Here is a 122,969-nt window from a genome sequence, read left to right as displayed (position 1 = left end):
TGCGGGGCTCAAATCTGAAGCAGTGATTTTCACTGCGTGTGCGGTAAAAGAACTGCGTCTGGGATAACTTTCAACCCAGAACATATTCCCGGGAGAATAAAGCAACCCGTGCGTGGACGCGCACTGCGCAAGGCTTTACTGGTAGATTTTTTTTTTTCTGCAATAAAAGAGTAAATATATTGAGGAGTCCACGCACTCTTTAAATTATGAGATAACTGGTTTTAAATGTGTGCCTTTGGACACGTTCCGTACAGTTTAGGTTAGAGAAATCAGAGAAACTTAACGGGATGCATTCTCTTCAAACTCAGTGCAACTGGACATGAAAACGAACGCGCAGTAACATCTCCTGCAGAGCCCCGGTGCGCGTCAGGCCCCTTTACGCACCAGTGCATTAATGTCCAAATAATTCATACATCACGTCACAACAAATAGTGGCACAGCTCAGTCCCTTAATGGGATAAACTCTTTAAGAACATGACTCCAACATTAGATATTATAACACAGCCGAGGCTTTACATCCAAAGGGAGCTCCATCAGGAATCACGCATTATCATTGCGTCATAATGTCCCGCGTTTCAGCCAGAGGTCAGGGCTCACTCCTACGCGGGGTCACCCATCCAGAATCCACAGTTTTGACATTGTTAACTCCAACCAGCACCACCAACCAGATGCTTTTACTTTAAAGGACAAAGGGACATGAAGGCTTCTTGCACTTTCCTGTGTTTAAGAGTTGGATTAGATTTAATTTCAGACACCAAACTTCCTGAGTTGTTTTAAGGGCAACACACAAATAGCTGTATTCCTGTGATTAAGGGAGATTCTGCAATATTTTATTGTCGGTGTTGCTGATTAAAAACTGCCATACTATCACACATAAAACACTATTATATCCACGTTTATAGCGCAACAGTTCAGACAAAAACAGGCTTCTGAATTGTTTCAGGAAGTCAAATTATTGTGCGGTAACAAACCAACAGTTACAGTAATTACAGGAAGAGGGGCTGTTTTGGGGCAACTTCAGCTCTCAACACACTGCGAGTGTGGCACAGGTGTTCAAAAGTGAGGACAGGTATTCCAGCCTTTGGTGTGGCTTCAGTCTCATTAAACTTCACTCTGGCTGACCTCCAGTCTGGTTCAGTCCCTGCCAGGCTTGTGGCACTGCAACCAGGGCAGGTGAGACTGCCTGCCGTTGTACACACATCAAGTCTTTGCCAAAAAAAAAAGGCATGTGTGCTTGTCATGCTGCTACACAACCCAGACAAAGATATTCTGATGGATTTGCATATCACTGGATGTCTTATATTTCTGCTAAATGCCACAGAAGCCTTCACAATGTCTTCACTAGACAGTTTTCGGCTGCTGTCTATGCTGAGGTACGATTCAAACACAGAGCTGACAGCGGTTGTGGCGCCCCGGGGGACACTGGAGGCACTGTTTGGCCCCAGGTCAGAGTCTTGGCTTAGGTGTCAGAGTTCCGAGATGAAGCCTAGCGTACCACACAAACGCCTCAAAAACCACAGAGGCGGGAGGAGATGACGTGGAAAATTCCCCACTTCAGAAACAGAATAGGAGTTTAACAGGAATGATAATAAGAATAGTACAACAATAATAATGACATAAACATTAAAATATCCTTTGCAAATGAACTGAAGGACAACATGTGACGCTGAGTGAAATGAATAATCCAGAGATTGTGATGAATTATGCAGCCTGAAGACCAAGGTGTGCTGATGTGAGAGACGGGATGTGAACTTGAGTTTCTTCCACAGAGGAAATCAACCATCTATCAGCCCAACCTGGGGCAAACAGTATTTGCAAACATTACACTTCATTGTTTGATTTTGGCCTCCTCCAGTGCCGGATGGGTGGAGTTTTTGCAACTCTGTGCAATTCAAAAATCACAGCAGAGTTTAGAAAATGAATCAAAGCAGCGATTGTCAGTTTAGAATAGAAATCTTTTTTTTTTTATATTGTCCTGAAAAACTCAAACATCTTCAACCTATCTTAAAAAATAATTGCATTGCTTGGCTGAATCTGTTCAGCCGACAAGCAGCTTTAATGAAGATTCTGGAAACGTTTGTTTAAAAGCATCAAAAAGCACAAATGTAGGCTTTTCTGATTGGCCATCATGTATTCTCGTCGCCGTATCATGCTCTTTGTTTTGCATGCGAGGGTGACGCAGCAAATTAGAAGCCAATTTTACAAAACGATTCTGCAGGGATTGAGGGCATTACGCAATTCACATTAAGAAGCCTATTGCATGTGACGGCTAATCCGGCGTGAGTTGGGAAAACGGCCAGTGAGTCATCAGTTTTTGACTCCTTTTGTGTCACACCTCCATCCTTCAACCCCCCCAAACAGATCTCCCATTCCATTCATGTAACTTCCTATCAAGTCTGACACATCCACATCTGCTTAGTTACTCTTTCTTTTCCTGCTAAATCCACACCCATGGTTGATTTGTTGCTCTGCAGTCCCAATGAAGCAGAAGCGAGATGCAACTAGAAGTGTTTGAGTGGAGTTTTACCAGTTTAAGTCCCCCAATTACTGCTTTAAAGCCTCCTCCTGTCTGAATGTTTTGCAACATTGTTAGACGGATTAGAACTACAGAATGATCCCGCACAAACATATAAGTAGTTTTAGGCTTTCGTTGCTGTTTTCCTCCACTGCAAATAGAGTTTCCTTTTCTTCCAGGGCAACAGAAAACCAGCTATACCACAATTCATTGTGGTTTTTGTCTTGCAGGTGGGGTCTGCATTCAAGTGTTTATCCTGTCCTGACCTTTTGACAAGCGCTCCGTAGCACAGACAGGCTCTCCATCTAACCCCGTGAAGATGCGTACCCTTTTGTCAGCGTCATTAAGTTTGAATAATCTTTCTTTAAATGGTTCATCTAAGACACATGTAACAAACGGTTTTTGAAGACGCCAAGAGCCAAATCGCAGTCGAACAGATTCAGGTGCCCTGAGGCTACTCTGTCAAGTACAATGGAAATTTCACAATACAGTATCTGGAATCGCAGCCCTCAGCGTGCCCCGGAGTCTGTAAAGGCATTTTATTTGCACTCTCCAGCCGCTCCCAATACTTAAACATTAAACGCCAAGGCTAGACAGGCAAAACCACTTTGAACTGCAGTGCAGGGTGAACTCGGTGGGAGGGGAAGGAGGTGAGAGAGTGGTGAGAGGGGAGCTGGCTGTGGAGTGTGTGTGTGTGTGTGTGTGTGTGTGTGTGTGTGTGTGTGATACTCCACCAGGTGAGTCAGAGCTGGCTGCCATGCATTTCCATCACAGGGGATGGAGAGGGGATCAGTCTCATTGGTCGGTACATGTGTTGACTTTCAGACAGAACTGAATCCAAGAAGTTTTTTTTTTTTATTCAGTTCATTATTTTAAAACGGTTAACATTTTAAAGTGATGTTTAAGAGTCTAAGAGACAAACATGTAGATGTTACTACTGTAGAAGCGTCAGAACCGCTGTTATCTGTTTCCCTCACTTTTCAGCCTTGTGCAATGCTACGCTAATCAATTCCTGCTCCAGGTTCTTATTTAATGTAAGACTCATATCTGCGTTCTTATCTTTTGTGTGTATTTTTCCAAAATATTCAGCATTTTAATTAAAAAAAAAAGAAACCTCTGATATGAAGCGCTAATTTATTTTTATTTTTTTCCAAATCATGGAACTGTGAAGCTGTCAGTTTGGATGATTTATTTATTTTGACTTGGCTGATTTCAGTTTAATTTGTTCCACAACTGTTCTGTTTTTAAAGAATGCACACAAGTCAATTTGTCTCTTGTTTAAGCCTGATAATTTTTTTTCTCTCCAAGGGACGTTGAGTTTGAAAAAAACAGAAGCAACGGCTAAAAAAAAACCCAAACAAACCACACAGCAGAAGCAAAGATATCCTGATTTTTAGTCTTTAGCATGTATCACACTCCAGAAACATTGAGCAACTCTATGGTTTCTTTCATCAAAATGTCTTAATACTGCAGATTTGTAACACAGACTTTCTGTTGAAATCTGTAAAATTAAGGCTTATCAATAATAACCTTGACGACATCATTGGGTTTATTTTCTCACAAGCTTGAAAGCTGCCTTCAAGTTAACCTCATCAGCGCTGCACTAAACCCTTCTGCTAACATTATGAGTCGAATATGAGTTCAGACGCCTCTGTTACATTTTACACGTCTGTTTTTACGTTAAGTATAATTCACAAAAAACAGGTCAATCAACACGATTGGATTGCGGTAAAGAATTCCAATCGTAACATCGCCTGTAATAAAGTTGTGAAACAGTCTGCTGTTGACTGACGTACACGCCACCACTGACTGAGAATATCTGCAATGCAAATATACTTCTTAGTGATGAGCAATCTGCTTCAACATGATCTATTCTGCACTTGCTTTCATTAAACTAAGGACACAGATTCTATCTCTCTAATGAGCCTGAGTGCTTTGAGCGTCTGCCATTTCGCCCCAGGCCATGAAAATTGAGGATATAATTCCCTCCTGACTAAAGTTAGGTGTATGAACACAACAAACAGCAGAAATCCTTACCCACACCCCCTTTAGCATGCAACTAACCCTATCCAGCCCAACCACAGCAACCACTTGTGTGTCTGATAGTCAATAATGATATACTAACATGCTGCTCAGGCATTCCTCTCTTCAGTCAGCAACATCTCATCTGTCATCAAACTGATGCATAGTCATGTTTGTTAGGTTGGCATTGCGTGTTCATCATTTCTTCTTTGTGGATATCTCTGTCTCACTTAATGTCAGTCGCTCTTCTCTGGCGTTGACATTTTCACATTTATTTCACACCGATTTCTGAGGTATTTGTTGCCGATATCCCCAATTTAAGAGGAAGAGGCGCTACGTTTTGTCATAAATCAACGTTGATAGCGACCATTTGCACAGCAACTTAAATCCTTCTTACTCCAGGCGCTCGTTCAAACCTTACTAATCCAGGAAATTGCTGCCGCTAATCAAAGTTATTGCCTGGAAGGAACAAGGAAGCAGAACAAAAGTGACACTGCCTCATATCCGAGTATGAGTTGTGGTTTTGGATGGACACAGATCTTTGTCAGCTGGATATTTGATTGCCTTTCAAAATGAAAGTGGCAATTAATTTTGTGTCAAATCCTGTGGTCTGTGCAGTGATCCAGGCTATTGGTGGGTAGCGGAATAAACAGATATGGTAAACACAGTCATATAGAAAATGTCCCTCTGGCATGTGACGTATATGTCTTGATTTATTGAAATGTACTGATAAGTCACATCCAGACAATCAAATCAAATAGGTTACTGTAAATGCCTCTGGTTTGACTGATTGATATCAAACTTGGTTTGATCAAACTACTTCCCAGAGCTGGAACATCATTGACTTAAAGCCACCTAACAGTATGTTTCAGGTTTTTTCCTGATAGCGTTTTGTTTTGTTTTTTCTAATAAAGATTAAAAGTGTTTCATAACAGCGGCAGATAATTTATCCTTAGATGCCAACATCAAGGAACAATCTACTAGGGTCATGTGAGCTCACCTCTTTCTGAGTCATCACCAAGTTCTCAAATTATATCACCAAAGTCAATCTTTCTGGTTACATGTGGCTCCCTGTGGAGATACAAAACTCTTTATACATTTGTGGCCTGAGACATGCTTATTTTGTGTGTGTGTGTGTGTGTGTGTGCTTTTTTTAAAATGAATTGAGTGATAAAGGAAACCCATTTTTTTGCACTGCAACTCGCTGACGTGGAGGAATTGCAATATAAATAGATGATGCATTCTGTTTACAAAATATTATTATTTCTTACGTTTTCAGAGCTCTCAGTTCCACATCATGTAGCATATTGCCACAACATTCTAATTTTTTCGTGTGCTTTCCTTAAGATGCAGAATGAGCCAATGTTGATTGTGACAAGTGTTCAGGGTTCAGGATCTTCAGCCGAGCTCCCAGATAAAGCTCCCTCCATCTTATCTCAAATAGCTTTCTTCTCAATATTTATTATAGGCAAGGGTGAAAAGTGATGTATCTATTGAGCTTCAATCCCAAAAAAAAGTACACTCTTATCCTGTCAGCGCACTTAAAAATCAATTCATCTGATCAGAGGGTAACACATCGAAAGTGAATCCTTCAGCTGTACTAATTCACACAAGCAGCAAAATGTCAAAACATGTCAAAAATGTTCAAACTGACACACAGTCAGTTCCCTCCGATGGGGTAAGTTTGACTCACTGGATGTATGCGAGGAGGCATATGTGAGGGCACATGCATGTACGACGAGCAGCGAGGAGAACAGGAGTTAATGAGGCCAATGACTGACGGAGCAGTCTGCCTGTGTCAACACAGAATGGAAGGCAGTCTGGCTGGGAGCTAAGCGTCTGAGAGAGCCCAGGTGAAGAGAGAGAGGGAGGGAGAGAGAGGGAGAGTCAGGAGCCAGTGTTGATGGGAAATGTCAAACGCTGCTCCGGAGGACGAGTCTGATTAGCACCCATACTCCGCTGCACCTTGGTAATGACCCCTGCCACTCACGGTCCCCTCCTCTACTGACACCCTGGAAAACAAAATCCACCCCGGGACATCTTCTTTCAGTCCTTCACAGCTCTCCAAGAAACTTCAAATAAATCAAGATGGGACAGAATCCCTTTACGATGTCTTCTTTAAAAAAAAAAAAAGAAAGAAAAAAGAACAGCTGCCAAATATTAGCTGTAAAAATGTGAGATAGATAGATAGATAGATAGATAGATAGATAGATAGATAGATAGATAGATAGATAGATAGATAGATAGATAGATAGATAGATAGATAGATAGATAGATAGATAGATAGATAGATAGATAGATAGATAGATAGATATGCAGACATAACAAACTTGTGGCATCATTCCTGGGTGTGTGTGTGTGTGTTTACATAACACACACCTCTTACCACACAGCTTATAATTTGCACATTAAAGTGTACATCTGTTTATCTCTTTCCTTGGGTTGTGAAATATGACAATATGTTGTTATAGTAAATCTTCTGCGTTACAGTTTGTAAAAGCCCTGCAGGCAAATTGTGATTTGTGATATTGGGTTAAATAAATCTAACTGACTCGACTTGCCTTCTCTCATCTTCAGCCAGTGAGAGGATGTTGTGTCTTGTAGGCTGGTACAGAGTTGAGTAAGTTGGCTTGTAAAAAAAATAGATCATTTTCATATTTAACATTTCTTCAGACACAGACAATATAATTTGTCTGTGCCTTACAAAACAATTACGAATTGTGTTAAGGTGGAAAAAATCTGTTTAAGCCTCTCATTAAGGTTTGGTTCACGCACAAAAAGATTTTGTTGGACTTTGATGGGATTAAAATTAAGAATGTAATTAGACAAAGATTAGGGAACACATCATGCTTCAGGTCAAATTAGTGTTGCTGTTATGACATCTTATTATCACGCCTTTGCCTTACTCTATCACCATGATCATTTCACTTTTTTCAGGAATATGTCTCCTTACACAAAAGTGGATACAAGCATCATGTGGGGATACTGTTCACTAGGTCTTCATGTCAATCATTGATCCGTTCGACCTCCTTCCAACGTGGACTTTATCTCTGCAATATCATCTTACCCGACCTAACCTTGTCTCCTTTTATCCCCATCAACCTTATTTGCCCTGTTATAGTTCCTATGGTAGCTGGAGAGGTTTGTGACTGGAGTGAAAATATTTAATTTCTCCGTATGTTTTGTAGAATGTCTAAGAAATGTTTGGCTTGTGTTGGAACGGACTTTTTACTTCCCAAATTTCTGTATTTGTTTGTGTTTATGTATGTTGTGCAGTGAAGTCCATTCCTTCATCTATTCCACCTAGCTCTAAACAACCCTTCGTGCCTTGTAATATGGATTTGGTGAACACAGCGCCTTAGGACACTGAGCTAATCATCATTAGCTTCCATTTGGGGTTTTGTTACTGGTCACTGATAACAAAAAAAAAAAAAAATCTTTCACATTGCATCTTCCGAATTGGTTCATTGATTCCATCCACGGTCCTCTACTTGGAAAACAAAACTTAAGATTCAGAGCAGCAACCAAATAACAATCTAGAAAAAATTCCAAAGCTTTATGAAGGTCAAGAAATAATGAAGCAAACAGGGACACATCATCTGCATAGAGGCGAAACATAATTCTGTCAGTAGACTCTTTGACGTTTGGTTCACTGATAATATTTAGCTAATGTTTTTTCAACATTCTGCAGTAGTTGTTATTTATCTTTGCTTGTTTGGTCATACAATCACTCATGAGGCTTTCTATACTACTTTATGCTCTACTTGGGTTCAAACAGCCTTTCAAAAAGACGCATCTTCCCGATTGATCTGGGTTCAACTGTGCATAAATAGAACTAAATTATTTTTCAGCAATAAAAATGAGAAGATTGCTTTAGGTGGAACATATGAACACAAATGACTTCATGGAAATGTCAGAACAAGTCTTAACTATCTTATTTCTTTGTCTTATCAGAAAAGGTAAAACTATATTGTTTCTGCAGCAGAATTCCTAGATGTTGGATTATATTCTACATCAGACGGAGGGCCTATGAGGTGAAAGTACAATCAAAACTGCATCTGGCAGCCCTGGCTGTAAATGAACTCCATCTTACTTCCTGTCTAGAGGTGGGGAAACTCCTCATGCTTTATCTTTCCAGCCCCAGAGAACAACTGCCCTGTCAGGAACGGAGGGGAGGAGTTTTCTGGTTGAAAGTTTTTTCAACTGCAGGGTGGAGAGGTTTATAAAAGGCTTAGATCACAGGTGAGGGGATCACAGAGGAAACTGTGCAGGTGTTGGAGGAGTGAACTGAAGGCTGTTTTAGTACCGTCTACATAATATTATATCATACTTTATCTTTCAGCTTTGTGACAGCGTGTTCTATCTGCAGATCAAAAGCACAGGAAACTGACTTGATCAGAGTTGGGACAAGGGTTACATCTCGGAGTACATCAATCTCACAGAGCTTATCTCACGCAAGGCTCTTATTATTAAATAGTAGCTCAGATTGATTATTGTTTAGTGTTGTTCAAATTGATGTTTATGCTCATTCCAAGCACATAAGGCGTTTTTCCCACATTAGCTCTTCTTTTGTTTCTTCAATAACCTCTCTTCACACTATTTCTCATCAGAAAAATCCACATTATGGTCATTATAGGTTATATTTCTGTGCCTACATGGGTTAGTAGTTGTTTTTGACTCTTTCCAAGTGTTGTATGTGCTCAAAACCCTCTTTTGTTCCTTCTAATCTCACCAAACTATCAGAGGCCTGCTTCCACCGCAAGGTTTTTGGGAAGGTCGGGGCCGATGTGAGCCTTCGCCACATCCTCTGCTTGCGTAGCTCCCTGAAAACTGACAGGGCGGTGTGTAAAAACTCACCCACTCGTTACATTGTGGAGTAAGCTGCTGAAAAAAACTGGCGCTCAACGCTCAAAAATGTGTTGAATTTACTGCTCTGAATGCCTTTTCTTTAAATAGAGAAAGTCTCAGACACAAAGACACAGATAGAACGTTAACAGTCCAGACAGACACACGGTGGAAGTACGACCGGTAATTACCTTTAAATGTGAGAGCTCAATAATTAAAAGGCAACAATCCAATCAAAAGTTGAGAATAATTACAAGAACTGCATAAAAGGATGAATAAAGTGATTTTATATCCACTGATGACGCCCCTGTTAGTTTATCTGACAAGGCTGAGGCTGTGTGACGCATAGCAGGCAGATAACAGAAGCCATTCTCCACAAAGACTGATCTGAGGTGTCTTGAAGCTATTTGGCCTCATAACATCTGTGATGACCTGCTGGATGTTTGTGGCACTTTACGTCTTTGATGTGCAACAAGAAGTACCCGCAAATCAAAAGTAGATTTATTTTTAGTTGTAATGTTCTCTGTGCCTTAAAAATTGTCTTTAAAATCCACTGAATGTAAATCATTTTGTTCCTTTAGAGTGGTCATAGCAAATGGACGTATTTAATTCCATTTTATGTTTAATGAGAATAATATTTTTTTTTAAATTTAGACTAGGAAATCAACAGTAATATTTGTGTCTGAATGACTGAAAACTGAGAGTGAGGCTTTTAAGATAATAAAACAAATTGTCATAATAATTAAATTCAAAAATCGAGGAAACGTGTTGGATAAAAGATATAAGAATTTCACACTGCAGCTATCAATATAATCATAATGTGACGATCACTGCTGCTCTGATCCCTGAACTACACTAACAGCCTTGCTTTGCATTGAAAAGACATTCATGCACCAATATAAAAGAAGGGAGCGAATAAAGGCGGAGGTAATTGAGGTGGATCGATCTCTGGGAGAAGTTTGCATGAAATCATCTTCTGATAGTCCTGACATTATTGAAAAGGTGATTGTTAACAGCTCGCAGACAGACTCCAGGAGAGGTGACTGCATCGGCGCTTAGAGCACTTAAGGAGCTTTGAGTGCATCAAAGAAAGGAATAAGGGTGAAACAGGAGAAAGTGAACAACTTTAATGAGGGTATGATCAGTGTGCAGCCACTGCTCTTGTCATGTAGTGAGCAAGGAAGCTGGCAGGGCTAGAATAGGGACTTCTCCCCTGCTGCTTGCCATAATTTCCTCCCATCAGAGCAACTTACCTCACTTCAGCCTGCATATCAGCGCACCTGAAAGGAAATGGGGAAAAAAGACAGGACGATATGAATACATGAATTATATTCCTGGGTTTTTCTTGTGCAGAAATACCAAATAAAATCATGTCTAACTTACTTTAAACATTTGAAAGTCTTTTTTTTTTTTTCTTTCCCCACAGTTCATTCTTACTTCCTCAGAATGAAATCTTATTCTTCCTCATGAATGTAGAGGATCAGCCTCGTGAGAGAGGATCAACAGATGATTTGGGGGCCAATAGGGGGCACTGGGAGCCTAATCCACAAGTTTGGGAGCGAGCAGCAGCTCAAGTAACACACACATGCCTTCTTCTACTTCCCCACACACTCACGCTGAACCGGTGCACTTCATGACTCTTGTGTCATTTGCTGAGATTAATCTGGGGCAAGGCGGCCTTATGCAATCAATCTTCTATCATTTCCTAGATCGTCGACATGGCTGCCACTGTCTCAACCATCATCAATGAGTCAGCGATGTCTAATCAGGGCTTGATTGGCACCCTGGGTAAATCAATCAAGTGAGAAGTGTTATTTGAAGGGCTCAATCGGCTCCCTGTATGCATAAATAAAGCTGTTTTGCCTCTGTTAGGAATGGCGAGCTCTCAGTGCTGTTCATTTTTCACGCAGACAATGCAGTTTGAACATGTTCTAAAGAAAGTCTGCTTTTTTATCATATTGTATTTATCCTAATCAGAAACGTTTAAAAGCCTCCCCCACTAATTAAAACCTCTTAACAGCTCCTGATTGCATCTGTGGTGAATTAAGTGAATTATGATGAAGCACATTGTTGTCACTAGTTATATGGCGCAGAGAGACTGACCTGCTCTCCTTCTCTGACTCATGAGCTGTGGTTACCAATGGAAACAGTACAAGGCTAACATATCCCCTCACTCCTTTGTGTGATGTGTTGCAGTAAAAAAGAGAGATGAACAAAGGACTGTAGCGTTCTGTGTGTGTGAGAGACGGCGACAAAGCTCTGTAGAAATCCAACTTTCCCAACTAATGTACTTTGCGTGTCTGGCAGTGACAAAGATAAATTAACCAAAGAAAGAAAGGAGACGCTTCAACAGCAACCGACCCTCCAACACCAATTAGCAGATTGATTATGCGCCTGAGAGAAGCGGACGCTTGTCAATCAGCGCAACACAAGGGGAGCGACAGGAAGGAGCTGGTGTGGATGTACCTGGAATGTTAAAGGAACAAGAAGCTGCTCCAGGGATCTATACAGAGGCACTGATCCATAGACTGTGTAGCGCTCAACACTGACACACTGAACCAGCAAAAAGGTGCAAATACCACTATGCCACATGGAAGCCTGAATACCTTCACAGGCTGTAAAATCAAATACCTGTATAACCGGCGTCACACAGATCTGTTGTGATGGCTGGTCGTCCACTCTGCTTCCTGTGCCTTATGATCTATATGAGTAGATTAACCGCAAAAAGTTAGTGTGCAAAAGGAGCGTGCGCGTGCATGTATGCATGCATTGCGTGTATACGATATTTGTGCACTCACACACAGAAAAACACACAGGCTTTGCACATCCCCTTGTTATCCATCAACTCCCGAGAGGCTGGGCAGCGCTGTCCTCTGGATGGTGACAGTCCTGTTCGCCTTCATTTAGCAAGGACACACCAGCAAGGACAGAAAGTAAATAAACACCGGCCGCTAAATTTAGTGCTGCCTGAACCCAAACCCCAAAGAACAAGAGAGTTTTGCATTAACTTGGATGCAAGAAGACTGCAACTGCTGCTGCTGAAGGAGGTTCAAACCAGGTTATGTGCACGTTGTCAAGAGCAGAAATATTGAGATATACTCCAAAAAAAACTTCACATGTTAAAAAAAGCATACAGGCAAGTCAACAGTTAAAGTCCAGAGAGCTTGATCTTATTCAATAGGGCAGTTAAACTCAGAAGATAAGGGCACAATTAGATTTGGCTGAAGGAAAGACCATTAGGTCCTGATTCTCTGCCTCCCCCTCAGAATATATGGTCCACAGTCACTCTTAAAAGGATGAGATGATGACATCACCTCCATATTCAGAATACCTACTGCATGAAAGAATGAAAAAAAGGAGAGGAAACAGAAACCAATTTGTTAGATTAAACATTTCTCATGCAGCAGCATGATTTAGAAGGTCTGCTGACCGCAGTCGCACAAGGTTTTACCTCCCTTAAGACACAGCATTCTGTCAGTCTGGCCCAGCCAGAAATTCTAATTATAGGCTGCAGACGCAAGAAGGTCAAAAGCTTATTAAAAGTCAAGATTAAAATTCCCAATGCATATTATAAGGTACCTCCTCCCCTGACTGGCAATTATTTGCTAACTCATGCCAGTACAGTGAGCAATATTTCTTCGGAGGGACAAGTTATTTGTGCGGTGATTGTGTGTGTATGTGTGTGAAAGATGTGAGATCTGCACCGCAGTGGGCAATAGAATGGGAATATTGATGCAATCTTTACATTCTGAATAATGAAACTGAAAAAATATGTAACCTTGACTTTTGCAACTTCCGTTTAACAAATGTGAAATATCCAAAACCGTCAAAGTTTGAGCAAAAAATTTCCCACTTTCCCCAGAAGTGGGAAACTGCATTTGTGTCACTATTATTGGTTTAGTAATTATTCCATAAATATAATCCATATAATTTGATTTGTCTCTCGAGTTTCACAGTAATCTGACAAGTAGGTTATGTCTCAAAAATGATTAAGGCGTAAAAAAAAAAAAAAAAGGTTCTGACATTTCCCCTTTAGGCACAGCCGCTCCAAATTTTAAAGGGTCGTATCTCTTTTCAAGCTCACCCATACTGCCAAGTTTCATAAAAATACATCTATGAAATTTTTGTGTAATTTTTTTAACAGTCAAAAACCTTCTGAGAGAAATATGAACCGTAAAGATTTGCTGTGTGACAAAACAAGGTCGGCTACAGTGTTGAAGTCAAAGCAGTATAACCATAAAGATGTGGAAGCAAAACAAAATAAAAAAACTTTTTTGGCTTCTGTGATCATATTAGCAGAATTCGCAAAGTAATAAATGTGACGGCGGTCTGTTTTGTGTTCACGTGAAGTAGTTTCAGAAATCCTAGCAGGTTGTCTGAAAGTCTAGCCTTGGAGTAGCATGTTTTTGCAGCATGGAGGCAAGCTCACGGTGTCAAGAAGGGTCATCACAACAAACATCTTTTCTCCTTCTTTCTCAGAGAGACTGCTTTACTTGCCATCTTTAAAGAACGCCCCCAAAAGACGTGTGGACAGACGCTCCAGTGGACCAGCTAAGCTGTTGCTAGCAGACATGGTCTGTTATGAAGCGAGGCCATTTCAGTCAACAGGATCGATCTAACTTGGAAAAAAAAAAAAAAAAGTAGCACTCCCTCTTTTTTTTTCCATCTCTGAAAAGCTGACGTCCCCTCGCCTCTGCTCTGGTATAGATCCGAGCCCACCTCCCATTACAGAGTTATAGAGCCTGAATTGCATTGAAAAATTGATTACAAGGATAATAACGTGACTCCTGTTTAACTGACTCCCAACAAGTCGAAGAAATAAATATACACATATGCGTGCGCACTTTATGGTGTGTGGATAATGAAAGCTGCCAGGTGAAAAGCACTTTATGAAATGAATGGCTGAAACGCTGCAGACCATAGTTATTATCAGTCCAGGCTGGAGACTCCTGTGAAGACTAGGACGCATCTGAGCATAATCTCTAACTGGATTTAATTGCTAGGTGGAGAATGGGTGTGGGGAGGGGAATGAATGGGGGGGGGATTGCCATATTTATGAAAGTATACATGATACCTCTCTTCCATGCTCTCTCTTCACATGTGGTTTCCAATCTCAGGTCATCTTCCCTGCATCTGCTCCTCATGAAGGCAACTGCTAAGGAATAAAGTATTAATTATGGTTGTGTGGTTAAAATTGTCTAGGGGTGTCAGCTTGGCAACACAAGTTTTGCCCTTCATAATTCCTGTATGTTTGAGCTGGGATGCAGGACCGGGCATGTTTACAGTCAGCATTGATGCATTCAGGGTTCTGAAGAAAGAGCTTGAAGAAACCACACATCTGTATGCACGCATCCGACATAGGAAAAGTGACCTTCTCTGCAGAAGCTGTGTGGCATCTGCACGGTGATCAATTTCCTCCGCCAGACAAACATGTTGTTGCTGACCCTGCCTCCACCTCCACCTCCACCTCCACCCCCTTCCTCACTCTCTCTGATCTTCTGGATTGGGTTACTGGCACGGCACAACAGCCAGACTCTGTATTGGTCGTGTACTGTGGTTAAAGGGTCACCTGATATTGTGTGTTGTCCACATTGCATCTTTTATGGCAAGGTAAAAAAAACAACCCCAAAACAACCCCCCCCCCCAATAACCAGAAGTTTGTTTCGTTTCAATCGTGACCATTTTCAAGTCTTCTTTTTTGATTCAACTTTCCAGGTACAGCATGTCATCCGCAAAGTAAAACATACATTGGATCACCTTGTCTTTAGTTTTAATTTTAATGTCCTTTTGATGTGTTCCTCCATGGCAGAGAGGTAGCTTAATGCTTAGGTATCAGTAGGAATTACAGGAGGCCTCCTGCACACTGTCAGCCACACTTTCTTGTGGCTTACTAAGTAGAGCTGGCTGCTGCTGAAGATGAAGGGCCACTGTGAAGTTTTACATAGATGATCATGCCTGATTTTTTTTATGTTCTCTGCTCCAACCTTTGAACACAGGATGTGTTTCCAAGTTGAGTAATTAACTTGAGGTGCAGCAGTTTTCATCCACAGTCTGTCAAAAAGCTCCGACAGAGGCTTACCAAATAATGAAAATGAAAGATCGATACTTTCCAATATTACATTACTGATTGCATTAGTCTAAATGTGTGTGTGACTCAGTTGCAGTGATTACCTAAATTGTGTAATGAGGTCATCGAAACAAACTTAAATCCAGCCAAGTTCTTAAACCATTTTTTTTTTTTTTTTTTTGCTTGGCTCATAATTCAGTAATGTCTCCGTTGAACTCATTGCTCCGCCTTCGCCAAAGAGGAAAGTATATTAAGGTTTGTGCAGAAATAATAAATGACAAAGCACTTTTTCTCAACCGGGTTAAGTCTGAGTCTGAGACTCTGTCTCTGTGTGTGTGTGTGTGTGTGTGTGTGTGTGTGTGTGTGTGTGTGTGTGTGTGTGTGTGTGTCTAATATCTTGTCGTGTCATCGCACTAAAGTGGGTTTTGAGCAGTGTCTTGTGTAGAATCGAGATCTGCCATCAGTGGTTGAAGGAGTATTCAGGTCTTATGTATTAAAAAAAAAAACAGTCATACTTCAATGTAAGAATTCTTCATTACAAATCATACTTACTTCTTAAGTGCAGTATCACCAATGTGCACTTAAGACTTTTAAAAACACATTAACTTTTAATGGTCATCTGACATAGATAAGAACAAAACAACACCAAAAATGTAAGTGCCATACTTTTTTTGTGCAGTGTGCAAAAATGTGATGCATTTAATGCACAGGCCTGCGAGGGTGCCAGTGATCCCGGCTCCTGCAGCGGTGGCTGGTCAGAACCTGTTTTTGAGGTGCAGCAGGAGGATCCCTCCATCCTCATTCTGGGTCGTTACACATGGTCGCCCAGGACTTGGGCAGTCTGTCGTCGTTCTTCTGGTTAGATAACGATAGTGCGCACACACACCATTGTGGAATGGTGAGCATTTACTGCCCTGGTGAATTGTCTGGTGGGCTGCACCGCCTCCAGCATGCCAATGTCACGATCCCGGTCATGTTGCCCCAGCCATGGCATTCTTGTCTCACCAATCCTCCTGCCTTTTCTTTTTTTCTTTTTTTAACAGGGGTGGGTTAGTTTAACAAAGGAGTGGGAATAGTTGGATAAAAGCATTGTGGTCATTCCTCTGAAAATTATGTGTTCAGATTCAACTCCTCAGAAGAATCATTAAATCTGCCCTACATGTATGTATAACCAGCTTCAAGACAGAGAATGGATCTTCACTACTTTATGCATTCACCTCATATAGTCATGTAGACCCTTCAAAGATCAAAAGATAAATGCAAGGTGATTAGTTCCGTTGTACAGATATTAATTTGGTCTTTTGACATTTTAGCTTGTCATTCTTTTTTTCTAAAATGTTGAGTTTTACCTGATCCAGTGTCCAACAAAATTATAAATAAATAAGTAAAAGTAGTGCATACGTTTTTGCAAAATCATCATCTGAAACCATCAGACAAATTTTGTTATTGCAGCAGATTTATATCCATGTACTGCAGAAAAATATTTAATAATGCTTTTCCTGTCTTGATGCAATCGCTGTTCTGATTCCTGGTTCTTTTAGTCCACACATAAAAAGATGTTTGAGTCACTCCAGGGAAGAATTTTTAGTTACAGTTTTTGTTCATCGAGGGAATTTAAAAAAATCTGTAGGTTGAGTAAAACAACTCTTCCAAAGCAGTGGAAACATCCTTGCCTGAAGAATCTTCATATTCTTGTTTGATTAACAAACTGTAAAATTTTAGTTCATCAAGGAAATTTAAAAAAACAAAACATTAAATTTAAATTAAAAAAACAAACAAACAGAAAAATGCAGTCATATGGCTAAGAAACTACTCAACCAAATTTGCAAATGATGTAAAGATAGGTTTGGTTTTTTTTCTTCAAATGACATCATCATAAGAAAGTTAATCTCTTCCAATGTTTTCTTAACAGCCAAAAGTTTTTATTCTCATGAAGGATCGGCTATGCTTTTTAACTCTTGGCACTTTATCCAAGGTCAATATTTGAGGCTGTCAAAGTAGTGAAAATGTTTCTTCTTTCTGAAGCAAAGACTTTTTGTCTCCAACCTATAAAAATTACTCGATGATGCTGTAGTTGCTATTATCAGTTAACCTTTTGCTAATATGTTCATTAACAACATTTTGCAACTTGCCAACCTGATAATTTACGACTTTTCCTCATTATATTGATAAGAAATGCCCTTCGAGATCCTTCAGAATGTTTCTGCTGTTGCACATTAGTAGTGCACAGCCATAAATTATGGGACACAGGGTTGCTGTAAAATTTGCAGACTGGGAGACTGAACAGATTCTCTGTGTGCCTCTGCAGTTTTAGCTTCAGTGATGCCTCCAGCGTCAGTGCAGCATCTCTGCCTCGCTGGCAGCCAGAGGTATCGATGATGTAATGCTCATCCAGAGACAAATATAGATATATGATATTACATCATTGCTACTAAACCGGGGCGTGCATACACACACACACACACGCACACGCACACGCACACTCACACACACACACACACACACACACACACACACACACACACACACACACACACACACACACACACACACACACACACACACACACACACACACACACATGAATACTGTACATAACCGCGCACTCACCCACACACATATTTGGGATAATTAAGCTTTTGCTGCTCAGCCTCCATTGTTGACATTCAGCAGCCTTTCAGAACTTTTGAATGTGGTGCTAATTTGGCAACGATGGTGCCTTTTATCGTTTAGCAGATGCTTTTCAAACGTGCGATGCTGTGGGGGGAAAATGAGTATCTCAGGATGGTCTAGAGGAGTTTGGTAAGTTGGTGGATTTTGGGGGGAAATGAGGAAGCTTTCAATGTGTCTACACTTAGGGTGGGAATGACAAGACCAGGGTGCAGGAAGAAGCAATTATATCCCCCAAAGAGTTGTTTGACAGTTTTATAGTGCAACATCTATTTTCTCTATCCTGCATATCGACATCTGTCTGGGGAAAAGAGTGCCATTAGTTCCTCTAAAACACATCTCAATAATTAATGTTATGCTTTGGAAAATCACTGAATATGGTGGATAGAAATGTTGTAGTTTGGCCATTGTCTCCACAGTGGCCTGAAGAATGTATCAGCCTCTTCTTTCATAACACACGTCTGGTATCCAGTGTTCCTGATGTGTTTTCACATGTTTCTAATGAGGTGCTGACAAACATAAATGCCACTCGCCACATTTGTAAATCATTTTAAACGTCTGACTTTTTATAATTAAGTGTATAAAATGAGGCATTTTCAAAATCCTGTCAAACAAATGGCACAAGATCAATAACTGCAGGATTTCCAAAGGAACAGGTCGGAATTTAGAAGTATCTACAATAGCAGTCAGTGAGAAAATTAAAAAATAACCAATACGAGAACTGCAGAGGTATCTTTATTTGTGTCCTGTTGCGCAGTATTTTGTCTTTTATTTTACCGAGTCATGGTTTTCTTTTTTGCGCACCACATGTTTTCCCATCTTAATTTTCCTTCATTCTTATCTTTACTAGTCCACAGATTGAGATGGAAATGAAGCTTGTCAGGATGTCCATATGTACTTTACTTACACGAGTGATAAGGATGAATTTCCAGTTATTGGATCCAGGACAGCAAATATTTACTTCTCCTTGCTAATGAGCCTGCCAAAGTACAATTACGCTCCATAGCTTCCAAGAAATTGCTTCCAGCAATATATAGTGACTCATCGTCTGAGTATCGTAAAGCTTAAATGATGCTCCCGAGGAGATGGGATTGAAATCAATAGCAATTTTCTTACTTCATGTTTAAGAACAACAGCAATTACCTACATTTAAAGTATATCTGCATGATATTATTCTTTTTATGTGAAATTTCCTCCAAATATAATGAGTTTGTTTTTTAAACTCTGGTAGAATTAATGTTTTTCATTTACGTGATCAAATGACTTTGTTAAAATTAAAAATTCCAATTGCATAAATTGTTATATTAAAGGTAAATTTTTATCCCAAGTCTATTTAAATCTGTGAATTCATTTGAAAGCATTTTTACCTGTAGTGGTAAATAAACTTAGGACATCATCAGTCAGATCTGTGATTAAGCATGGAGCATTTCCTCGCATCGTTCTGTATCGCCTCAGGTTACACTCCCTGAGCCAAGTGGTGTTTTAAGTGTCCGCTGCAGTTAAAATACTTTCATCTCGTAAATCACAACATATTACTTGAAGTGTCTGCAGTGTAAGTTGAGTTGTTATTAATCAGAACATCAGGATCGATAAGACATCCCTGTGAGATGTCCAAACACCAGCTTCCGCACAGATGGCGAAGTGTTTTCCTCCAGGAATGCCTGATGTTCGGTGGATCATCTTACCTTCTGCGTGCTGCAGGTTTTTAATGTCCAAGAGAGCAAAGCAGCCCCTGAGCATCAATATATTCATCATCATCATCATCATCATCATCATCATCATCATCATCATCATCATCATAATCCTCATCAAGCTCCTGTGGTTTCAAGATGTGTTTCTTTCTTCTTCATCCAGACATACTATTGATCCACAGGCCTGAGAAGTTATAGTTTTCTTTCATCGTTTGACAGAACAGGATCTAAATATTATTTTCTGCTTTTAGGTCAGCTGTGTTAAACATGTGTTAAAGAGCTACTACACCCCTATGTACCTGCTCACTCTCTCAGGTCAGCTGATCAGCTGCTCCTGAATGTGCCCAAAACCAAATGGAAGCTCAGAGGGGACCGTGCCTTTGCTGTTGTGGTGCCTAAATTGTGGAATGATCTGCCTCAGCAGATCAGACAGGCCTCTTCTCTGTCTGTTTTTAAATCTCGTGTGAAAACCTACCTCTTCTCCTTGGCTTTTAACATCTAGATAGACACTGGATTTTATTTTATTTATCTTATTTTATCTTATTTTTATTGCTCTGATTTTACGGCTTTTGCTTTTATCCATATTTTATGTTTTTAATTAATTAATTTTACTTGCAATATTTGAGCCACTTTGTCTTTTATCTCTGATGTTTGTTCTTTTTATTTATTCGTCTGTACAGCACTTTGGTCGACTGCGGTTGTGGTAAAGTGCTCAACAAATAAAGATTGGATTGGATTGGATCTTGGAGATCGGGTGTGGAACACATTTAAATGTGGGCCTTGACAGAAAAAAACTTTGAGGCTCTACTGCTAAAGTAAGTCAGTGTTATAAAACACTGTCATTTAAAGATTTATTTTGAGTCAAATATGGAGAAAAAAGCTAAATATAAAATGTATTTGGCTTTTAATGGTTTTGTGTAAATTGAATAGTATAATTTCCAGATAAAGCAAATAAGGGGTTGAATAATTTGACATCTAACAGTCCAATTTTTTCATCCTACTTCAGTGCAAACATAACTTTCCATGAGATAATGAGACAACATTCATGTATTTTCATGATTAGGTAACTCCTATACAATAATTACAAATATATGACATGGATCTCTGAAAATGGGTAGTATTTACAGCTAAGACATTGCTTTGTTTAATATAACCAGATGAGGTTAGAGACATGCTCTGCTCACTGTGGACCAAGATATGAAAAGGATCAAGAGCAACTCCTGGTTCCATCTAATCAGCACTAACAACGCTGGACTCCTGATGATGCTCCAGCCAAACTCCTTTTCTGCACTGGCAGCAGTGTACTTCCTGCCAGCCCGGCCGTCGGCTGCTGCAGGATTTTGCGTCCAGCGCGTTTTTTTGTGTCTCTCAAGCTGCTATTGTCCTCCGAGTTCTCGTCAGTCCATTTAATCCAAAGGTCTGCCACTGATCGGATGTCTATCAAACCAAAAACTGGCAAATTCAAGACACTCTCCTAACCTGGCATCAGCGATTCATTATTGTGTTCCGAGATGCTTTAATCACACATCTCTCATATTTAGTAAAGTAGAAGCTAACTGCTGACTCACTGTGTGCAGGATCAAGCTGTGTGTAAAAACAGGAAGACATATGCAACAAAGTGGCCGCTATATATACGTTTAGACAGGAAGAAACTGTGTTATGACGCACCTAACACTTTACAACGGAAGGAATTTGACATTATCTGTGTTTTCATCTATGCTAAACATCCTTATATAGGCTCAAATGTACCGCGGCTTTGGTAGCCAGTGAGAGTGCTTGTTTCCTCTCACAATTACCTGTGAGTGTCATCACTATTTAGCTGAAAACCCTGTAATATTATTTCTTCTCACCATGAATTAAGGACTATGAAAATTACAGGCTGAAGGTCTGCCTCACACTTTTATGAACTTTAAGTGCTGATATTGATGGAAGGGTAATGGTAGACCTCGGTCCTGAGTGTAAATAGTATCTAAGGTGATTACTCTTCTATCATGTGGGGGAAAAGGTGGGGAAGCATTTAAAGCAAAAGATCAAATGTAAGATCCAAAACGGAGACTCATCCATGATGGGGGGAAAAAAATTGCCATGCAAGATATGATACAGACACAATCTAATATTACAATATAATACAAAATGTCAATCAAAAAAGATTGAATTGTATTTTTTTTACAACTTGATATTAATCTGACATTTATGTAATGTTACTAATTAGAATATTATTTTACTTCAGAATAACAACAACAACAACTTAAAAAGAAAAAAAAAACTCGTTCCAGAAATTGAATTGTTTTTTGCCCCAGAATTTCTTCTTGTTATGTTAGAGGTTTTGGAGACTAAGTCAGAGAGGCCAGACTGAGATGGTTTGGACATCTCAGCATCCTTCTACAAATATATTGGTAGAAGGATGCTGAGTTTTGAACTGCCAGGCAGGAGGCCTAGAGGAAGACCAAAGAGGAGGTTTATGGATGTAATGAGGGAGGACATGAAGGTACTTGGTGTGAGAGAAGAGGATGCAAAGGACAGGGTTAGATGGAGGAAATTGATTCGCTGTGGCGACCCCTGAAGGGAAAAGCCGAAAGGAAAAGAAGAAGAAGATGGAGTATTTATTTTATGAACTTAAATGATTAAAATAAATATTTTTAAAAAAAAGTCCTTTTTACTGATCAAATTTTGAGAACTGAAATAAAATATGATTCTCTCTATTCAGCCTCTTCAAACTCATCGGTCTCAGCAGACTCATCTGCCGCCACCACCACCAGTGTTTGAACTCCGTAATTATCTTGCTGCTTTTTGAGGCAGATGCCCTTCAGACAATGTCCCAGTAGAGTCTAAGCCTATCTGACAGACTAATTATCCCATCATCTGCTGCAATAAAGAATTATCTTTACATAACTCACTTGTCACACCTGTAATGATCCATGTTTTAGTGTAGCAGTGTTTATGCAGGTGAGGTGTTGTCAAAGACGACTATTGCCTGTCGTCTTCTATTCTGGTAGGTTTTTACTATCTTCGCTCTGTCTTAATGCTGAATGTTTTATTGTGTCAACGTAATGTGTAATAATAAGTATATTCATAAGGTTTGTGTCAATTATATTTGTTTACATGGAAGTCTTCAGAACCACAGATTATTAAGGATAGTTTGCAAAGGGGAAATGACAAGAAAAATTTTGGCATTTAAACTAAACCAGCATGCACAGAAAGAAAATGTACCCAAAGAGAATTGTTTTATTGCATACATAATGCAGTATATCCTTTGCAGGTAGGTGTATTTTAACAATCTTACACGGGACTGCGGATGAAAATATCAACTTTAATTAAATATTGAATTGTGATAACTGAGGGCACGTGTGGAATAGAAAATTTGGTCTGTATTTTGACTTTATTCAATATTTTTTATGCTTTTGGAACCTTCACATTAGAATTACTGCTGATTTAAGTGCACAGTAACGGCTTAAGCAAGGATATACAGCATATTTACACAAGACCGCAACAATCAACAACCTACAAGGTGTAGTTCGTAACCTGCTGAGTATCTGAATATGTGATCTACAGATCTTTCAGTGGTCTGCGGTCTGTTCAGCATCACTCCACAGCTGAGGACTCAGAACAGAACCCAATCTGAAAGTTGCTCTCCTTTGCTACATCAATCTCCCTGGCAGCTCCTCTGTTCACGGTTAAGCAGCTGTTAAATGATTTTGGTTAATTCATAACTGCCTCTTGCCACACAGAATTTTCTGAAGAAAAAAAAAAAGAAGCTTTGTTGACACCCATGTCGAAGGGTTAAGATTTTTGATTCTCATCAGCGAATCGTTACCCCACCCCCACCCCCCAACCCACCCCATCTCCCTCTTCCACCAACGTTTTGGCCTCCTCTTTCTGGGTAGCTGAACGTATAGCTGATATCTTTCAATCAAGAGCTCTCCTGTCCTTGCAATCACAGTGTCATTGTTCGTCTCATGTTGTGGAAAGCTCTTTTGACAGAGTGCTGTGATGAATCACCTGGCTCAGGCTTTTGGAAAAGAAGCCTTCAGATCCCATCGCCCTCTTTTTCATAGAGTTGGGGAAAAAAACAACATTCAATTCATTTCTCCTGCTCTTTCATGTCTCCTGCTGCTTTTTTCGTGTCGTACACACAATGTTTTAAAAGTCATTCACTGCAAACCCTCCTCTTTTCTTCTCGCTGGGCTTCGCAAAGCAAATATCTGGCGGGTTTAGTTCATAAAGGAAGCGCTTTTACTTGCTTAAGGTGCTGACGGCAAGGCACACTGTGTTATGTTGGAGGCTTAGAAAAACAAAACTTTGCAGGGTAAGTCTCAGCCGCCAAATTAAGTGGCAGAGACTTCTAATTCTTCCTCGTTCGACCTGTGGAAAAATGGATCCCCTTGCTCTTTTGTCCAGTAAGCTGCAGCAATGTAGAAAACTTGTGTTCTTTTTCGTGTTTCTCGTGAAATTCTGCTGCTTTTTCCGTCTTATATCAACTCCTAAAAGTGAAAAGAGGGACAAATATAAACTTGCAGCAGCAGCATGTGAGCACATGATCGGGTCTGGGGCGACCGTTTTTCAAAAGGCTGAACACATCATAGAGAAAACCGACTGTGGGCGAAGTGCAAATGACACTCCCTCAAACCAGGCAAAGAGAGTGATTTAGAGCACCTGTGATTTCATTACATGAGAGCACAATGCGCTTCCAGTGTCAATGATCACTCATTAGGCTGATTATAATAGCTGCTACACATGTACGGCTGTGTCAGTATTTAAATCATGTTAGCTGTGGCAGCTCTATTGGAGGGCCGGGATAAAGATGAGGAATTTCATGCATATCGGAAAAAAAAAAAGTCTATATCCCAAAGTATTGTACCTGCCAACTGTGCAGCGATCGGCTTCAGACGTAACAAGCTGCCTGAGTGATGGGATACAAACCGTTGGACTGGCCTCCAGAAGCTTTACCTTAACCAAACACTGCAAACTTCAGTGACACACAGTTGAAACTTAATCAGTTCTGATATATTTAGGCATCACGAAAATCCTGACCACACCAAACACTGAGGAGATCTGCCAAGCGCCTCAGGGCATTACTTTTTTTGCAGTACACAGCAATTAAGACACTTTTTTGAAGCGTTATACAATGCAGCAAAATTATAATGTGTGATTAATGTTGTTTGTAGAGAGGTTAGGTGCACCGCTTAATACTTTTACCTAGACAATACAAAACTGGATATTCGATAAATGACGGTTCCTGTCTGTTGAAAAGTTCGGAAGTTTTCTCAAGACCGCAATTAAAAACACAACATTCAAAAGTGTTTTCAAAGAGCCTCTTCCCATTTCCTGCATCTTGAAAAGTCCTCAATGCAGGGCATGTTCCGACTTTGCAACAAAAGGCGCTGTTATTTTGTCACGATTACTTTTCAGTTCTTTTACAGCAACATTGAATGAGACAATCTGTTCAATTTAGGCACGGAGGCTTCAGCAATGTGGAGTTCGTAGACCTGGACAAACCCTTTGCTGTCTGTAGTGGGAGGCCTGACACCTGGGCAAACACTGCAGCCCAATGATCTGTCATCAGCTATGGAAACCAGCACCAACCTGGTTGCTTTTGTCAGCGCACAAAAGAAAATGCCTCAAATTAATTTAGCACTTGGCATTCATCTTCTGTTGAGGCTTAAGACCTCATCTAAGCTTGCGAAACAGCAACAGGCTCATGGGGCTTCATGTAAGAATTTTGGCTCATAGGTGAAGTCAAACGCTGTTAAGACGTGACATGTTGACTCTTTAGTGAAGTATGTGTATCCTGTTAATTCAGACAGTTGGTAATACCAGGGATCTACGAAGCCCTCAGATGTACTTCTGTGTACCCTCCTCCTCTGATCTCTTTTACTCAGCCTTTCCTCCACTATTCCAGACCTCTTGAGGACATACAAGATAATTGTCCCGCAGCCTTCTCTCTCCTACAGACAACTTCAAACAAAGCATTGCCAATTCAAGATTATGTCAGGAATTGCAGTGATGACTTCTGAGGTCCTCGGTGATGATGTGTTGACTTTTGTGGCGCGTTGCTCAGACTTGAAACAAATATTCATTCCGTCTGGAATGGAAGTGATTAATATCGAACGATTTTTGGAGCAGCTCATAGGTTATGGTGGATTATTTTACTCTGGAGAATATATGAAGGGAATAAATATATTGTGAAAAATTGGCATTTTAATTTTAGATTTGTGATTAAAAGAGTGCATCTAATTTCCAAAACTAAGGTCCTGGGAGTTACAAAATGAAAACATTTTCACATTACACAATTGTCATGTAAAAAAAGAAGAGATGAGTGAATTTACTACAGTACTACCGCTTCTGAATGAACGAATCCAAACTGCTTGTTGCACGTCATCATTTGTGCAACAACAGAGGAATTCCTGTGACTCCTTTATAGATTTGATAAGATCTTCATTTTCAGCTGTTAAATAAACCCCTACAGTCACATAAAGCCATTTAGTGCACCTTACCCAGTGCACTGTCTTAGAGGGTGGTAAATTTTTGTCACGCAATATGTGTCATAAATATGTCCTAAAAAATGCAGGATCGGGTTGGAGCCCTAACCTGTTTTCCTTTGGGTTGTATCTGTCAGTTCATTGTTACAAGTGTGAACCAAGACTCTAAAAAAATTCTGTAGAATAGAAATTTCTGCAAGAGAACCAAACTATATGCATGAACACGCCCTCAGTGACAGAAATTACATACAGTGCATTTAACAGAATAAATATTTCATTGCTAAAAAAACAGTAGCAACATATATACGGTATATATAGAGGCGAGGCTGTCCTACAAAGGATGGAGAACAGACTTCTGTGTGTATTTTTAGTGTTTCCGAATATGATCATGTGAGAAAACAAGAAACCAATGTCTGTCTGTTGAACCCTGACTCCTAAAACAGACTCAGTTGTGTTTATATCTCTACAAATGCCTAATTAAATGCTTTTTTAGAGCAACACACCAGCTTAACTAGATTAAAATGTCTACTTAAGTGCATTTGCTGCCGTAAATTAGCCATGTTTTGGACATAGAATCATATTTATTTGGCAAAATATCACCCATAAGTATTTTTAGATGACATCATAAGACCAAAAACAAGCAAACAGGTAATGATAATCATTGAAGTGCAAGTGTGAAAGCTACATTTACCGCAATAATTTGATCTAATGAAAGCACTAGAGAAAAGCATTTATCATGGGAAAGACTCACTTCCTGCTTAAATAATTCCTATCTATAAAAAACACGGACAATATTGATTGACAGACATGCAGACTTCTTCAAATCTCATTCATCAATACCAAAACCATCACAGCTAAAAACCTCTGATACCAGAAGGCATAAGTGATACAAGTATTGAACTGCAGCCGTGACTACATACATTTATTGCAGGTATGAGTAACCTGAGCACCATTTCCATGGTAACGCCATGTGGCTGGGCTGCAATCAGCGCAGCAGCTACAGCCTGTCACACAAAGCCATTCAGACAGTCGAGAGACCTTGAGAGCAAGACGGAAGGAGAGCCAGCGTGACAGGGCCTTTTCTTCTGAGCGCTGCATTGTGAGGCACGCTGCTCAGACTTGATCACACACCAGAGGAACTCATCTTAAGCTCTTTAAACTAGCCAATAATCCACCAATATGTGCAATGTGACATGAATCTTTTGGCTGGAAAGGAGGGCATGCTACTGCATTGCATTCGGGTCAACTAATTCCTTGTCAGTATTATCCATCCCACATCCATATCATTACTGTCAACAATACTTGCTTTCAGATAAAGCACTTAAAAGGGAGTTAGTGAATCATCTGGATTTACTTGAATGGCAGGAGAATTTGGCAAACATGCAATTCCAGATATAAGTCAAAAGAAAAATTTCACCACGTTATATTTAATTTTGGTGTCTGTTGCATAATAATCTGCTGCAGAGTAAAAATATTGCATGTTAAGTCAGACATACCAACCAATCAGTCACCAGCGAGGAACCAGGGTGCTTTAATAGGATGTTTTTGAACCTGAATGCAACTTAACTCATTAAGTGGATTCTGATCTAGAGCAAAGTGAGAAAAAAAGTGCTGAATCTCATTAAAATACAGTATACAGTTCTAGCAGCCATTCATCCAAATATCATGATATAACTGTGTAACTTATATTATCTGCCAGTAAAAATTAATAGAGAAAAAAACAAATGTAAAATCACATCTGCAGAAAGAAAAATAAAATTGAAGTAGGTGAAAGACATGATGATATGTGCAAACAATCGTCACCTTTTTTAATTTATTTCATGTGCAAAACGCTTTGCTATGAAGCTAAAAACTCAGCCTCCAGTTTACAATCCTTCTCAGGTTTCCTTCCATGTATCCAGATGATGAACAATATACTTTAGTTGGCCCACCCGTCTCATGGCCAGCTTCCCTGCTAGTTTCTATTCAACGGCAGGTTAGCCACCAGGGCAGATTAAGCCCTCTCCCCTCCCCAATCATCCAGTAATACCAGCGGGCTGCATAAAGCCCATGTTGAGTTTTGCTGTTGAATGGTGGCTTATGGCAGCTAAAGACCTCTAGAGGGGGGAATCCTGAGGGGATTACTCTCACGTTCTCTATGAAGTGGGAAATCAAAACAGTCCTGAGCGTCTGGGGTTGATCTCACACATCCAACATTTCCCTAGACACACACACACACACACACACACATGACAGTCAGACAAACACACGCACATGTAAACTTTAGGCATACTGATCAGTCTCATCCTTCTTACCCATTGACACCCAGGGTTTTTTGATACCCAAGTATATCTAACAAGGGCCAACTCCACTCTGAGAGGATTAGTGTAAGTCGGACTGATAATGAAATCATGGGCTGAGTAGCTCTTGGCAGGATTTTATACAAAAGAGGCCTGAATTACTTTATCTTCTCTTTTTCAATTTCTTTAGTCTCAATGGTGAGAACATTAAGAACAGTATGAATTCTGCTGCGCATGCCACCCTGTGCCCTCCCCCCATCCCTCTGCGGCGGGGAACCTTAACATCTCCAACATCCATCAAGAACCCCGCCGCTCAGCGTGCTCTCATCAGCAGCGGAACACATCGTCGTGGCATTAATCTGTTGTAAGACCTGCATCCTCTTTCACCGCAAGAATTTCAACTGGGATTACACAGACGATCAGCGTTGCCTCGCATAAATAGATTTTTGCACAAGTACAAAAAGTAGGCTGTGCTACTGTGAATAGTTAGGTGTCATCATGGATTAATTAATGATCATGGAAACATAATAATCCAGTCTGCTTTTCCTTTCGTGTTCTTCAGTAGATTTATCCCAGAGTAGATTTCTGATCATATGTAGCAATTTATGAGGTCATAGATACAGTTTGGGATGAGGTGTACAAAAATTTGGTACAATAGTTGCTGGATTTTTGTCATTAAATGAAACCGTATCTGAATGATTGTTACAGCGTTTAAAGAAAATAAAACAAAAAACAAAAAAAGAAACTTATGTGGATTGACAGCACTTCTATTAATATCATATATAATTTATCCTGCCATGTATGGTATTGTATTGTATTGTAATCTTTTTTAGTGTGGAATTTGACTCATGCTATTGCCACTTTGATTATTGCATAACTAAACTACTTTACGATACATAAAAATCTCAGACTGAAGATGAAAACACTATAATTATATAGTGCAGAATATTTCCTTTTCCTTTAAAAGCCAGCGTGCACTCTGGTACAACAAGCAACACACCCACCTGTGCGCCGATCATGTGACACAACCCATAAATACTTTGTTATGAAAGGCCTGATAACGGTGGCAGTAGCGCTCCTATGAAAACACAGCTATACAAACCACAGGCTCGGGTTAGCATTTCAACCAACGCCGCGTTAAATATTAATCTCATATACTTTGAGAACTGCATTCCTGTGAGATCACAGCCGAGGCAACTCCTGGAATGCAAAGTCCTGAAAACTGCACTTCCTGGCTGCGAACAGAGGCATGCTGGGAGAACCTGGAGACACCTCTTACCCTCTGTCTTTCAACAGGTGGCTCTACCTTCCTGATCCCTAAATTACCGCTCTTTGGTGGGACCCTCCAAGGGCGTTGGGGTTGACAAATACGATTGTGGTTGCTGTATTCTCCCTCTGATTTAAGTCAACAAAAGCGGTATGACAGCTTGCACTGACGTTTGGACTTTGGCTTTTGAAGACCATTAAGTTCATGAGGTGAAGGTGTGACTGTATCCCGTACCCAAACAAATAACAGTCCAACCGATCACATGGTGCACGTCTTGAGCAAGCATGTGCAGGCAGATCTGTGGCAGTGCTTGTGAAATATCTTGATATAAGCCCCACTTGCCAGACCACATAATTAGCTTTTGACCTACATCTCTGCCCAGGATTTTCCATACGTGAGCTGCACTTCAGTTTTATTGGGATTGCGACTCGACGTTTCAAGGAAGTTTTGATACTTAAATCCGATTGACACACACATCATTGTCAAATGTCTTGCAGTGTTTGCCAAAGAATGTGACCTTCTTCTTCTTGTCACGTGTAAAAGCTGTTTATTGTTGTATTGCCTCAAAGTGAATTGAGCGTGACACGCAGTGATTGTAAATGCTAAAAGATAACTCTTAAAAACCCTCCTATGATAATGTGACGATGCTGAGGGAAATGGTTTTTATAGCGTTTTAACACCGGGAGAAATGACCGCGGACTTCATTTCGAACTCTCTACTGATGTTTACTTGGTAAACATTTGACCACTGAATCGCCTTTATCTCGAAATCTTGAGGAAAATCCCAGTTCCGTCTGTTTTAATAGAGTTGGAAACATTTGTGCTCATTTTTTGGACACTTCAATACACTCCTCTCTTCATTTTGGCAGATTTCAGTCCAATAGGTGTCAGATATTATGGCCTCTGACTTCAGCAGGAATGAAATATATTGTCATCAAATTAAAACTAATAATACTTTTTCTAAATAATAATGCAGAGGTAGCAATAATATAGAAATTTGGTGTGCCTGGTGACATGCAAACAGATTTCATGTGAAGAGTAACCACATTCAGAAATAGAAGCTTTATTTTTCTTCAGCAATCAAACTCAAAATGTTGAGTCTGTTTTTGAGTAGCATAAATCAACTGTCTATTTAATGGTCATTCAAGATGTTTAAGAAAAACAATTGTTGTTACAGGTTTATTCAATGCAAAACTATCCTGATTCCGTCACAGCAGGGTTTCCAGATGTGGCATCTTTTCATCTTGATTATTTGTCATCCTCTGTGTGGTTCCTGATCAATATTTATGAGCAACAGAAACAAAGACGACTTAGACGGCAGACGCCCTGCTGATACTAGCATTTATTATGGGCTCATCTCATCTCACTCTAAATGCAAAATGTGCGTGACACAAAACTAATCAATGAAAATATACGTAGTAGATTTAACTTTAAGAAGAGGGAGGGAAACCCAAGAAGTAGCTTGTAGGTAAAGAATGTGAAGAGTCTGTTGGTCAAACATAACTCCCTCAGAGCGATCATTGCACTGATTGGGTGACAAAGATGAAAAAGGCCTTTTCAATAACTCAGACTAATGTTGTGCCTTTGCTCAGACCAGCTGTTGCCCCGGGTGCGTGTGAAATGCTTGGCGTGGACAAAGTAAACCGCGGCCGGTGCCCATGCTCTATTGTCCTCAAAGCCTCCTAAAGAGGTCTCTTCACAGGTCCAGCAAACACACTCTCCAGACTCTTGGCATATCTCTGAAGATCCTCCTTTTGTGTTAGGAAACACATTACTCTCTCAAGGAGAGGAACAGGGGAAACAAGGCAGCACTAGTGAAAAGGCTTAAGTATCTCAACCCCCCACCCCCCACCCCAGACCACCTCTCCTCTATGCCAAATGATAATTGGGACTGAAACACTTTTTTTTGCTCCGAGCCTAATTCAGTGAGTAAATTGCAACATGGGAAAAACATGAATGGGGCCCAGGCTGTGTGGTGACTCAGCCACAGAGACGGTAAGAGTCGCTCTTTGTGGTCTTCTACAAAAGGGAAATGTTCTGTTAATCAGCATTGTTATATAAGTAAGTGTGTTTTCCTTCAAAACTATGTGATGGAACACTCCCTCTGAAGGGGGGCGGATGAAAAATTGTGATAGTGAAGGATGAGTATGAGCAAATATTAAACAAGCCGAACGTTGGGAAAGTAAACGAGGAGCTGTGGCATCTGTTCATTTCATCCCACTGTTTTTGTTTGAATACGAACAAACAGAAAGTTTGCGAGTACCAAGTGTCGTTGTATCGATCAGTCACTTCTCACAGCAATTTAATTCCTCGCAGCACAGAAAACAACCTGCAATGCTGACCTGACCTGCTTATGCCGATTTGTTTGCCTCTGCTTTGTATTTAAAAAAAAAAAATGCAAAGCAGATTAAAATTCAACGAGGAATGCAAGAAATGCCTCTCTGCAAGGATCAGCAACATTCTAAACTATGCTTCACTGACAAAGAGAGGGTCGACAAACTAATGGGTGGACATCAGAAAAGTTACAAAGCAGCCGCACCAGGGGGTCATATTGCGACGGAAACCTTGGATTCAAGCTTGACTTTAAACATAAGGATTTTCAAAGTGGTAGAAAATACTACTTATTTCTGGATCGTACAGACACAAGTAAAAAAAAACCCTGTAAAATATCATACCTATCTATTCACACCAATCACATTTGTATTTTTTGGTAGTTACCATTATTGCTATGTGGTGCAAATTCATTCCAGAGGCCTTTCCGTGTTTGCTTTGGTTCCTCGTTGCTCTGACTCACTCAGACTCTTACTCAGTAAAAGCAGTTATAGAAAATAGTTTAATTTATGTAGTACTTGTCCTAAAGTGCTGTTAGCATTCGGCATTCTGTTAGCTTGAAATTTCACGTCTTGTGTCTTGCTTTTGAGAACTAACTGCAGTTCGCTACCACTGCACCCACTGACAGTTTTTGTTGTTCTTGTTTCCCTTGCTCAAGACCTGTTATGCAAATTCAACATTAATATTATGGACCAGGATGGAATCAAATGCCTGTTGTGGATAATCATTAAAAAATGTTTATGGAATGTTTGTGTGTACGCACATAACGCCATATTGCCATATCAAGCACCCATCAGTCCCTATAAATCTGTGTAAATCTACCTGATGCACTTTCTCATCAACTGTTAAGTGAAAACCATCGCGTGTGCATAAGTTTGCTGCTATAAACTGAAGCCAGCAAATTATGAATGAATCTGCCTGCCTGCAGTCACTACTCACACCCTAAAACACTGGGTAGCTCCTACTTTTACCAGGAAACGGGATGAAAATAATGTACAGAAGTATAGCTCCAGGGAATTTGAAGTGATAATTTTCAAAATTGCTAGTCTCCTCTTTCTACTATCAGCGTACGAGTTCAAATCCCTCGCTCAGACAGACAACTCTCTCATTACCGCTCTCTCCATGCATGTGATGTGAGCGGGTAAACAGTAGCGGTGCTATTGCGAGCTTGGTGTACGTTAAAAAAGAAGCTGCCTCATGTAACATTACTAAATAGTTGGTGGTGCAAAGTCACATCGTTTGTTTGGTCAGGCTTTAGTGAGATAAGATGGGTTCAAAGCAGCAATTCAGTCAAACCATAATTCATATTTCCAGAGTCCAATCAAACCTGCAGGACTTCATGACGCATATTTTTATGTAATTAGCAGAACACAATGTTCTAGCTCCTGCATCAAAAGGATCCCGAGAACGTTCTCCACGTTCCCTGGTGTGTTCTGTATATTCACTACCAGCAATGGCTAACCAAAGGACATAAAGGATGATAATCTCCTTGGAATTCCACTGCATTTTCTTATAGAGAGGAGGGGAGTGATGGACAGTGGGGTTGAAAGGTCAACGGGACCAGTTTGCTGAGGCCCATCTGTCGGCTCCTGCTCTGTTTACGCACCATCTCAGGAGTGAAAGGCAAGCGTCTCAAGAGCTATCCTGTTCTCATAACACTGCCCAGCTTCATATTGGTGGAAAGGGGAACTCGTGCACCCAGCCACCAGCAGTGCACCTCCTGCTATTCACCGTCTCCTCGTCCGGCTAGACCTCCAGACAAAAAATAATAAGTGAGAAGACGTTCAGATATTCTGAGTTTTTTGGCTTTGATGCTGGAGATTTCATGACGGTTTTAGCAGATGAAGGCGAGAAATGCATAAAAGGCTATTTTGGGCCAATTCATGTCAATGTATGGGTATTTATAGACCACAGAGATATAAATAAAGATAAAACGACAAACAGAAAACGTTCAACTCAGATGTCAAGAGATAGCATGTAACCCTTTACAAACAGCTTGTACAACAATTATAAATATCATCATAGGACTGGGATTGACACTGCAAATTTGAAGTGTTCTGATGATCGATTTTTTGTGCATTAAATTAAAACTATGCTCTTATTCCAACGCAGACAGAAACATTCTCATTCCTTTAAAATGGCCCATTCAGACCTGGAGGCTTGCCGGCTCTGAAATACTCTAAGTAAACGCTTCATACCTGCCATTTTGGCTTGACAGCGACTCGTTTCATTCACAAAATCTATGATTATATGTTTTAATAACACTGCGCCACTGGATATGAGAACGGATCGCTGACTGAATATCAAATAGTGATACATACAAAATGAGACGGTTATCCCAGCCATTTGAAACTATGATACTGTATTTAGAGAGCATTTTGCCTTAACTTGTAAAAATTACAGCCCTGGCTATGTGTTTAAGAGGAGGTGACTGCAGTTGGAAGGCAATATATGAGCAGGCCGTGACCACATTAAACAACACTTTAATATTTGACTTCATAGGGTAAAGAACACCGGGGGCAACCACCAACAGCAAAAACAATAATTTCACACATCATTATAAATATTAGTTAAAATTCATATCTACGTTCCAGTGGGATTTTATTGTGTTTACATCATGTAATGAGAGGTTTGGATGAGGACCGAGAAAAACAAGAGGTTTTTTTTAAAATAAAGATGTTTTCATCTTTTATAGAAAGGATGCAGCCTAAGTTAATTTTACCAGGCAATTAGAAAAGTTTCCATGCTTTTATAACACACACACACACACAAACACACACACACACACACACACACACACACACACACACACACACACACACACACACACACACACACACACACACACACACACACACACACACACACACACACACACACACACACACACACACAATGTAGTGCATTGCTTTATTTTTTTAATTGGTTTACCATATGTAATCATTTAATAACTGGTGCAGACGTTGTAAACCTTGACATGAGCGCTGTGTTCCACCCCACAGTGTTCTGTTACCTGCTACACATCATATATGTTTGAGAACTAAGACAATTAAACCATACTGATCTCTTTTCATATTTTTGTAACATGATATTATTTTCCAACAAAGCAATATATGTGCTAATTCTGCTCATTTGTGATTACAAGACATGATTATTACTTATTGAAGATCCTGTAATGTTTAAATCTTGGAGGCATGTCTTCAAATGTATTTTATTTATCACCTAATGATAAAATGAGATTTAATTCAGCCATCGCGTGTTTATTGTTGAGAAGCTAAAACCACCCTGTGAGCACGTTCATTACATTAATCACAGGGGATGAGGCTGAACCTCAGTCAAACACTTCACTGGTTGTGAACCTAGTCAAAGGCCACAATGAGGCTAAATCCTAAGAGATAACTCCACTTTTGTGTTAGGGATGTGTTAAATGGGGAAATTCCTATTGTTGCCAGATGTACCAGCAGACTGACAGTCCTCCAGGCATTTACTGTGGAAGTCTTGCCTACGCTAGACACAGCCTGAGGAGCTCCGACGCAATACTCAAATCACAATTCCAACAACAAAAAAAAGCACATGGATGACAGGAGAAACAGAAATCATGCTGTCAACACATGATGTTCACATGTGAAAAATCTGCACCGTCGTGTCATCTTTCTGTATTTCTATGCAATTCACTGAGCAGCTAGTGGGAAATAATGATGTGACAAATAAGAACATCAAAGATCTTGAGACACATTGAGAATTGCTTTCTGCAACCAGACATGGACCTGCCTGGACAAGCCTGCAGGAACATTTAATAAATCTTACATTGAAGGAGGAAAACACTTAACAGGGTGATTAACTGCTGACAGCTTTATGACAAAATTACTATTGTTGCACTCAGAGCCCTCATCATTAGTTAAATCAATGATAAGGCATGATCATTTTTATTATACCGCACTCCTTGTGTCGCTGTTCACCCTTTTATTTGGTCCAAGTCTCTCAACAGCCCCTAGCATTACAACACAGGCTCCTCTAATAGCTATAGCATTTGGAGTCATGTGGCACAGAATAGCCTTTAGTAGATAGGCTACTTTATATAGTGAGAGAGAATTAAATTCATAAATCAATTCAGAACCCTAAAGGGGCTTAAAATGTGTCTTCTTCTCCTTTTGGCATTTCCCTTCAGGAGTCGCCACAGCGAATCAGTTGCATCCATCTAACCCTGTCTTCCTCATCCTCTTCTCTCACACCAACTACCTTCATGTCCTCCCTCATTACATCCATAAACCTCCTCTTTGGTCTTCCTCTAGGCCTCCTGCCTGGCAGTTCAAAACTCAGCATCCTTCTACCAATATATTCACTATCTCTCCTCTGGACATGTCCAAACCATCTCAGTCTGGCCTCTCTGACTTTATCTCCAAAACCTCTAACATGTGCTGTCCCTCTGATGTACTCATTCCTGATCCTATCCTTCCTGGTCACTCCCAAAGAGAACCTCAGCATCTTCATCTCTGCTACCTCCAGCTCTGTCTCCTGTCTTTTCCTCAGTGACACTGTCTCTAGACCAAACAACATCACTGGTCTCACCACAGTTTAGTACACCTTTCCTTTCATTTTAGCTGAAACTCTTCTATCACACATCACACCTGACACTTTCCTCCACCCGTTCCATCCTGCCTGGACACGCTTCTTCACCTCTTTTCCACACTCTCCATTGCTCCGGACTGTTGACCCTAAGTACTTAAAATCCTCCACCTTCTTGATGCATGCGTTTGTAATCAGTAGCTAGAGTGTGCGTTCTTAATTTCCCTTCGGGGATCAAACCAGTATATAAAAAAAAATAAAAAAAAAATCTCTTCTCCCTGTAACCTCACTCTTCCACTTGGGTCCTTCTCATTCACACACATGTACTCTGTCTTACTGTGGCCAACCTTCATTCCTCTCCTTTCCAGGACAAACCTCCACCCCTCTAGCTTCTCCACCTGTTCCCTGCTCTCACTACAGATCACGTGTTTGATTTGGCAAAAGTTTTACATCGGGTGCCCTTCATGACACAACCCTCTGTATTTATCTGGGCTTAGGACCGGCACAATAAGACATGTGCCCTCTTGTGGCTACATTATATAAATAAACTTCATTAACTCTAGAATTCTGCTTTATATTTATGGTACTGATGTAAGAGTTTGTGCTGTCTTGATATGACGTCTTGAACGTAATGACAGCACAGCCTCGTGGAAATTCCTTTTTAGGTTTCCTTCCACCGGGGGCTGAAACTTTAGCGGAGGTACCTGAAGCATGCCAACAGCTTCTGATGCAAACGAAGTGGAAAAACACCCCGAACAATACCAACTTGTCTGAGTGAAATGATTAGGCTAAATCACATTTGTTTGGCTAAAGCAGCTTAGTGCAAGAAGCATGCATCGCCAACATGGTAATAACAGTGACTGGTGAGGGGCTTAAGAAATACCAAAAGTCTGACAAAACAACAAACAGTTGGGTGGAATGGCCTCATTATTCTGTCTGTGCTCGGGTTCAGCACTGACCATCTCACGCATCAACCGACGATGCACACAGCATCAGTCCAGGTTCTAGTAGGGTGTCACTGCAGACTTTATACTTGGCAATAATAAATTTAAGAATATGACTTTATTTAGATATCCCCTTAAAACCATTTAAGATGACATTTCCCACCCATGTAATGAAACCAGAGGAGCCAGACGACCACTGAGAAAATCATTGAGGTAATTAGCACTCAGATTTTGGCTCCTTGATGTTTTACAGGAAATTCATCCCAAGGCTTCACGGCTACACTTCCAGTGCAGAATTTTTTTGGGGGGAGGGGGGGGGGGAAGAGATGTGACAATGCTGGATGCAACTTTGAATTTCACTCGACACATATCACTGTCGAGACATGGCAATTCAATATGCCCTTATGCCTGGGGTCAGCCCCTTCCTTCAGCAGCAGCCGCACAAGCTCCGACATTTAGTAACTTCATCTCGTCCACATCATCTTTCACAAAAGGTGTGTCTGTTTACAAAACCCCGGCAAACGCGACACTTACCACGTCGGCTGGTACAAAAGCCCCAGTCGAGTGATCTGGGCCTGGCAATGAAAGATGAAAGCTCAGACCGTGGCTGCCGCTCGGAAGCAAGTGTCTGGGTGATGCTCTCATCGACCATGCGGATGGATAGGTGGAGGAAGAAGAGCGCAACGATCGCCAACAGACGGGGATTAAGCCCTGGCCACAGTTGGGCATACCTGGTTTCTCTTTAATACACTTTGATATGTGTTTCTCCACCTGAGCGCAGTCTGCGAGCACGAGGGGCGATGAGCAAGGACTTGTCAGACACTTTATGGGATGCACCGTTTGTTTATTAATCACTAGGTTCTGTGATGTGTCTCTCATCACCCCAACAGGTATAATTAAGCTTTAAAGGGCACAGGAGGCTTGATGTGTCTGCAATTCATTTTGTTTTATCTCCTTGTTCCTTTTGAAGTCAGTGCTGCATGGGTAAGCTGTGAGTGTACACTGTGGAGTGTGTACATTTATATGTGTGTGTGTGTGTGTGTATGGTCAGAGAGCGCAGTCAAAGAATTAGTCTGTGGTTGCCATGTTGCAAGACCGTCGAAATGTCTGCTTGTTTGTCACGGCAGCTTGTTTAGCATGACAAGTCTTGTTTAGCCTCAGCCGATTCAGGCGTTTTTGAGGAGTGACAGTTCAAAGGTGTTCCTTCTCTGATGGCCAGGTATTGTGCTGCTTGTATGACATCTTGGGTTCCCAGCAAGCAGCTGCATCGGTGTGTTTTTCAGAAGGAGTATGTGCCAGATGTTTGGGGGGGGGTAAACACAAAGACGTCTCGCCGTGACTGACGCGGCTCTATTGACCCTATCAAAAGGTCAAGTGAATTGGAATATACATCAGAGAAATGTTTGAATTTCATGAGTTCTTCCCCACTTCATCTCTCCTAAAATTGATCTGTGGTGTCAAATGTGATATGTTGAGTGGGACTACATGTAGGAATGTAAACAGGACTAGCCTTGATCTTCCATTTCAGTTTCTCCTCCTGAGATCCTCACATTTACCTTTCAAGAAAGAAACCCAAGAGCTGCTTCAGATTCCAATCAAACCTTTCTTAGTAGTTATACTTCATAAATATTCAGTCGGGTAAGGTGACACTATTAAACCCTATTACCTATAGCTTCTTCTTGGTTCTGTTCCATGTGATTCCCAGTCAGGAGCAGGCGGAGGTGTGAAAAGAAGAGAAGCTCACCTGTTTACCTTGGCAGCAGAGACGGAGCAGGCGAACAGCCAGTAGCCTGTCACTGATCCTGCTTGATCCTGCCGTTGTGTCCCGTCACATATGAGTGAATCGATGCATGCAGAAATGTTACCCGGCGGCGTACTTAACATGACGAGCACGGGTCAGGGGAACGTTATCTGGATGGGTCTCGCCTGCAGGAGATTACATAAATTAAAGGTGGTATTTGTATGAACACACGCTCATCTGGAAAAACTGATTCAAGTCTGGAGGATCTAGGGTTGAACACTTAAACACATGTTAAAAATGCAGACTAACATAATATCTAGATAAATCACTTACATTTTGTTGTTCTTATGTAAATTTTATGTCATTCCTTCTTCTTAAACTATTTTTGTCTCATTTCTAACTTTTTTTCCTCTCCGCCTCCTTGGTTTTCTGGATTAACCTGAAGGCACCGTGGGAAATGCAGTGAAGTGGTGACATTCAAACATCAGCAGCTTCAAGCTTCCATGTTACAAATTCTTTATGTGTTTCACCTTCTCATTAACAGAAGTAATCATGAGAAAAATAGGGTTCCTATGAGATGAACATAGAGTTATTTGATCTCCTACATCAAATGGTACTGACATTTGAAAGTAAACATTCATTAGAATAGATTCAGTGAGGAAAATCATGGAAGCAGATCATCTGTAGCCGCACCTTTGGCACATCGAATAACGGGTTAAGAAGTGTTGCTACTTTACCTTTCATGACACAATAAAATTATATGGTGAATGACTTATGCTCAGAATTATGAAGCAACATGCGTCTTTATAGACAGTGAAGATTTGATGATTTTCTTAATGATTGATTTTGCTTTTGATGATCAGAGGAGTCTTTTAGAAGAGCAGACATTCTTCAACGTGGTGCTGAAAGTGAGACGTCATCCATGAGACGATGCCTTAGTTTGTTGTGATTACATGCTCAACACCCTGGACCCCTCCCAGAAGACACCTCTGTGGATTTATGGGATTTTAAAAAAAAATCTTTAATGACATAATGTAACATTAAGATAAATAATATTACACCTGTCTTTGTTGGAGGATTTATTATATATTTTTTCCTATCATTGTTTCATCGATTCAAAACAATGTAGTCATATCATTAATTGCGAATTGTGTGCTTAATTAACTAACTAATAAATCGAGAGAATATTTATCTAAATAAGCAGAAAAGGATAAATCTGTCTGTAGTCATTCTGTCAAAGACATTTTGTCAAAAGAATTTTGAAGTTTACTTTATCTCAAGACATATCAAAATTGCAATATAAAAGTGTACGTATGCTGGTTGTGAATCTATAAGTTGGACTGCCTGTATGTCAATTCTTACTTTTTAAAAAAAGCAATTTCCTATAGTAATCCATACTAACAAGTATGAATTATGGCTTATTAAAAGTGTTCCAATTTGGGAAAATAAATTAGGATTTTTCAGAATATTTAGTTATTTTTATTTATATTTGTGAGAATTCCTGAAGCAGTGACATTGAAAAAAACCCCCAATATTGAATAGTGTGTGTGTGTGTGTGTGTGTGTGTGTGTGTGTGTGTGTGTGTGTGTGTGTGTGTGTGTGTGTGTGTGTGTGTGTGTGTGTGTGTGTGTGTGCGTGCGTGCGTGCATGTGTGTGTGTCTGTGTGTGCGTTTGGTTACATTAAAGGGCTAAATAGGGTTCTTCCCCCCCACTTAACTATGTGCTACCTGTTGCAGTACATGTATGGTTGGAGGAGGAGACTGCGAGAACCTGTGCAGACACGGAAAGTCCCCAATTACGTGGTAATTCTAGAGAGTGGCTGTGATATTTATTCTTATTGCCCAAAGAACTTTGTATTTTTGAGACTCACCACAAGCATATTTCCCACCACACAGACAAACTCCAGACCCTTTGCTTTTGTTCAGTCAGATGAAATATCATGGTGCTGATTTCTGTTTGGAAGTTTGGAAGAACATGTCCAGTAGCCTGCCATATTATAAGGATTCTCACCCATTCCACACACTTCCTTTCCATATACTTCATTAATTTCAATACAATCAAAAAGTGTTTTCCTCGACCTGAAGGATCTACAATTGGATCACACAAATCCGATGTCATGTTTTCAGTCAAGCATTTATTATTTAGAAGAACTACTGCCGTACATTGAGCTTATAACACCTGTTAAAGGTCAAATGGTTGCACTCTGCACTCACTGCACTTAAAAGGTATGATTGGACTCGATTGGAAGTGCATTGTATGCAACCAGCATGGAGTCCAAATGTAAGGATGAAAGGGAAAGTGTAGAAGCTGCAATGCGTCTCAGGCGCAGCAGGGGTAGCTGGGTTTTCAGTGCTCATGCTTTCATAGGGCACAATTTATGACCATTAGGGTGGTCTATTTCCAGCTATAGTGATGGATTCTGCACAATTATTGTCCATTATGAAGAAAGATGGCTGCATCACCAGGCCTGAAGTTATTGGTCCGCTGCACTGATAAATTGAAATCATCACATCTTTTCATTTCAGCCAAATGTAGCCTAAAACTGAGTTCTGCTGTTCCACAATAAAGTAACTTATTCTTTCCAAACATTGTGCTGCCTGCCATCCCTTAATGTAATTCTCTCTCTCTCTCTCTCTCTCTCTCTCTCTCTCTCTCTCTCTCTCTCTCTCTCTCTCTCTCTCTCTCTCTCTCTCTCTCTCTCTCTCTCTCTCTCTCACTCTCTCTCTCTCTCTTTCTCTGATGAACACTGTATTTGTCTTATTTCAGGGGCTTTCAGGACTAATTGTTTTCAGAAAATTAGCGGTCAAAATATACAGCAAAACTTGTTGTGTGCAAGGTTTTTAAATGTGGTTAAACCAGTTAAATACTAAGTAATTGACCTTCACATAACAGGAACATAAGTTTGTCAATCTGTGTTTTTTATGTTGAATGAAGATAGGTGGAAAATAATTTGCTTGCCAATGACCAGAACTTCAACATTTGCATTCATCATGGAAAATAAGTGCAAATATTAGTGCAATTGCCACATTTTCAACCAAAATTTAGAACTAACATCAGCAGCTAGCTGAGTTATTGCTGTGAGACTCAAGGTTTAGCAACAGTCATCATTTCATTCAGAAGAAATGGTAGTCGCCAACTACAAATAAGTAGCCTTCATGTGTCTGTCTTTGTGTGAAGACAAGGAGGCATTATATACTTCACACAAAAATGTTAATTGAGAAAATATGAAAATATAATTTTATATTGCACTGTAGAAGCCCAAATAATGCTTTTCAAAAGATGCAGTGCAGGATACTCTGAGTGTGATTTGATCCATATGCTGTCTGCACATCATTGAAATTATCTAATAACAGCAGTCCTGAGTTATTCACCACAATATATCCAATAATGTCTCCTTCCTTCTGCTTTCAGTAGCTTTATCTTTGAATGGGAATTTGGAAACAGAAGGTATATTTCTGTTATTCCTGGTATAGCGCAGCAGTGGCTGACGTCTTGCCAGAGCGCAGGCTGGCAGTCAGCACAAACGGGATGTTATTGAGAGGGAGAGGTCCTAGCCAGCCTTGCACAGTGGGTCCTCAATGGACCTCTGAATGCCACCACAGCCCGTAGCAGACATTAATCAAAATGCCTGATCAATAACTTCTCAAGTGCTAATAAGCACTGGCACATTTCGTGATATGTGAGCCCCTTCATCATTTCAACTACCTGCAGATTTATTGGAAATCCATTGTTAGGTCCAAAGTATGAGGTAATGTAGCACTTAGTAAATGAGGTAAAACCAAAAGCCTGAGGTGATTTGTATTTCATTTACAAAGGACATGTCTAATCATTAGGAGCTCTATCTCTTTGAAATGCAACCCTATGGTTTTAATGATGCTTGTGTTCTTTTATGGCTTACTTACTCAGCAATGATGCAGGAGATAACAGCAAATAGTGAAGCCTGGCTGTCCTCCGCTCTTGACTGGTTCACTCCCAAATAGTCACATGGGGACTCCTATCCACCGCAGAGTGATTAAAGTCATGTTAGGGAAGCATTATGGGTCAAGTCATAAAATAATTTGATTTCCGTCGCCCTCCATTGTCTCCTATCAAAGTGATTGGTCTCCAGGTCATCTCACTGGCTGACATAATTGTTAATTAACCATTATGGCCTGCCCTCTCTCATCTATATCTCACAGCAATAACTTATTTGACAACAATGCAATATATCACAGTATACGATAAATGGACTCTGACCTGTTTTATGACCAAGAACCGACTCAATATCTTGATAGCACTGCATATTTACTTATGGATAGATGCTTTATTCATTCAAGTTTTGTGTCAGTTTTGTGTTACATGATATTTTATACAGGGGTCAAGACATTCGATCTCATTCCTATCTGTAGAACTGACCAATAATTTTCTGTTTTTTTTTCGAATTTGCAAAGCAGCTCCCCTCAGCCTTTTTTTAAAAAACATTCACTTAACTCATCAGCTCTTTGCATGTCAAAGTAAGTTTTCTTTTCAAAAATACCACAGATCATATAAAGAGGTCCAGAGGGAAGAAAGTTAAATAAAAAGCTTTTTAAAATGGTATTTATAAAGAAAAGGACAAACAATGTACTTGTTGAAAATGAAAGCACGTACTGAGGTCCATTCTGATGACAGTTGAGAATGCAGGCTTTATGGCGGACTTGAGCCCCATCTTTGCCGTATCTTTTAAGCGTGATTATTTACTTTAAAAAAACAAACCAAAGCCTCAAGTCCGCAAGGCTTTTGATTGAGCTCTGAGCTTGAATTCTTAACTAATAAATTGTTCCACGCTTTTGTCTGGGGCATTAACAGCAATGGTCTGCATTTTTCTTGCCCTAATCTCAAGAATGCAGCAGCCTCTTGAGAAGATCAGGGGTTTCCTCCTTTCCCATTGCCAGGTCTTCACTTTGTTTTCTTAGAGTACTCCCTGGATTGACAGGCCTTGCCGTTAGTCGTCTCTTCGGCCATCTGTTTTCACCGATTCTGACTGAACACATCAAAGTCAATCAAGTCTGCAAAGCATTTTAAGAGTTGCACGCCCCCGTGCCGTGTGTGACAAATAAAGAAAAGTTTTCATCAGGTGCACAAAAAAGAGGCGGTTTTGACTGGGCAATTGTGTGTATGGTTTTCGTGTGAGGGATGACCTGGGAGGGATCCCTTAGCTCACGGCACAGGTATGAGCAGCTTAGCTTTGTTCAGTGCCTGCTCTGACGACAGCTAGGTGAGTCAACCAGACACATAGACTAACCTCCTTTGGTCAGCTTCCAACTATTCACCGACAACACCCTGACAATACAATAATCATTAGTGAGATTGAGACACAACATGTAGTTCTCAAAGATCAAAAATACTGTCAATGGTGTTAAAAGGCAACAGACATAAAGAACTTTATTAACTGTAAAACTATCAACAGTGGTGGAAGAAATGTCCATTTGTTGTTGAAAAAAAGGCATAGAAAAGGTTTAGAATATGTTAAAGTGAACAATCCTGTGTTATATCTGCATAGAATGAGATTATTTTCAGCCAAATGTGTTTTGATTATTGGTATCAGTACATTAACATGTAAATTGGTATTTCAATAAATTCTAACATCTCTGGTTATTAAATGACAAGACACTAAATATGGATAAGTTAAAAGCTCAAAGTTTCTCTTTGAATTACAGTGGATTTGCAATATGTGTTTTACTGCAATTAAAGCATAAATAGATGACAATAGAAATGTAGGATCAATATGATGATAGGTGTAGAAGATGCCTATTGGGTGATTTATAAAACTTGTAACCTTTTTCCAATATAATTTGTTTCCATCTCATTGAAGTATACTGTATACAGTATATTTGATTTAAAAGCAAAGGCAAAATTGAAATGCTGTAATGTTATTGATTTTCCCATTTGTGAAAATTAACGACATGACATCATTTACAAAGTAAAAACAATTGTAATCTCTAAATATCCACTTGAGATGCTCAAAGTATCACAATCTCTTAAAATTTCGGGCCTGCAAAAGGACAGTGAACGCATCATACAATTGGAACAGTGAACCCAGGGGGTTTCAGCTGAGCCAATCGGAGGCAGCGAAAATGTTCCGGGTTGAGAAGGGGCGGTACCTGATCTGGTTACCTGGTAACCTCTCACTCGTTTGTGTTGATAGGATGTCAACGCGGAAGGTCTGTGTTTTAGCTGATGTTTATCCCACCCGTGTTGTTTTTTGATTTATGAAAATACATTTATTTGAAAGATATCAACAAGGATTTCCTTATATGTGTGTTTAGTCTTTAATTAGTTAGTTTCGTTTTCTTGTTATTGGCCTTGAAGTTAATCCCGTCTAATGTTTTTGCTGTTAGCTTTATTAAATAGCTAATTAGTTAGCGAACACCTGCGTAAAATGAGCTTCTTTATGGATCAGGCTTAAAACAACCCATGTATTTTATAATTTATGAGTAAAATAAAGTTACTTTTGCCATTTTTATGGAAGTGAAATATACAATATAACGTTCTGTTGCAGAGCTCTTTTTGTCACTTTTTAAAAAGTAATTTAACACGCTGCATTAGCGAATTATCTTTGGCAAAGATAGCATTTTCCTTTTAGCTATTCAGTGATTTATTCTGTATTTTGATATAATTTGATCTCATCAGTATGTCTCTGAATGCTTTTAGTCGTAATTATTGCTTATTCTGGTCAGAAATAACGCCAAGTCTAAATCTCCACTTTACCAAGGTTATAAAGTTTTTCAAAAGTATGCCTCATGCATCCCTTTATGAAAATGAAGTAATGAGCATCTATATAATATTTCACAGGATTTGGAATCTAAAGCTAACAGGAAGTTGGTGATCGACTCTGTTGCCTTTCAAGACCACATCACCCGCACACTGCTGCACCCAGATTTCTCCCTTTCTGACCCTTTGCTGACATGCAGAAGAAAACCACCTAGAAATGCACAAACAAGAAGACGAGTGAAAGATAATGGTCAACAGAGACAACATCAGCAAGAAGAGAGAGAACATGTGCTTGATTCTGCTCCACCTCCTTTGACATTAGGTAAAACATGCATTCAGGTAAAGACTTCCTAAGACCTATAAATAACCAGTATATTTCTTTTAGCTCAGAAACTGGGTTTGGTGGCCTCCCCTGCAGGAAGACTGACGGAGAATGAATGGACTCTGGTCAAAGCGAGATCCGTTCGGCAGGGGGACTCTGCTCTGCCCTGTGCGATATGCAGAGAGGAGTTTCTCCTTCAGCCTCAGGTATTCCCCCTCAGATATTCTGTGAGAGTGTTCTATCGTCCCTGTTTTACATGTTCCCAATGTCCTTAATGGAAACCTGTGTTTCTGTATGCACACATAGGGACACCCACCCACACAGATACACACACACATACACACACACACGCACACAAAGCCCCCATCTCCCCCTGCAGTTCCTGTATGTTCTAATCTGTGTGGACAACTGTACAAATTTACCCATACTGCCTTGGAACTCAACTGTGACGTGATGATGTAGCAATCAGTGTGTTACTGTGAGGGTCATTCAGTCTTTTACACCTTTCTGATCCCCTTTTAAGATGCCAATCTCCTCAAGAATGTGGGACTAGAATAGGCGGCCTCACAAAGAACAGTTGCCATAGATGCGCCTGTAAATATTAGTTTGACTCAGGGAAAAAAGTTAATTAGAGCCTGCTAACAAGGGAAAGTGACAAGAGGGAATCTTTTTTTGGGTTGGGTCGTTGATTTGGCATTCTCCTGTGAGCATCTGTGTGCTGTAGTCTGGTTTTTCATTCAAGCATTAATATGACAATTAAAGATGCTTAAAACAGCAGCAGTTTGCTTCTCAATCCAGCTCATATTTCTTTGATACCAACCATGAAATGAAACTATGTCTCTGCTTCATATTTCATATTTATCTCATTTCTCTTTCCATAAACTGTTGCTTGTAGCCTTGGAGTCCTTGAGAATTGTTTCTCTGTGATCTCACTGTCTATCAGGCTCCTGGATTTTGAACACTGCAGGGGTTCTTTCACTGTTAATGCAGGGTGTTGTTCCAGCCAAAAACAGTGGGATATCAGTATGTGTACCCCCTACCCTCTACTGATTGAGTAAACTGTTGTGTGTGCCCAGCCTCATAGCTGTGGCTGAATCCTTTCAGATGAGAACAGAGTCCTTATTCCAGGTAGAATCCTGGTCCCAGGTCAATACACACCTATTTAGTATGGCTTAAGGCTCACATAAACAAAGATTATAAAGAAACTCCCTGAGCAAACCTGAAAAGTAACTCGCATTCAGTAGCATTCTACGGAGACAAACCAGTAGTTGATCTAGTTGTAGTTGAACTTTAAAATTAGTTAATGTGCGCATTCTTGCTTTATTGCATGTCATTTAAATGTTTTGTCCGTGTATGCTAAGTAATTTATTTTGCTGTTCTCCTTTTAGGTGTTGCTGTCTTGTTCTCATGTTTTCCACAGAGTCTGTTTGCAGGCTTTCGAAAGGTTTTCGAGGAGGAAGTGCTGCCCGATGTGCAGGAAGGAGCAGTATGAGACACGGGTGATTCACGATGCAGCTCATCTCTTCAGACACAAGTGTGCCACCAGGTACATGCTCTAAGCTACAATTCCATAGAGTGAATCCATAAAATACACAGTATTTTAATCAATATACTACATAGTTATATTCCAATTCAGGTAATGTACAATTATAATTCATCATACTCTGATCCATCAAGTTACGGAGAACAGTTTTCATCATTTCAATTTTAAATACAGAGCAGCTTTGAAAGCATCCTTTCAGATGATTTGGTGACTGAGTTTGTCGTGTATTTTGTGCATCTGTATGCGTGTAGAATCCAGGCCTGCTGGAGAGGTTATGCGGTTCGAACGAGATACAGAAACTTGAGGAAAACCATCTGTCCGAAAGACAAAGTGCTCCGACGCAAATTCTTTGAAAGAAAGGTGAGTTTGAACTTCAGATATGCATTGATCACATTATTCTGAGGAATAATCTGCACTTAAAGTCATAAAGCCTGTGACAACTATCACATCTTGAGGGTTGAGACATAGGTTTCAAGGACTCGCTGACCCCAATGCTAATGTACACACACACACGCACACACACCTTCACCTGCTCTCACCCTCTCAAGCTCCTTTTATGCTTTGTCTCACGCTGTTTATCTTCTAATGTGGAGACGGTTTTGTGTTTTACTCAAACAGTCTGGCCTTTCAGACAAAAGCACGTCTCCTGTGCACGACGAGGTTGAGCATGCTTCTATGTGTTTCTGGCGTGTGTACCCCTGACTGCACTGTGTGAGAAAAGGGGGGAGAAAGGGAAGTCGGGCACACCAGGTTGTCTGGATACCTGACACAGGTAGACGTTTCCATTGTAAAGGTATAAATCATGCAACAACCGGTCTCGATGAAGGGATTATTTAAAGATGGCCTCAAGAGCAGCCTGTGTTTGGAGTTGTTGGAGTCTGAGGCTGTGTTGCCTTCATGGTGGCTCTGAGAAAAAGGGAACATTGCCACCTAGTGAACCTCCTCCAACTGAGGCCTTGGATGACCAAAGGGGAGACTGGTCAGCCAGTGTGGGCTGTCTAGCTGTGGGTTGTTCCTCAGAGTCCTTTGCCATACAAATTCATGCCGTGGCCACGCTTTAAAAAAGCTACAGCTCCAACTCAGTCATTTTATGTCTGATGTCTTACAGGCACTATTTATTTCTATGGGAGTGTTGTAATCAGGCAGAGTGCTGCTGCACTTCAAAGAGGCTGATTGAGCAAAAGTGACAAACACACAAGGGCCACACTTACAATGTGTTGCAAGGGTTGGGTGTCCTCCCCATCTGACTGTCAGTCTGTATCATCCTGCCTGTAAACTATGCCTTTAACATGCCACATAAACAAAGACCCAGCATTTACTGATCCAATTAACCGTGTTCTAACACATTAAGCTGTGTCCGGGTCCACACGCTGGAGATGCAGTCGTAGACCGTCAGCCACTTTACTTTCAAGTCGTGTGATTCAGTGGATGTGGGTGGTCATGAAATTGTCTCATATCTTTTGTCACACTGAGGATGATCTTCAAGAGCTTTGAGCTGCGCAGCACAGCGCTGACAGGTCTGATTGGCTTGATTTTCAAGGGGGAAGACTTATTTGCTTAGCTGACTGTAATGCAAACGGGCATGTTAGTGCTGGGCTGGAACCTGTGCGAGAAGGAGACACCTATTCTTTCAGTTCTTCTTGTGATAGCAAGAGGCAATAAAGCATCTTTGTACCACAAAGCCACAGGTGTTCCTTAGAGAAAAAAAAACAAAACTCTCACAAATCAGGTCAGTTTCATCATCTTATCAACTGATCCCGATCCCAGCTTTCAATTTTTACTTGCTTCTGAGATCCGACCTTGAGTCAACACATTAAGGGGGTAGGGGGGCACTACCGACACGTAGATGGACTGCCCTGAGATAAGGCCTTCGCACTCCACCTCCTGCACCCCCATCTGTGTCCTCTCCCATTCACATCTCCTGTGAAGCAAGGCAAAGTTCACCAGAGGCTGTTCTGTTTGCCTTGACTGTCGAAAAGTCAGCCAGGCTCATAAAACCCTCCATTCGGATGGCCAACAGTTGTTTAATTAGTGATAAAAGCCTAGCTGTAAAGCAATTCTGATGTCAGTGTGACAGGCTCAGGGATGGGGTTTGTATTTGTGTGTTTGTGTAGGTGAGTCAGGCAGAGAAAACATGTACATGTGTGCGAGCAGTTACTGAAGATAATTGGACTCTAGAACATGTTGTGGTAATTACATTCCTTTTCCCAGATGTAGGGCAGCAAATTTGTGTAAAGCTGCAGCCATTAGTTGATTAACAGAAGTTAATGCACAACTGTTTATTCACTTAAGGAATGATACAATCTCCTAGTTCATTCTTCTCAGTTGTGAGGATTGTGGTACTTTTCGTTGTCTAAAAATGGGAGAATCTTTGTAGTAAGACATTTTCAGAAACTAGACAGTTTATTTGTTGAGAAAAATCAACGGATAAATAATAGAGAACCTACAGTCTCATGGGATTCCATACACTAATGAAAAACCCCCAAATCTCAAATATCCCAAAAATCACATTGGTCCTTTTCTTGTTATTTGTCCAGACCTTTCACTCACATCTCAGGTTACTGCCATTGCTTGGTTGTCATGGAGACAGTAGGGTTGTATCACTTAATTGTGATGATGATGTTGGTGCTTATGTTACTTGCCGAACTGTGGATGAGTAAAATATGTAAAAATAGACCTGGCATTGATTGCCTGTATAAGTTTTGGACATAATATGCATATGCAGGCATTAAGTGTTGCCTAGCAACAGCTGCTGTAAATGGGATAAGAACAATGAGTTATGAGAGGAAGGATATTAGTAAATTTTACAATGGAAGACCAGACGCTTCACTGAATGAACATACTTAAATTTTAAATCTTGGCTTTGGTACCATCCCGTCTCTGAAATAAAACCAAAACCAACGGTCCTCAAAATGTCACAAGTATTGGATTTATTGTAGTTAATTCACTGAGTCAGCTTTTTAATTATAGTTTTGATTTATTTTACACTATTAATCTGACAGGTTAGTATCATTGCAGTATTAGTTTGAATGCCATCCGACATCTTAGAACCTTGGAATTGATCTATAAAAGTGCCAGACGTGAGTGTGTTTCTATGTTTTCCAACACTATATTCCTCTTTTTACTGGTTTCCATTAATTGTCCATGTTAGTGGGAGACATGACTGTATTGATCCGGCTGTTAAACAAGCCTGTCAGCATGCCTCAGCCGTTACAATACACAAGCACAATTAGGCTGCGCCGACAAACCGAGTCTATTGTGTATCTGAATGAAACATGCCTTCTTTGTGCCACTAAAAAAAATTTTTTTTTTCTAATTAGTTGCAGGAGTTGAATGACAGCTTTGTCCGATACTGTCACACTGACACGGAGGCTTTTCTGTGTGATATCAACCGCTCGCTGTCATCAAGCAGGAGAGTGTTCCAACAGCTGGAGGGAAAGTATATCTCTGCGCCTCAGGAGGAAGACTGGGACCGTATACAGAGCCAGGTCGGACACGAGATGCACCTCTGCTGAACCTAAACAAGACCCAAGAAAAAATGTTTCATCCTGGTGTGATTCCTCCCCTCCCTTGACGTGTTAATGCTTGCATGGGGACACCAGCATCACAGCTGCTACATATAAAACACAAGTCTCCTCAGACATAATCGTTCACTTTACCATGTCAATGGCTAATAATCCCAGAATGCACGGCAGGCTTTTTGTCACCTGGACTGCTGTGGCGGAATTGAAAAGACATTAAGAATTGCTGCTCCATAAGCCTCCATTGTTGGGCTTTTATTGCAACCAGAACTATAGAGGGGGTGGGGTGTGTGTAAAGATGTCGTTTTTTTGTTTTTTTCTTTATCTGGTGTGAAAAGGTTGAGCAAAAGGCAGGAGTGGCTCTGTCTTGACATGGAGAATCAAACAATAAATGTGCTTTCAACACATACACTGCACCTTTTACACAGGGTGGGAAAGTTTATAAAGCCCAGTGTAGCCTGTTATGTAAAATTCAGGAAGCTGCTTCTGGTTCGTCATTGGTAGAACATGCTTTATTTTTATCGTGTGTCTTAGCAGCAAGTTGCCAAGAGTCCTTATAAAGAAATAGCATTGAGTAGTCATTCATGTCTAGTCATCAGGTGATGCAGAAATACCTGACAACGGTTGCTGTTGTAACTTACATTGATTGTTTCCTCTTTTGAAAGGTTACCCAGAGAGATGTGAAGGACTGCCCCATCTGCCTGACCGCCTTGCGTAGCCCGGGCCTTCACACAGATGCAGGTTCACCAAACCGTCAACACCAGAGAAGGGTGGTGCTTCTGTCCTGCTCCCACCTGTTCCATCAGTTCTGCCTGGAGGCCTTTGAGGCCTTTGCTCCGGAGAGCAGACCTTCTTGTCCGCTGTGTAGGTCCGTCTACCACAAAAAACTCATCTAATAGTGCATATGATGTAGAAAGTCTTACTGAATGACCAAAATAAACATGTTGGGAAAGTGGGTTCTTCACTTTCTGGCTAAAAGTTAGATGTTTCTTTAATATGAAGGTATTACCTTCGATTAGCATAAGGAGGAACCATAGTTTGTCTCCAACCAAGTTCCAAGCGAAGCTCTTCTCCAATTCTGTTTCTACAGTCTTTATGATAAGCTAATGTGCTCATGACTAACTCCTTGTGACAGGTAAGAAACATTTTACCTTGAAAAAACATTCACAAAACGGTTTTGTAATTTTATTTGCAAACACAGAGACATCGAAAATAAAACGGAAATATAGCAAACTGAGATCGTAAAAAAATAAATTCACAAAACATGTAAAAAAATGACATGCAGAGACGAACTGACGAAGAAGCTACTTATCGATAGTACAGGCCAACTACTGTTGAAGCCCTCAGAGATGAGTCTAGAAGGCAACTAGAAACACTTATTTTAATAGAAAATGGCCCTTTGAGGTTTTACGTCAGAAGCTACTGTAAGCATCAGTGTGATGTATGAATGTGACACCTCCCTGTAACGCATCACAGAATTATGTGTTACCAGTCTGCTGCTACACAACTACTATGATGGACAAGAATCATCCTGATATATATTTTTCCCCCGCTTCAGTTTATATGCCAATAATGCATCAACCTCACTTTGGGTTATATTTGATAAGATGGCTTCATTTTGACATTTTTAAAAAAAAAATTAGTTCCCAATAGATTTTAATAAAATAAAGTGGCAGACAGCTTTGACCCGAACCATTCCCTATCCTTAAGAAGAAATTTCAAATGCATACCTAAGATAAAGTTTCCCGAGATACTTTTCTTTTTTCATTAAAACATCTAAAACACATTAAAACCAACATTATTCGATCAACCGACCACATTCTAGCAAGTGCTTACGTTTTATGGGTAATGAAGTGTGACAACATTCATAACGAACAAAATGTGTGTGTTACATCCAACTGGATTTAGACTAGTAACAGTGGAACTGTGATGAAACAATGCACATTTGCATACATGCGCATGTACATAAACGACACAGAACAATAAACAACCTCAACATCAAGACTGCGAGATGCTCGTCACATAAGGCATCTAAGGTGGTTCTGGAGACAAAGAACGTCACAGTTCCGATTATGCAGCAATAAAAGAACATGTCAATGGGGCCTGAGTCACCAAGTCTTTCTACTGCCTGCGGAGTTGCGCATTTTTCAATCGTGCATTCTGTGTGGAGATTGTTACAGGTTTGCATCGGTTTAATGTGTTCATAGAAAAACGTATGTACAACTAAGTACAGACTGCTAAGTGCTTCAGACCCTCGGTGGGCTCCACGGGCGCCCTGTATTTACACCCAAACTATGCAAAAGTATGAAACACATAATATGTACATGTAGATACAACATTTACAAATGAAAAATCTTTCTGTGCCCTGTGAATCTAAAGTAAAAACTTTTTAGGGAAGAGCAAAAAAAGGTATTGACATTTTTCTTAGTGTGCATAATAAAATTTTAGGAAACACATCATTTCATTGGCTCCAAGTGCATTAAAATTATTCTCACCGGAACCAAAGTGGATGCAACTCCCAAATTTGTAGAATAGCTCAAGTCTAATGTAGAGCACCTAAAAAAAAGTTTCCCTACTTCATACAAATTGACATCAATAAAGTTAAAGCGCACTTAAGTAAAGCCAAATAAAAAGATGAATGACAAAGATAAAATCTGAGACATATCAGTAATGATAGTACTCATGTATATAATGTGAATTATACTGGCTGTGACTGGGTGCTTTTCTTAATGCTTCACAGATTTTGTTACTTCCACACTTTGAATAAAAGAAAAAAAATGTCAGGTGACACCTTACACTCGTATCAATTCACACGCCGAGAGTCCAATGACTAAAGATCACACAACTTCACAGATATCAACGCTGCAGATGTACGGACATTAAAAACCAAAGAAACAAACTGGATTGCAAAGATAAACTGAGTTGAGAACAGATGAGGAGAAGCAAGGTGATGAGCTAGAACCTTCTGTTTTTATGTGTAGTGCAGTGGCAAAGAAGATAACGGCCTAGCAAAGGGGGGGGGGGGGGGTGTAAGGAAGATTCCCCCTGAAGAAAGACGTGGTTTAGTCACAGTCGCAGTTGAGGTCAACGGCAAGGTCACTGCAGTGATACCAGTCCATTTCGCTGCTGCGTCTCATCCCTGGCTCTGTCCCAGCTTCTATTCGAGACACAGAGGATGGAATGTCATGAAGCTAAATTGCTCTCAGCCTCCATTTGCAGCATCCATCAGACACTGCCCGGGTTTATTAAGTCCCATCCAATCCCTTTCACTTTTCAGCAGTCAGGCAGTACTGTCGAAATCTCCCTTTGGCTGTGCTAAGGTGTGTGTGTGTGTGTGTGTGTGTGTGTGTCTGCGTGTGTTGATCGATCGTCCCTTTCACAGAGTTTTCTGATGCCCGTTGGCCGAGAGCTTCCCAGATTCAGGGTCTGTGGGACTGTGTGACAGTTGCAATTTATCCAGACCTGGGCAAGGAGAGATAAGGAAGAGAAATCTCATTAAAAGCCTCAGACTTTCCCTTAGACAGAAGTATTGATGTGCTTTTTTCCCCTCAGTGCCTCTATCTGACATTTTCTAACCCTGTCCCAGCCTGTGTATCAAACATCTCGGGCATGACACCACAACCTTTAGAGACAGCACCCATCCTCCGTCACATGCCAGTAGCATAGCACATTACAGCTTAATGCAATTTCTTTTTATTGTCTGTAATGGCTATCTCAGAGTAATAAACGCTATCTACCTCTACCATCTACCTTAAAAAAACAAAAGATTTAGATTTACCCAAGGCCTTGAGAAGTTCTTCCCGAACCGCTGAGGTGAATTTCCTTATAAGACAGAGTGTTGTGACGACTGCAAATAGCAGGTTGTACGAAAGAACGATGTAAAAGTTTCCCAACCAATTAAATCTCCCGAAGTCCCCCAGGAGATCAAACCTCGTGATACCTGTGAGGGGCAGAGATCCAAGTCAATTAAGTGGGTTAGAAACACTCAGATAACAAAATGACTGTTTCAGTTTAGCATTCTGTCTGCAGTTAAAGCAGTTCCTCCTCCATGATCCAACTCTTTCACAAATAAAACCACAACTCTGAAAAAAGGGCTACCATGCAGAGAGGAGATTTTCAGTTGCATTGCAGGGAGACTCTTATTTTGTATTTTCATCAACTGGTTTCTTGAATATAGAAGATTTGGTGATTGAGAACACCAAAGGTTGCGTGCAGGTGGACTCTCCCAGAACAATGAGACAGAGGTACTGGAGGGTTCTCCTGCAGGGTTAGCTCCACACTGCTACACCATTTTCAAACCATCTGTCACAGATGAGCCCATGCTGCCTGGAACACCACCGACACCCTATTGTTTTCCTTCTTGTCCTTTTTGGCCTGCTAATCTGGGTGTGCCTGCACTAGAACCATGAGCCATGCCATCTATTCACACTATAATACTTAGAATTCATTGAAATGTCAAGGATCTAAAGTGAAAAAATGTATAAAATCCATCTGTATCTGCATTCTTTGATATGCTTTTTGCAGGAATGAGGAAATAAATATGAAACCTATGAATCACAGAAGTCATCGCATTGTAGAAATTATACTCGGATGTGGCAAAAGTCTAGATGTGGAGAAGCGCAGGTCCGTCTGCATTCTGCTTCTCCTGGAACATCTTCACAACCTCTATTGTCAATTAGATTGGGCGATCGATCCAGTGTCTAGAGAGACGTATTTACAGCCGCAGTAAGCAGTTTGCGAGCATCAAGAACCTTTAACAAAATTGCCAGTGAAGACACACAAGGAGAGAGAGAGAGAGAGATGATGGAGACTCCCGCTGATGCAGACTGCCACTGTGGTCTGGCTACATCCATTTCTATTGCCAAAGGTTTTGATCTTGGTTTGGTAATTTGAGAAAATCTAATTGGGGGTTAAAAAAAAAAAAGTCTGGCATTTGAAATGGCAGAGCTGGAGACATTAGAAGGCAAGCAGGTCGGGCATCCATAAACGGAGGTTAGAATCATCAGGATCGTACGTCATGATGAGATAATTTCCTGCATCTGAGCAACACTTAAAAGGTCCAATCCTCCCCTTTCCTATTTCATATCCTCTCTCTTTAGCTGCTAAATACTGCAGGGTGTTCATCAGCTGGTCCCCAATGGTGTCTGTCTGCAGATGACCTGAGACCGAGCCGGAAGAGTAGGCAGTGAGTTTGACATGACTGAAAACATTAATTTAAATCAAACCATTATGGTACCCAGAATGCCTTAACAAAGCATCTCTTAATATAAAAGCCTTAATACCAGTTTTTCCCATTACCCATACTGAACCTGGTGACAACTACAGAGTGTGATATTCCACACTAACAAGCTCTAAACACTATCAGAAAAACTTCAGGAAAGTGAACATTGACTTTTACCATTCAGATATACTGGTGGTGATACATTTAATCAGATTTGTGTGAACCTGTTTTGCGTGAGTTTGAATGTAACGGATGTTAATTTAAATGAAAAAGTTCCGCGTTGTAGATCTAAATCTCACATCATCGCACGCAACCGTCCACATCATTTCTCCTCAGTACACAAAGGTTAGGTTGGAACTATGAAATTAGCATAATCACATTCTCCTAGAGCAGGCAGGCAAACACACAAACACACCCTGTACTCACCCAGAGTTCTGGACATCACTGGGAGAGCTGAACTCAGGACCAGAATGGACACGCAGCAACCGATGATCTACAAATCAAAAATGATCCAGCATAATTAAACTTCCGTTTCAACATCTCTCCAGTATATAATAAAGTTTACTGTTGTACACAACTTTTGAGATGAGTGAAGAAACTGTGGCACCATCATTTTTAGCCATGACATCCCCTCGCACAATCACAAACCACTTGATGTCAAATTGGTTCCACATATTGTACAATTAGTACCTCTGAAGTTGCTCATTACCAGGTTCTCTCTGTTGTCCTTTCAAAACCTTTCACTGGAGCATCATGGCTAGTTAACAAGCTTCACCCCTCCCAAACTCATTACCAAGTGAATGAGCGCCACTATGGGCCGAACAGAGCACACATCCTCCCCCCTAAAAAAAAAGCCCACTCTCCCTCTGATGTACAAGAAAGGAGCTTTCACTTTGCCAGTGTTTGCGCAACCCACAAACAAATATTGGACAGATCAACTAAAGCCATTGAGGGGCCTGAGGAAAACATTAGCGAGCGGCAGGAGATCCGAGCACAGAGGATGGCAAGAAAGAGAGTGAGAAAAAAAGAGGAAATAGATGAAACACAGGGGGTCCCAAACTCATCAGCACCTTAGGAGCTATCTCAGAACCCTTACCCCCACTTCACCCTACACCCTGTCATTCAATCTCAACTTTACCGTTGTCATGGTTGTGTCATCCTTCCTGGGCGTGAGCGCCTGAAAGAGGCGTAGGCTATAGAAGCCAACAACAGAGGAAACCATCAAGTAGCTGTTTAATGAATGAATTAAGGGACAAAAAAACACTGGAGTCTAAGCAGATTCATTGAGTTGTCTTTTGAGGTATCCCAACTCTGCACCTTTTCGGATACGATTAAAAAAGGTGATGAAACAACACAACATGTCCCCCGGAAGGCGTCCGGTTAAATTACGTCCTGAGTAAACAAAGCTGGCTAGAAAATGTTGCTCTTGGCCATGAAGCATGCGGCCACAGACAAAAAAGAAAAAGGTTAAAAGATAAAGGGATGAGGGTGTCGGCACTAAAAGGATACAACATGAGAATGATCTCCAACGCTGCTAGAGCCACACCAAATTTAGAGAGGGATGTGTTCCCAATGCTTCGGTCCTGGAAGACAGAATGAAAACTGGGTTATTAAATGTCATCACACCCAAGTCCTACAGAAATTTATTTTTTTTTAAAATAGGGAAACGACAGCACTGAGGACAGTTGCACACACATGCAATTACGGAACTTCTGCAAAGTAAGTACGCAGTGCACAAAGAATTTCCCCACTTGAGACAGACAGAATCGAATTTGCTAAGTAATGAATGGAACAAGATGAAAGTGACTCTTTTCAAATCCTTGTCGATCAAGCGATATGTGAACAGGTGTTCAAACAAAACAAAACAAAAAAAAACCGCCACACCGCATATAGTATGAAAAGTATACAGACTAGAAGCATGCGGGAAAACATAAAAACAACAAAACAAATACTGCAGCAAACACACTAGGTATACCCCTCCCACCCCCCTTCAGCACATGAAACTCCCCCCAAGCTTTTTGAAATAGCTGCAGGGGGAAATAAATACACGTAATACACGTAAATACCTATCACGTACCAAGCATTTGTGTTGCTAAATTGTCTTGGCCCTATAGTTGATACAGCAAAGGATGAGTGGTATTAGAGGGGGGCATAGTTTCATATTTTATTTATGGAAAAGGTGAATGCAGATGACACTTTTAAATTCCTAAAATCATGAGTTTAGAATATTTATTTACTGCTCAGTTGTTCATAAACTACTGTAAAATCATATTAAGCTTTTCATAATTAATCACGAGCAGATGCAATGTGTATATTTAATGTATAGTCTGAGTTATAACTTTAATATCTATGTTATGCCTGTATTTCCTTACTTCCCTAACACTTTAATTTGTTCTTGATTTTAAAAAAAAAAAGAATGGCCGGAAAGGTTGTTTTCATGCCTTTTTATATGCAACTGTCATCTCTGGGAGCTCACTGCAGAGCCATGGCGGAGTGTTCCTTCTCTCTCACGTGGGGAGAGAGAAATTTTGTATTTGATGTCATTTATTAATAGTGGGAGGGGGGGGCATGCATTATGATGGTGTGTTTATGCATTTGAAATATGCATCTACGCATACGCTCAGGACAACTAGCGTTCACAGCGTGCCTCCTTTCAATCTCAATTCCTACAGCGGGAAAGGTGATGGAGTTTGTGTTAGAGGCGGGAGGGGGCAAGTTGTGGAGAGGGGGGGAGGGGGTGTCGGCCAGGGGACTGGTGGACGTGTCTGTGCTGCCTGCCGCTGCTCTTTCAGCAGACACACTGTGTTTGTTGCTTGTAAGATTAACACCTTGCATTGCTGGTGCACCGGTAAGGTCGTCAGCATTTTGCTGTGATTTGGCGCTCCGTATAAATAAAAGTGACGTGACAAGTACCAACTGACCTCAGGCAGGTTCTTTAAGTAATGATACAACACAACTGTCACAACTATTTCATTATTCACTCTTCCCCCAGCTGTCACATATACATTCACAGTAAATAGAATTATAGTGGTGCTATTAACTACAAGTACAGAAATCAGGAAGTGTTGCCAGATCATTGTGAATCACAGTACAGCATGTTTTAAGTCTCCAGACGGCTAAAGTATTTAATGCTACAGACAAACGCACAGAAAAAAGTAGAAATACCCAAAGACCTTTCAATCAGTGTTCACCTAAAGTGTTTAGAAAGCATTGAATTTAGTAGATAAATTAATGCTTCGGCGGTCTTTGAAATGCCAAATACCAAACGCACATAAAACTTTTTAAGATCATAGCTTAGGGTTGCACGTCAAAGAGGCTAAAGGTGCCAATATGAAAGTTTGTGTTTAGAGAAGGGCAACTACTGTGAGTTAAAAACTGCTGTCCAGTTGCAGCTAATTGTCCATTTTACAAAATACAGTGTCAAGTGTGGCCGCTACCAAAGAGGAGAGTCTGCAATAACAATTTTATTGGTCCCTGATAGTGTGTGTTAATCAAGCTGTAAAACATTGTGTCCTTTGACAGCGGCAGTTCCACTTCCAGTTCCCCTCCTCTTCCTCCTCCTCCTTGTTTCTATAGCATCTCCTCTCCATCTACCTGCTTGTCCTCTCTGCTCTTTTCGTCTCATCATCCCTCTCCACATCCATCCTTTCCTCTAGGCAATTGGAAAACTGCTCAGTATGCCGAGGCAGGATGCTCAGAAGGCAGAAAAGACAAACATTGACAGGGCACTTCCATTGTGTTCTCGCCCTGCAACAATTAGCAAATCGGGGCCTCATTTGACTTTCCCACAGTCTCTTTGCTCTGGCAGCACCTCCTCCAGACCTCAGTCACTATCTCCTCCTTTATATCACTTTCTCTCCTCTGTGGTTATCTCTTTCCAGACCACGTGCGGGTGACTGACGGAATTTTTGGGCCAGAGGGCTTTTGAGTGCTGGAGCGTAAAGTTAACGGGATGGATAGATGGAATATCATATCAGTATTGATTTTTTTGTAGTGCTATGAGATCAGAGGTGTGGCTTCCATCCAGTTTAAAAAACGCATAAACCATTTAGTAAGACCGTGCTGTCAGGGAGGACAGCTTCAAGCTGCATGACAAGTGTAATTTGGGGGATTTTCTGCGACGCGTCATTCCAAAGAAAACATTTCGGCTCAATAAAATAATTGGAGTGTCGAGGGCTGCTCTGTCAGTTGCCCGCGAGACACGAAATGAAACAAACACACACACACACACACACACACCTGTCACTGCAGATGAGATAAGGAGAGCTTAAAGCACGTTGCATGTTAGGCAGAGATGAGAATCTCTGAGAGCCTTCCACATTCTGTTACCCTGCCTCACACTAAGAGCCCTTTACCTGCCCCTGACTGCCTTTTTCAGTGAGGAAAAGCAGCTTATTCACACACTGTGAATTTGAGACACGTAGCGAGCTCATTGAATCTGCACACAACTGTGAAATGACTTTCAATGAGCTTCCAAAACAAAACCAGAGGCACAAGGTTGGGGTCTGATTAACATCTTGTCGGGCTTTTTCTTACAACATCTGAGCATATCCGGAATTTGATTTATGTCTCCACCAGGAACATGGCAGGTCTGATAGGCAGGCTCTTCCACAGTTTACTGGATGTGTGCTGGTATGTGAATGTGGGGGGAGCAGATGTGCTCCAGTTAGATGGTAGGCTTACTGTGGATCCCTTGGGCATGGCAGTCTCGTCAACCAGAAGGTAGAGGATATTCAGTGCCACGATAAGGACAGAGATTGTCTGCGGACAGAGAGGAGGTGAACAATTTGTTTTATAAGACACTGATTAAATTATTACAGTAGCCAGCAATATAATATTAATGAATTGTGGAGGCCTTGCTGATCTGAAAGTATGGTAATGCATAATAACCACCTTGTGACTGTAAACTGTTCCAACAATAAGCTTCTCAAAGCCTGAACAATGTGGAGGCTATTTGATGCACGTGTATGTTTCTCACATGGCCTTTCTTGCGTTATCCAATGATATCAGAGGGCATAAATAGTATTTCCAGACTATAATCTGTTGAAAATCACAGTTGCTGCATGTGGCTATTCAGCAATGTCTTAAACAGCTATTAAACAGAGGTAGTTTCCACACCCAAGGCTTGAGAAAGCGTTTGAGGATGGGGTTGGAGGTGCTGGGTGTTAGCAGCAATGGCCCCCAGCCAGGCTGTGCCATGAGTAAACAGTTTGGGTATAATGATAGGTCGGCCCTTGCACTCACCGTTCCCGCGAGCAGGATCAGCATCACTATGGGATACAACAAGTTCTTCTCCCAGCCTGATGCTTTCTTTCTCCTCTCTGTGAGGAAATGGGAGTGAAGACAAAATGTAAGACTCTGCCATATGTGGAATAAAATACATACAAGCAGCAATTTGACGCTCCAGATTTAGAGATTAACTAAAGCCCAGTACGACTAACCACTTTGTAAGACAAAGACAAATACTGAAACCTCAAAACTGGCTCATCACACACACACACACACACACACACACACACACACACACACACACACACACACACACACACACACACACACACACACACACACACACACACACACACACACACACACACACACACACACACACACACACACACCTTCAGAAAATGTTAATTTCATAACCTTAATAAAATCACACACTTTTTGTTAAATTAGTTCCACTCAATACTGCTTTAATTAGAGGAAATGTAGGAAATCCTGGAAAAAAAAATAATTCTTTAAATTATATTTTGGTCAGGACGTATGTTCGTGTTTGTGTTGTACACCTAATGTACAACTTTGTACCTTCCATCTTCCTCTGTTTTTTTTTACATCTCATCATCTCATCAGAGACGCTGCTGACAGCCTGAAGACCACATGACATTATGTTGTCTGTGATGGACATCCACTGCTCCGTTGTATATCCGCCTGCCCTCTACTCCTTGCCATATTGACTTTCTTTCTCATTTTCCAACCTTGTTAGTTCTCCTTATTCTCAAAGCACACCCACCCTGCATGCACAAGAAGTTTGCCAAATGCACTTTATATGCACCATCCTTCTAAATTAATGACATCACTAAAAGGCTTGCTACAATATAAAGTTTGCATCTTGTCCAATATCCTAAGTGCCTTTGTGCTCTCCGCCCCCCACCCTGCTCCCCAAAAGGCTCGGGCCTCATTTGTAATATCCTAAAATGGATGAGAAATTATCAAGAGGTTCTGGTCCAAGTCCAAATTAAGAAATTAAAGCAGACGTGGAGAAAGCGGCTGCCTGTCAGCAATATGTATAAAGCAAACATTTTGGCATATATTTCCATGACAATCCAAGGTCTTCAGACAAAATATATCAAGACTTATAGACATTACAAATACTTACCTAATTTATTCCTCTGATTTCTAATACTTTCCAGTTCTTTATTCAGCTGGTGAGTAAAGCTTCCTCGAGTATAAGCATATGGGGATGATCCTGTAGAAACAGAAACTTTTGCAATTAATCAAAATTATTATTGCATATCTAGGATTGTAGCTGGTGATTATTCTAATACTGTATATATGAATCTGCAGGTTCTTTGCCAACAAACATTTAAACATTAAGTCTATGAACTGTCAAAAAACTGCAAATCCCAAGTTCTGAGAGATTTGTTCTTCTTCAAAAGCAAAGTTCTTCAACATTAATGTAAAGCAGTAAAGTAGGAAACTGAGCCAGAGAATGTTCTAGCTTTGTTGCTTTCTTTGATTCTATAAAACAAGTCAATTCAACTCTATTGTAGTTTAAGTAATATGAACTTACGCATCACTTTGTTGGAATGTGATATTACACACAAAGAAACACACAGACACACACATATATACACATCATATCTGAGAATCCTTGACATTGTTTTTTTTTATTCCCGGTAAGACACAATTGCATTTTCAGATATTTATTACACAGCAAATGCATCAAATCAAAAAGAAAAACTGAGGACGAATTCCCAATTAGGGGACGTTAACTTCTCCCTGTACTTATTTTGCCTCAGCTCAGGGTATTTGACTTATTAAGAAATCCCATCAAAACAAGCAATCCTTCTCAGAATACAATAATGTGATCTCCAACAAGTAAAAACAATCTCTAGCGTTGGGAGCTGTCGAGCGCATGCCACAACTCGTCGAGCGAGCTGGAGAAGACAGAAAGGGATTCTCCGGGAAAACCGCAAGGCCGGTGCGTTTAAGACTAATTTATCTGTTTTAGTCTGTTTTCCTTCCAGCTTGTCGCAGTAGCATTGAGAGCCGTCAGAGCCAAAGTGAAAAAGTATCCATTTGCATCTGCCGGGGGTGACTGGCAGATCAAGACCAATTAGTTCAGTGTTACACTGTTACTAGCATGCAATAAAAATACCATCTTTCATCTTTGTTACAGGAGTGACAGACCAATCACTTTGATCAAATCTCCTTCTTCCCTCTGTTATTACGACACGCCCTGTCTGGAGGAGTTTAAGTAGGTAGAAGTGAGATAGACAGGCAGAGCAGGAGTTAGCAGTCTTGTCTGTGGCCTTGTGGGTACCTGTCCCGACATCTAAGCAGGGAAAGTTTGAACCCTTCAAGCAAACACGGTCACAACACAACAGGAAATGTCAGGAGCAGTTCAGCAGCTCTCAAACTGAAGAGTCACCCCTGAATTAATCTGCCATGAAATATGGCAGATCTATGCAAAGAGATAAAATTAGCCCTTGTCGGGAATTGCGATATCTACAATGATATCACTCCTAACCTAGTGGGCTTCTTATTTTTGTCTTTTTTTCACCTCATAGGTGATTTTCATGTCAATTTTTCCATTCAGGGCACCTGTGTCCTTGGACACACATTTTGTAGTTCTCCTTCTGCTGGCACCATCAACTAAAAGGCTGAGTTACAGCGAGGCAGAGATGCTGAGTGAGGATTCTGGCATCCAGTAAGGCCTGGAGTAATTCAAAGTATCCTCCCCAACCTTCACCACACTAGAAAAATTACGTCACCCACACATATGCTAAACATCACGCTGAGACAACAGAGGCACCGGCAAGGTCAGTGTGCCGCATAGCATCTGGACAGGGACTGTGCTGCTCTGCTAATAGCAGATCAGGGTCTTGAGAGGACAGTGTGGGGATGTGTGCATGTCATTGATGCCTATTCTGTAGTGTTACATTTCCACTGTGGTTATTTAATTGGGTGGAATAGTCAGGAATTGGGTTGTAGCCTCTGTATAAACCATACAGCCCCTGCAAAGAATTCCTAAAACATAAACATCGCTAGGTGTTTAGGTAGCTTGTTTTTGGAATATGTTAATTTGGTCATTTTTGCCTTAAAGTAACTATAAATCTCACCTGTACCATCTGAGCAGATTTAGTAAACATAAACCTAAATACAATAATAGAAGCATTCTTTAAATAATTGCAAAAATGTTTCCTCAGAATGTAAATTTTTGAGGCTTTTCACCCATGAAAGGGAAAACAGACATTTTCAGTCAGTCGGTTGAAGCTATAACCTCTTGATCTGCATGATTTAAGAAATCAACAACCGGGCAACTATGTTTAAAGGGAGGACAACAAAGAACCAGATGTGTAAATAAACACAAATGCATTTACTGCTGTGGCTCAACAGTCCACATCTACAAACACACAAACTGTTTAACAGGATAATCTGTTGGGAGAGCGGGATGCAGGGCAGACACAGGTGAAGCAAGAAGACAACATTGCTCGCCTCTGGAGTGTGTCCTGTGAACTGTTCCTGAACCGCCGTCTCCTCGGCGTTCTCAGCAGATCAAAGGATCAGGACTGAGTGCGAGCGTGGACTTTGAAAGTGTACATGTATCTACAGTATGTTGCACGAATACATTCACGTCAACATCTTCCTTTGTCTACAACTCCCTTCTTTTTAATAGGTAACAGTGGATTGCTTCTTGGCCTCTGTGCACATAGAGATGCTGTCCACTGTTTTTTTTTTCCTTTTGGCCTCAGAGACTTGTAAAGATCAAACACTGTTGAAGATGGGAAAGAACAGATTACAATTATTCAATCGGTTACTTCAAAGAAGGGCAGTGTGGAATGAGCCCTAAGGAACCATACGCATTGGTGGCAGTCTATGGAGGTGGCCAGCAAAGCATTTAAAAACATGTGCTATCAGGAAGTGATCTCCTTACCTCCCTGGTTTTTGAAAAGATGCACATCTTGGTCATTTTCTCACATCTGTATACTTGGTTGCTTGCTTGAGTTAATGTAAAAGTAGGTTTTGGAATTTGGCCCAAATGCTTCCTGTTTTTTGAAATCATATGTCATCAGACAAGGATTTTGAAAACAAAGACATCTGCGACATGAAAAGAGGAGGCTTCAAAAAAGCCCTGTCGGTATCCTGAAATTCTTTAAACTTTTGCTTTGTGCCAGCATCCAGAGATCCGTACGTACTTCCTGGTCTCTGAAGAGTTCCTTTAATGTCCAAAGGACGTAGCCAAAGGTTCTTGTAAAAGATTTAATTTCCATCTTATTACCCAGACTAGCATTCTGGGCCTGGCATTAAATGAGGCAATCATTTCGCTATTAGTGACAGTAGCGCTGAAGTGCCTTAAATGGATCCTTAAAAACTTCCTAAACATAAAATATGGTCCTTACCAGTGTTGCTGCGTTGCCCTTTAGCAGAAAGTTATGAGACTAAGACAGCAGTGGAGAAAGGCCGGTGTCAAGTGTGAGTGGATTTTTTTTTTTTTTTGCCTGTGTGTGTGTGTGTGTGTGTGTCCAGCTGAATTTTCAATGCTAATTGATTCCAGTGTAGCGCGCTCCATCACGCCCAATAGGGCCGTCAACCCCTCCCCTCCCCATAATATGCCAGCACGTCTCCCAAAGACATACCGTTTAATCTCCTCTGAAGAGCTTCCTCCTGCAAATGGATGCAGTAAATCTGCTCATCCAGGTCCTCCAGGATCTAAAGGAGAGGTAGCAGAGGAGGGAGAGATGAAATGGGTTATAATTAGGCCCAAAGTGGGACTGAAGAGATGGCAGATGGGAGGATGAGTTGGTGATGTATTTGTAGTCCTCTGTCATGAATGTAAATGGCTGACTGAGAAACATCTTATGGAGCAGAAGTGCAACGTGGCCTCAAGTCTGAGCCGAGGTGTTGGAGTTCAACTCTGAATCTCTTTTCAGACGAAAACCCGGTTTTAAATTCCCTCAGACCAAAGCATTTACAGAAAAAGTGAAATTCTAACACTTACTGTGGGTTTCACTAGCAACTGGCCCATGACAGTGAACATCCTGGACAGTCCAACAGGAGTGCACACTACATATATTACAGAAAATAAGAAGGAATAGTTTGATTGTTCAGGCAAATGAATTTGGCAATAGCAAAACAGTGGTATTTGTTTACTCACTGAGTAAAAGCAGTCCTCCCATCAGAGATATACATGAATAAAGGTAGGGCAGGTAAAATTCCCAAAGATCTACAGATTAAAAAACAAACAAACGTACCATGTCACGTTCAAATCAGAGTAAGGACAAAGTGCACCCCACCATAAGTAGCTGTGATTTATACATTACATAATTTATTATTCAAGATTTTGTTTTTTGTTTTTTTCTACTTTTAGAGAAAAACAACGTACCGTAGAGTGACTCCATACTGGCTGCGTCATTGTCAATAAGTGCAGACGCCACCCACACAATGCCCAGGATGAGCAAAGCCAGCAGGAACAGCATCACAAAGGTCTCTAGGATGCGCGCCCTTATGCCCTGAAAAAACAATGCACAAAAAAAGTAGAAATTAAAGCTCATCAACAACAGAAGGGTTTTATATCAAAATGCATCAAAGACACATTGATGGTCATTGCACTGAGGTGCATTGTGGCCTTTTACACACTACAGGTCAGAATTTTTTTTGCACACGTGCAGGACATATATCCCGCCAAAGAATCCTGTGAAAAAAACACTGATATCCAAAGATATTGCGCTCTATAAAGTGGGCCTAACAGGAGCTGGTGGTGGCAGGAGATGGGGGGCAGGGGTGCTGTAAGGAGCATGAGAGCTGGCTGGGTCAGCTACTGTCTGGGATCAAGAGCACACCTCCCATCTGGGAGCGATTAGAGCTCCCTTAGCACCACGGTCGTGTCCAGGGCCACGCAGACGAGAGGGTTTTGGGGTAATTTGGGTTTTCCGGGTCACAAACTGCTGAGTGGTTAATAAAGTCCCCTTCTACCTGTTCACACAGTTTACATTTCCCCCCTTACTGGAAAGCCGAGCCGTCTAGCACTGCAAGATAGATAGGCGTTCTCATACACATGTCAAGTAGGCTAACAGGCACAGGATAACAAGGGTTCCCTGCTTTTGGAGGGCTGCTTAAATTGGGTACATATGAGCAATTTGTTACCAGCTAACATAATGGCTGTGTGGTTGCTGTTCAGTATTTGCCAACAGGTACATGAAGGGGGTCTCTTTGAAAGTTGAAATCAAATCACTTTGTGGAATGGCATTGGTTAAAATAAGTTAAAATCAAATTTGTTTCATTAATTTCCCTACATCTTATCACCAAAGCCATTTGCCCTTCAGTGATCACCTTACAATTTGGATCACTTAGAAAAGAGGCCTTCCCCATCTTTCTTATCTATAACCACTTATGGGTCACAAACTTATTCATTTCCTGGGTAACGATTCAGGGATTTGGAACTTTCAGACATATTCACATCATTGTCAGTGATGAACCCTACTACATCCTTACGCAACTTCTTGCCTCTTTCAGTGGTAATCTGGAGAAGTCTCTATGAGAGAGAATTTTCCTGCACAACTAAGAGAGAAGTCACCAGGGTCTGGAGTGCCCCAATGTGGCCAAGCCGGACACTGCAGCCCTTCCACAGGTAACAGTGGAGGGCTTTTAATTGGGCCTTATAGCCTTTAGTCAGCACACAACAAATAAAAAAAATCATGGCAATATATTGTGAAAACAATTCTAACTGTAATTTGTCCACCGCAGTGGTGACATATCTCACAAACATATTCGATGTCCTCTCCTGAGCCGACAATAAAGTCACCTCTCAGTGCAGAATAACACTAAACATGCAGCCACAGATCCAGCATGGTCATTGCATTCTGCTGTCTGCCTCATGTGCTTCTGCACTCGCCCCCAGCTCACTAGATGGATGCTGCAATCAGACATCTCAACTGAGCAGTGGGGAAAGCAAGACTTGAAATTAAAAAAAAAAAAAAAGGAGAAGAAAGGAAGATATGGAGAGCCATGGAGAGAAATAAAGACAGACAGAGAACAACAGAGAGCGAGCGACTGATGGAAGAGAAGAGTCAACGTCTGAGCACATCTCATTTCCCAGAGGTAAGAGAGGTGAGAGAGGAATGCTTTCAGGGACTTGAGCCACGTCCCACACGCGCTCTCTTAAGGATGCGTCAGGACAGGCAGAAGCCGAAGGCGGAACGTGGGTCCACTCAAGCGCACCAGTCCACCTTAACAAGCTGCCAATGCCATGCTGAAGGTGTATTCCCTTTAGATAGGTCTCTCAATCATTTATAAGACTCAAATCATTACCCATTCAGATCATTTAGGGCAAAGGCAATGCTTGTCACCTCCCCTACTATCATCCCCGGTTCCTGCCTCTCTGGAAGAACAATTCACTGTGTCAGATGTGATTTGACGGCGCAGGAGAACGAGGTCACTGAACTGCGAGCCCAGAATGGTTGCAGCTATCCTTCCACAACTGTGACATCACATGCTGAATGTTATGTCTTATCCTTGAATATTCTTGCAAGGACAAATCAAAGTCCTTTATTCATTGAAGCAAGAGCACAAATGCATGCAAAAAAAAATCTCATCTATCAAAACAGTTCAAAGACAAACCTGGAGAGTGATGATGGAAGAAAAAAAAAAGAAACAGACCTCTGTCTTAACATTTAGAGCGCCAGCTGAAAGTTTCTATTCTTGCCATTCTAAATGTGTAACTACCTCTATATATAGCAGCTCTGAAATATTCAGCATCCCCTGATCCTCACACTGACATTGAGTGAGGGGCTGGTTAACTGCAGCTATGCTCGAACGAGACTGGAGAGACTTCCAAGAAATATATGTAGAATGAAAAGAGCAAAGTAATCACTTCACACGCAGTATCCCACAAATATGCACACATTCACATATGGACACAGAAATGCACACACACATTCACAGGCAAGTAAATCAACCTCTAAATCCGACTAATTGCACTAAGATGAAGAGGGGCTGGAGTCCTGTGCTGTAGACAAACTACAGTTCAACCTGTCATCATCTGTGATGCAGTGCTTCAGCAGATGGGTGCAGCAGAGAGTTCACCTGTGGAGGTTGGGTGACACTGCGTAATGGTGAAAAAGTGAGCGAGAGAGAGAGAGCAAGAGATGACACTTGGGAAGAAGCAGGGCAGCACTGAATGTTGGGGGGTGAGAGAAAAAGAAAGAAATCAGACAAAAGAGAGAGTGATAGGTGGTGCAGAAGCTTCCTAGTTGCCACCATCAATCCTTGGCAGGTCAGCGGGTGGAGGCAGAGATCATCCTGCAGACCATCCTTCTGCTCACTGTCAGGGGTGTGGAGAACAAGGGCCAAGAGTGTAGTACGTATGGGAGGGGGGCAGGGTCTCTTTACTAAAGACAAGCCAGATGCCCAGGGACCTTATTAGTGTATCCTTCAGCCAGTTGGCTACAGCGCAGTGACCGTGTCAAAGACAGAAAGCAGAGGAGAGGGACTCTCCCCTGTAAAGCTGCACAATCAACTTCTAAAGACTCGTAATGAGTCCTTAATAAAGCATCAATGACACGAGAGCACAGAAAACTGATCAGGATAACATCGTATCATTCAGACTGAGGAGGGATTTGGGGAAGTTGTCATGAAAGAGAAAACATGGTGGTCACTCAGTAGCTTGACTTTTTTTTAAAAAAAATTTTTAGATGGGAGATTAAATCTCCAGGTTCCCTTCTGCTCTGATAACTGACTCAACGGACAATTCAAAAGTATCGGAAAGAAAGAAGCTACTTCTGTACTGAGTTTACCATCAAGTAAAATTTTGGACCAAGTGCACTACCAAAATAAATCACTAACCTATTTAAGAATTCTATTTTCATGTTTGACTGATAATCTCGATTAAAAAACCAGGTGCACAATCTGTTTAAACTTCAGAACTTCTTATTTAATCCAGAAAAACTGAGTCATGAGAGGACAGAAAAATCCTGAGCAACTCACTTAGTTCCCTTTATAAATTCCCAGCTCAAACTAATATGTTGCCATGGTAACGGACATCGTAACAGGCAGCTTTAGGGAGACATTGTGACCTTAAAGGAAGGTTTGTAAACACCACTTTATATTCTCCGGCTGGCCCTGCCCGAAAGAAGGCCTGGGAAAAATGTCTGCATGTGCAGGAGATTTGAAATAAATATCCAGGCCCCCATTGTGGAACTTCAACAAAGAGGAGTATCTTAGTAACACCACGCGGGTTTGCTCGGCGAGACATTTTCTCTCCCCCACTTCCCCTCCTCTCCCTCCACAATAAACACACTTCTCATCATTGGCGGGTTAGGGCTTAGGATGAGATTGATGAGGAGTTTCTTTAACTACCAGATGAAACCTGCTGGCCCTTTGCTGGGTCACTCAGGGGGTCAGACTCGTTCCAACTCGTTTCAGGATCAAACACATTTCAATACTGTGGCTAAGACCAAAAGACTATTCAGGGCAATAGATAGCTTCAGAATTTATATAGTTTCTGGATGTGGAAACCTCTAAAACCACTACTTAAACTGACTACTTTTCATCACTTTAAATTGTTAGTCTGTGGCAGTGAATTGATATTTTTAACTAGAGATGATAAAATAATAAAATACTGTATAGGGTAAGAATAGAAAACACTAGAAATAGACCAAGTACTTTTTTTAAAAATCTTGATCAAATTGCTTTAGAGTAAATATAACTTCAAGATATCATACTTGTCACACGTTATTATTAAACCACCTAGATATAAATAGAAGTCTGAACAAAGGCTGGTGCTGATGTCTTCACAGTCTTTGTCAGAATGAGCTGATCTTCTCAAGAATGACAAGGATGGCTCTCATGTTTATCATGCCATCTACTGGTGGTGAGGGAACAATGGCAAATAGAAGATTTCAATCTTTCCCTGTATAAAAACCATCTCAATCAAAGCGCTTGATGCATAATAGTATTTTTTATGTAATTGCACAAATGCGCATACGCATAGATGATTGTTGAACATGATCAGAACCAAAACACTTTAGCTACACAACGCCCTGTAGCAGCTTAAGTGATGCAGCTCTTATGCAAAGATTTGAGACCACAGCAGTAAAGTGGGAGACATTTTACAGCAGCAAATAAAGTTGGATCATAACATCTGACATCAAGACCCTAAGTCACTCCGATTCATCCGCAATTTGGACAATTTGTTTAACAATTAATCACTCAGGTGACAGAACCTCTGAAGAGCTGAACAGTTAACATTGAAAAAAAAAAACATCCACATTTCCATCTTTATTCTGGTGGTGTCTTTTAGTACATCGTCAAAAGTAAACGCAGCCACATGAAGAGGCTGACTTAGAGTGTTAGTAGTGAAATTAATCATTCACTTCATTTCCGCAGTCAAAAGGACCTTGCAGTGCCATAACATTTGCTCAGGAGGTTAAAATGCCACATAAAATCTTATGACATTGCGGTCTAATGCCGTTGTAAGGGAACGGGATAATATCACATTATAAAAACTTAGATCTGTGTTTTACATTCCTCTTGCTGTCGGATGTATGACCGACTCTGCAGGCAGCTCAATTTTTTTTAAAGGTGAAACAGGACTATCACCTCCACCCCTTCCTTAGCCGACGCAGAAGTGCAGCTCAACACTGAACAGTGCTTCCTCTAAGCCGTTTATGGAAGATCAGTAGCAAGAAACAGTCTTGTTTGAAATGAAAAAGAACAAAAAGGAGGAACGTGAGAGAGGCCCTCATCCTGCTTCCTACACATCAGGATCTGCCTTCTTCCAAAGAAATCTAACCGAAACAAATTAGTGGCCTGAGGAAGAAAAGAACTCGCTATACACTACAGTACAGACTAATTTTTATGTGCTTTTGCCAAGAGGGACATAAACCAGAAAGGTTTCAAACTGTGACACAGGATAGAGGTGTATTAAAAGTAAATCTTTCCCCCTCCATTTTGCGAGGCTCTATTGTGCTGTCATGTTGCTGCGACTTTATGGACTTTTGGAACACGAGCTTCCAACCTCTTTTTTTTTTGAGGGGGGGGGGGTAATCAATTAAACGAGGAAGTTCGCTGAGCCTTACAACTCGATTATTAGCCTGTCCTTTTGAAGTTTTATTTTAGGGGGCTGGGGAGGGGGTGACAAGGAATCAGGCTTTAAATCAATGGGGCCGATGCAGCAGTGTTGAAGCGTTTGCAGCCTTTGGCCTTATTGGAAGGGTTTGTCAGGATGTGGCGCTGGGCGAAGTCCAGAATCAGTTCCATGGTTAATGAGCTTTCCGCAGTGGCAGTTACAGTCAGAAGTGCGAGTCAAGGAGAGGGCAAAGACTAGGCACCTGCTGATGCTGCTACTTTGGCTGTTAAGCGGAAACCCCATGGATGGATAGCAGCATTGGTAGATATGTCCCTAAAATTACATTATGATATTTTGGGATATGTCTGCAAATATATTATTGACAGCATGAAAACTAATCTCATACTGTGGTGTATTGATGTCAACACGTTAGAATATTTCCATTTTCATAATATAATTTTTTTCATACCTGTATCAATGGGAATAATGATGAGGATAATGATATCGCACACCACAGACAGACAATAAATACATGAAAACATCCACACAAAAGATGAAAAGTTTGACTTTCTTAATAAAAGTTTTACAGCTTCTTTAATTTCTTATCATTTACCTTATATATGATGAATAAATCATACAGATATCATTATCACAAAAACTGGATGAAAGCAAATTTTGTGAATTCTCAGGATTTCTAAAGTTTGCTGCAAACTCTGAAAGATCACAATGTTGTCAAACTCTGTTTTATACAGTATTTTTAATGGAACGGCAATCATCTTTATTGATACTAGTTGTTACCATTGTGTAGCACCTAAAAAATTTTTTTAATGGTGCACATAAATTATACCAAAAAAAAATATCAATTCACCTTTTTTGATCCTGCAAATCCTTCAGACTCCAGGAAGAAATAGGCAAATGGCATCAGGACAAAGAGACAAAGGTTGGAGAACAGTGACACAAGGTTCCACAAACCTGCAGAAACCAAACATATATTAATATATAAATATTAATAAGATTTGAATATTATTATGTAGCAGCGATAAGGTGGGGTCGCCAACACAGGGTTTGAGCTGAAGACTGAAGGCCCCTTTTTATCAAGTCCAACTCATGGACACTACTGCCCCCTGGTGGCTGTTATAGCGAAAGTAACTGAATGTACGTGGTGGATAACATGCAACTACAGTAAGTATGTGAAATTATCTGATATCTGATGAAATAGTGATGAAAAAAACCTTTTCAAATGATCTGGATTTAAACCACAGGAAAGAAGCAGTCTGAATTCATCTGCCAGCAGCTGCTACTGGCATTAAGTGTCAGCTTGTACTGAAGGCCACATTTCTGAGTATCACTTGTGGTTCACTATTTACATGTTTTCTCAGAAAAGCAATAGTGCTTGACAAATGCACCAATTTTGAGGTGTGACATCAGAAACCAAGGCAACTACAAATAGGACCAAACTGGAAAAACAGTAAACAGTACCAGGTTAGAAAATATAGACAAACAATGTTGTGTTGAATCAGGTATTAAACACAATGGGAGTCACACAATTGTTGTCAAACTGCATTAAAAAAAAGGGTTTGGGGCAGAATTAATATATGTATTATACATCCCATAAAATAACAGTCAGTTTCAAAGATTAGTCCCAAAAAAAATCAAACAGATGATTTTTGTTGTTTGTTTTTTTAGTTTTTAATAAATTATCTGTGTTAGTAACAGTGAATCAGAGAATTTTGGACATTAGATTCAGTTAAGCCATCTAATACAAATGAACCTCTGTCCCATAGTGAAGTAGTACACACTACATTTAAATAAACTTTTTTTTTTTAGAAGCAAATGATGCACAGTAATTATTTCATGATCAGAAGAGAGAGAAACAGTTAGTGAAGTTAAAGAAAGATGAAATGAGATCTACTGACCGTGAATGAGGGAGCCATTGAGCCACTGAATGTAATAGTTTTTGGGAAAGGAGAGCAGGATCTCATTACTAATGATTGAGAAAGGCAGTAGGAAGACGGCACCACCTGACACTGCCAGGGTGAAGGTGCACAAGTACAATCTGCAAATGAAATCAAACAAACACACATACACACACGAGTTAGGACTAATTAATACAAAAACCAAGACATGCAGAATTGCAAAATAACACATCTCTTTTTGAATCACATTATATAGTTATTTACTTAAGAACTGGAGGATTTGCTTTGGATTACAATATTATATTGATTATTAATCACTTAATTCACACTGTGACAAGAATTAATGAGGAAAAAGGAAGTACGAAATTAATATTTTTAGTTACAGAAATGACTGCTCAATCTAAACATTAAATCAATACTCTCCTCTTAAATTTAATCCAGTTCAAGTCCAAGACCAGAAGACATGGACTAATTATGTTTCTACAGACTGCAATTTGTACTGATGCAGAGGATGTGGGTTTCTAGATTGCACCCAGGGGGAAGTGACCATCTGCTCGGTGGTCCTCTGTAGGGCTGCACGGAATCCCCACCTCACCACATCCACAGAACTCATCAGCTGTAATGCTTTCATAATTTATGCTGGACCCTTAGGTGCCATTTCGCTTAGCTGGACCTAAACATGCAACAAGGATGTGGCAACAGTAGATACTCTCAAGTATGATGTGTCCTGTAATCCTAAAGGAGTGCTTGAGCTGATACAATCTGTGACACATTCAGTGTTAGAGCTTGTCAGTACATTAGTGTCAGGGTCGGGGGGGGGGTTTATCTGTCATTGGTTGTTAGTAATAAAGCTGCAAAACAAACAATTACGACACATTTAAATGCGTTATTTCCAGGATTAATACATTTATTACATTTCTCTGTCCAACCAACACGTGAAAGCTCAAAGATATTCACCTCACTATGACATAAATGACAGACAAGCAGAAAATCCTCTCAAATGAGATGCTGGAACAAGAAAATGTTGTCATTTGGGCTAGAAAACATGGCTTAAATGTGTAATTGATTTTTAAAAAAAGACAAGATTACTTATTTTTACTTCTTTTTTTTTTAATAAAGATACTTATTCAAAGAAAGAATAGAAATATGATCCCTTTGAAAGGTTTCTTCACTCAACAGTTCTTGACACATTTTTGAAAAAACAATTAACTAAAATCAGCTTTACTCACGATATTCTGTTGACAATGGCGTCTTCATCCTCATGGTCATCTATGAAGGAAACCAAATAACTTGGGTTATTTCGTTACTCATCCACATTTAAAGAATCACACAGTATATTTTATGTTCTACATTGTGAATGACTTGTATGACTGTGCAATTTCTGAACAAAAGCTAATAAACAAAGTTTACCAAAATGACCAAAAACAAATTGTCTTTAAATTGTAAGTGGAAATATTCAGCTAATTAACCACAATGTCTGAGGAAAGTGCATCCAAGATTTATCCTGCAAAACACTCCTAAATGGAGTCTACTTTTGGAGTGGTCTACTTTTAAACTGAGACGACTGAAGTCTTTGTGACCTGAGTTTCCTTTTTTTTTCCTGAGGAAATGGGATGTAGTTCATAATGTCTTCCCAGGCCTTTTGTCTCTGTGTACTCCTAGACTTTTGTCAGCCACTTCTGCATGTTGCAGTACAGATTTTAGAAAGAAACCAAACTTAACCAACATCTCACAGAAACTTTTTTAGTGTATGTCATTTAAAATTCCTTCAGCAGAACGAGATGCCATTAACCCGTCCTTGCTACTGCATTGTTCTAATATGACCAGCCCTGGAAACATTTTCAGGCGGATACTATTTACACTGAGCTGACTGTGGTAGATTACTTCACAGGCATGGGTGTGGTGAGTCAAGCATACACCTCTTAGTTGAAACTTCCTTTCAGATAAAGTACAAATGATGTACTCAGTCCATAAGCTAACCCAACAACCAGACAGACACGCTAACTTCTACAGTTTGAAAATTGTTCTTCCACGGACATATTTCTGCTGAAGTGTTACAGATGCTTTAAATCACATCACATGCTAACTTCTGTTCCTACTATGTGAGTTTGTGTTATTTACAGACTTACCACTTTTTCTCTTGTATCTGGTTATGATAAAATAGGAAACAATGTAGAGGACTGCAAACAGGAGGAAGCAAATCTGAAAAGACAACATAACAAACTGAAGCCAAGGATTTACAATGAATGTAGATGAATCACATGTTACAAAGCAAATATTGACATTTAAACAAAGCAGATTTCAGACTCAAGTTTTTCAGTCTCTGCTATTGTATGTTCAACACTACAAAGTAAGAGACTCTTAAGCTCTGGTACAATTTAAGATTCTAAAAAATATTCATTCTATAAAATGTAGTCAGATTAAGAGTAGAGTTGAGTCCATGATTAACAGTAAATGGAAATCCATGGATTTTGCTTTTAATTATAGTATTTAATCCATTTTTCATGACATTAAACCAGACTATAAAGTCATTTTTAAAAATTGTTTACTATTATTTCCTTAACTAAGAATTTTCTTTATTATAACCTAATTTATAAGTTTATGAGACACTCTGGTGTAAAACCAGATATCTAAATAAATTAAATTTGGTCAGAAAATAAATTACAGTATTTGGACATCAGAGTACAGTATCTGCAATTAGCAGAAAATGCTCATTGTGTTGTTTTGAACACATAATGTGTGTTTGTGTGTTTTTGGGTTTTTTGGTCAACACTCGAAAGATAAAAATTAAGTAATTAATCTAGTGTCATAGAGGAAGAAAATATTCATATATTAATATTTGTGAAGGTCGAAACAGTGAATATGGTTCCACGACTGTACAAAATGTTGCATAATCTGCAGCTGTAATTTCCCCATTAGATGCTGCCAAGGGAGCTATTAGTTTTCCCCAGGTCTTAAGAACAAAATACACGTAACAAGGATGTAATAAATACAAACCAAAAGAACATCCTAACTCCAGGTACTGAGTATATGCTTGATTTGTCTGATGCTCTCAGTGTCTAATCCAGAATGGGCAGGTTTCAGAATGCAGAGTACACCCTCACCTGCAAAACCACATTCTAACATGGATAAATACACTGCAATACTTGATCGCTTGTATTTGTACAGCCAAAAAATTCAAATCTTTGCTGTCCACAGTGCAACTATTTTCATCAAAATGTGTAGAATGAGTTAAAACAATATAATTCCTTCCTCTTTATTAGACAAATCATTCACTACCAATCAGTCTAGTTAAACCTTTATGGAACAGAGCCATTTGCTAATCGGTCCAGACATTGAATTAATACGTAAGCATGACTTCGCAACAAGCTGGATGGTCTCACAGAAGGATCACATTCCACATTCCCCCCTTCTACTGTGACAGTGACCGGGACATAATTAATATCAGAAGCTCCTTCTTCAGCATTATGCACCCTGTCAACATTGTGCAACTCATCATGGCCAACCTAAGATATGATATGACTCAGCTGGACACCAAGCCGATGGTGCACATGTCAGACAGACAACCTGACATGAAAAGAAATTCCAGACCATCACATTCAAGCTGGGGAACATGGTGTGATATTGCAGCTGTAGAAAAACAATTTTTCTTACCTCCTTATGAGAGATAGTTGATATATTCAGAAGGGACAGAACTGTGTCATTATAGAGGCTCAAACATGGCAAAAACAACTAAAAAATTTACAAATACACACTATCGGGTGCAATAAGCTGATAACCAGGCAGACTCTAAAATGCAGCACTTTCCAAACACAGATAACGACAACATACAATCAGACGAGACAACACCACTATCAAGAGCAGTTATTGCTTTGTTTTGTTAAAAAAATACAATAAACCTGTTAACTATCGAAGAACTGCAGATACTATCCAAGTCAATGTTCTCAAAAGTGTGAAGCGATATATGTGCATACATATATACATATATATATATACACACACACACACACACATTCATGTTTGTGTGTGTCTTTGTGCATATATGTACATATTTATTTATTTTTTATTTTGTTTTTTCCACAGAGTAAATAAGTTTTTATTGTTGGAATGCCAAGGGCAACACAAACCTAACAATGTTTTCCACAGTTTATCTCTGTGACAGCCTGATAATGATGTTACAGCCTTGCTTGAAGGTGGTTCAGGAAAATATGATTATTAAGTAAACCAAATGCAAGATAGTGACACATTAACATTAACATGTTAAACTGATTACTCATAGCAGAATGGCTCTCTAAGCATTCCTCGGTATTTTTTTTTAACATTCTTTGAGTTTCCCCGCATGTCGGGGTGATTCAGAGTATAATATTGGTCCAGTTATGTTTATCAAATATAAACCTTAGCTACAGAAAAGCATGTACCTAAAGTATAATAACTAGGGAACCAAAGTTCATATTTTTTTATTGGTTCACAAATTGCCGTGTGCCACAAGACAAATAAATGAATTCACCAGTAAGTCTATCTAAATCCTTATAATCTTTTGGTAGTGAACAAATTAGTAGGAGAAAACCATTGCTTCATAGACTGGCTGGGCTAGGAGCTCAGACATCCAGATGGAGCCCAGAGTAGAACATCATCAAGCTGGCTGAGGTGTTTTGACGATTGGTGTCTCCAGCCAGCAAGAGGCCCAGAACTCTCTGAACGACTGACACATCTGACCTGGCCAAGGAATGCCTTGAGGTCAAGGAGCGGGGGACGGGGACACTGCTTTGTCAGCTGTCATCACAACCCGACCACAGATAATTTGAAGAAAACGGATGGAACTATAAATATCATTTCATGCCTGTAGAAATCAATCCAGAAGCTGACTCACCAAAGACATCCAGGTTAAATGATACAGCGGAATCATAAAAAAGATTATGTGCAGAATGCTGGAATAAGATACTGAGAAGGATCAAATGTGAAAGCCAAAACTGAGATATTGAGCTTTCATGCTAGTGAGACACTTAGAAATTACAGTAGTCCAAACATATCTGTTACAAAGACCTGCATCAGACAAAAAGGTCCTTCTTAAACTTTCTCAATAGTCCTAAGCTGACATAAAAAATACTGTGGTTCACAATGTGGATCATTGCAAAGAAAATTCATGAGATATTTTACACACAGATATTATCTTGTAACTACAGTATGCACATAAAACTGGAAAACAATACAAAGAAAGAACATGTCAGAAAAATGTTCCCTTCCTAAGACATTTTAGTAAAATGCATAAACATTAAATACGCAAAAGTAGCTTATGAAATATTTAATAATTTAACAAAGTTTTGAGCTAGAGGAGATTTTCATGAGATAAACATCAAACTACCATCTTTCCTTGCACATATGTATCTACCTGGGCTGTATTTAATAAACAATACACTTTTACTTTTTTTAATAAAAGTGCATGGTAAATCAGGCATAAAAAGAGACGTCATCTCTCCAATTTATTCCTTCAACGATGTGTCAGTCTTCCCTAAAAGGGGAACACTGAATCGGTGAGACGATGACATTAATCCTCCCAAAGAACCGAAGCTATATTTAATATGACTTTACTCCAAATCAGCAGCAAATACAAAAGCCAAGGAAATACTGTTCGCTACAAAGATACATTTAATTCGCGTATCAGTTCCCTTTAAATTTCAAACAATATATGACTAGTCCCTGATGCGTAAATAAAATAATATTTTCGTTGCATCGTAAGATTTATTGTTTTATTACATTCTTCTGTCTTGAACTGTCAGATGAAGCTAGCGTTAGCTTCCATCAACGTCACTGTTCAACAGAGGACGTTGTTAGCCTGCTAGCCCTAACTAGCAGCTCCGTGGGTTACTTACAATGTACTCTCGAACTTGGCTGTGGAAATTCTGCTCTCTAATTGTAACATCGTCTTCTTCCATTCTTCACATTGCTGAAGCAAACAAGCTACAGACTCACTACATGTTAGCTCATAAAACTGGAAACAGTAGAAACAACTCCAGCGACTCCGCTTCTCTGCAAAAAAAAAGTGCTCGGTCTGGTTTCATAGACAGTTCACGTCAAGGGAAGCCCGCTTCGTGCTGAAAAAAAAGAAGTCCCAAAATAAAATACGTCATCACCATGCGTCAGTTGCTTTGACGCGACCCGGAAGAAAATGATCACGTGACTGTGTGCTATCAACAATGTTGCCCTGACGAAGACACGTGGGAATCTCTGGTAAGAATTTATGCATTAAGGCAAGTATTAGCTTGAAATCGTTTCATTGTTCGATAACATCAATTTATTAAACAATCTGCGTCTTGAAGCCGATTAAAGTTATCCAGATAACTTAATTTACTCGGTTTGATTTGTGAGATGAAGACCAAATTAAAACAGAACAGCAAGAGGAAGAAGGGAAATGCAGTGTTGCAAAAGTATATGGTGGCAATGGATGACTTTATTAAAAGCAAAAGTGGTACTGAGGAAGGGGAGAACGACCGTGGCATGACATTTATAAAAAAGAAAAGCAGGAAAGAACTACGCAAAGAAAAACGGAAAATGAAAAAAGCCAAAATGAAAAGTCATTATGAGGGAAAAAAGGCCCCCAGTTTACTTGTTGTTGGTGAGACCTTGGGAATACCGACTGATAAACTACACAAAAAGAAAATTGGCAATACAAAGAAAGAAGTGAAAAGTCCACATTCAAGTAAGTCCAGTAGTGATCATACAGAGAAATCAGACAGTTGCAAAACATCACCATCTTCCAAGAAACGAAAGAAAACAAATAAACTTCGAGAATCAAGAAAAATGGCACTTCTGGAGGCAAATGAAGAAGAGGATCGAGAAATTAAAAAGTTAGAGCGATGCTTGGGATTAAACAAAAGAAAAAACAAGAAGACTATCCCTCAGTCCTTTGTAGCTGATGGGCTTGATTATATCCTTGGAATGCTTGACTCTGGATCCACAGCTGCAGGGATGTATGATGATGATGATGACATGGACATGGTTAAAGAGAACTTTGAAAAGCTTGATGACAAAGACTCAGAACTGTCTGATGAGGATGAAAACCCCGGAGATGAGATGACTAGTGAAGTCAGTGATGAAGAAATCAGTTCATGTGATGATGACAGGGAGTTGGACGATGGTGATGATGATGACGGTGAGGATGATGATGCAATGGTTGATGATGACGAGGAAACGGAAGTAGCAAAAATGGTTAGCGATGCAGCTGACTCAGAAGATGGAAATGAAGAGGAAGCAGAGCAAGAAGCAGACACACCTGAAATATCTGCCTCAAAGATGGAGACAGTAAGTTCAAAAATACGATGGTTGAAGGTCTGTCATCTTGTGTAACAGATCTAATTGTAATCCTTCAACGTCTAGGTCAGCTCTGCAGCCTGTAAGTATGTACCACCTCAACTGCGAAATATTGGTGATGACAGACGTAAAGCAGAGCTTGTAAAGCTGAAGAGGAATGTGAAAGGCCTGATGAATAGGTAACCACCTGACTACAGATCAAATGTCTAATTTTTTAGAAAATAACGGGTTTGTTCAATTAATTCTGTTCATCAGCTCAAAGTTGATGTGTTGTTTTGGCTCGTACAAGCCTGTTGTGGCTGTGAGAAGCTCAAATGGATGTTGACATATAGATTGTAGAAATATAGGTTCATTTCCTCTTGAACTTGTTTTTTGTTCTTCATCAACTGCTATTTTTATAACATGTCAGAAATCAAGAAAAAATTAAGAGACTAACCCTTCAGATGATAATGCATTTATAGAGTATTTTTTAAAAATATTTTATTCTAAGTGATGACTGATTCACTTTCTTCTTCAGGCTGAGTGAAGCCAACATGGCATTCATCAGTGGTCAGCTGGAGGCGCTGTACATGAGCTCCAGTAGGAAAGACATGAACGACACGCTAACAGAGCTGCTCTTAGCAGCCTGCGTCACCCCAGCTCTGATGCCGGACAGACTCCTGATGGAACACATCCTGCTTGTCAGCGTCCTCCATCACACTGTGGGGTTAGAGGTAACAAGCTCTTTACTCCTGGATTCTAATCTTCTAAATGTGTAACCATGTAGATTCTTGATTGATTTTAAACAAATGGCTTCTTCTCTCTAGGGAGATTCTGGAGACTTTATTGTCTCATCCCCTGTTTACGGTGAAAAGTACTTGTTGTTTCCAAGTCTATGTATGAAAAATAGTACCCACCCATCAAAGACTTGACATCAGTGCTTCAGTCATTCATTTGTTTTCCCTTAAAGGAATTAGCTGCTTTAGGACAGCTCCACTGTAAGATAATTCTCTTTGAATGACCTGGAAAATGATATCTCACACCTCAGTTTCCTTTTTCATTGGTCAAGTAGGATTGTTATCTTCCAGTTAGGTTGACTCTATCTTAAAAATAACTTCATAAAGGATTATTTTTAAAATTGGCCTTTGTTAGTAGTTTGAGTTCTGCACAGTTATAGGGATGTCTGAGATTATTATTAAGTTTGTTCCTTTTTTAATAGTAAAATCTGCTAACATGAGATTCAACATGGGCTTTTGTCATTTTGGTACGGAGATTTTCAATGCAGCACATAAGCATTTTTTAATATTTTGGAATGTTCTAATGTATTTGAAGTATGTCAACCTGTTTTATTATTTATCATATGCCATATGTCACCTGTTTAGTGCAATGACAACATGAATCTCAAGCCTGGAATATTCCCTTTTGATTGATTCTCAGGTGGGAGCTAATTTTCTGGAGACAGTTGTGCGAAAGTTTCATGATGTGTACAAGAATCCAAGTGAAAGCAAAGAGTGTGACAACCTGGTGGCCATAATTGGTCACCTCTATAACTTCCATGTGGTGCATTCCCTTCTTATCTTTGACATCCTTAAACTACTGTTGGAAGGCTTCACAGAGAAGGATGTCGAACTTGTTTTGTTTGTGCTGAGAAATGTTGGCTTTGCTCTGAGAAAGGATGACCCTCTGGCTCTCAAGGACATCATCTCAGAAGGCCAGCACAAGGCCAACGACGTTGGGATGAAGTTTCACGATCAGACAAGGGTAAGGAAAACAGAATTACTCTTTTACGACACACATTGTTCACTTCATAAAATGTTGCGGCGCTGACTGCAGCATTCTGTAATGAAGTCTCAGTTATGTATCAACAAAAAAACCGCCATTTGTTCATGTTCACACATGTTCTCAGGTGCGTTTCATGCTGGAAACCATGCTGGCTCTGAAGAATAATGATATGAGGAAGATCCCAGGCTACGATCCAGAGCCTGTGGAGAGACTGAGGAAATTGCAGAAGACTCTGGTAGGTGTCGCAACATGTCTATATTTTCTAAGAACAGACTGATTCCTTTACTTCAATAACAATTATCAGTCTGTTCTTATAAGCTTTAATTTTGTTCAGAATCCCCACATCATTGATTGTAATTTTCTATTGTAGTGCCCACTTGCACTGCCAGGGGGCGCCATAGCATCAGTTTGACAGTCACTGCTGTGTTCAATGTGACTGTCCTAACAGTTGCTAATTTAATGGCCTTTACTGTATTTACAGCTGACATTTACTTCATAAGTTAGAATGTGTCTAATCCTGCTACACAGATCCATCGGAGTTCAGGAAACAGTGACGTGAAACTCCGGGTCTCTCTGGACAACCTGCTGGCAGCGGAGCAGGTGGGACGCTGGTGGATCGTCGGCTCCTCCTGGAGCGGAGCGCCGATGATCAGGGAGCAACAAGGGGGCCCGGCATCAGAACAGAGTGCTGCTGAAGAACAGGTACTGGAAGCAAAGGACACACCAGTGCATAATGATCTAAAGATAATGTCTAATGTTTTAATCATGTTGTGGTAAAGGCATGGACTGAACTAATGCTGTACCTTTTTATACATATTTTGTATTTTTTGTGGTTTCTTTGTGATTGTATATTGTAATTGTGATTGCATTGATTTAACCTTGCTTTGTCTTGTTTTTATTTACTATTGGAATAATTTGTTTTTATCTTATCATCCATCATCTGAATTGAATTTGTTTGTGCAGTATCAATAGGGTACCATACTTACTCTATTCTTTTTTATTTATACTTTTTAAAAAGTTTTTGCAGCATATACAAGTTTGGTTCATTTAAATTTTCTTAAAAAATAAAGTTTTTTTTTTCTAATCATTTTTTACTGATTTTATTTGTTTTCAGTTTCAGTTTAGTGCCAAAGTCTTGGAACTGGCCCGGAAGCAGAGGATGAACACCGAGGTCAGGAGGAACATCTTCTGTGTGATCATGACCAGCGAAGATTACATGGATGCTTTTGAGAAACTGCTCAGGTGTGTCATTGCTCCCCTCTGACAAGCATGTGTGTGTGTTAGCTGACCGTAGAGCCGTCGATCTTGTAAAGTCAATCTTTATTCATTTTGTGTAAAGGATGGGCCTGAAGGACAAGCAAGAGAGGGAGATAGTCCATGTTTTGATGGACTGCTGTCTGCAGGAGAAAACCTTCAATGCTTATTACGCCGTTCTGGGGGAGAAATTCTGCTCCCAAGATCGCCGCTTCAAGGTAAAACCTCGGTATTGTCTTGATGGCTGAGACACTAAATTATGACGAGTTTTGTATATACAGATAGCAATCTTTCTTCTATCTTAAGAGCAGTAAGAATGTAAAAAAAAATTTAATTAGTGCTGAATATCATGTAATTTAATAGTCAGTGTAACCCCGATGCTCGCGACAGTCACAGCTGTCCGATTACACGGAATCATAGTGATGGGAATTATGGCTCTTTTGAAAGCAGTTCAATCTTTTGGCTCAATTCCTCTCCGTGAGCCGTTTAAAAGATCGGCTCATCACTCTTTTTTTTTTTTTTTCGAGGGTTGCCACATTTACCTGCAAATCACTAGGATAATGAAAAGGCTGGATCCGATTCAAATGTTGACATTCCATCAATATTATTTACTTCTGCGTGTGTTGATTAGGACTAGAAATCAGAGCTGTTGTCAGTAATCTGCGTTGTGAATGTCAACACAAGCTGACGCCGCATTCCCTCTGATTTGTTTTTGAGTTCATTTTCCCGGAATGGAATTCATAAAACACAATAAACTTTTTATTGACGAAATAAAAAATTAAGTACAGTGCAATGATATGACACATTTCTTATTATGTTTAGGACCCCTTCATTTGTACCAGTGAGCAATCAAAAAAGATTAGGATCATTCACCAGTGCAACATCCTGAAAGGACCGTCGTAGCTAATTTACAGAATCTGTAACAAATAATATAATATCTAGATAAACATTGTAGCACTACTATAAAAGTATTATTTTAAAATAGTTTCTATTGTAGTTATGTGTGATTTTAAATTATTATTTCCTTGTTTAATTTAGTCAGAACATTTTTTTTAAATGCCCATCATTTTAATGATAACAAAGCACGAGAGCAAATTGGCTCCGGGGGTGAGTGTGACCACCCAGTCTCTTAAACTGTGTGTGACCTGGCCTGCAGTTCACCTCTGTAGTGCGGGAGCTTCTCACACCTCACACCTCTGAGATGATTTGACTCAAACTGTGACTGCAAACAATGGGGTTGAGACCACACTTCCTGTTTAGCTGTCATGTGGGCCACGGATCCATATCAGGAACTGATGAACCATTGTCCTCATCAAAGAGCCGAACCTGATCCGGCGCAAATGTTTGTTTCTCACACGTAAACTGGATCTGGATGAGAAGATTACCTGTGAGGAGAAGCTGATGTCTGTTATTTTAAAGTGTTCTGTTTTTTTGTTGTTTTGTTTTTAATAATCTGTTCAGTTAATAATCTTTCAGTTTGATGTCCCGTGTCCTCCAAGATGACTTTCCAGTTCAGCTTATGGGACAAGTTCAAGGAGCTGTCCAGCCTCCCCAGCAGCACCTTCAACAACCTGGTCCAGCTGGTTACCTGCTTCCTTCAGAGGAGGTGCCTCTCCCTCTCCATACTGAAAGTAAGTACTGTATTGTCTCATGTGTGTGGGCTGACGTTTTGTCACTGTTACATTTATTTCATGAAATCAGTATTCATTATGTGTTTTCCTGTGTAGGTAATAGAGTTTGGCGAACTGGATAAGCCCATGGTGCACTTCTTACGTCAGATACTGTCCAAACTCCTGAAAGAAACTGACCCAGAGGAGCTAGCTAGCATGTTTGGAAAGTGAGTTTTGTCCTGCGTGTGCTTTTTCATGTAAATTATTTGAAAATGAGACAAGAAGATAAAAACGTCATCACTGGTTCAAACATCCTTTTGTGACACGTCAGCTTCTGCTAGCTCTCACCGTGGAAACTCACCACTCTTTACATGTTTGTGCCTCGTGAACTTCTGAAATCAATGTCCGTCATTGTTTCCCATCTGCTAGGATTTCAGGAATCCCCAAGCTAGGAATGCTGCGGGAGGGCTTGAAGCTTTTCATCAGCCACTTCCTGCTGAAGAATGCCAAGACACAGTTACCAGCGGAGCAGGCAGCGCTGCTGTCGGAGCGCGCTCAGGTTGCCACCAAAGCCATGGAGGCCAAAGAGGCCAAGCTCAAACTGTAAAACACACAAACACACACCAGAAACCCAACAGACCAGCGGAAGATAACAAGCCTGTGGAGCAGAAGAAGACTTGATTACCTCAAAATCTACAGTTGATATTTAAATATTGCTATAAATGTAAATATTACCTTTCATATTTTTAAATGTGGAAGAGATTGAGTCCTTTAGAGACGCTCCAGTCTCATCACAATATTTTCATGCAGCACATTTGGTCTAGGTTTAATGTTCTATCATAAATAAGTGCAGAATGAGCAATGCCTCTGATATTTTGCATATGTCACTTCTCAAATCCATCGGCCGTGTTTGTGCATTTGTAAATCAAACAGCGATAAAGTATGCAGACGCTGGAGTGAACTGTGACAATGCAGTCATAAAAACACAAATAAAGCATGAATATTTTTACCTGAAGTTTTTACTGCTTCGTAGAGAAGAATGAATAATATTCTCCTGGGTTATTTTTCTACACCTCAACTTCTCAACTTTTTGTGTGTCTGTGTGTGTATGCGTGTGTGTGGAGGCAGCACACAGCTAGAGGTAACACTGTGGAGTTCAGCCACCTGGAACCATTCTTCTGGGCTTTACTGAGTCTATTTACACTCTTTCCCAAAATAAAGAGCATTATGATAAAAGTCTTTCTCCGAAACACAACTGATTAGTGAATATTAGTACGTTGTTCCCTTTCTGTTGATATTTCCACTCATGGGTATTCCATAAATGAGCAGTGAGAACAGAGAAGGGACAGTGGTATCGTTCATTCAGTGTTTACATGCACTGATGAAATGACCCCAGGGCCTCAAGTCTACCCTATTCTGTTTGCTTACTGACACCAGTATCTGCCCACATGGTTAGCATAGCAGAGTCATTCTGTGACATTTGATGCATGCTCTTATTAATTAGCTCCATTGGTGTGGCCCATCTCAATCTGAGACCAGAGTGTGGGTGGAGGTCAGGACCGGGCCAACAAGAAGGTCAACCAGAGGAAATTTGTCCACAGACCTTACTGTAACCTCTGTGAAAGGGTAGCGCAATTGCTTTGTTGTATGTGACATTTAGGAAGCCTGCTTTTAATAATAACACATCCCTCCTATTGATGTTACACTTCCAGCTCGGGGACTAGTGTCTTTATCAAGAAATGATGGAGACTACTGGGGAAAAAAACAGCAAATTTGTCAGGTAAAAGGTGGAGATAAGGGGATCAATAGGCTCACTGTGCATTCCAGACACTAGGCATTGTCTGCAGCTGTGAGCCGGAGGGTTTCCATCCCCTTTACCTGGTGTGCTCTGGTTTTGACCCTCGGCTGAACTTTGAATTTAGTCTGCTAAAGCTAAAGCAAACAACTGGAGATAACAGCAGATCCTTCTGTAATCCTGTCACATATGGCACAAAATCAGCCATCCTGTGCTATAGTGTAAGGCTAATTACAAGTCAATGTGGATATTTCTATAATGTAGCTGAAGGATATTGTAGAACCATGGTCAAATGATTGACTGTATATTATAAAGAACCCATCACAAATTAAAATACTAGCCTGAAATATCAACATTAATGCTCAAAAAGCATGGAAATCGATTTTAGTTTGTAGTTAATCCATTTATAATATTCTTATAACATGCAGAGACCATAACACGTTCAATAAGGATGATACCTCATTGTTTCTCATCTTTTTTTTTTACCCCCAAATCCTCAAGAAATGTTCTTTCAAAATAAGAGTTCAAAATTTATACTTAGGTAAAACGAAAGACAGGCTTAAAGTTTCAAGAAATCAGGTTTATTTTTAAATCAGGTTTTCTCTTTTAATAATAGCTGCTGCGTAATGAGTTGCCCGTCAGGCTAAATCAGCTTCAAATCATTTCAGCACTAAAAATAGTGCCTGAAGACCGAATTGTCGCTCAACGAGACGTTGAAAAGGGTTTATTAATGCCAACCCATTGCTACTGCGGTGTGAAATGTTTCCTCCGTCCGGCTGCCTACATGCTGTTTGCTCTCACTGCACGTTTGCACAGATCCGACAGCTCTATTAACAGTAATTCCCATGACCCGACCTGTCAAAGCAAGGAGAAAAACACCAGCCTCCGTCTGCATCCGAGCTGGAAAAAGACAAGCGAGTCGTAAATCAAGGTGCTGAAGATCTGCGCCAAAAGACCAAACTTTATATGTATAAAAAAAAACCCCATTTTATTTCACATCGTTTGGAACAGACGCTAAATAATAATTTAGCATGCACTGGTATTTTACCATTTTATAAATACAGTTTAGAAAAATAAACATAACATTTTTTTTCCAGCAACACCACAAAAATCAAAATTAAATGGGGAAGATGACAACAAACTATTTGAGCAGGAGGACGTTATTGAAAGATTACTGCTGACAAACTAGCCAGCTGGGAAACATTGCAAAGACCTGAGGCAGTTTACAGCGTTTGCATATAAAGCATGCAATAATATATCACAGTTCACCTGTAGACAATTGCGGAATGATGCCCCCACTTTAAGTGATATTATAAAACATGAATCTGTTTTGTTGCTTGCTTTTTGACAATTTATCATTGACCTATATTTTTACTTTCATGATAAAATAAATACTCATTAATTCCATGGATGTGATTTAGAGGTTTGATTACATGCAACTGCATTTTCATAACGGAAATCGACACAGTTTTTGTAAATTGAAATCGCCACCTTCGACCTCCTTCATCTTCAAGGCTGTGGACTTATGTCACTGGCGTGATTCCTCTCGTCGTCTGAAGAGCAGTCTGACGAGTTGTACAAGAAGTTATCGCCTTCGTCGTCATCACTGTCTCTAAAGTCTCTTATTCTGCCATTTTTGGAATCTGTTTTGCTGTTATAGTCCGACTGTTCGAGTCCGTCCGCTTTCTCCTGCCCGCCCTTGCCGCCTTTCTGCTTCTCAGCCTCCTGGGCGGCCTGCTCTTTGGCCTTCTTACTCCTCTTCCACTTCATGCGTCTGTTCTGAAACCAAATTTTGACCTGCAGAAAGAAAAACAAGTTATAGCAATTGATAAAGACGCATAAAGAGAGAAGCTACCTGTGCGTAATTACGCGTAAAGACTGAAACCCCTGCGTAACCACTCCGCCTCGCTTTGAGCTATTTTGTTGTAATTATTATACAGTGAAAACTCCTTTAAAATATTATAAAATTATTTCAGCTATAGTTCGTATCTTTTAAAAATTTTCAGTTGAGCGAAAATCAATAATGAATTAGATGACCTAAATTTCATTTACACGTGGAACTTGTTTTTCACAGCTTCTGGACAAGAGCTTATCCGAACCATTCAGGATGCAGTGGAATCAAAAGAGATGACATTTCATCAAAAAATTATTTTAAAATGAACATAAATCATCCACTGATAAAAGTTTTAAAAGCATATTTGAAGCTGATGACGTAATTTTCTTCATATTTACCTGAGTTTCTGTCAGCATGAGGGACGTTGCCACTTCAAATCGCTTCGGTCGTGACAGATATTTATTCAGTTTGAACTGATGCTCCAGCTCCAGCAGCTGCTGACTTGTGAATGCAGTTCTTGGTCTCCTGCACTTTCCAAGCAAGTTGGACTGCGCCTGAGCTGCAGGAATGGATAATCATAAATTCCACGCAACTTCAAAATGCAGACATTTACTTTTATCATAACTGAAGGGATTACATATCCTAAATCAGAATCGATATCCTGTCATATATGTACAGTAATATTGTAAATCTTTTATTAACTGTTGTCAAAATCGGCACAGAATTTTCAGTCATCTGTTGTTAGTGCATTAAAGCGTAGGTTTCTATATCTATATGCTCTCTGTTTAAGCAACAAGGTCGTCCCCATGAATATATCCATAGAGAAGCTATTTGCCCCTCCGTTTTGAACAAATCTGTTAAAACGAGAAGAAACAAGAAGGTAGTATCTGGTGAGCAAATAGCATGTCGACTGTGGGTTTCACACTCCTTTGCTACTTTCCTCACTGTCCATTATCTGTCCATTTTAGTTCCTCTAAAAAAATTAATTCACCCTCGTCATTCAGACAATCCTAACTGAGGGAAACCGATTTTATCTTTAACTAAACAAATTAGAATATTAAATGACCCGAATTTCTCGCACATGTGGCAACCTTTTGTTGAAGCACTACGTTAAACACTGAAAGGTATTTGCTGAATGATTTTTAGTCGCCAAATTACATTAGATTATGAGATCAACCTCTTTTATTAAAAAGCAAAATTTTCATATTCATTCGGATAAAAAATGCCGCACTCTGCAATTACATAATTTACTTACAGTTAAAGTCAGACATTTTGGGCAGCATCATCCCGGCTGTGGAGACTCGGAGCCAGTGGTCCAGCTGGAAGGTGCTGGCCGACAGCTTGATGGGATCACTGGTGTGATGGTGATGGGAGCCGTGTGGGTAGGAGTAGGAAAGGGCAGGGTGTTGGCCTGTGATGGCAGCTGCAGAGTAGGTGTACATGGGATGGCCGTAGATAGCTTGTGCGGGGATCCCTGCGGTACTCTGTGGATGTAATCCAACCATGCTGTGCGGACTGTTCAGGAAACCCGGTTTAGGAATCAACCCGCAGGTGGATATTCTCGGCGGAGACGGCGTCTCGGTGCGTAAAGACTCGGCTGTAGTGGTCAGCTCCTGGGTTGCAACACCTCCAGCCGATGGGATGGAGGAGGAGGACAGGGAAGTCACAAGCGCCAGCGGAGAAGTCTGCACCTTGGGGGTATCGACTGCTAAAAGCGCGTCAATGCGAAAATTTTTGGATTTCTCCATCGGGCCCCCGGCGCGCGTCCTTGTCGCCTCTGCTGCCGTAAACTTAGGAGAAGTCAGTGCCGTTTCCCCACCTCTCAAAAGTTATGATGTGGTCCGGAGTGTGAGAGAGGAGCTCCGTGTGGCACTTAATCCCTGTCAGATGGAGGCGATTGGTGCAGCCGTCCGGAGGGGGGCCGGCCCACGCGTCACAGACCCAACAACGCCTCTCTGCTCTAATCATTGATGTTGGCTGCGTTATTGCTTTCATAAAATATTACTAGTAGCCTCGAGAAAATGATGCAAAAAAAAGAAAGAAATAAAATTCCACTTTTTTGATCAATAATAACTAGAATGTGCGTTTACGGTTCATTTATATTGGGATATAGAACAAAATAAAAAAACTTCATGCACGGTGACTAAATGTGGACGTGATTCGTTTCTATGATTTTATAGTTTTATATAGTTTTAGAAATATGTGTTTTTCCCTGGTTTATAAATACACACACATATTTAGACACACACACACACACACATATATACACATATATATATGTGTGTGTGTGTGTGTGGGTGTGTGTGTGTGTATATATATATATATATATATATATATATATATATATATATATATATATATATATATATATATATATATATATATATATATATATATATATATATATATAATCTTATATATATATAGATTATAGATTGTTTGTGTATATTGTTTGTACAATACCAAGAGATAAAATAAAAAACAGTCGGTCTCCCTTACAAATTTTGAAGACATCTGTCTTTCATGCAGGAGGATTCATTCTGACGAACTGCGGAGGAGATGAAGGTATTATTGAGATTTTTGGCGCATGTTCACTAGAACGGGTGCAGTAATAAACATCACAATCTGTTTCATTAAGTCTCTTTTATTAAAAATTGATATGAAGTGTTATGAAAAGATGACATGGATCGATATAATTTTCCTGAACGATTCTTACTTTGTTAGAGGTTTTTTGCTTTATAGATAATCTGAGGTCAGAAAATAGTTTGGTCAGCCTGCAAGTGGGGAAAAATAAATTTTATAGTGAAATATAAAATATGATATTTCAGGCTAAATTACTGGAACTACCACTTCATCTTCCTGAATATTGGCCATGGTAAATAAAGATAAATATAACCCGCATAGGGAACATATCAGCGTGCCGATCACTCTATGAGGCCAACTGGGAAATTTAGGTAAAAGCGCTCCTTCTGTCGCTGTCCGAGCCTGAAGGTGACAGATTCTGACTGGCATCTTACGGAAGCATAGTAAAATTGATTAACCCTCACTTTTTGAAACATGATGTCTGCAAACTGATGTTAGTTTTCAGTCCATGAGTTAAATCACATCAGGGACGAATGAATGGATTGTCTAAAAACATATTCGCCCTTGCGATGTTGAAAATATGCTGATGTTGTTCTCATTAGATCCAAATTGTCTTTAGAAACACATAACTGGGTTATTTTTAGAACTAATGCACATCTGTCAAAATAAGTTAATTCAGGTGGCATCCATGCGCAACCCGCAGCAAAGAAAAAAGTTTTTTAAAAATGTGATTGAAAGCCAGAAAGTGTGACGAGGAGAGAGAGCTAATAGGAATCGTGGCTCTTGGTGACTTCAGTCTAATAAGCCACTTAAAGTTAATGGAAGAGGAGGTCAAAATGAGAATTATTGACACCCAGTTGCCCTTAACCTGTCTACCAATAAAGCTGATTAGTTTTTGTCAATTCATCAGCTAACCGCGCTCCTGGGACGTTTATTTGCTCGGGGGAAATCAACAAGTCACCGGGTAGTTCTCAAGTAAAGGATCGCCATTTAATTGTGGCCCTTGATGATCATGACCAATTACAGAATGATAACGGAGAGATTGATGTGTGTGCGATGTGGGCCTGCATGAAAGAGTGGTGGGAGACAGAGAGGCAATTCACTAACAAGCTTTTTCCCAACTTCATTTCGTGAGAAAATGATAAAATACTCCATCAATTAGACAAGGGTCTCCCAATTCTTGCATTTTGACAAATTGCCCTAAATGTTCATGAAAATAGATTTTTCTTTTCCATATATGTGTTCCTGATCATTTTGATGCGACCTTTATTCTGAATTATCATGATAAAATTTTAAAAAGCTATTGAAGACATTGAGGATGACATGAGACATTATATCTATATCTATATATCTATATACTGTGTGTGTGTGTATATATATATACACAGTGTATGTATATATATATATATATATATATATATATATATATATATATATATATATATATATATATATATATATATATATATATATATATATATATATGTATGTATACACTGTATATATGTGTGTGTGTGTGTGTGTTTGTGTGTGTGAATTATTATTTATTTTATTTTATTTTTTTCATTGCATTAAATAATCATTTTCACCTCTGGACATTTAGCTGAAAAGAATCTTCAGAACTGAAGTCAGGCTTTGCAGTCCTGTCACCAATTAATCGCTTTTTATCAGCCTTTTGTATGATTATTATAACAGCCGGTGTCTTGATCGCCACACAGCTGAGCTGCGCCTTGTCCCCGCACGGGTTTAATTTCATTAAGGGCCCCGCATGAATATTTCTATTAAAGCAGAGGTGAAATATGGAGCCATTTAGTATTGGCCTTCACCGATCACCCAGATTTATCGCTCCTTTTCATCACATCTAGAGGAGAGAAAATTAATAAGCCGCGTAGAATGGAACCGGACCCTAAAACCTGGTCTTTCCTGAAAGCTGTTAATTTGCTCTGTAATTACTTTCACAATTAACTAAAATACAAATCACAATGACAAATCGGGATAGTTTATATATTAATTACCTTTGGTAAATGTGTTCATTATGAAAAGGCAATTTGAAGGGACCTACACTGTCTCTTTTAATGCAATAAATACGTTCAGCTAAATTGGCACAAATGGCCTCTACCACGGAACCTCTGAAACAGCTTTTAGAAACATTCTTGGCCCATTTTTTATCACCACATCCAATGAACTGCAATTCTCTCTCGGTGTCATTATGATATAAACACAAGGAGCCATTTCTCTTTTTTAAAAAAAAGCATCTAAAACTCCTGTTGAAGTTCAATATTGCTAGTAATTTGTCTCAGACAGGATTGTGTATGACCCTTATCAGATTTTATCGATGGAACAATTTGCATTTGTCTCATATTCATGCTTTTAAAAGTATTTTTTCATTCATCCAACCAGTCAGCAGTTTGTTGACAAAGAGTGCTATATGCCCTTGTAATAATAATAATAATAATAATAATAATAATAATAATAATAATAATAATAATAATAATAATAATAATAATAATAATAATAATAATAATAATAATAATAATAATAATAAAACAATAACAACAACAATAATAATAATAGTATGTCTAGATATTGTTGTAAATGACAAAATTAAATACAAAGTGAATTGTATAATGGTTTTTCGGCTTTTTTCTTCCAATGAAAATAAGTAAAGGTTAATAAAAAAAACTTATATACAGAAAAAATAAGTAACTAAATGTACATGTATGACATAGGTGAGCCTATGTAAACACAAATTGCTCTTCCTTTATTGTTCTATAAGATCCAGTTTCACTCATTATTCAAGTCATTCGAGACATCTTTATGTGCACTTGTGCAATTCAATATAAAGGACCTCAAATGCTCTCAGTGCTGCAGTTACAGCAAATATATTTTCGCTTTACTTGTATGCAATGTTCAGGGGATTAAATTAATTAGGCTAATAATTTTCCATTTTTGTAGGCTTTAACTGGAAAGCATTTTAGTTTATATTTTGTATTTTGATGTTTTAATAGAATCAATCAATTTAACATGGCTTATAATGTCTAAATGTATGAGGGTTTGAAGAAAGATCAGATTTTATTTTAGAACAGTCACAGTGGATTCTGAAAAACAGTGAGTTTATGTAACTTAGTTGGCTTGAGAACCAGAGGGTGGCTCAAGAACCATTCAAGTCCAGCTTGGACGACTGTATGGAGAGTGGACTATAGTTCTCCTCCTGAACCTGCCGATGTGCCCTTGAGCAAGGTGCCAAACACCTAACTGCCCCCAGGGGGCCTTCACAAAGCTGGACAATGACCACTTAATTTCTCTCGACGTTTGATATTTACATGTCTATGTGTAAAAAAGAATTTTCTCTGAGGCTTTAATAAAGAGCCTTTGTCTCAGTTTTAGTTGATATTTGGTAAAGCCGAGTGTGTGTGACAGAAAATCAATGGAAGGAGGTGTCATTGCATCTAGTTATGTTTGAGGTGGACTCTTATTCATGCAAAGAATGAGCCGTATACATCATGCAGTTAAGAATAGTTCAAGAGACTTTCAAGTGTTCACGCATTAGGAATTTTCTATAAGTCAATATGACTGGTGCAGTGAAGGAACACAAACATATATGAACCACACAACGCTGATCAAATTAGCTATTTTGCCTCATGTGGGTTTAAACTTTAAGAAATTAAAATAATAATGACAAATAAATAGAAAAGAAAAACTACAACTCAAGATTGAACGATTAAATCTCCAAAATCAAACCTGTTGGAAGTAATTTGGCTTCAAATTTGTCCAGACATCTAAAGAATGACTGCATGTTAGGCATGTTGTAATTTTTCTGTAATTGGCCATGTTTTACAGCACCATTGCATCTTTTAGTGTCACGAACTAATGTTCTAAACTTTAAAGTTATTTTGGGTAAGCAGTGAAATAGAAATTTGAACATTAATAATTTCATATTAGAAGGTTTTTGAACATGTTTTGATGTTTATTTATGTATGCATGTACTGTATGTATGTATGTATGTATGTATGTATGTATGTATGTATGTATGTATGTATGTATGTATGTATGTATGTATGTATGTATGTATGTATGTATGTATGTATGTATGTATGTATGTATGTATGTATGTATGTATGTATGTATGTATGTATGAATGTATGTATGTATGTATGTATGTATGTGTAGCCACTTTTTCGCTCATGATCCAGATGTGTAATGAGGGTCATATGAGGCAAATTTTTGAAAGATGATTAGGTACTACCGTATTATGTATTTGTTGGAGCAAGACCACCTGTATTTACAAAATAAATCAGCAACAATCTACATGATTTTGTGAATAGTGAAAACTGAATATAATAATAATAACAAAGAGTGAACATGATCTTTCCTTGAATACATTTGGAACAAGTTTTGAGTAAATGCAAAAGGTACATAAATATTACACGTCACAGAACCTTTCCTGTGAGAGGCGGGTTTAATCGCGTAAACGTCATTGATGCAATTTCTGTCCAATCATTTCCCAGCTATCGCAGGAACCGGAAGCAGTACATCGGTTGTTCTCTGTCTTGTGTTGATTTCTAGAGAGAGACGAGAAAGAAGACTCTACGTTTGGATAAACCTATCTGCTTCCCAGACATATTGTGTCAGTTTTACCACTTATTTCAAAAGCCAAAGGTAACGTTATCCGATCCTAATCCTCCGACGAGTGTCTTGTAAAATGTGCAATGTCAAAAAGGACACACAGATGGAACGAACCCCCTCGTAAAGTCAGTCTGAATACTTAGCTGCCTGCTAGCTAGCTGCAGTGCTAACGTCAACAAAATCATGATACTCAAAAATTTAACAATTGCTACAGTGACATTTCATCAATAAATGCTTTGTGAGTTGGTGTCTTCGTTACTCTTTGGTTTTATGCAACGTCAACAGCATTGGGTGGCACCGACAGTTGCTGAGTCATTAGCTTTGAGGTTAGCTAAGACCGGCTAGCTAAGTAAATGTGACTAAATTGAATTAGTCAGCTTGATAACAAACTACAGTTAACCTGGGTGTTACAGTCGAAACTTAAGCCACATTTATTTTCGTGAATTGTACTGATCTGCAAATCACGAATAAGAACCAGATGAAGTTGCTTTCCTATTTAATCAACCAATTATCAATAAGAAAAGTTAAACAATTGGAATTCCAAGCCGAGGTTTTCGTTCTTTCGGTCTTTTGTGTATTTTGTCTGCCCTTGAGTCTCGTTGTTCTTTCACTTTCCATTTTCAGAAGTCACTGACAACGTCGGAACCAGTCAATGGGAAGGATCTAACAATGTTCAGCTTTGAGGGAGATTTCAAAACAAGACCCAGGGTATCACTTGGTGGAGCAAGTAAAAAGGTTAGTGTCTCCTGACTCTGGGATGAAATGAAGCAGGAAAAGAAGTAGTGTGATACGACTTTCTCTATAAAGTGTCAAAATTATCAGATATGTAGATGTAAGTTTTAAGTTATGTAAGGTGCCTTTTTTGGGACGGCAGTAGCTCAGTCCTCTAATTTTTGGACTGGGGACCAGAGGGTCGCCGGTTCAAGACCTATGTGGGCCAAACACATTTGGGGAGTAGACTTCCAGTGGGAGGTGCCAGTTCACTCCCTGGGCACTGCCGAGGTGTGCTTGAGCAAGGCACTGTCCCCTTACAAGTTGGTCATGATTCGACCCTGAGAGCTGTCCACTTCTCTATCTCCCAGTATCTGCATTCCTCCAGGTCCTGTGTGTGTGTGTGTACGGGCCTGTACTATATATATATATATATATATATATATATATATATATATATATATATATATATATATGGGCGTGCAAATATTTAGGGTGGAAAAAAGTAATTTTCTGGGGATTATTCAAGTATTTATTTATTATACGTACTTTCAGGAGGAGAAAGCATCGCTGCTTCACCGCACTCAAGAAGAAAGGAGAAAAAGAGAGGTAACTGGCTCAGTCTGTGTTATTATGGTGTTATGTGTTTTTCAATGTAGAAACAAATTGGATTGTTTTGTCACTAGCCATTGATGTTATTGTTTCATCACTTTTATGCTGTGTTCCTTTTTTATGAAGGATGAAAGAAAACGACTGAAAAATGCCATTATCATTCAGTCATACATACGTGGTTACCAGGATATGAAACGACAGGTGAGCATAGAGACACCCAACAACAGAACATTTAGGAGTTCATGTCTTGGCTTCAGAGTAAAGGTTTCAGATGTGTTTCAAAAATATCAGCTCCATCATCAACTTTTTGATCAAATAGTCTGTGCTATAATTTGTCATTGCAGATTTGGTTTCTTTTTGTTAAGTGCTGGATTACTTAAGTGGAACTTTTGGGTTATAGTGGGGATATGTGTTCTACTTAGTGCTATTCTAGTTTTAAGTATTGTAGTTTAACTATTATTTTTTTAAATTACAAAGCCTTATTATAACATATTTAATATATCCAAATATCACCACTGTAGTCTCTCCTAATGTCCCACCCACAGCCCTATAAGATGCATCACAAAAGTTTTGTGCTGACAGTAAACCCAGATTTGTACTTCCACCACTGAAAATCTTCCAAGTCACGGCCAAGTGGCTCATCGCACTTTGACATAAAAGAAAATATGTTTCTGTCTCAATTTTTTCACTGATAATCAGCATTCAGTAATTAATCCCTCACAACCTGACAGCAGCTTTAAAGCTGAAATCACACCACGACAGCTCTGCAATTAATTTAGTGGTTCACCTGGGTGCCGAACGATGGGTGGGTGAGCAAAAATCGGAAGTAGCCTGTAAACAATTTCATTTCGAATAAATCTGTTGGTGCAATTTGTGACCGTTGAATCTTTTCCCTAGTATGCAACTCAGAGGGCCAGTTTTGATGAGTGTGTCAGCCTGACAATGGCAGGAGGATCTCAGCATCTCTTGGACGGTCCAGGTCTCTGTCTTTTATCAAGACAGCTGATATTTTTCTACAGACAAAGTGTGGATGCACAGAGATTGGTGAGATTTTAACATGTCCGATAAACATCAGTTACAACTGCAGTGTTCTGATTGTATAGTCTTCATGTACATGTTACAAATTGTATCTGTTTGTTTTTTTTCCCAAAAGATTTGGTTGTGCCAGAACCTGGTGAAAACTAACAGTCAGTTTGTGAAGCTATTAGTGGGCCCACAGAGACAAACATGTATGTTTCAGATTAAGAGAATCTTGGGCTTCTGCTGCAGGTAAATGGGCATTTGATTCATATTTTTAAACAGTAGAAAGTTACTGTTGTAACCATCTGACCTGCCCCCTTTTTGTCTCCTCAGACTCCTACAAAACTGCGGGGATGACAATTTAAATGTGGCAGTTCCAATGCGGATGCTAGAAATCTTTTCCTCAGAGAAAACCTTTCTTTCCGTTATTCCAGATGCTAACTATGTAGCTTCATTACTCGAGCAGATTTTGCACTATATGGTACAGAAAGGTAAGTTCAAACTGATCTTATCCAAATATTTATTACAATACAGACACAAACAAACCTTTAAACCCCTTATCTAAAGTTAATGGCTGTATAAAGATGAATGTGTGTCAATATCAATTAGTCTGAAGTCTGTTTGACTACTTTTAACTGTACACGGGCAGTTCCTGCTATGACTGGCACCTGAGTATATACAGTGCTGAACACAGTTCAAGTACATCTCGTGGTGTTTACACTGTTCAAGAGTCATGACTCATTTGAACAACAGTACAATTTTTACACGTTAACACAAAGTATTTTGTTGAATTTTTGAAGCTGTGTGAAGTGCATCAGATCTTGTGATCCAAGTAATTTGACAATGGCGACTTTAGGAGCTGTGGATATTAATAAGAGTACTTTTCTTAGGTTAATATCACAGGCTATTCTTACTTCTTTTGAAATCGTCAGCATAAATCAAACTGAAGCTGATGCTGTTGTTAAGGACAGGTGTGTTTAACATTCCTCTTGAATTAAAATTTCACTCTTTATCTCCTTTTTAGGATATTACAAGTCGCTGTATATTCTTGTGAATCACAGGCTCCCGTCCAGTCTGGAGTACAGCGACGCTCCCTCTGTCCCTCTAGCAAGCACATTGTTGGAGCACATCCTCAAACCTCTGCACTTTACCTACTCCTCCTGCACAACAGGCGCAAGGTACAGCATGAGAGAGAAATGATTATGAGATCCGATCTGAATAGTGGCAGGAGCTTGTTGCTTCAGATTGTGCAAGTTTCTACTCCGAAGTTCACACACCCATTTTAAATGTACTAAATTAACTAAAAATAATGTTAGATATTTGAATAAATAATGATAATGTTTGATTATTTATTCTTTCAGTTTTGTAGACTCTGATTGTGTCAAAGTATACACAAACTTTGTCGCTGTTTGGCATTAAAAAATAAATCATTACAGAAGATGTAACAGTACCATGAAAAAAAACGTGGAGGCCTGTTGTCCCAGAACAAAAGACTTTTAGAATATGGCCAGAAAACACCTTTTGAATAAGGACAATATTAATTAGCTATTTTATTGTTTTATGGAGTAGCGTCTCAGAATAACTGGCAACCAAACAAAAAACTGAAGACAATTTTTTTACATAGACTACAAACTAGTATTTTCCAGTGGTGGTGATCTCATGGTAGAATTATAAACCTAAAGTTAGTCGTGTCCAAATTGCTTCTTTTTCAGTACAGACAGAAGATGACTGCATGATGGCACGAAAGGAAAGCCTTTGTCCTTAGTGGGTTTTTTTTTTTAAATCGGCCATTAAATTGATCAGTTAGTTTTTGTCCCCTCTAGTCAGTGTTGAAGCAGTAATTGCTTCAGGGACCAATTTACAACAAGCCATAAAAGGCCCCCAGACTTGCTCGCTTGCCAAAGTGCAGAATATCAGGCTGTTTGCCCTCAATTTCAGAGATTCTTAATAACAAACGACAGGACACTTCTTTTCTTCTTTGAAGAAAAGCAAGGCGGGAGTGTGAGAAACTTGTGTACACACAGACTCTTACAGCTAATTATCTGACTTGTCTCACCAGATGTGTGAGACTGGACCACACAAAGCAGCTCTGTTTAGAGACACAATATTGGAGCACTCCTGCAGCAGAAAGAATCTGGTTGTGTCACGGTGGAAACACATTGGTTACAGCCGCAGTGACATGTCCATTACAGATGAGCTTGTCTGTTATTATCTGCTAAAGCTACTGCACTGACCAGCAGAGTTGCTTGTATATTCACAGACATCACACTGCTCTTTTCTATTTATACGTCGTCGGCCCATTTTCTTTTTCTATTAATACCTTTGCAGTCCTCCAACAGTGAAACAGAGTTTAACTGTGTAACAAACATAACATGTTATACATGTTCTTGTGGGTATTTTTTTTTTCTACCTTGCATGTTAAAAAAGAAATGTCTGTGATCCTTTTGATAAGACCCAATTTATATCCTATGCTTCAAACATAACCAGTTGAAATAACATTAGACAAAACACAGTATGCACAGATCGAAGATGATCATGATAAAGATGGGCAATGTGTCCGTGTCTCCTGAAATTCTACCACCAGACAGAACCCACCCTCTTATATTGCTCCTGCATTAACGAATGTACAACATGTCCTTTTTGTGCAGTGTGTAAACTTTTCTTGCATCTGTTTTTATGTCTTCTTGCAGGCAGTTTGTATTTGCAGCCTTTACTAAGGAGTTTATCTCTGCACCGTTCACTGAGCAGATCTTTCACTTCTTTATCCCGGCACTGTCGGATGTGCGTTTCTCATTCCCATTCGAGGCCTTCCTGAGCTCCCTGCAGGGCACCATCGACTCCTCTTCGGCACCACAGACCCAGGCACCGTGGGTGTTTTACTTTGTCCTCTCTGCAGGAGAAAACAGCTTAGGTGGGTGATTTAGGGGTGTGCATACAAGTGTGCTGATCACTCTCCATACTTTACATACAGTATGATATATGATTTATAGAGATGAAGATATGATGATGTGTACAGTAATGGCAATGGGTCTTGGCAGGCTCACTATCAGAGGAGGGTCTACTGTTGTACCTTCGGGCTCTGCAGACGTTGCTGCCTTTGCTGCCAGTGTCTGAGAGCAGCAGCAGACCAGAAGTTAACAGCGACTCTGAGGACGACGATGATGCTGACATTCACCCGCCTCATATGCAAGTAAGTTACATGCAAACACACATACACAAATAGTATACTAAATATTTGACATAAGGGATGCGGCAATCCATATCAGAGCTTCTCATCAGAAGTCAGATTGGTTCATCCCTTTCTGACATGTCATAGTACTGCTGATGAGTTACCTCCTCCATCACAGCTGCATCAGGATTGACCTTCTAAGCTAATTCAACTAATGTAATTTAAATGTTTTAAAATATGTAACCTTATTTATGTTGCAGATGTAACTACAGTTGCCTAAATTTAAACTGCGATTTCTCCCTGCTCCCTCTTCGCCTGTAAAAAAAGAGGCTCTCTAAAAGTATTTATGAAAATAAATGTAATACAAAATAAATATATGAATTTTGCCACGACAATTTTGTTTTATTTTTCGTAAAAACAAAAGGTTGACAGACCCAAATCTAGACCAGTAGTTTTGGTTTTTCAAGTTCTAGTAATGGTAAAACAAAAGTTAACTAACTACATCATAATCTAAAGTGTTAGTTTTCTAAATGTCTTTAATCTTACAAATACTAAATCTGTTGGCTTAGCCTGGCAAATTCAACTGTATTTCGTGTCTTCCACCCTTTTTTTTCTCACTACCAGGATGACAGCAGAATCTCTGTCCAGCTGATCACAGACGAGTGTATCCATAAGCTGGACACCAAGCATCAGACAAACACCCTGTTGAACCTGGTTTGGAGGGATTCGGCCAGTGAGGAAGTTTTCACCATGATGGCATCCATCTGTCACACTCTGATGGTTCAGTTTCGCCTCATGGTGCCAAAAGTCAGGTACAGTGACAGGAACCTGATATGACTTCAGATTTTATCAATTAAAACATTCAAAGGCACGTTGATCAAGGATAAGAAACTGTGGCTCAATGTCATGAAAAGTGTTGCTTTGAAAATGTAAATTTTGCAAAAAAGGTGGCGTTTTTGAATCAAAACAACACAGAAGCAAACCTTTCATTTGTATCTGATACTTTAATATTTTAGATGTCTTTCCGAGATCAGCTCTACAGTCAGAGAGGCCGTTTGCTCACCAACCTGATGGAGAGGAAAACTGTGTCTTTATGTGTTTCCGCGCTGTAAGCAGTAATGTAAATAACGGAGAAGCGAGGCAGACAGTTATCTGTGGTCGGCACTCACTGGCATTTACAACCAGCAAAGGAAGCAGAGATGTCAGGGAAGCTGTCAGTTCTAGATGAGGGCAATTACCTATTCTCAGTTTGATTACATTAGGGCCAGGATGTCAAAAGTGACTTGGAGGGGGGGGTTGGCTTGTGCATTGACTGACACGAGATGATCCAGACTGAGCTTTGTGGATGGTAAACCTGCTCTAGTTAATTATTAGTAGAGTCACTTGGTGCCAGTTGATTTAAAAGAGTGGGAGGGGATGTTGGCTGTTTGAAGATTCACATCACATGTGTAACTGTATCTTACCCTGCTAAGTTATTAGCCACACATCACATCTTCAGGGGTTTAAAAAACAAAAAAAAAGTCTGAAGGCCAATTAGTAATTTTGCAGCGTGTGATTGGCCAAAATTTCCAAGACATTCTGTGTATATCCTCCATTCCCCTTAATTTTTTTTACGACGGCCTCCTTCTCATCGCTTTTATCATAAATCGTGCCTTTCGTCTTCCATCATTATTGGATATCTGTACAAAATAATTAGCTCACTGAGAAAGATTAATCACTGCAGGAGTGGACGGGATAGCTTTACAAGAGGCTAAGGGGAGCAAATTGCATCCCGCTCTTGATTTACAGCTCTTACAGAAAAAAAAAGAAAGAAAGAAAGAAAAACCACCAGCACAGCCGGCCAGGCACACTGCTTTTTTCATAAATACGTAAGTTGAGATGATTTTTTTTTTCATTCCATAATTTTAAAGCAGTACAAAGATTTTGCACCAATGTTGATTTTTGATTGTTTTTCTGATTGTTTTAAACTTAAGGTTTGTTCTAGTGGGTATGGTGTAATTTCACTTTAATGGTTTACTGTTGGATATTTGGTGTAATTTCACTCGGGTTGCTTGGTTTCGCCCGATGTAGCACTCTGCTGCTAACAGGGCTCGCTCTGATTAAAGTGAGCACAGATGAGCTTCGGTTGCTTCATTTGTTTTTGAATGGTTGCTGTGATTTTTGTGTTGTCGTGACGTAACGACCTTAATTGCGTTCACGCCGAAGTCTGCAAAACAAATTTATATGATGGTGTGAAATCACTTCATCTGACCTGCTATTTTTTTCTGCTGAACAGAGATTCTTTCATCACTGCAAAATGAAATGATCTGGGCCTTATGCATCAAGCTGCTTTATGTACACACATACACACGCACGCACGCGCGCGCACGCACACACACACACACACACACACACATACACACACACCAGCCCTCGTGGTTCTTTGACTTTCTTTATTAGCGGTTCATTCCATGATTGAAATGGGGTTTTGGGTTCTCTGAGGCCGTAAATCAGCATGTCATCTGGCATTTTAGTGCTTTGTTTCCCATTTCAATCAAACACTTGCATCACTTGTTGTGAGCACTCCCCCTTGCTTCTCTCCTGAGCCATGTACCGCTGACAGATGGCATGTGCTCAGCGTAAACCAGGTCGCATGACACCCTGCTCCTGATCCTCATTTCCATCTTGGGAGTTTTGGACGGGTTTCATAAGATTGAATGTTGGAATTTGAGCACTAACACTGAGATGAGAGAATTCTACTTCTTCTTTCTTTTCGCCTCTTGGATTTTTTTTTCTCCGCTGTCCTTTACTCCTCTCTACTAGGAATATATGATTCTGCCCTATTAAAGCAAGCCTCCTTATGGATGTCAGCACTGTCACTCTTAAACAAGGGCCTATTATATGCAGTGTCACTTTTATTTCACCTTTTAGCTCACTGAACACATTTTTGTCACCTGTAGTTACCCTCCTTGTGAAAAGCCTGGCAGTTTAGGAGCCATACACAAACACACGCAGACTCGAACAAAGAGCAGTTTCACACTTTGGTGCCACGGCCCATTGAATGCAGGGTGTCTGCATGGAGGTGTGTGGGGACCACACGGCGTTATCATGTAATTCTCCCTGAGTGTGGAAGCATGCTGGTGCAGTGGGGTCACTGCAAGGATCAGGTCTCCCCTCCTCCTTCATCCTCCATTGTCTTGCAACCCTGGCCATTAAGTTAAATGGGGCTCCAGCAGGAAGCCAGAGGGCTGTTTATGACCCAAGCTCGGTACCCTCGCCAGCAACTAGTTTACTAATGGAAGGTGCCTCGCCTAAATAAAGCTTAATGGCTCATTTAATCTCTTTTCAGCCCTCGTGGGGTATAAAAGGGGAGAGAAAGGGCAAGAAAATTCTCTGAGGGAAATGTTGGTTAACTGTTGTCATTTATTTTATTGTTTTTACTTGTGTCGCCATCTTAACAGGGCAGAGCTAACAATCGCAGCGCCACAGACAGATTGCCAAAAAGTGATTTTACTGATCCTGACACTGATTGTGTCGTCTCATTGGAATAGCTGTAACTCATGTCGCCTTGTGAGCGAGAGCCATATTTATCTGTCAAAATAAGTGTTTCATTCTTGTGTGTCTCTCCTTCTTTGCTCTCTGCAGACTTCTGTATAGTTTAGCTTTCAATGCACGTTTCCTGAGGCATCTCTGGTACCTGATTACTTCCATGAAAACGAAAATGATCACCGGGTGAGCTAATTCAAACATGATTATGTTGTCGTATCTACTTTTTTTTTGTGGACACAATCATGTACATGTAAATCTTTGGGTTTATCTCTGCTTGCTTATTCTCTGTTCGTCTGTATGCTCCCTCAGCTCCATGGTGCCGCTGCTACATCTGATCTCACGAGGGTCTCCCATGTCTTTTGAGGACTCCAACCGCATCATTCCCCTCTTTTACCTCTTCAGCTCTCTTTTCAGCCATTCCCTTATCTCGGTCCATGATAGCGAGTTTTTCGGTCATGAAATGGAAGGTACTAGATTTCTTTGCAATTTGGTTAATAAGAGGTTTAAAACATACATTTTTGGTGGTCTTAGCAAAACACATCCTTTTCTGTTTTCAACAGTCACACTGTCCTGTTTCCGTATAAATCCAAAAATCAATATCTGTTAAAGAAAGTGAATCCCTTCTGTCTGTCCAAAGGTCAATTGCAGTCGTCCATGATGCCCTTCACGCTGTCAGAGCTGGTGACTCTGTCTCGCTGTCTGAGGGACGCTTGCCTGGGAATCATCAAGCTGGCATACCCCGAAACCAAAACGGAGCACCGTGAGCAGTACATGGCTGCTTTCCGTAGCGTCGGCGTGAAGACCAACATCGAGGTCCAGCAGCGCATCCAGACTGAACAAAAACGCTGGGTGCAGCTCTTTAAGGTAAAAAAAAAAAGTCAGAAAAGGGAAATTTTGAATTCAAATTACCTGATGTCTGTTTGGGGAAGAGGAGTCACTGCTTAAAACGTGGCATGGGAAGTTCTGCCTTTTCAGAATGCCCCTCTCATATCCAGTCATGCGATCACCTTTTACCAAGTTTACCTGAAAAGTTCCAGACAATTTTTTTTGTTTTTGCTATCCTTGTCACGGTACCCATCTCAACTTAGCTAAAACATGTTTTTTCATATTAAATTCAGAACAAATGAAACCAAAAAATCAAATTAAAGTTGCATTTGACTTATCAGTTGTCAGTAGAGCATAAGTTCAAAGCAAATCAGAACATTAGTCCAAACTTTCTCTGAATCAGTTATAGATGATGCAGAACTAAGGCTGGAAGTTTGTGTAGTTAAATGACAGCAGAAAAACACAGAGTCATACACAAGTCATTCCAGTACATTAAGCACATTCTTGTTGCAGGCTGTAAGTTGTATGCGAGTGCAACACCTGTTGTACAGGCCATACTGGGTCCTTGAGCTTTTAACACTGTGTTTCACGTTCAAATGTTTTCTATCTAAGCACATTAAAACATTATTTAAGTATTTAAAACATGAATTTCTTTCATGATTCTTCTGTTGTCTCTGCATACGTCATTTTCATGCTTATCTGCATTGGTAGAAATCAAACAGGTATCTATCAACAGACAACACTCTTCTGGAGGTCATCCATTGGTTACACACCCAAAGGAAATGAGGCAGAAAATTGCATTCTCCGTAGCTCTTTTTCCTCCACATTACTTCCATTTTGCCTCTTCACTCGCCTGAGTTCTCTATCAACGACACGATAATTCAGCATCTCTTTCTCTTGGCTGTTAGTCTTTGACTAAAGAACCACCAGAGTTCTGTGAAAGGTGGTGAATACACGAAGAGCACATCAGGAATTTTCATAAAAGATCTGCTCAAAGGCTTCTTGTCAGCTAGAACGACCCATTAAAGAAGTGGGGAGCAGGGGAAATGCATTTTCCAAATTGAATGGTGGGATTTACAGTCGGTTTAACGCTGCTGACCCCTAACACGCTAATGTTTGGTTTGTGTCATCAGCCATCCCTCCCCATCTTTTTATCACCTCCATTGTCGAGCTATCTATTTAATTGAAAGAAGTTAATTGAATGAAAATGATCAACTAAGCTTGTATTAATATTGCTAATGGAACTTTCTTCTTGGCCATGTTTGGAGAGCGATGTCACGCTGGAGTTTGGGAAAGGCCCATTAAGGCTTGCACTTAACCCGATGGGCTAATTAAGGAATGCTTATTCATTCCCAGAGTCAGGGGGTAGGCCTGCTCCAAACCCATCGCCACGCGCCTTTTACAGCGTTTTGCACTTGCCATTATTGCGGACTCTGGTTGCCTAGCAGTGATCGGTCGAGATTGATTCTCACTCTATGAAAATGACGTGCTTTAGAAAAGAACAGTTCGATTGGAATAATCTAGCCTGAGTATTATATGAAAATGGACTGACTGTAACTGCTATTGGCAGACATAGTAGCTCCTTTAAGCAGTAACACCCATGAGGTTATAAAGTGCATGTCTGGTGGTGGTAGCATCTAGGACCTGAAACATCTTCCAGTAAATTGCATCAGTTTCAATTTTGGACCTGTGTACAAAATCCCTATTAGAAAAACTGAGATTCCTCTTAAATTATGCAGGAAGATATTTATTATCAGCACAAAATAACACATTTTGGTCCTTGTTTTTACTCAATTTTCTAACCCTTTGACCTTCATCAATTGGATAAACGAAGAAGGTGGTAGGAAACGTGGTAGAGAGCGATGGACAGAATCAAAATTGGAGGAAGTGGCCTCCACGCATGTGTATCTACCAGCTGCACCAATCAGCCTCCCGGGGTAGCTTTTAAAAGAAAAAAATGACCAGATTGACCCCTTCACAGAGCAGATTGTCCCTGATCCCTGTGTGGATGGTCGCATGTTCAGCTTGGTCTAAAAATCCCATTGAAGTGAAGCAGCTCTAACTGTGAAGCTTCTGCACGGCTGTGAACTGATGCTGCCGTGTCTTTCTTTTGCACTCTCCGCCCGATGGCTGATGTCAGCAGACCTTGCTGGTAATTAACAAGGCTGGACTTTGAGGGACAGCACAGGTCGTTTTTCTTTTATACTCCCCATAAATGCTTCGCTAATGGCTGAATTCTCAAATTGCTTTTTTTTCCCTCTAAGAGAAGGCACTTCATTCTTTTGAGCAGCGTGTGTGTCTGTGTGTGTGTGTGTGTGTGTGTGTGTGTGTGTGTGTGTGTGTGTGTATCTATATATTCATACATATAACTTCTTTTGCTGCCAGTGTTCTCTATGTACTTGAGATGTCATTTGTTTATCTAACAGTAAATCAGATTAGACATGCTAATGCCACCGTACTCCTGTCTGTGTTTGATCTACTACCCAGGTCATCACTAACTTGGTGAAGATGATTAAAGCTCGTGACATTAGACGACCCTTCTGTCCCGCAGGCCATTGGCTCTCCGACGAGGTCAACATCCGAGCAGATAAGGTTTGTATATATCGATTGTTAGATGTGATATTGTAAGATTTTAGCATTATTGGGAAATTAATTTATTGATAATCTGGAGCTGTATTCTCTAACACTCCTGCTACGTGAACCTAATTGTTTCGGTTGGGTGCAGTGATGGCGCATCACAAGCTTTCCATTTTTTTTTCTTTTAAGTTTTGATTAGCTTCTTGTTTATTTATATGTGGAAAAACTTTTTAAAAAGCACTCTCTCGCATCTTGAAGGAAGTAAAATGGTGACCCAGAATCCACACCTGTACTTGGATTGTCCTCAGAGTTTCATCATAATTTATTTTGATGCCTGTTGCTCTGATAATTTTGTTAACTTGTCGAAAAGAAATCTTAAGAGCAGAATGGAACGATCCAGATAATTTTATACAAAAACTAACAATGTCCATTAAGGAAAGAACTATACATTATACACATGTTCAGAGTAGACCAAATTCACTCATCTTAGCCTGCCCCTTCTCTCTGCAGGTCACCCAACTGTACGTCCCATCTGCGAGGAACGTGTGGCGGACACGACGGATGGGACACATAGGACCACTTCAGTCCACGCTGGATGGTATTATAACCCGCCCTTGTTTATTTTGCATCTGAAAGCTCGTTGAAAAGAAACATACCATGGACGTACCTTTAAAACATCCTATTTATAAGAAATATTAGTGGTCAGCTCCAACGGCTGGACTCTCAGTCTATCACACAGAACACCATACTGTTCCGAACAGCAGAGCTGTTCTCTTGGCAAAGAAGCACATTTTAGACTGGTAGACAGTAATGCATGTGTCAGGTTGATACATAGCCCAGGAAATCACCCTAATTGCTGCCCAAAGTCACCTTCTCTATGTTTGCTTTTAATATTCTTTGTAGGTGTCGTTGATATTTTTCCCATAAGGCAAGCCGGGGAGTCATCTTCCTAGTTTGCGTCTCTGGTAGATGGGAGAAGAAGTGAGGGTGTAAAGTGGACTGTCCTTCAATGTACAAGACATTGATTCCTCTGTTAGAACTGATTATTTTCTTTTGTTGCTGTGAAAAACACCTTTGCGATTTAAATATTTTTTGACAACACCTGGATGAGAAAAAAATTAGTTGAGAAAAGTCATTAAAATTCCCAAATATATTACCATGTTTTCTTCAGGTTGACCAAATTAGACCTTCATAGGAAAATACGCAGATGCAGGAAGGGCTTCATCTGGCTCTCTCTGAGCCATCCCAGCTTTCTCTGAAGCACGGTGTGAAAACAAGCTGATAACTATGTGTGTATGATCTACCTTATCCCACTCAGAGGCTGCATGGGATAAATTCAATTAGTGTGAAAGTACCTGATGAACCCAGTCACATCTGGTCCATGTGTTTGTCTGGCCTTTTCTCATTTCCTTAAATGGACGGGTCCACTGCTGATGAATGAGCAACATATTGACCACTCGGAGGCCATATTTCTCCTCAAAGATGGAAACCTGATGGGAAAATGCAGATCAGATTGACTAATTGAGCAGAATAATTGAGCTGCAGTGAACGCAAAGCATGGAGGGTGAAGAGTGGTTTAGCCATTGTGGCTTTTTTTGTGGGCTAAACAGTCTGAACCCCAAGTTTAATACAAACAAACATCAGCTTAATGGATCAAACCCGGCAGGTGGCTGCGTGGCTTGGAGTTGGGTTAATTATGTCGATCTGATTAAAGGGTTATTGTGTGGAAATGTGTTAAAGGGCTGGCTTTCAAACAGTGGACTCCTTAACAGTGGACTCCGTTGCCGGTCTCCTTAACAGACCGGCAACGGTGTAGTGATACCGATGAGTGCTACGCCCTGTCTGAGGAGGTATTCCTCAAGCTGCAGCCTCCTGAGCTGGGCTGTAGATCCCTGTCACAGTCAGTCCTGTCCACCTGTGCCCGATCCTTGTTAAAAAGGCCAATAAATCTTCTTAGGGAGCTAAAAATGTCACTTAATCAGCCAAGAAAAACATGCTGTTCGCATATTTGGTAATTTTTGTTCAAGTTTTATTGGATTTGTGTGAAGTGAAGAAAGCTATTAATTCTGCAACTCTTTTCGACTTCCATGAGGGGCCAAATATTTTAGATGTAAATGCATCTTTTTTCATAATTTGATCATTAAGTTCTCAGATAATTGTGATATTATAGTTGTAGCCATCTAGCTAAAAAATTTATTATTGTGGCTGCATCATATTTAGGCAGTAAAAGAAGGGGAATGACTGTTTGTTTCTCTGCAGTTGGCTCAGTGCCTCCCCCGCTGTCAGTGTCTGAGGAGAGACATCTCGCCATCCTGACGGAGCTACCCTTTGTGGTCCCCTTTGAGGAGCGAGTGAAGGTATGGCTACGTCTGTCATATCACTGCAGTAGTGCTAGTATTCTAATACCAGCTGCTGAAGTTTACAGACAATATCCAAGTAATTTAGTGTTTCTGTATGAATTTATCCGACGCCGGCCTCGGGTGTACTTAATTATCCTTTGTAGATTTTTATAACCCTTTACCATCTTATTTCTGTCTTTTGCTCTGAAGCAAGGCATAATCTGCTAAAGAGAAAGACGATAAAAGACAAAGGCCAAGTAATATACGGCAGAATCTATTCTCAGAATGAAACATTTTATGACTGAAGGGATTTGTCACTGACACTGACACTGGGCTCACACCTATCCTGTAGATCTTCCAGAAGTTAATCTATGCTGACAAACGCGAGGTGCAAGGGGATGGGCCATTTCCCGATGGCATCAATGTCACCATCAGACGCAACTACATCTATGAAGATGCCTATGATAAACTCTCTCCAGAAAACGGTACGGCTCGCATCACTACAGTGTAAATAAAGAGCGAGATTTTACACAGGCATTAATTGTTACCATGCTTTACATCGTGAGGTCCAGAAATAAAATAAAATCAAAATTCCTCTTAGCATTACAGAGGAAGTTCTGCTCTTGTACACAATACTGAAGTTCGGTAAGGCATAATTGTGATTCTGATTATTATAATGGATCTCATAAAACCAAATCAATTATTTTAAGTCACCTCTTTTGTGTTTGAATTTGAAAGGCCACTTCAATGGGGGCAATATGATTAAAAAGAGTAGTAGGCGACCTGGGCTGAAGACATGATCTATGTCATTTATGTGTCTATAACTTATAGCTACCTTGATTTATCACTGGACATTAATTATTCTGAAAGATGACCTATTTATAAAATTTGATTTGAATATTCTGCAGGTCAGAATAGACAAATCAAATTAAACAGGAAAGTGTTTTCTTGCAAAAATATTTTTGGTAATAACAGTATCAGGTCACTAAATATACATGTAATAAACTAAAAATGACTAAAAATATTAAAAATTACTAAAAATCCATTTATATGTACTTTTTAAGCCAGTCCAAATAATATGTATGATGAAGAGGTTGGGACTTGGCAACTACAAGAATGAATCAATGATGTTTGAAGATGTAGGTTTTATACATACACATAGCTCATAACATGTTGACCTTAACCTCTTGTAATTTGTAAAGATCATTCCATTCCACCAGTTCTATCAAAATGGATCTAAACTCGAAAGAAAGAAAAGTCATTTCGTTTTCCAGCTCGTCATTACTTCCTTTGTCGTAGACTTACTTGTCTTGTTTTTATGAATTTAAGTGATAAATAAGCTTTAATAGCATTTCAGCTGCTTACGAAGGACCTAAGCTAAAACTCCAAACTGAAAAGTTTTCCAGTTCAGATCAAAAGTCTCTCTTTTGAACCCTGGGCTTATATTTCATCTGCTTGCGTTCAAAATGTCTTCAAAGGTTGTGAATTAACATTAATGGTGACCGTTTCCTTTTATAGCTTTACTTTTTGTAAATTCCTCCTCATGCTGCTTGTCTTCACGATAGAACCGGACCTGAAGAAGCGTATTCGAGTTCACCTGCTGAACGCCCACGGCCTGGATGAGGCTGGCATCGACGGTGGTGGTATCTTTCGCGAGTTCCTCAGTGAACTCCTCAAGTCGGGCTTCAATCCCAACCAGGGCTTCTTCAAGACGACCAACGACAGCCTGCTGTACTCCAGCCCCGCCGCGGAGATGCTGATCGGAGACTCGTTCACCAGGCATTACTACTTTCTGGGCAGGATACTTGGGAAGGTGAGCCTACAAATTAGTCTTTAACCAGAAGTATGTTTACAACATTTAAGTCAAGCCTTGTCCAAAATCTCTTCATGTAGGTTATAATGATGTGTCGTGTGTCCTTTTAAAAACCTTCACTGAACAAAGAGGAAGGCCTGAAGATGTTTAGGATATAGAGAAAAAATTATCTAATTCTAAAATATAGTCACAGACTGCTTTAATTTCAGTTAAGATCAATCGCAGTCAAGGTCAAGGCTGCACTCGCTGTTTATGTAAATTTAAAGGTTGTGTTTGTTCTAGAAGCTGACAGCGTTGAGAGAAATTGCTGTCATTTGTTTTCAAAACAGATTTTAGGGTACTCGAACCTGGCAGTTGTGCAAGCTCCAGTTTTGTTAATTAACCCTGCGCATAATCTGTTGACGCCATTGTTTTTCTGTCCCTTCCTTCCTCTGGTGGCACTATTTATTAGAGCCTAATGTTTCTAAATCATCCTTAATGCATGTGCTAGTGATTGTTTATCAAGATGCCTCTCTCGCGGCGGGGGGCTATCATCTCAACCTGGAGAGAAGAATTACCTCATGACAAGCGGTCGCCTCTCAATTAGGGCTTCCATTAGCCGATGATTCCTACCTCTTGTTTGTGTAGTGATTGCATTTGACTGGCACTAAATCAGTTAGCCCACACAGACAGGACATAAATAAGCGTTCAAAGCATGTGGTAATAGCATTTTGATCTGTTTTACAGTCAGAAACATCCAGGCTTTTTTCTCTCCAGCCCGGATCACGACGGTCCGGTCAACTTATTGGAACATCGTAACTCCTCTTTCTCCTCTTCTTGTTCTTCTCCTTCTTCTTCCGTATTCATTGCAAGTGATCAATCAGCAACCACAAGCGCTCCACCCCCGCATTCCCTCCCATCCCACCCTACACTCCTTCGATATTGCACTCTCAATAGCTAATGGTTCAGGCAATTAGGTGGGCGGAGTATTAATTTGAATTTGACTTTCAATTAACCCTACCTTAAGTTCCTCTTTCTCCATAAAAATGGCTGTTTGAGTGGCCATTTGAGAGGCGTATTGATATTTGTTTAGTGCCATTATTGCCTGGATAAAAGGCAACCATATATATAGATTGGGATTGCATCACCACCGCTGCCATGTGCAACTTGCAGCTCAAAGGACACGGGAGATTAATATTGTTAATTAATGTCCGAGGCGTGCCATTGTTGTGGAGGTGATGTATTACAGACAGGAGTGGCTTGTCTAGGGTACTCACTGAAATGGGATTGAACATCAGAATAGAGCCGGGTCATCATCCCTCTTCCTCACATGTCCACCCAACTGACAGGCTGAAAGATTTAAGCCACAAATGGTAAAACGTGAAAACTGGGGGTTACTTTTGCTTCCATGCTTCCATTCTTCAAGACACTGGACCAAAAAGTTAATTTAATCTTGATGGGAGTGTTTCTGCTGACATGGTATTGTTAAAATCACATTCCTCATTATGTAACACGGCCTTGCAGGAGTTTTCTCTCTGTGCCTCATTTGTCTCTCATTAGCAGAAAACCTCCAACCTCATCAGCAATGGCTTCTCCACTCTGTACAGGGTGTAGACAGTTCCAATCTCCTCCCTCCCGCCTCACCGGCCAGACTCCTGCACAGTCGTCCCTCGCTGATCTCGCCGGCCGCCTTAAGAAGGGAGTGAGGATGATTGATAGAGATGCGTTTGAAAGGCATTATAATTTTTATTGATTCTTAATGCTGTAAATTAATTAATGTATTTGGCAGCTAACAGAATGCACCTGTAATATCGCTGGCATTTATTCCACCTGATGGTGCGGCGATCTGTTTTAATTGCGTTGCTGCTGCACTCACTTATATTAAAAGGCCTGAGACATAATAATTAATTCTTTCCAGCCCAAGTAATTTTGGCACAATTTCTAGCAATAAACACCCATAAATAAACTAAGTGGCATTGAAAAAATAAGGCCGCGGGTTTTTTTTCATATCCTTATTGCTGCCTCTTCCCGGCATAAGTGTTATTGATAGGTTTCAAGGGGCCATGTGGCGCATATGGTCTTAAACGAGCACCGGCCACGGGAGAAATACTAAGTGGATTATTTTGCATAAAAAATAGACAATGTTTGAAGTTGCGCAATTAACCTGTGTTTAGAAAATAGCCGTGATTTATGTGGGCATGTGTGTTTAAGATGCATGCATTATGGAAATCCTCTAGATTTATAATCCATTTAGCTGATGCGGTCAGGGTTTTTAACGCTATCATTTATAAGGACCTGTATATTTTAATGTCTCCAACGGGCTCCTTTTTGGACTATTCCAGTACATTAGCTTTGGGTTTTATGAGTCACCTGCCCGGCTGTGGTTCTTAATGGCATTTAAGGTCAAGGTGAGGATTGGCATTTATAAAGTTTGAGGCGGGTGACATAGAAGCTGTGTGTTTTAGATAGATTGTGTTCTGTGTTCTGCTCTGTCACTCTGATGTGACCAGATCTTATCACTTGATTCTTTGATATAGGAGTAGAAGGCAAATTTAATGTTGTGTAATGTATGTGTTAATCAGGTTAGGTTATGTACTTAGCATTATAATGCTTGCTACTTGATGCAGGCTGCAGTCCATTTAGTTATCTTGGTTATCTAATCGTCATGTTTTATTCAGTGACTTCCAAGCAATAAACAATCAGCGGTTTTAATATTGTAAGCATTTCTCATTTGCACCGATATTTGTGGGGGAAATTTGGAAGAAATAACTTTTTATCGCTGTCCTGTGGTCATCCTCCATGTAACAAGCACGTTTGTCTCCAGGCGCTGTACGAGAACATGCTAGTGGAGCTGCCCTTTGCCAGCTTCTTCCTGTCCAAGCTACTGGGAACCAGTGCGGACGTGGACATCCACCACCTGGCCTCACTCGACCCAGAGATGTACCGCAACCTCCTCTTCCTCAAGAGCTATGAGGGTGACGTGGAGGAGCTGGGTCTCAACTTCACGGTGGTAAACAACGACCTGGGAGAGGCTCAGGTGAGTGTGGTTGTGGACAGGGTGGGATAGAGTGTAATAAATGATTAACGTGCTCTTTTATCCCATCTCTCTGTATTCTGGGCAGTACTTCTCATTCACCTGTCTTTCCTTCCTCCTGTTTGGTTCCTCTTTGTGGCGTTAATAATTCATTTCCCTCGTGATGTACCACTTTTCAGCTCTGAGAGAGATAAAGCACGTCGCCACTGTCGCCTTAGGCTCTGCTGCAGCGCAGGGAACACAGCCGCTCTGTTGACCATTCCACCTGGCTTTCCCTCAGAAATTATATCAGAACACGCCTGACAGAAGCACCTCACTGCTCTTAAGCACGTCTCTTTCGAAGCTGGAGGCTGCGGAGAGGAGCAGCAGCCGTCGCTCTCAGACTTGCACTCTACCCGGAGCCCCTGTTTGCTCAGGGCCTTAACACGTCTTATTAGCTCTTCTCAAACAACACCTGAAACGGTCGAGTTACAATGTAGCCCTCCTGGTCACAAATAGGGCATCGCAAACACGATAGGGAAAACAATTTGTGAAAGATTAGGCACACACCCGGGAGCAGTCTGCCCTGCATTTGCCCTCGTGAGATAGCCAAAGCAAGCAAGATAAGGACAGTAATTCTCTTACATTAGCACATAATCAGAATCCACTGTGGAGGGGAGAAAAAAGGCAAAATGATTACCTGTCATTGAAGCACGTTTACGCAGCGCTCAGAGGATGGACTTCAGAAGAGGCACACCTTGCTTCATCATCATAATGTTATTCTCTTTCACGACGATGAATAACTCTGTGAAGCTTATCAAGTAGTTTTGTTGAGACGACGTCAGAGAGGTGCTGATTCATGTCTGTTATCATTTTGGACCGGATTTTGCCTCTGCACCTTTAGGAAATGTACCTAAAAGAAATTTTGGTAGTTAGCATCCCTATCCTGAATGTAAAGTCACAAAACAACTGCAGTCTTTCATTACATTTAAACAATCTGTTTACCACTAATGGCTCCTTAATGTCGACTTAAATACAGGCCAGTTTTCCCTCATTATTGGGACGTGATACACATCTACTAAATATAACACATGGGGCATTTGAAGTGAATTCCATCAGCAGGTTACCAAATAAGACTAGAAGCATTTGAAAAAGATGAAGCTTGCCCTGTGGTTGCTGTCATGCTGTCACATGCCCAGCTTTATGAACACAGATGAGCACATCCTATCAAGTGCTAACTGCTCTATAGCTAATGAAAAGAGAACTTGGGGCCAAATTGTATTGGACCAGATGTTCTCTTGAGGTGCTATATTTAGAAACGCTGAAATGCAGTAAAACACACAGTCACACACACACACAAGTTGACATTGAACCTCACCTTTAATAAGAATTGAGTAAAATGTTTGCCTGATTGATGGTTATATTTTTAATGAACTTATTTATTTGAATTTGGGCTGTCTTTCTTGTATTTTATGTCACATAAAGCACTGTTTTGCAGGATCATGCTTACCAAAATCCCATTGCAGCCTAAGCGATACAGATCGCAAAGTATGGCTGTCTCACAACGATGCTGTCAGAACTAAGACGTTATGACCTTTTCCTTCTAGGTGGTGGAGTTGAAGCCCGGAGGCAAAGACATTCCTGTTACCACAGCCAACCGGATCGCTTACATCCATCTAGTGGCGGACTACAGACTGAACAAGCAGATCAGGCCTCACTGCCTTGCCTTCAGACAGGGCCTTGCAAACGTGGTCAACCTGGAGTGGCTGCGCATGTTTGACCAGCAGGAGATCCAGGTCCGTGGCACACGTCGAACAAAACCTTCTATCAACCTGCAAAATATTTCTCAGTTGCAGAAATTTGAATATATGTTGTTCCTGGTAGGTGCTGATATCTGGGGCTCATGTGCCCATTTGTCTTGATGACCTGAAAAAGTTCACAAAATACTCAGGTAGGATCTTCACCGCCTGGTCGTCACACTGCCAGTGACGTTTGCTAGTGTGGGTTACTTAATGTCACCTCCTCTGTTGGCTCCTTTAGGTGGGTACTCTGAAACTCACCCGGTCATCCAGATCTTTTGGGAGGTGGTCGAAGGCTTCACAGACGAGGAAAAGCGCAAGCTGCTCAAGTTTGTCACCAGCTGCTCCAGACCTCCTCTGCTGGGATTCAAGGTTGAAATTTCCTTCTTTGGCCTCATCCTTTCTTGTCTTGATTCCTCCCCTGCCCTATGTAGTCTTCATTATTGGCCGGTTTCCCAAGATTAAGAAAAGGGAGCGTTCCGTTCTAATGGGCTAGTAATGAAAATACCTGGACTGATAACAGCCCGCAAAATGATCATTTTCAAATTAGTCGGCGATAAGACCGGGCCGGTGTGGTGAGGTCTTATCTCCACGTCTGCTGCTGTTTTTCTGTGACCTTCCTCTGCTGAAGAACTGCGTCTGGAGCTCAGTACGTACGGGGCTCAGTTGAGGATCCTTCCTGGACAAACATTACCTTTCAGAACTCGGTAGCAGGTTGAACTTTTGAACGTTTGCCTTCTGTGTGACACGGCGGAAAGCATCCATTTCCATCTTAAGGCTCACACGCACACACACACACACACACACACACACACACACACACACACACACACACACACACACACACACACACACACACATACACACACACACACACACACACACACACACACACACACACACACACACACACACACACACACACACACACACACACACAAGGAAACTATATCCCACCCTCTCTCACTTCTAACCGTCATTTCAACAGTGCTGAATCATTATTTCACACCTATTTCTGAAATGATTTCCTAATTGGAAGCTGTTTCACTTTCTCACTGACTTGATTTGTGGCACATGTCGGTAATTTGAGAGCAGAAAGTGTTGCTCATAGCCATTAATGAGGTTTTTTTGTGTCTTACTGTCTTGACTTGAAGCTGTATTCATAATACGGTTGAGTTTAGTCATCTTTATGACTGCCGTTAGTTACGCAAACCTCATTGCGGTTCTGCTGTGGAGTTGGGGAACAAACTCTCCTTAAAAATCCTTCCTACCACCTCCTCTCGGGGTTTTAGAGTTGCCCTCCCTCCTCATTTAATCAATTTGACTTTGGCTCGCGTGTGGATGTGCCCCCCTCCACCAGCCCACCAACCCCACCTCAATCCTTCCTCGTTTCTCTTCTCCGGGCCGGAAAGGGCGGTAATTCGTCGGGGGGAGCGGCCCCTTGACCCGGCCCTCAGCCTGAGCCAGCTAAGCCTTAATTAGCTGTCGTGAAACGGCGCAGGATTCATTAGAGGAGAAATAGCTCTGTCAGGAGAAGCCATTTAAAAAAGATGATGGAAACTCTCTTTTTTTCTGAAATGATAGCCGTGGTAATGGCGCTTTCTCAATAAGCAACGATAGTTTAATACGGTAATTGTCAGAAAAATGGGGTCATTACGGCTGAGCCCCCGAAGAGCCATTTAATCGGGCGAGTATGGCCGCTGAAGCGTATATGCTAACTTTAAATAGTGGGATGAAATCAGGGCGGAGGAGCTTATTCGACGGCCCACCTCGTGATGGAAACGGTTGGTGTCACCGTCGGCAGATGAGGTGGCCTCATCGCACCGAGGCTTGATTTAAAAAAATGCCAGATAGACAACATGAAATGAAGGGTCAGTCGTGTGGGTCAGCCTCCCACTCAGTACCTTTCAAACACAAACCTGATTCCCTAAATTTATACTTCCACTGTATTCGTTTAATGTCTCTCTTTTAACATTTATCCCCTCGTGGAATCTGACATTTATTGCTTAATCTGAATTACCTCGGACGTTCCGATCATCAACAAGAGTTGAATTAAGTCTCATTTCTTTCCTCGCGTTCTTTAAACGCCTTCAACGTCGCTGCGACTGTAACCAATTCGTCAGATACTCATTTACGGGTTTGTGTGTGCACACAGGAGCTTTACCCGGTCTTCTGCATCCACAACGGGGGAGCTGACCTGGAGCGCCTACCCACAGCCAGCACCTGCATGAACCTGCTCAAGCTCCCGGAATTCTGCGACCAGCAGCTGATGAGGAACAAGCTTTTGTACGCCATTGAATCCTCCTCTGGGTTTGAGCTGAGCTGAGCTGAACAGAGGAGGACGAGACTCGACGTGGCGGAAATGGTTCGTGAGGGAAAAACTTGAACAAGAGGAACAAAGACGGGAGCGAAAGCAAACGATGCACTGGCCTGTGTGGTTTACTGTGTTTTTAACGAGTGTATGAGTGCGTGCCAAGGTGTGAGTTATGATATATCATTCACATACTGAGAGAAAAAGACAGAGGCGTAAGAATGATGTGGAGAAGGAACCTCTAATTTTATACATCTTTGTTGCTTTTTAAGTAATTTAAATCTTGAACTCTACGTCCAAACACTTCATCAGAGAACAGAAATACAAGAATTTTGCAGGAAGTTTTACAGAAGAGTGAAAATGCAAGAGGAGCGCCTGCTCTCTTGTGTAATATATTATGAATGCTTAGTTATTTTTTGCCAAAGATTAAGTGGCATCACGTTAAAAAGGCAATATAACAGACAGAGAGGGGCAGACTAGGACTTCGAAGCCACCTTGTGGTGTGCCAAGGTCTGCAGGAAGGGGGGCGGGGGTCTTCTGTATAGCTATTATTATTGTGTATAGCCAGTATTTTCATTTCGAGGTCAATAAAACTTTTTTGTGTTTTCACCAATGATTATTATAACTAGTAATACCTATCCAGTAATCAGGCTATCAGTATGGACACCCCTCTGAAGAGTGTGTATGTCTCATATAGATGAGCTGATCTAGTGGGGTGGAGTGCTATACCATGGATGTGTGAATATGTACATGTTTACATCTACTCTTGTATTAATCACTGATTGTTTTTTGTACAGGTTTGTTTTTCTTTGAGTGTTGATTGGAGGCCTCATGCATTCACACGTTGCTCGCTACGGCGAACAATCTCTCCCCTTGCTGGCTAGACCGATGTTTGCTCTCAAGGAGCGACAAGCGAGCGTCATGGATGAGGGTCAAAATGATCTGTATTACCGTCAGGGTGAAAAAAGACATTGTTGAAATGAATAAACCCACCTTTTTTGTTTTGCATTTTCCTTCTACAAGTGTCTTTTCTTGTTGCTTTGTAATTTACAGTAATGACCAAGACATAAAACAGTGCTTTGTGGGAAAATCTCCTTAGTTTTATGGCCTCTGACATATAATTAAAGAAACATCCAGTTAAGAAACACTGAGCAGAACTATTCTGGCCTTGAGATGCATTATCGGGCTAAGCACAAATTAAGATTGTGTGCCTAAGCCATAAATCTACCTGCCCTCCAATGCAGTACAGCCCAAGAAGATATCCATCCCTCTTTGGACCCAGTCCATCTCTCCATCCACTCCTCCCTTGCTGAACCAGCCAACTTGCTGCCCCCTCTTCTCCTCTCGGAGCCCAAACCCTGCACATCAGCTGGGCCAGGGAACTCAAAGTGATAATTGGGTCTTAAAAACCAGACTTGTCATTGAAATGAGGGATTCATCTCAATTACTATGAGATTTATTTAAGACTATTACCTCATGATGGATTATAACTGACAAAGTTAATGCAGAATGTTATGAATCATCCTCAGTGCGTAATATA

General features: G+C 40.3%; 5 protein-coding genes across 7 annotated transcripts; 3 read left to right on the top strand and 2 right to left on the bottom strand.

The window, feature by feature from the left end:
- The first annotated feature begins 45,575 nt into the window (after window positions 1-45,575).
- Window positions 45,576-52,619, top strand: rnf32 (ring finger protein 32). Of its 2 annotated transcripts, XM_068303942.1 has the most exons (7): window positions 45,576-45,598; window positions 46,230-46,470; window positions 46,534-46,676; window positions 47,859-48,016; window positions 48,265-48,373; window positions 51,334-51,501; window positions 52,200-52,619. In XM_068303942.1, exons 1-7 carry the CDS (start codon window positions 45,584-45,586, stop codon window positions 52,428-52,430), a joined length of 1,065 nt encoding a protein of 354 aa, XP_068160043.1. In that variant the 5' UTR covers window positions 45,576-45,583; the 3' UTR covers window positions 52,431-52,619. The 2 variants fall into 2 exon arrangements, with proteins under 2 accessions (XP_068160043.1, XP_068160044.1); XM_068303943.1 differs by lacking the exon at window positions 51,334-51,501.
- Window positions 52,620-52,705: 86 nt separating this feature from the next.
- On the bottom strand, window positions 52,706-81,047 carry lmbr1 (limb development membrane protein 1). Its single transcript, XM_068303941.1, has 17 exons — window positions 80,833-81,047; window positions 77,092-77,164; window positions 76,192-76,231; window positions 74,963-75,102; window positions 73,915-74,018; window positions 67,365-67,491; window positions 67,137-67,205; window positions 66,981-67,045; window positions 66,619-66,691; window positions 63,135-63,224; window positions 62,000-62,076; window positions 61,439-61,516; window positions 58,265-58,338; window positions 57,894-57,984; window positions 57,182-57,248; window positions 55,313-55,474; window positions 52,706-54,996 (listed from the first exon to the last, which is right to left on the bottom strand). The coding sequence occupies exons 1-17, from the start codon at window positions 80,893-80,895 to the stop codon at window positions 54,911-54,913; spliced, it is 1,479 nt and encodes a 492-aa protein (XP_068160042.1). The 5' UTR covers window positions 80,896-81,047; the 3' UTR covers window positions 52,706-54,910.
- Window positions 81,048-81,157: 110 nt separating this feature from the next.
- nom1 (nucleolar protein with MIF4G domain 1) lies at window positions 81,158-87,955 on the top strand. Of its 2 annotated transcripts, XM_068304108.1 has the most exons (11): window positions 81,158-82,261; window positions 82,337-82,449; window positions 82,788-82,983; window positions 83,687-84,010; window positions 84,156-84,266; window positions 84,560-84,733; window positions 85,146-85,273; window positions 85,371-85,503; window positions 86,785-86,916; window positions 87,013-87,122; window positions 87,325-87,955. In XM_068304108.1, exons 1-11 carry the CDS (start codon window positions 81,329-81,331, stop codon window positions 87,500-87,502), a joined length of 2,532 nt encoding a protein of 843 aa, XP_068160209.1. In that variant the 5' UTR covers window positions 81,158-81,328; the 3' UTR covers window positions 87,503-87,955. The 2 variants fall into 2 exon arrangements, with proteins under 2 accessions (XP_068160209.1, XP_068160210.1); XM_068304109.1 differs by lacking the exons at window positions 87,013-87,122; window positions 87,325-87,955 and having other exon boundaries at window positions 86,762-86,882.
- Window positions 87,956-89,578: 1,623 nt separating this feature from the next.
- On the bottom strand, window positions 89,579-92,350 carry mnx1 (motor neuron and pancreas homeobox 1). Its single transcript, XM_068304365.1, has 3 exons — window positions 91,780-92,350; window positions 90,923-91,083; window positions 89,579-90,487 (listed from the first exon to the last, which is right to left on the bottom strand). The coding sequence occupies exons 1-3, from the start codon at window positions 92,270-92,272 to the stop codon at window positions 90,200-90,202; spliced, it is 942 nt and encodes a 313-aa protein (XP_068160466.1). The 5' UTR covers window positions 92,273-92,350; the 3' UTR covers window positions 89,579-90,199.
- A 5,279-nt stretch (window positions 92,351-97,629) lies between these two features.
- ube3c (ubiquitin protein ligase E3C) lies at window positions 97,630-122,442 on the top strand. The gene is made up of 24 exons (XM_068304468.1): window positions 97,630-97,766; window positions 98,358-98,468; window positions 99,000-99,053; window positions 99,183-99,257; window positions 99,954-100,100; window positions 100,210-100,325; window positions 100,410-100,567; window positions 101,101-101,254; window positions 102,767-102,987; window positions 103,115-103,266; window positions 103,870-104,057; window positions 106,870-106,956; window positions 107,083-107,240; window positions 107,411-107,637; window positions 110,086-110,190; window positions 110,686-110,773; window positions 112,435-112,532; window positions 112,867-112,999; window positions 114,080-114,327; window positions 117,131-117,343; window positions 118,927-119,115; window positions 119,204-119,270; window positions 119,360-119,490; window positions 121,274-122,442. Exons 2-24 carry the CDS (start codon window positions 98,403-98,405, stop codon window positions 121,442-121,444), a joined length of 3,246 nt encoding a protein of 1,081 aa, XP_068160569.1. The 5' UTR covers window positions 97,630-97,766; window positions 98,358-98,402; the 3' UTR covers window positions 121,445-122,442.
- The last annotated feature ends 527 nt before the right edge of the window (window positions 122,443-122,969 follow it).

The sequence above is a fragment of the Antennarius striatus genome, chromosome 20 (assembly GCF_040054535.1).
Source record: "Antennarius striatus isolate MH-2024 chromosome 20, ASM4005453v1, whole genome shotgun sequence".
Taxonomy (NCBI): Eukaryota; Metazoa; Chordata; class Actinopteri; order Lophiiformes; family Antennariidae; genus Antennarius; species Antennarius striatus.
Note: the sequence above shows the minus strand (reverse complement) of the source record. Positions and strands in the feature narration are given on the sequence as shown.

Excerpts from the sequence above, each read along its gene's own strand:
- lmbr1 (XM_068303941.1), bottom strand. The coding sequence starts at position 80,895 with ATGGAAGAAGACGATGTTACAATTAGAGAGCAGAATTTCCACAGCCAA. Across the intron at positions 74,019-74,962 it reads CAATGGCTCCCTCATTCACG|GTTTGTGGAACCTTGTGTCA; the intron begins GTCAGTAGATCT and ends TGGTTTCTGCAG. Across the intron at positions 66,692-66,980 it reads AGTTGCTAGTGAAACCCACA|ATCCTGGAGGACCTGGATGA; the intron begins GTAAGTGTTAGA and ends CCTCTCCTTTAG.
- nom1 (XM_068304108.1), top strand. The coding sequence starts at position 81,329 with ATGAAGACCAAATTAAAACAGAACAGCAAGAGGAAGAAGGGAAATGCA. Across the intron at positions 85,504-86,784 it reads CCCAAGATCGCCGCTTCAAG|ATGACTTTCCAGTTCAGCTT; the intron begins GTAAAACCTCGG and ends GTGTCCTCCAAG. Across the intron at positions 87,123-87,324 it reads CTAGCTAGCATGTTTGGAAA|GATTTCAGGAATCCCCAAGC; the intron begins GTGAGTTTTGTC and ends CCCATCTGCTAG.
- ube3c (XM_068304468.1), top strand. The coding sequence starts at position 98,403 with ATGTTCAGCTTTGAGGGAGATTTCAAAACAAGACCCAGGGTATCACTT. Across the intron at positions 104,058-106,869 it reads CTCATGGTGCCAAAAGTCAG|ACTTCTGTATAGTTTAGCTT; the intron begins GTACAGTGACAG and ends TGCTCTCTGCAG. Across the intron at positions 119,271-119,359 it reads AAAGTTCACAAAATACTCAG|GTGGGTACTCTGAAACTCAC; the intron begins GTAGGATCTTCA and ends TGGCTCCTTTAG.
- mnx1 (XM_068304365.1), bottom strand. The coding sequence starts at position 92,272 with ATGGAGAAATCCAAAAATTTTCGCATTGACGCGCTTTTAGCAGTCGAT. Across the intron at positions 91,084-91,779 it reads CAAAATGTCTGACTTTAACT|CTCAGGCGCAGTCCAACTTG; the intron begins GTAAGTAAATTA and ends CCATTCCTGCAG. Across the intron at positions 90,488-90,922 it reads TCATGCTGACAGAAACTCAG|GTCAAAATTTGGTTTCAGAA; the intron begins GTAAATATGAAG and ends TTCTTTCTGCAG.
- rnf32 (XM_068303942.1), top strand. Across the intron at positions 46,471-46,533 it reads TCCACCTCCTTTGACATTAG|CTCAGAAACTGGGTTTGGTG; the intron begins GTAAAACATGCA and ends TATTTCTTTTAG. Across the intron at positions 48,374-51,333 it reads GCAAATTCTTTGAAAGAAAG|TTGCAGGAGTTGAATGACAG; the intron begins GTGAGTTTGAAC and ends TTTTCTAATTAG.